This window comes from Dryobates pubescens, chromosome 1 (genome assembly GCF_014839835.1).
Source record: "Dryobates pubescens isolate bDryPub1 chromosome 1, bDryPub1.pri, whole genome shotgun sequence".
Taxonomy (NCBI): domain Eukaryota; kingdom Metazoa; phylum Chordata; class Aves; order Piciformes; family Picidae; genus Dryobates; species Dryobates pubescens.
Genome location: NC_071612.1, coordinates 41,306,512 through 41,450,690, shown reverse-complemented (window position 1 = coordinate 41,450,690; position 144,179 = coordinate 41,306,512). Strand labels below are relative to the sequence as shown.

At 40.5% G+C, this 144,179-nt stretch overlaps 1 protein-coding gene across 4 annotated transcripts; it reads left to right on the top strand.

Moving 5' to 3' along the window:
* The first annotated feature begins 43,803 nt into the window (after positions 1-43,803).
* On the top strand, positions 43,804-140,897 carry MTUS1 (microtubule associated scaffold protein 1). Of its 4 annotated transcripts, XM_009904853.2 has the most exons (15): positions 43,804-45,897; positions 48,093-48,288; positions 60,658-60,840; positions 65,016-65,150; positions 66,727-66,816; positions 67,827-67,874; positions 105,621-105,838; positions 122,313-122,379; positions 131,377-131,591; positions 132,121-132,226; positions 133,189-133,262; positions 133,370-133,465; positions 135,887-136,003; positions 138,312-138,409; positions 139,192-140,897. In XM_009904853.2, the coding sequence occupies exons 1-15, from the start codon at positions 43,849-43,851 to the stop codon at positions 139,406-139,408; spliced, it is 3,909 nt and encodes a 1,302-aa protein (XP_009903155.2). In that variant the 5' UTR covers positions 43,804-43,848; the 3' UTR covers positions 139,409-140,897. The 4 variants fall into 4 exon arrangements, with proteins under 4 accessions (XP_009903155.2, XP_054020493.1, XP_009903157.1 ...); XM_054164518.1 differs by lacking the exons at positions 43,804-45,897; positions 48,093-48,288; positions 60,658-60,840; positions 66,727-66,816; positions 67,827-67,874 and adding exons at positions 62,186-62,390; positions 68,263-68,282; positions 88,468-88,528; positions 90,417-90,449 and having other exon boundaries at positions 65,016-65,078; XM_009904855.2 differs by lacking the exons at positions 43,804-45,897; positions 48,093-48,288; positions 60,658-60,840; ... (1 more) ...; positions 66,727-66,816; positions 67,827-67,874 and adding an exon at positions 81,681-82,149.
* The last annotated feature ends 3,282 nt before the right edge of the window (positions 140,898-144,179 follow it).

Below are 144,179 nucleotides of genomic sequence, written 5' to 3'. Positions count from 1 at the left end.
AGCTTTTCAAAGAACTGCATCACAAAAGCTGAAGAATGAGCACCAGGTTGTCCAACATAGAAAAAGTTCCTAGCAGAAATCGTGATATCAAATTAATTTTTGAGGTCAGGAAGTGACTGCAGAGAAATATGGACTTCCTAAGTGAACAGCACTACCATAATTATTTCAGCAGACAAAATATAATTTATATGAATATTTACCTTTGTTTCATACTTGATGGGCAACCTATTTTTCTAAGATAGCTTAAAAAAATTACTGAAGTCTGTATCATAGACTTTGCTTCTGAAAAGCTCATACCAGAGAACAAAAAGGACTACCTGTTTCACAAGGAAACAGGCTGCTTGAAGGTTCTTTATAATATTGGTGAGGATACAGATAATTTTGAAGAACACAGTAGAAGCTGATGTCTGTAGCTGCCTTGTCTCTGTTATTCATCTCCTTTTTTTTTTTCTTTTTTAATACCTATAGTATCCCCTTTCAGTTGAATAGTGCTGGAACCAAAAACGTAAAATGAGACTCCAGAGAAGTCAGCTGCTAATAAAAGGTTCCACTGTCCTTTCTTGCTGACCCACTAATTTAAATGCAAGCAACTCTGATGTGATACCAGAGAAAGCCTCCACTGGGGTGTATTTATGTTTATTCATTAAAAACAAAGAAGCTTCAGCAGACTGCTTCTTAGAAATGTTGTGGCATAAATCTTCATCTACAAATGTGTTTCTTTGATTCTATGATAAAAATAAATAGTTTAAGCAACGCTTGTACTATTCTCTGAAAGGAAGAAAGAAAGAAAGAAAGAAAGAAAGAAAGAAAGAAAGAAAGAAAGAAAGAAAGAAAGAAAGAAAGAAAGAAAGAAAGAAAGAAAGAAAGAAAGAAAGAAAGAAAGAAAGAAAGAAGGAAGGAAGGAAAGAAAGAAAGAAAGAAAGAAAGAAGGAAAGAAAGAGTACTGCAGCGCTGTTTATTTAATTGTTTCTTTTACCATGAAGGAGTCCAGTTGTATTGGGAAGAGAACAAGTGACTAAAATTTAAATCCCTTCTCTGGGGCATAAAGATTTTGAAAGGCAGGGAAAATCTGGAACCCTTCTGGGTCATGGATCTCATTTTGCTAATATGAAAAATAAAACACAAATATATGCACTTTCAGTTTAAGAAGTGAAAACTAGGTGTAAAAGCGAGAATTAATGTTTCCCCTCATCAGCTCTGATTTTCTCTGTATCACATAGCAAGTGATGCACTTCAGATATCACTGGACTATTTGATACTCTCCTGATGTATGAGAGAAATATGATTTAACCATTTTACAGAGCACTTAGAAACCCCTTCAGGAAATACGTAAATCAAGGACTATGTTTAATTCTATTGATAGCCTAGGCTACTAGTTCTGTATGATCCATGTCTATAATCAGGAATCTTCAGGTTTTTCACTTGGATAAAACCTTACTAGCAGCAGTTCCTAAACTATATAGAACATAGGAAGAGAGATTAAGGCTTTTGAGTGCCGTGTACTGGTTTCAGGTAGCAGAACAGGTCAATTTCAGAAGCATTTACCACAGTGATGTGTTCAGTCTCTGGGAGAGGTGTACTGTGAAAGTATTTCAGGGTATATTTAAAATACCCAGAGTTCTCCCTAAAAGATTGCCTTTGCGAGCTTACATCCAAGCTGTGTATTTAAAGGAAAGAAGTGCTGACTATAGCAGAAGGTTCCACTAAGTCCTTATTGTCTTTGTTTTCTAGACCAACATGATTAATTAAAGAAGTCTCCAGCTTAAATTTCCACGGAGACAGCAGCACTGAAGAGCAGGAAGTCAACAGCTCTAGCTGGCACCACCATCCATTATATCAATATTCAGAGAGAAACAGGATCAGTACTTTTAATAAGAGCATTGCCTGTTATAGCCATTTTAAGCATTCTGAGACCTGCTCATCCTAAATGGCAAATGAAATCCAGAAGTCCAAGTCAATGTATACAGTGTGGTATTACAGTCAGTTTCTCTGATATATATGAAGCAGAGAAAAAAAAAGTCAAGCATACAAGGATTCTTGGAGAATTCTATTAATACACAGGGGCTTAGAAAATACTATTTTTTTGCTACAGTTTGCATTTCAGACTGTGGAAAATCATAAAAACTGACAAATGCCACTAATAGGAGGCTGAGCAAGAGATTGTGGTTAATGAGGGCGCCACGTGGGCCAGCAAGGATGACTACTCTTCCGCTGCACATTCCAGCTCTGACTCAGAAGCTCATCACAATAGAAAACATACATGGGTTTTTAATCCCTTGTGCAAATAAACTGACTTCTGCCTTCAAAAGATTCCAGCATTGCATCTTAGTTGCTTACCTACAAGCCAGCCTTAAGTTAAGGTCAGAGGAGCAAGTAGCTAGCAACAAAGAAATTAACATGTTCATTCCTACTCCACTGTTTCTTTTCCTCCTAGTATCCAGCACTACAGGTCTGTCAGAAAAAGGACCTGAACAACAAAGAATAAAATAGATTTTCCAGACAATGTTAATGATTTTGTATCTTTATATGTTTGGCTTTTTATTTTCTTGTTACAGTTCATTCTGCTTCAAATTAATCCTTATCCAAAATAACACATCTGAAGTATTAATTCAGAATTTTTCTGGTTTATTAATAACTTCATTTGTTCACAATGCCTTTACAGTATGAAATATCAACAACACATAATTTCAGAGATAAATCCTACTGCACTCTAGGTGAAAAGTGCTTGTAGACAATACATGCATGACCTTTCTCATGTACCTGCAATTTTCCAACAAAAGAATCTTTTTCTTATTTCAGAAGCACTCCATTCAACAATAATTTTGCCCATTTTATAAAGTCAAGTGGCTTGATCCATAGACAGGACTAAATTTTCTTATGTAAGGCCTGTCCAGCCATTAAAATTACACCAAAGCAAACACTCTACCAGGCTGCTGCATTTAAGTCATAGTTTTTTTTCCCTAGCAAAGCTTCTTTGCTCAGCTAGAGTAAGTATCAGGGGAAGAAAGATAATACATCAGACCTGTTCTAAGGAAAATAATGATCGGTTCAGACATTAGTTCATGTAAGACTTCTAAGTGATCTATGCTGCAGTGGAAAACATGGACTCAAATGCATTAAGTGCAAATAAGAAAAACTGATTGGATTAGGGTTTTCTCCCCACTGGATTATTTTCACCCTAAATTCCATATGGTTTTCTCATCTTCCATCTTCCCTTGTGTTATTATCACTGAGGAGACAAAAACATACTAAATATACATTCATTTTCTTGCTCCTGTTGGCTGCATACTATTTCTTAAAATGACAGAAATGGTCTCAAGCTGCACCAGGGGAGGTTCAGGCTGAAATACTTCTTCACAGAGAGGGTTATCAAACATTGGAATGGTCTGCCCAGAGCGGTGGTAGAGTCGCTCTCCCTGGAGGCATTTAAGTGGCATGTGGACCTGGTGCTTAGGGACATGGTTTAGTGTTGACCCTTCAGTGCTTGGGCAAAGGTTGGACTGGATGATCTTTGAGGTATCTTCCAACTGGATGTTTCCTGTGATTCTGTGATTCTGTGACATGCAGAAAAGACTTGGGTTGTGTTTTACTTGTTTTCAGCTGCCACCTCCATCCTACTGTCCACTCAGTAACCTTTCAAGCATACAGAACAGCAGTCACTTTAAATCACCACATCTAAAGCACATGCTGTTCCTTCACTGATGTTGCAGTACATCTTTGCATATTAGAGAGGATGGGGAAAGAGAAGCAGAAAGGTTTTCCTTCTACATTTATCTACATTTACACATTCAGCAATCTCCTTTAGAGCAGTCAGTGCTCAAATCCTGTCATAGGCTGCTGTAGCACAGTTTCCTCATAATATTGTTTAGTTCCGTCCCGTCTCAGTAAGGTTCTAAGTGAGGACATCTTGGTGCTACGTAGAACCAATTTCAAGCTTTTCCTTTCTATTTTGTAGATGCAAGGTTCTGTTTAGTACCCAGTACCTTTATCACAATTACTCCCATTTCTTTTCTCTGTCCCAATACTTATACCATACTTCTAAATAGGACTATTCCACAGCGTGAACATTGGCATAACTTGCAATATTAAGGTGCTGTGTGTCTAATGCAATACACACTCACATACATAGAGACCTGAAACCCATGGAAGCCTATGGAAAGGCCAGAAAGGAAAAAAACCCACAATTACTGATAGAACAGAGTCTAAGCAAAAAGCAACATGGTACACTACTATGTGGTACACATTGTCTCCTGAGCTCACAAGCACCATCCAGTTAGCACCTATTAACAGCTCACTGTGCATCAGCTGGTCTTTGCAAATTGTCTGCATGTATTACTTTGCATTTACTACAGGCAAACTGTGTGCATGTTAGCTTAGCTTTCTTGCATGTCAGTACAAGTCACATCACCATGTAGTTGCTACTGGCTAAGAGACTATTCATCTCCACATCCACTTTTACCACTGTTTAAATGATAGTTGCTAAACCCTGCTAACTTAATCTCACATCCAAGCCTCACACTGGAGACACAGCCATGCAACTGATTTGTTCTTTAATCGCAGAAAAGTCACGGAAGCAAATAATATTTGGTGTCATTTAAACAGTTGACTTGCTGCTGATAAGAATGGGATTGGGTTTGCATCAGCAGAATTATATTTCTTCAAAATATTAAGTCTACAGTGAGCTACTGATGAAACCACTGAAAAATGTAGGAAAATAAACTGGTTGTGTAACCTTTCCCTTCTATTAGTAGTGCTAATAATTCTTCCTCCATTAACCACTCTTTATATAGCTGAAGGCAAGCATATCTTGGAGCTGTTGCAGAGGCACAGCCCTTAAAGGCTCAGGAGCATGTTTCCTGCAAGAAACACTTTCAAGTAGATCTTTGTAAGCATCTTCTTGGAATTTTATCTTCTTCTTTTTTTTTTCTTTTTTTTTCTCACAGATAATTCCCTGAACAGAAAGATCTTAAGGAGGTATTTTGGAAGAAAAGGTGTTCTCCTTTAGAGAAAAAAAAAAAAAAAGAGAGAGAGAGAGAAAGAAGCAAAGAAACAATCAGTAACAGACAAAAAGTAAGAGTGTGTGGTGCTGGATGCTTTTCATCATGCACTCAAGACTGAAAGGTCTCCCTTCCTGGTTCACTCCCTCTAGTACCTAAACATCCAAGATTCTAAATTTCCCTTCTGTTCAGTCATTTCTTGTCATCTACAAAGAACACCACTGTTCTTCTAGAAAGTGAGCAGGTTTGACTGGAAATCTTCACACTGTGGCAATATATGAATCTCTCAAAGATCTTCTTACATGATCTATGATTTAAGCTTTCCTAGCAGACATCCTCCCAGCCAGTATACTTTTCCAAGGTTTAGCCGTCTCCCTTGCTGTAATGTCCCTCCCTGACTGCCTTGGCACAAGCAATTAAATTCTCAGTTGTACTCAGATGGCTTGAAAATAATCTTAAAGATAACTCTGCTGGGCCATCATGTTCACTATGGGATCTCTCTTCTTTCCTCTCAGAACAGGCAAAAATAAGCCAAATGTGACTATGTAAAAGTATGTTTGCTTAGGAAATGGCAACTCTGGAGAACGCCAAGGGGTGACACCTGTACATGCAGAACAGTAAAGTTCCCATTCTGCATATGCCTATGTAAACTCACTGAAATGACACTGAAGAGGGGAAATCAGGGTGTGTTTGGTTTTTTTCTAACTGGAAAAACAGAAAAGTAATTAAAATAGGCTAGAAGAATACAAATTCTCAATCACTAATATCAGGAAGAAAGAATGCCTTTTGTCTGTATTTCTCAAAATATTAACAGGCATGAAATGGTTAAACTGATACCTGAACACCATTGAAAATGAAACTTACTGCTTCCCTAATTACTTTTATTTACTGTAAAAAAAAAGCTTTCAAAAGTTATGGAACATTGTTTTTCTTACTAATTGTGCTAGAAACCATAACCCAATCTTTAATGTGCATTTAAGAATAATGGGAGGAATAAATAATTAATGCCACATACAATGCAGGGGTTTATCTAACAGATAATGGCTCACAAAAGAAAGAATTTTATTACGTTAGGGAATCCAGTGAACTATAATTAGTCTAATGGTTAAAGTGTTAAGAGCATTTTCCAGAGCTGGTTGTAAGTATAGGACTGAACCTTGTTTTAGCAAAAAGCATTTGAAAAAATAAAAAAAATCATTACTTAAAGGACTAATTTAGCTCAGAGATCTGTGATTTGTTCACCAGTAGTTTTTGTGGTAAGAAGAAATAGCAAGGAATCTTAGAATTATTTTACTTGTACCCATTACAGATAAAATCATCAGTAAAATTACAAGATTAAGTCCAAATTACCATCCAAAGACATTGTCAACATTTTCAGCAGGACTACTAACACTTTTCTCTAGTGTACAGCATCAGTACGTTGTCAAAGCAGGACATGTACAGTTTTATTCAAATAGGCCTTGGGCAAAAAAAAAAGAACTCATATGAATGTGAAGTGTGTGGTAACAAAAATTAAAGAATATTCATTAGTAATTGAGCCTCAGAAGGCAGAGAAGACTTTCAACTGTGTTGCTATACTTTTCTTTAACCAAAGTTGGCACTGGCCTCCAGAAAGGTTTACTTTACATTATGCAGCACTTTAAACACATTCTGCATAAGCAAACAAAGGGGAACAGCACTTAACCACTTGCCAAAGATGCTAAATGCAGTTATCGACATTCATTGCATGTCTCCACTGGCCCTCTCTCCACCTCAAAAAAGAAAAGAAAAAAGAAAAAAAAATCATAACAGAGTATATTAACCTCTGGCCTGTTGGAATTTTATCTGGCAGAAGTCAGCTTTATGATGCTGAGAAATACCCATGAACACACCACTGTGTAACATGAACAAATCTGCCACATGGTGTTTTCCCAGATACAGCCAAGACAGACATATCACAGACTATATATCTACAACAAGCCAAGCTGTTCCAGGGTTAAGAGCTGCAACTGCCAAGTTCTGGCACCAGTTTTGTAGGCAGGTGCTTCCGTTCCCTACCACACCAAAAGCGTCAATACCTTGGACTAGAATCTCTAACAGCCACTGGGAGAAGCACCTGAGTTGCCAATTACTGACATTGCCACTCCAATCTTCTTGCCATCCAAAGCATTTAATCCAAAACTGGAGCAGGGTCTGCACTTAAAGTCTGGCATCTTTCGAAAGCATGACAGGAGGAAGGAGAGGTCCTCTTGGCAGATAAACAGGTAGAGCCTGGACCCGGAGAGTCCTGAGGACAACACAGAATCTCTCTGGCACTTCCCAGGAAATCCCCTTCGTCACCAGGCCAGAGGCTAGCTGGGAGGAATGCCTTTCATTGTACCTGCCGAAAGGCTGTTATTCTGAACAAACTAATCCACATTCATTGGGCCAGGGAAGCAAGGTATCACTTTGCAATGCAACAACTAAGGAATCTACCTGGGAGCAGGAAAATTTGAATTTCAATCCCTGTTACAAGACTGCTTTTCTAGCCAATTACCATATAATATTAAAGTACACAAGCAAACATTAAGAGTCAGGAGCAGAAACTGAGTTCCCTAATAACCTATTCAAAACCACCTATTACTCTGGATACCAACAGGACACAGACTTGGCCATCCTGTGCTGCTGCATTTTTACTGCTATTGATACTCAAGTTACCTGGTACTATTTCAAATTATTTGCACCTGCTGCATATTTATTATTAAAGACAGACATGCACCCATCTCAGGGTAGTTTTAGTTTTCAGCCCTTTCAGAGGCATTTATGGAGCCTACTCCTAACTACCTCCTATTGACAAGAAAAAAGGAATGAATACAAAAAATGTTCTTTTCTTTGTGTAATTTTTGGTGCATTCCCTCTTTCTTTTTTCTTTCCCTCCTTTTTCAACATTAAGTGACAGGACACTGCAGCCTTCCTCCTACCTGAGTTTATGAAACTGAAAATGCATGGGCCAGAAAAGCTGAGAAGAAAGTTAAAAATGCAGAGTAAAAAAGTAACGATATGGGTACTTAGCAAGAGAGAAGAAAGAGCTGTCATGAGGTTTTGATCAGAACAAGTGCATTTATACTGGTTTTGATTACAATCCCTGGAAAAGGATTTCCAAGGGTAAATGATGGAAGGGGGGGGGGGGGGGGGGCGGCGGGGGAAGTGTATTATACAGACCTCAGTGGCCTGTCCAGTTATTTTTCCTTCCTTGCATTGAGAGTCCATGGCCACTTTGAAACCCTCCTTGATGAGATTTGACAAAATTTCCCATGGTGTAGGGATTTCAGCTATCACCATCAACCTGAATACAATCTTCCCAGGTGGGAAATTTTTAAAGGAATGCTCCTGAATTTCCTCATTATAATATCATTTTAAAAGAAGGAATCCAAGTCTCTGGCTTTCAAATTGGTATTTTTTTTCCCTTGATTGCTGCTGCATGAAAAGCCTAGACAAACAAGAAAGCCAGGAAAAACGAAAGAGCCATCAGAGTGGAATGGTTCAGCAAATGCTGAATGAACTGTGATCTTTGGTGGGATAAGATCAACATGACAAGCTTACAGCTGTAGTGATCAGTCAATACTTTCCAGACCATCCCATCAGTGACAAAGAGAGAGGCACTTTTAAGTTGTAATTGAGATTACCCTCGATACATACGGTTGGAGCCATGCCGGTGAACTTTGCTAAAAGGCTGGCTATGTAAACTATCTATCACTCAGTTTCACATGAGCAGTAATCTAATGACACCACAAAAATCTCACAATGTCCCTTGCTCCACACGTCCAGCCACAGCATTGGACTCATGCTAGGGTGCTTCAGCTGTGCTTCTGACCTCCCAAGGTCTGGAGTACTGTACAGATCCTCACTAAAGGTTGGCATTACTCTCTCAAGATGTCCAAGCCTTGTACAATGTTCAGTCTTGTAGCCCAAAAGCACTCTTGCTCTAATATGACTTGCTAGACTTGCAGTCGTGTGCTAACTGAAAACCCCTGCACAATACTACTGAACCCAACATGCTTTGGATGAAGCCCATAAAGATGGGCAAGATTGCTTTTCAGAGATGGGAATAACATATTTTGTTTGTTGCTACTAAGCTAACCACAATAAAAATAAATGACTCCCTTTCATGTGGTAATGAAACAAAGCAATCATGCAGTATTCCTTTTCTAATTATTGGGTTGACAGATTCAGTGTCTTCCTGGCATGTTTAATTCTGAATCATATTTATCACATATATAAACAGCCAGCAACTGTATATAGTAGTGGAGGGAAAAATAAGAGAATTAGCTTGATGTCAAGAAAGCATTTCCTATGGAGTCACCAAATCTGTCCCAGATACAGACTCCTACATTGGCACACAGGGAGCCTGAAGGCTGCTTTACCCTCATGCACCAGACACACCAGCTAAGAGTGTCCAACCTTGCTGGCATTTGAAAGCCTCTCCTCCTTTAACATCACATAGGCAAAACCCGCTTTTGGGGGCTACCAAAGATCAGTAAATTATTTCCACTCATCACCTCCTGTTTCAGGCAGTGCCACCAGCTGAAAACACCATTTCAGTATTGAATCTCCAGGAGCTACTCCATGGGGTCAGGGAAATTGCCATGAAATGTACCTTCCCACTGAAACACTCGAGAGGGTCCTCGAGGGAAGCGTTAGCTCTTCTAACCCTGAAATCCAGGCTGTCAAGCACAAAGAAGAGGCGGCAAGTAATACTGTGGACAAGGTGCTAAAAGGCAGAGTGAACTCGTGGCCAGCTGCTACAAATCTCAAGCATTTTGTACGTGTTTGCATTTGTAACCTATTTTGCATAAATGGGAAGATTACCGCAAGTGAGTCCAGCACCGCCAGCACCTCTTGGAATTTGTTGTTGTTGTAACCTGGACATTGCCGCGTGCCATTACGCTAACCTCAGACCCGCGGCAGCTCGCAGATGACTTTGCATGAGCAATCTGCGTTTTCCGTGCTCTCTCGCTGGGATGGCAGCAGTGGGCACCACGGAGCCAGCTACGGCCCTGCCTGGCCAGGGCGGAGCCGGGGGAATGCGGCCCGTCCTGCCCCGTCGCTGCCCCGGGCTGGTCAGTTTCCCCGTCCAGCACGAGGCGCCTCGGGACTTCTCACTCCGCGCCGTCTGTGGAGCCACGCGCGCTTCAAAAATTCAGCCAAGGAAAGGTTTTGTGGTCACAAATTGTCATTTTAAACGAGCGCAACCTTGTTTAGCTGAAGCAACGTCAGCAGCTGCCCGTAGCCACCTGCCCTGATTCCCCGTCCGTCGGGTCCCGCTGCGCCCGGAAAGGCGCCGGCATCTCCCACAGCCCTCCGGAGGGGCGTCAGTTTTACCGGGCACCGCGGGGAGATCTTTCTCTTCGCTCCCGGGCGGTATTTTTAGTCACTGACCCAGTTCCCCAGCTCGGCTACCTGCACCTCCCTCACCGCCCGCCGCAGCACTGCCGCCCCCTCTCCCGGGGCGGGCGGCAGTCCCCACCGACAAAAGCACCGCCCCGGGGCGGCTCAGCCGCGCGGCCCGGTGCCAGGTGAGGGGAGCGGATTGCAGCACGGGGCTCGCTACAGGGCAGGTGCGGCCGGAGCGCGGTTGTGACGCCTCATTCGGGACTGCCCAACCCAGCCCAGAAAGGGGGTGCGGAGCGGCCAGTGAGGAGCAGCCCGAGAGGGGGAGTCGCGTACGCCGCTGCAGGCTGCTGCGGGAGGGCTGGGCGCGGAGGCGGTGCTGCCGGGGCCTCCGTGGGGGCACTAGACGCGGAGCTGGCGGCAAGCGGCGGTTCGGGGAGAGTTTCTCCTACATAACCTAGCTACAAGTGAGGGGCGGCGCGCAAGTGCCGGTGTAAGTACGGATTTAATTTTATTTCTTTAAAAAAGTGCTAGTGCTTAAGACACACTCCTCAGCCGGGACCCCAGCACCGGCTTCCCGAGGCGGTGCGCGGGGGCGGCGCGGAGCGTGGCCGGGTCTGCCCCGGCGCCGAGGTGCGTGACCGGGGAAGTGGGTCACGGCCAGCCGGCGCTCCGCGCTGCTCCTGCTCGCTTTGCTTTTCTTTGGTAACTAGCAGCGCGCCCGCGCTCCCCGCGCACCGGCAAGGTGTGATCAGGAGCACGGCCTTGGAAAGAGCACAGGTGCAGCTGCAGCAAGGTCCGCGTGGAAGGGACTTTCCCCTGGGTTGATGCGTCGAAACTTCAGAGGGGCGTTAGTCGTGTGTAATTTTTTCTTATTATTTTTAAGGTATGTGAAGATACGGAAATTGTATGTTGCTCTCGTCGCTTTTTTGGCTAGTTGAATGTTGGTGTCGTCTTTGAAATCCTTAAAATCTGATAGAGACTGCTGTCATGCACCTGGACTGCTGTGGTCCTGCAGTAGAAGCACTAACACTCTTGAGACTTTAAAAGAGTATCTTTAATGCTCGCTCGCTCCCCCGCTTGCTGCTATTTATACTCCGCGAGGTTGGCAAGGGAAGGAGAGACAGCGTTTGAAAAGGACATTGAGCTTAAACTTGATATCATTGTTCTAAGGCCAAGGCAAGATTGCAGGTGTTTAAAATAAACGACGACAGCAACAACAAAAAAGCATCCAGGATACAACCCCCTCAAAACAGTCCTGTTCTCTCTGTTTTTCTGCTTTATTATCAAAGCAGAGAATTGAGCATCTCCTTCTTATTTGGGGTATGTAGGTTCTTTAATCAGACACAGCTCTGATGGTCTGCCACCAACACTAAGGCTGTTCTGTGGTGGGGCTTGTTGTTTGTTTTATGCCTGTAATGATGATGGACGGTAGAGCTGATTAAACCCCACATTGGGGGCTTTCTGCTGTGGCAGATACATGACTTTCACTCAGGCTGGTGAAATAAATAGTTACTGGTCATTGCCTGTGCATTGTAAGGTTTGGAACAGTCTAAAAGCACCTATAAAATATAGTTAATACTAAATTTAACAAGTTAGGCAATACCTATGCTATTGAATGGATATGGTTAATGATTTTCTTCCTTTTTCTAAACTCAATATACAGTAATATCTTTTTCTGAAGTGAGGAGAGGTAAACTTTTCATATAATGAAATATATTTTGGAGGGGAATGGAAAAGCTTTAAGCTGCTTGATTTATTGTATCATTGAGATTTTCAGAGTGGATGGTAGTGTCAGATATGATGAGTTCATAGTCTGGATTACTAAATAAGACAGGTATTAAAAATTGCTTGTTCCTCATGACCTTGCTCTTTTGGTACTACAGCAATGCATTGTAGCGGCTGGCTCCTGTGACTCCATACAGGCTAACTTAGTTTTCCTAATGCTAATTGTTGTGGGTGAGCAATAGGTTGCTTTTTGAGCCCTGTTTTTATGTAGCATAATTGTACACATGGTAACAAGGCTGTATTTAAAATGCCTATAGTCACTTTAAACTGTTGCAGAGTTCTGATTTCTAGCTGCATACAGTCTGCTTCAGAAATGTGGCTAAAGCAATGGTAATCTGGTAACTCTGATGCTAGAGCTTTACCTAGCATCACTTTCCATCTAGGATAAATAGGATTCATTGTGTAAAGAATCCATACATAGAAAATATTTAACAAATGTTAAACTTCTAGTGGCTGGTACCTTAAAATGGGTTTCACGCTATCTTTTTGAGCAATTTGGATTGAGTAAATAGCAAGCCTTACTGTTGGATGAATAACTGTTCCTGATTCTCATGTGTTTTATTTAGGCACTTCTCAAGGTATTGATTTCAGCTGTAAGACCTAAGTCTGCAATAGCATGATGCAAAGGCCTTGACAGTGTCAGGATGTGACAGAGTAATGACACTGTAAATGTATTTAGGGCTCCATTTCTGATTCTTGCATTTTGTGGTTTCAAACTTCTGTCAGCAATCACATAGGGAAGAAGTGCTGGTTTGGGGTTTTATTTTGGTTTTGTTTATTTTAAGGAAGAGCCAAGATTCTTGCACAGAGGGGAGTTGTTATGAAAAATGTCAACTGCAAGGAAGCTTTTTTTTTTTTCTTGTAGGATCTTGGCTATAACATGTCAGGTAGCTAATGATCTTCATGATCTAGCAAAATAATTACTTGCAATAGGAACTGTGGAATGCAGATTGGCCATCTGATACTGTGAGACTGATTTTATATCTATAGAAAATAAATACTTTTTTATATATATACCTATGCATTTTATACATGTATAAATGTGCACATTTTAGATATATAAATGTGGTATGTTCATATAAGATAATAAAGTATGCCACTGCTGTGTGAGTGAAAGTGATATGTGGTATGATACAGCAGAAGCTGAAGTGATTGCCTGTCTCAAAGTCTTTCTCTCTAGGTCATTCTGTTCTCTCAATTCAATTTCATAGTATATCCTGGTTTTCTGCTTAATTGGGAAAACCAGGACCTTTTCAAGTTGTCTTTATCACATTAATACAGAGGATTACCTGGTGAGCTTGTGGAATATTCAGTCTGTGCAGTAAGTTGAAATGAAAGCTGGGCAAGGCTCTTTCTTCTGCTTTACTTGATTTCATATGGAAAGGGAAACAAGAGTTAGTGCTTCTTCAGTGTTTGTGAAATTGAACTGACTACTGTAACTTTTGTTTAAGCAAACACAAAAGTGAGAATGATAACAGCAGCCTAGTTCTTCCTGAGGGAGTACTTGCACTGTGGACTTTCCTTTTCCTCCTTTATGCAGGAACTCAGCAGTTGCTGTAACAAAGGCCTGTGAAGAGTCCTATTCTGCTTTCCTGTTTTCTCTGTTGTCACAGATAATTTTGTAGAGTACATTGGCTATGCATAGGTATGTGTTATTACTTGGAAAAAAAATATGGTGGTGTTTGATAAATTTTTGTGTCCTCTAAGTGAATAAAATAATATTAATTGTGTGTCTTAGTTTTCTATGTTCGTGGGGTTTTTGTAGTACCAAAAAGTTACATCAAAGCTTAATTTTCTACTGAACAGTATAATTTCCCTCCCCATTCCTAGCATCTGTGCTAACACCAGTTCTATTTCATTGACTTCTCCTTACCTTGGATGAATGGCATTAATCTTTAATGATTCTGACACTCTTCCACTTAGGTTACTTACCTCAAAGTGGTTCAGTTAGTATTCTGCTTTGTGGGTTTTTTGGTCAGGAACAACCAATGCTGTGGATAGCAATTGGTGTGACCAGTGTGTTGCTCACTTGTACCAACTCTCCAGTCTCTGTTGTCATTCTTCTTTAGATGGCTCCCTTAGGTCTGTCATTTTGTTTGACTTCTTCATACCTGGAAGACCTAAAATAAATTGTAACTGAAATCTCACTGCTCAGTTGACTACATGCTCTCAGCAATCTTCACATATTTGGGGATTTTGTAATTATTTTTCCTTTTGTGATCTGAAGTGTCTATTAGAAAATAGACACTGGGTAATTTTTGTATTTTATGTAAATGTGGCTACATGTTGTTATGCAATATGGGAATTCTGCAGGGAAATGCACGTATTGCACTCAAAGCACTGGGAGGTGAGGTATTTTAACCCACATTAGGTTTTGATGAACTGGTTCCTACTGCAGACCCCGCTGTGTGTGTCCTGGTTGTCTTCCTGCTCAGAGTGATGCTGGTCATCATCTGTGCGGCAGAATCCCTGAGGTGTAGGGTAAAACAATCCAAATGTATGTGATGGAGCACTGTAATGACTGATATTCCTAGTATCTGATACCTTTTACTGTGTGCTCTCTATGCTGTCTGTAACAGGAAGAAACCAGAAAACTTTCATGTCAACAAAGAAGGTGGGCAGGCCCTTTTCAGGGAAAACCAGGGATACTGAAGGAGGAAACTTCATTACTATGAAAAATTTGTACCTGTGTTAAGTTAACTGTGTTTCCCCTGATCACCTGGCAATATATGAGATCGGTATAGTGTGTCTTGGACTTGTTAGTTCAGTGAAATGGTGCTCCCTTTCCTGTTGGGTGATCAGCTGTGAATCTAGGCAACTGGCCAGAAAGGAGATGCTTTATCATTGTGCTCCCCAAGGAGTGTTATTGTTTTTTCCATGGGTGTATATTACAGACTTTTGCCTCAGTTGATCTCCAGTTGGAATTATAGCTGAGGCACACTGAGGAAAGACACATCTTTAGTGTTGAATTCCAAGAGACTGAATAATCATGTGTGATTATTGCTGCACCCTCATTTCAGTAGTGCTTGGGACATACGGATGTGTATGCTAGTGGGCATTCTGACAGGGCTGTGGCAGAGCATGGGCTGCCATGAAATGGGAAACATTACAATGTGCCCATTGTCACAATAAACATGATGTAGCTGTTTTTAATTGATGTTTTACCTTTGTGCTCCTAGTGAGTCAAGTGCAATTAGTTTACTGGGGAAAGCTAAAGGTAAGATAGTTGCGATATTTCAAGACCGTGGTGTGAGAACACTTCTAAACTGGTGGTATAAATGGAAAATGCTACTGACACTGGCCTATGCATAGCATGTATCCTGTTAATGCCTAGTCTAGGAGAGTTAGCAATTCTTGGACAAAATTTGAGGTCCTTGCTCTTAATATCGGATTCAAATGTTTTAGTGGTAGTGAAAGATTTAATTTACCAGAGATACTTGAAGTACCAGTGACATGACTTGAAAAGGGAAGCCAGGAAATTATTGCAGAATACCTTCCCTCAGTTAGCATTTTTCTTGAAAAGATGCTTTAATTTACAGGATTACAAATTCACTGGGAGGTACCTTTGGCGGTAACTTTTCCCAGCCTTCAGACTGAAGTAGGGCTACTGTTTGTGCTACATCAGGTCAGTTGTGGCAGGGTCTGACTGAGTTTAAAAAATTTCTGTGGATGGAGGTTCTGTAACCTGTTCTAGATATTTTAGCAAATAACTGTTCCAGAGAAAGAAATACAGGCAAGGGATGTTACCACCTGGTTTTGATTTTTAGTACTGCACTGCTTCAGATGAAAGTCAGAGACCATCGAGGAAATTGTCCTAAAGTAACATGTTGGTATCTCTTGCCTCCAAAATTCAGGTGCCCAGGTGATTCATCCTGTTGCTGTGCAGGGCCCTAGCTCTTTCTTGCAGCTCCCAAGTTGCAAGGCTGTAGTTCTGCCTGTAGGTGCTGTATAGCTCTTGGAATGCTGGCTTCTGCAGTAAGAAACTCTCCTATGCTCCCTTTGAGATAGTTGCCCACCATTTAATCTAGTCGAAGCTGCAATGTGTCAGATGTCCTTAGAATTGCTTTTATGCTGGGGGGTGTGTGCAGAAATCTCAACATTTTCTGGCAGACATTAGCAGGAGCCTTCATGTTGATAGTGGTATATGGGTAAACAGTCAGAAATTGAAAGGCTGTGTTGTGGTATAAGTCTCAATAGCTTTACAAATTATCATGCAGACAAGTGGCACATATTCAATGTGTAAAGTTGGAAGTCTGTCAGTGCAAGCTTTAGATAAAGTTTCTGGAGGTCTGCTAACCTGCATTAGGTGGTGATCAGCACAGCTTCCAGCCTGTGAAGCAGAATAAAAGATTATTTGTCCAGTGTTTGCAATATCTAATCATACTTTTCACATTGGGTTTGTTTAGCTTTTTGTTTTGTTTTTTTTTTTGGGGGGGTCATTTTTGGGTGTTTTGATGTTTTGGGATTTTTTTTTTTTTGTGTTTTTTCTCACTTATTAATTTTGGTGACTTTAATTCTGTGTTACTTAATGTCTCATCTGTAGCTTCAGTATTGCATATTGGTAGCTTTATGCTGCCTGTCTTGGCCTTTAAATTGCTGTCTTTTTAAAGACAGCTTAAAAAAGGCAGAATGTGTCAAACACATTCACCAACATTTACAGGTAACTTGGGTAGGCATTCCTTTTGGGAGGTGTTTATCCATAAACGAATCCAATATGTATCCCAGTGATAAGGTTATTTATATAAACATTAAAACAATTGTTCCCCATTTAAAGACAGTTTTATGTTGATTCATAATCTAACACTACCCAGATGCTGTACTATTCTTGAATGTCTGTGATGTTCTTTTGAGAAAAAATGAGATTTGGTTTGAAAGACAGGCAGTACTATTTTGACTATCATGTCATCTGCAATGATACCACTTAAAGATTAAACTTTTGATGGAGGTTTGCCTGTCAGAAGGCATGAACTTCACTCACATCTTCATTACTAGGCTTTGTTTAACCACTTGTTAAACATTCTGCTAATTTGCACTGATTCTCTTTGCACTTGACTAGTGCTCTTTGGGATTAGCAAACCCAAAATTCATGCTTTTTAGAAAATACAACTTCTAGTGAATGTTCTTCTGTCAATTAAATCAGTTTATAAATTTCCCAGAAACTGGAGTAATTAAAATGCAATAAAAAATTAACTGGTCTGTCTTGATTTGTTTGCCCTGGTCTGAATGCCGACTCGTATTTGTGGAGGAGCTGGCAATTAAACACATTGAAGCACAAATCAAACTAAAATTCACTAGGGTGAAAGGACAGATTGAATAATTAATTCTTGCAGCAAGGTGGATGCAGTATTAGGGTTTCTACTTTGTGGAATGTAAAAGCACACTTTTGTTAATGACATTCTGTCTGCATTTCTGAGAGTATGCATTACACACACAGTATTGGACTGAAATAGTAAGCCCAGTTAGCTGGTCTAAGAAATTAGCACTGAAATTATCCTCTCACACTGTTACACAGCACAGACCTGGTCTGGGTCTTCTGCAGAGATTGGGCAGCTGCATTTGGAGTGCTTGTGCCTGTTGTCTTTAATGCCATGTACAGTTTTCTGTGTAAAGCTCAGTGTGCTTTGCCACAGGTATTTGTGGTTTGTTTGGGGTTTATTTTGGCTGTAGGTGTGTGGTGCATGAAAATGCACGGTACTTTGTTCGCCTTTGAATACAGACTTTGTGATTCCCTCCAAGAGGCTTGACAGCTTTCAGTTCTGCAAACATGCGGGTGTTCAAATCATGACTGCATAGCTCTTTTTAGCTTTTTAAAAATGCTACTTGATTTTCTCTTCCCCTCACCTCCTTTGTTACTGATTTGGGCTGAAGAAGAGGAATGCTTGTATTCAACTGTTCCTTTCCATGTTTTGGATGTCAGTCATTCAGTCCTGTGTATACATGATTACTTCTGACTCATAGCTGAAGCTCCTGATGGTCCTGTGGATTCTTTGATGCTGGCAGTCTTAAGCATGTTCAGAGTTTCACTTTGATCCTGTTTGCCCTGACTCCATCTCTACAGTCTTGCATGACAGTGTGAACCTCACCTTTGATGCTGTTTGTTTATGGCAGTTTGGTGCAGGCCACTTCTGAATGTACTGGCATAGCGGTTCTTGGCACTGTAAGCAGGCTCTGTCTGTGGCAGCATTCTCATCTGATTCGTGCACTGGTTATTGCTTTCCTCACATCAGTAGACAAGGATCTTAAAACCATTGCTCCTTGCGTGACTATTATCTAATCTTGGGAAGCCAATTGATTGCAGTATCCCACTGTTGCAATACTACCTAATTGCATGGCTTGTCTGCCAGTTTGGCTCTGCAAGACACCTTCAATGCTGACTTGATAGTTTTATTGTGTTGTAGATGCCTAGGAGATGTCTGTAGTACTAGCATCAATAAACATCACATTTCTATCTGGACAACTCGTTTTAGGTATATTCTCTACTTGAAATTTGTAACTGGGCAGTCTAATGGTGTCTGTATTATCTGTTGTACTTCAGATGTAAGTTTGCAGGAGTTAAATGCTGCTGATTTCTGCTAAAGAGAATACTGCTTTGTGTATTTATTCACTTTGTGTATATATTCATGTTTAGTGAAGCAAGCCAGACTTACAGCACTGTAGTCTCTTATCTTTCAAGTAGTATGGTGCATGTAGTGTTTTTGTTGTTTGTGAATTCTCATCCTTTTCATGTTTCTATTAGCAGCAGGTGCCCTCAAGGGCATGAAAGTACTGAAAGAAAAGCTGCTGATAGAATAGAATTAACCAGGTTGGAAAAGACCCCTGAGATCGAGTCCAACCTGTCACCCAACACTATCTAATCAACTAAACCATGGCACCAAGCGCCTTATCCAGTCTCTTCCTAAACACCTCCAGTGATGGTGACTCCCCCACCTCCTTGGGCAGCCCATTCCAATGGCAAATCACTCTCTCTATGAAGAATTTCTTCCTAACATCCAGCCTAAACCTCCCCTGGTGCAGCTTGGGACTGTGTCCTCTTGTTCTGGTGCTAGTTGCCTGGGAGTGGAGACCAACCCCCACCCGGCTACAGCCTCTCTTCAGGTAGTTGTAGACAACAATAAGGTCTCCCCTGAGCCTCCTCTTCTCCAGGCTAAGAAACCCTAGCTCCCTCAGCCTCTCCTCATAGGGCTTATGCTCCAAACCCCTCCCCAACCTTGTTGCCCTTCTCTGGACGTGTTCCAGCAAGTCAACATCTTTCCTAAACTGAGGGGATAGGATTCACAGTTCATAGAGCAGCATGTGCTGTCACATAACAGGTAGGTCAGTTTAATGAATTTGTTGTCAGCATTGTCTTTCTGAGAAGCACTCTTCCCTTGCATAACATAACATTTACACACTGCTGGAGTTTTCTCTTGAAAGCTTTCCCTATATGGAAGGAATTCCTTGCAGGTATTTCTATCTGGTTTTGTCCTTATTTGTGTCGGTATAAAAACATCTCAGAGCTGCAGTGTCCTCTGTAGTGTTTCCTCTGCTTTGCTTCTCACTCGTGAGGAGTTCATAGGACCTGTTCAGGAATTGTAATAGCTGAATATTAGGAAACTGAACTGTGTGGGTGTTGACTCCAACTATAGTCACGTAATAAGCCAGGGCCTTGATGCCAGGAGATAATGACGACTGGTTTTGCAGTCAACATAGGTTGATGGCCTTGGGCAGATGTATGTCTTTAGGCATTTGCACTCTTGGTATCTGACTAGAATGATGGCAGAGGTTTGTCAAGCAATTAAGAAGCTTGTTTCCTTTTAGCATGCTTGAATCTGTATTTGCAGAATGAGTGTTCCTGCTCTGTACCAACTCATGTAATGAATAGCTTCTTCTGATACTCATTTAGAGTTGTGCAGAGTACTGCTTAATCTAAGGTTTCTTTGTAGTTCTGGTTTTCTAATACTAAGTATACAAAACTTGTGACCTTGGCAATTTTCTCAGGAGATTATGAAGGCTCTTGGTCATCTGCTTAATTATGTGTATTGCTCATAGTGGAAGTTTGCTTCTACTTTACCACAGAAACAGATCGAGATATCTGAGCAGTTTCTGTATGTGTTTAGGACTCATCATTACCTTTCTTCTTTCCTTGCCCTGTTTGTTCTATAGATGTCCAGTGCTCTTTACCTTAATCTGGCAGACTCTGTTGCCTGTGACATGGATTTCATGTAATAAAACATCATGCTGCTCTGCAAATGAGCTCCAAAGTCAAATATTATAAAGCACATCTTTCATCTCACACATTTCTCATAGGTTTCATGGTGGTTGCATTAGACATAACTAGCATTTATTTGTGTTTCTCTGCTCTAATAGTGCTGCATCTTGGTGCTTAATACGGCTCCAAATTTCAGCCATCTTGAGCTGGTGGTTTGTTTAATAGCTTAATTGCAAGGTGATAAATGAATGGCAACTGTCTCCAGTTTCCTGGATGAGTAGGCTATATTATTAGACCTTCTTGCTAAAAGCTGCCTCTACTGAAAGGGGTATTGCAGGTTTAGCCATTTCTTTTACACACACAGTATTGAGAGTGCTGTTTGTTGTATTGTAATAGCAGCTACCCTGCTCGCCCTATAGCCTGTTGGCTGGGTGCTTCAAGCGTCAGTGATGCCTGCCATATGAGTTGATGCCTTTGGATTTTTTTCATTCAGTGCACAGGTTTTTCCACCTATCCTAGCCTAGTGGCAGTCAGCAATGTAATTCTTTTCCCCTGTGCCCAGCTATCTTTATAGCAGTCTCCTGTAACACAGCTATTGGCATCCCAGAGGTCACTGCTCTGTTGAGATGGTGTCTAAGCCTTACTCTACACTGATTTGTAGTCAAACATGTATTTTTTTAAGTGAACATTTAGACAAATAATCTCTGTGGAGCCATGGGAGTAGTGACTGTAACATACCCAAAACTGTTTGACAAGAGCAGAGGTGATGAATCGTAGTGGTTAGAGCAGCCCTTCTAGTGGAATGCTTGACACTTCAGTGGTAGAGCTTGGCATGTGGGCATGCCTCCAGCATTTACTCTCATGTGGAATACCCTCTACGTAAGTTGTCATCTAAATATAGTAAGCCTGTGTGGTGTGTTTGCTGTTTTCCCCCCAATGGACTATTTTCAGCGCAAAGTGGGAAAGGTTTATCTTCTGCAAGGTCACTCCATCATGGGCTTTTGGATATTTCCAGTTGTTCAGGATTCTTACTGAAAGCTGGTTGGGGGACTTTGTGGTGAGTCTTTCCGTTCTCTAGTTTGTAATGGGATGCATGTAATAGACTTTCAAAAAGTCTGGTTCTGTAGAGGTCATGCCATAGCATCCATGTAAGTTAAATTTAGAGCTTGTTTATAGATGATTGGTGTCAGAGTAAAGCTACTGTTGCAAACTGCATATTTATTTATAAGCATACAATGAATGCCAGCTTTGTGTAGAGGAGCAGCCTAGAACTTTGTTCCTAAAAGAAAGAGTGGGGGAAAAAGTTTCTAGGGAAGGGAAAAAACACCAGTTGCCATGTGCTCTTGATGGCTGTTTTGTTTTGCCAACCAGTAGTTTCATATAAAATTGGTTTTGTGCTTGTCAAATATAAGTACAGCCAGATACTGTAGAGAAGTAGATTTCTTGGTCTCCAGAACTAGCCAACCATGGTCTCTGGCACTAACCATGGTTTCCAGCTAACAGTAGGATGCTTATGAAATAGTTGCTGAAGTAGCATGCTGGCTCCTTCCCTGCATCTCTTTGGCTGATCCCTTCCCTCTCTCAACTTAAAATTAACCAAAAAATGCATTATTTGTGTTCATCTTGTTTAATATCTAGTTATAAACAAACCATTCTAACTGTGCACAAAGGTGCAGATCCTTTAATCTCTTAATAGCTTTTCAGCACACGTGGTTTGTTTTCTGGTTTTAAGAGAAGCACAATTACAGAGAAATCTGAAATGGCAAATTGAGCTTCTTTTCTGCCTCAAAACAACATTGAGTAATGGAGTAACAATGCAGTCTGTTAAATGTAGCATCCCTGTGCTTGTTCATTCGGCTTTTACATGTCGAGGTTTTGGTTTGTAAACATAGATGTCGGTTCCCTGTTGTTGTTTGGGGTCTTTTTTGTCTTAGAGTTTTTATTTAAGCCCTTGCAGTATATATACATTCATTTTTTTTTAAAAAAAGTCATTGTCCAGAATAATTTATTTTTTTTTCCCCCCATTTGCTATATTTTGAATCTTAGCTCTCAGTGTAGGATACTGGTTACTGGTTTTTGGTAGGTCGATTTGATATAAAATAGCCAAAGGAAGACTTGCCTATGGAATCTTCATTTTAAACATGGAAGAGATGAATCTGTAGTGCCAGAAGGGGAAAATGTCACATAATGTGTGCCTGTCCATACTTCCAAACAAAAGAAGCCTGTCATTGAAGTGATTATGAATACTCCAGTAACTTTCCATGCTCTTCAACTCCTCCAGAAATCACTGTCAGAAAGTGGCAAAATGGCCTTTGTACTCAATGGTGCACTGCCTGAAGAAAAAATTTTATATCTGCGGTCTAACGGCTGCCTTTCTACAAGCCAGTGACTTTGAGGTTAATGTTTAAAGATTTTAACGGATTTGGCATATTGCCATTTAAGTAGAACAGCATGTGCTTAACCCTGAGATTCAAACAGTTCCCTGGTAGCCAACAAAAACAAAAATTACTCAATAGTGCAGTGATCTGCTAACTTCCAACATTATAATATAAGGCTAATCATGAACAAGGGTATCTTAAAGGAGGACTCTGGGTTTGACTTTCCTATTCAGCTGGAAGGAAGGGAGTTTTTACAGATGGTATTGGAACTTTTTATAAAACTCTCTAGGTTAAATAGGAGCACTCAATATAAACAGGGTAGTGTAGACTCCAGTAAAAATTATCCTAAAAGATACTGATCTGCATGAAAGAACTTGTCACTTGTTGAAACTGAGTAAATTGTTAAATTCGGATTTCATCTTAAGCTCTGCTTGGGTTGGAACACAAGGGTTAAGAAAAAAATGTAAGTATAAAGCACAAACTGCATTTGGGAGTCTTGGTACTTATGACTCAAAATGGAAAAAATTAGAAAAGAAAACCAAAAGTAATTGCACTGGCGTTCTTCAGATGTCTAGTGCTCTTTACCTTAATCTGGCAGACTCTGTTGCCTGTGTCTGGAGGAGAGCTGGGAGCTTTGACGCTAGGACTTCATCTCTAATCTGGTTTTATTCTGACCTTAACCTTACCAAGAGCTCTGCCACAAGCATCCCTCTTAGGGGAGTGCTTCGCGTCTTTCTGCCATATGATGTAAGCCCAGGTTTTCTGCCAAGTATCCTGAGTATTTTCTATTAGTGGTCACAGCCATATTGCTTTGGTGACTGGAGGCTCTCTGTACTTGCGGCAATGAAATAGCCTGCAAGATGTGCTAAAATAAACCTGCCTGGGCAAAGGGAGATGATTTTGTTTCCTCATCTTGCTTTTTTACACAAGTCTCAAGTTTAAGTATTATGTGAATTTTTCACGTGTAAATATGCAACCTCACACTTGAGAACTCCTAATGAAAGTGAACATAAATCCCACAATTTCAAGCCTATGAAATAAATACTTGAGGTTGCAACAATTTCCAGACAAACTAGTGTTTTGCTTCACTCTGATCAAGTTCTGTGGTATTTGTATTCAGCATGGAAGTGAAATACTCTGGGCCACTGTTTCAGTTAATTGCTTCAGCTCTTGTTTGCATATACTAAAAGGAACAATGCTGCAAATGGCCACCACAGAATTAATAAATAATATATTAACATGTGATTTATGTGGCGTAAAGGGGTGGTGCTTCAGTAGGTGGTTGTGGAATATGCGCAGTGACAAAAAGCATCTTCCTGTGGGCAGCATGAGTGCTACAACTCTAAAACTGGTATGAACTACTTACTCTTTTCCGTCATCCATATTGGTAATTTTGAGATTATAATTTCATATATTTGGGTATTTCAGTAGGAAAGAAAGAGACATTTCTACTTAAATAGCTGCTTCACTTGCCATCCCAGAGAAAGAAGACAGACATCCTTGTGGTTGACTAGCCTATTCATATCACACGGTGGTTCAGAGGAAAAAAAACTTTTCAGTGTTTTATAGATAATAAAATGGCAATCCTTGTTTCATTTGAGAAATAAGACCTTGTGCAGAATTTTGTTTGTAGGAGCTTTACTACGTCTGCCTTTTAAGATGGAAATTAAAAAGTGTGCTTCTGAAGAAAAGGGCTTTTTCTAACCCATGTGCGTTAAGTTGGATGAAGGTAAACAATGTGTTCAGACTACTCACTTGACTCTCAGACGCTTACTGCGATCTCTGCCTGCTGCTGCCGTACATAGTCAACTTGCTTCCAGGCATCACTCTTCAGCATCCTTTGTCAGGGGAAGAGACTCTAGCAGTCGAAGTGGCAGGTGAACAATTTGAGAAACCTGCCCAAGAAAGCACGTTTCAGCTGTTGACAGAGTACGAATGGATCAGTCAAACAGAAGATAAATTCGGTTCTATGTTGTTCTGAAGGGAAGAGAAGGAGGAGCAAGGGTGGTTGGTGATCACTCTTTTTTGCAAGGAGATGTTTTGGCTGTATTTAAATAGATCAAAAGTGTGCTAGTCTCCACGAGGGAGATTGTCACAAGCAAAGTAGGGAGTAATAAAGCAGAAATATCAGCCTGCTTTCAGAAATCCTTAGGGTCATGACCAAGCTGTAACAACTTCAAGTAAGGTCAGGTAATGGTGTAGTGATGTCAGACTTGGCACAACAGGTAAGGAATAGCCCCAACATGCAAGCTTTAGCTGATGATTGTTTTGGGGATGGTGGTAGCTCACGGTTGTTAGATACAATTAATGTATCCTGTTCTGTCCTGTGCACAGCTCAGCAGTGGCAGGATTTGCCACCCAGTGAAGCTCTGCACGGAGAGTATCTGTGGTACTGATGGGAAGTTTGCTTTTTTCAAAGGGAACATCCTCCTAGTCAGTGAATACTATACTGTAGTTCCTTTTGCAGACAGCTCTTCCTATTCTGCGGGTGTTCAGCTCTCTGCTTTTCTATGAAGTTTCTGGTGCAGTGTTTCTTTCTGATAGTAAATGCAGTGAACTGGGAGCCACTGTTAAAGCATTGAGATGGAACCTCAATGGAAAAAACTTTGGCACTACACAACTTGTCAGTCTTTTATTGTCTCCTTCCACAGGTAATTCAGCTGAGATGTAGTATGCTGTTTACTAGTGTCAAGGCTCTTGCAAGAGCAGAGTCTTGGATTTGCCAAATGAATGAATTTGACACCTTGAAGCACTTAGATGCTACAAAGCTCATGGGTAGAGGTTGTTGTCTAGGAACATGGTGTAGCCCAAAGAATTGTCTCCTGCTCTGAAAGCAAGCATTTTATTCATTTAGCATCTGTTGCTAATGGGTATCTAGGTAGGGTAAGTGTTTTCATGTCTTGCTCTCTAGGAAAAAGAATTAGTTGCTATTCTAGACTTTCTTTTAAGGATGTGTTATTAACTCTCATTTATAATCAAAGATAACTGCATCATTTCTTGTTGTACTTACATATTGCCAACAAGATACACATTATGCATTCTATATCTTAGATTCCTAACTTCATTTTTTCAGAAGTATTAGAGGTTGTTTTTAAAAAAATACATTAATTTTGTGACCTTTCAAGAGACTTCAAATTGGTTTCATTTCTTATAGTATGAAAACCCAGCCATTGAACTGAATAAATGAAATAAACGGAGAGCAAGTTCTATTTCTTGTTCAGAAAGGAATTCTTCTGAGATGTTTAACTCTTCAACTCTTAAGTTAATGCACCCAAAGCCAGTGGCTTATCTGTTTAAAACAGTGAGCACATGCCACTCAAATGTTTTAATTTGAATGGTGACTGTGTTACAGTGCAGTTTAATATAGCTGTCGTAATTTCACATTTAAATTGACTTTGTTAAAATGGATTTGTTTATATTTATTGCAATTCTTTTATAACCTGAGGAAAGAAACACCTTCAGAGGGTGAAGTAACCTTAACACTGTTTTACATAGCTGGTCTGTCTTAGCTTTCCTTTCTTTTTTTTTTTTTTTTCTTCCCGTGCTGAATTAATAGAGATTGCTACTGTAAATGGGTGTAACAGCAAATTACACACTTCTAGGGTAACTCTATGATGTGGTTAAATTAACTGAGTAAGGGAAAGTCTCCAGTTCAGCTTTTTGGAAGCACCTTGTTCATCTTTCCTTGCCTGTAGCAGACAGGACTAAGAGACTGCAGTTTATGTCACTTAGAAAAGGTGAGGGAGTACTGTTAGTTCTCTAGGGCAAAAATGAATAATTGTTTGGTATGTTGCAAAATATGACTTTTCTAAACAACTGTTCTTTTCTCAGGCTGAGTGTACTTTGTCCCATCTGCTTTGCAAGTTGTCTTCTAGGGTATCTGGTTGTTTAATTAGTGATGCACAGGGTAAAGATGGTGGTGTGTCTCTATGTGTTTTTTCTTTGTGATTTGGAGCTCAGGGACAATGTTTCAACACCCTAGCACCTGTGCACTGTGGCCTCTGAATATTCAGCTCCTTGCGCAGGGAGTACGGCTTGGCACTCTGCAAAAACTCCTGGGCATAGTGGAGTAAATTTGTAGTCTTGCTCTATATTTGGGTTCTGGTAGCCCACAGATTTATGATAACATCTGAGTCCCTCAGTAAGAGAAAATGGAGTTGGACAAGTCCATTCTCCTCTTACTCCAGACTTGGCTGGGCAAATCAGGTCCTTGTTGAACAGAGTCCTTGTCCCTTACTGTAAATAAGGTCTGAAGTGTTACAGAAAATACCTCTTTGCAAGTATCATCTGTGCAATCCTTGTCAAGCCTGCTCTTAGGACGCGTTGCTAACATGCCAGGAGCTTTTGATGGAGTGCTGGCAGACAGTCTAAGGAAAATTCTTTCAGCTTGAGCCTTTTATTGCTGCATGGCTGGACTGATCTTTGAAAGATGAAATCTCGTGAGAAGACTTTATATAGTCTGGCTTATATGGTTTTGTTTTGGTTTCTTTTCTTTTTCCTCTTAATATTACTGATTGCTTTTGCTCTGATGTGTGCCACTGAGGAGAGCTTTTGATTGCTAACTCAGCCTCAGCTCATCTCTTTTAAAAGCCTTGAGCTTTGATTGTGGTATTACTTGAAAGTTGTTTATTCCATAAATACAGAAGCATGCTCTTATATGTGGCTCTTAACAGTCTATTCTTTGCTACTTAGAGGATAATAAGATTACTTGTACTTTCTGAAACTGTTTGCTTAAATGTAGCCCAAAGTAAAGCTTTTAATTGCAAAAATTACAGAGAAGCTGGTAGTCTTTGAGGAAGGTTTGATGACTTCTGTCAAATGAGAACCACGTGCTGTCATTGAGTTAATGTTCCCTGGTATTTTAAATTTAACAGCTAAACCATAAGTATTAGTGGCTTTCACAATTAATGTTAAAAACATGCCAGGCTGAGAGAGAAATGCCAAAAAAAGCGCTGCAAGTAGTTTCCATATGTTACTGACACGTTATTTCCTGGAAGGCTGGTTGATGTATTGGCAAAACTAGTGTAATATGGCATTTTCTATTTATGTTTTGGAAGAACAATCAAGTTGCATCTCTTAAAATGGAGAATTTGGGATGATAGAAGGCCTCTACTTAACTCTTTTTTTTTTTTGGTCTTCTCAGTATTTAAGATGGTCTTTGATTATTGATCTCTGCATGTTAAGGCATTCCTTTTTTTGTCTGTTGCTATCTTTAGTTAAGGTAAGATTCTAAAATAGGAGCTACTAGTATTTGACTTATAGATAGAAGGAAACATGAAAATTTGAAAGGTGGCAAAGAAAATCTAATGTGTTACCCTGTGTGGGAAGAGGGAAGACCTATACTTAGAATAGGGAGGTGGCAAAGGATGTTAATGTAACATTGCAAAATGTGTTTAAACCAGCAAAGTTATTGACTGGAATGTATTATTCAATCGTAATGCTCTGTCTTAACAGAACCAGATTGTAGACAGAACTAACTAACCTAGAAGCAAACATCCACTGCTCAAATAGAGCTCAACTTGGGGGACAGAAAATCTGAGTGCTTAATCACACACAGTTGGGTAGTGGTGAGCTACCTCTCTCTTGCTACTATTTTCCCTTAGTGATTCAAGGGGGTTTGGTCAGGCAAACAGGTAGCGGTGGCTTCACCCTTAGCTTTTAGCTCTACTGTGATTTTTATTAATTTTTTTTTTAACCTTTTATTCTGAACATGTACAGGAGGAAAGGCTGGTTGTGGCAGTGAGACTGGCATCTAAGTCTCTCTTAGGTAAGAGTAGTAATTATTTCTAAGGAAATCCTAGAAGCAGCTTTTGAAGTATTGTAGTGCAATGGTACTATCTTAAAAGTGCAATACTGTTTCTTAAGTTGTTTAACAACATTTTCAGAATAATAAATATTTTCAGTAACAACACTTTAAGAATAATATTTTCAGTGTACCCACCATTCTGACCCTGAAAGGATTACAGGGGAAATGGAGGAATTAGTTTCAGGCTTAGCTTCACCCGTGGCTTTCTGTTAACACACAGTAGGACTGGTGCCAGTGCTTTTCCAAAAAGCTTAAGATTTTCGTAAATGAAATGTCTTTATCTTATTGCTACTGAAACGCAAAAAGTGCGTACAAGCAAGTGTGAGCATGTGAGGCATGGTGTCTAATACAGTCAAAGTGGAAACTGGATGGTGTCAGGTGTCCTGCACAGGCAGATGGGGTTAGCCTGTAGGACAGTGGGCTGACATCTCCAACGAGAAGGTCTAGAAAAGTGCATCAGGCTGAGTCTGATTAAATCTTTTAACAAAATGGAAGCAGCAAAACTGTTGTGGTCTCTGACCTATACCTCTGTCTGCGTTTGAACAGAGATATGCTTTCCAAACTGAAAAGGGGAAGAAATTATGACAGGTGACTAATATGCTGCTTTCCATTACTCTCTGAAACTGATCCTTTCGTCAACAGATGGAGGGCATGCTATGGAGACAGCAATAGGGACTGCTGACTTTGTTTCTGCTACCAGGATCTGAAGGAGCATGGGATATGAAGTGATAACATGCTATCAGTTGCTGCCAAGGGATGAGTTTTCATGTATGGAGAAAAACAAACAAGCAAACAACAGCAAAGCAATTGTATGATACTTGCACATCTTAATCTTGTCTGATCACCCTACCTTAGATGAGGCTGTCTATGATAATGCATTCAGGTGCTTGAGAAGCAGATGTGCCTACCACTGCTTGCAGCTGAAGCTCCCTGACTTTCAGCTGTCAGCCTGGCTCTCTGCTTTACCAGTGAGGTTTTAGTTGGTGAAAGCAAGTGATTTGTATTTTTTTCAGTAGAGTGGCTGAGTTTTGTTCTATGTAGGAAATTACTATTGCCATCAAGTACTTAACCAATATCTGAAAGTTAGCGAGCACCTGCTGTCAGGAGAAGGAACTAATGACTGGTGTTTCTCTGTGTATGTTCTGTCCAAATAGGCGTTACCTTACTGTCATCTTGTTTCTTTTTGACTATGGCATGTATTAAGCAGAAAGTGCTCTTGTGATTCTCACATTTCTTCTTTCCCCCCCTCCCCCCCCCCCCCCCCCCCCCCCCCCTCTCCTCTTTAGTCAGTAATCTAAAAATCCTCTTTGACATTCTGCTCTGGTGAGGACTGTTACTTGGGCACCTTTTTACAGGAGGGATCTTAATTTTGCTTTCTATGTTGACTACAGCTTCCCCTGCTGACATCCTTTCTAAAGGAGTGCGTGAACTTACTGGGATTTATTCTTGTAAGGAGAATGTGTCATAGTATGCAGCCAGGATAGGCTGGTTTTGGAGTGTCCTTTCCATCCTGATAATAATGTAGTCCTTGTAATTGTTGCTATTTAAGTGAATGGGCAGCTCCAGCTGTTGCGATTGCATCTTTTTAGCTGTTAGAAGCTAATGAGATGATTTCCTGTGTCAGAGGAGCTGTCAGCTTCCCTGGACCTCAGCTGGCTGCATGTAACTCAGCAGAGTGGTGGGTTGGCATGACAGGGCTGTCAAACTCTTGTGGCTTCTGTAATATGAGATACATGAAACTTGGCAGCCTCAGTTTGAGAGAGGTCTGGTGGTGAGACCTTGGGAATGTTCTTTAGGTTGCTATTTGCTTTCCCCTTCAGTACTCACTATCTTTGAATGTAGTGACCTTCTGGGTGTGTGCAAGATGAATTGGTTCAGGCCATAGGATGAGTTCCTCTAAGTGTGGCCTCTTGCTCAGATATTGATGCTTACGGCTGCTGGTGCTGTGATTTCAGTTAGCATGACCTGACTTTTACTTTGTTAGTACATTCTTTGGCTCAGAATAGAAGCAACTCCCCTCTGATAGATTTGGGTTCCAAATTATTCACTGATATAACTGTTAATTTACATGCTTCACGATGAATACTTCACAGGGACCTCAGTGAATGTATTTTTTGTTATTAAAAGAACTAGTATTTTATAGTTTTATACTAGGAGTGATATTTTTGCCTTGTAGAGTATAAATGAGTTACACCTTATACCAAATAATAAGATACAAATAGGTGTCTGATTCATCAAGTTACCCTAACAGTAAGCTCCAGTGTGTAATTGCACTCCTTCTGTGGCTACACAAACCAGATTTGGTGCAACTAGGAAGGCAGATAGGTGGGGTGGAAAACTGGTAAGATTTAAAACCTTTAGAATGTGGTAGCTTAAGCAGGTGGTTGCTTTTGCTTCTGCTTTGGGCAGGGAGAGGAATATTGGGTGAAATAATTTATGGGACTTCAGTACAGTTTAATATTATGAAAATTATTGCTTGTGCCTTTCACATCTACTGTTTCCTAATACAGTGATTTGTGAAGAAAATGGTCAAAGGACTTGGTCTAACAACTTTTTTTGATGTGGAAAGCTTGATTGTCTGACACAGAACTTGATATTTAGATTGATCTGTATGCCTCAGTGGAAGGTGTACCTGTTTACCTGTCATGATCATTTGTGAATATACATTTTCCTCCTAATTGAAGCAAAATGAGAGAACACATTCAGACTGTTTGGTTTTTGGGCTGTGTTTTTGTTGGGTTTTTTTGTTTGTTTTGTTTTAAGAAGCTTATTGGTGGTCAGAAATGAAGTACCCAAGCCACCAGTCAGTATATCATATGGAAAATCAGAAGAGCTGAACTAACTCGAAGGATTTGGTACTTGCAGGCAAATTGAACCTTGGCTTCCTGCATGATATTTGTCTCAGTCACTGGGGATTGTCCTCCTTCTGACTTTTGTCATACCTGCTTTAGACTAGATCTGTTTGAATGAACTGCTGTTCCTCTGTATTGTTTTCTGAAAACGTTTGCACAATTTTATGGTTAAGCACCAAAAAGTGCTTTGCAACCTGGAAGGGTTAGCTGTAAACAGACTTTCCAGAGGACTGAAACAAGTGGTTTCTAGGTGCCAGCCCTTCCACCCCTGCTTCTTGTGAGGCAATTTCCTCTGGAGAAAGTTCCTAATACACTACTAATTGGTTGGAGTTTATGTTTGTGAGCAATATTTAACCGAGATGACTCGTGAAAAGGCCTCTGGTAGTTTAACTTGGCTCAGAGAAAAACAGAACCCCAGTAGTGGATTTGAAGGGAAATCATCTAAGTAGAAACAGTCTCCTCTTCCAGAACATCCCCCAATACCTGATAAAGGAGGGAAGAGAGCATTTTCACTATTAAATACACTCTAAAATTCGACAGATGGAAATGAGAAATCTGGGAGATAAAGATTTCTTATGGATTCTTCCTGAATGTTCTACTCAGCACAACTGTGTTTTCTTCAGCATTCTGCAGTTAGAGCTATGTATTTTCATAGCAGGAGAAACTTCCTGACTTTTCCCCCTATTTATTTTCTTGGATTACTCACCACTGGGTGTGTGTCTGTGGTTTGGGGTTTTTATATGTTACGTTTTCCCCCTCCTTCTGCCTAGGCAACCCTTTTCCATACAGGCTTCTGCAGCATTCTGGGAATTAATAAAACAGAGAACTTGTATCAACAAACTGTGCAGTCAATATCCTGATTGAGCAGGACTTGAGCATCCTTATTTGTGTACTGAATTGGTGAATTTCTAGATGGCTATCTAGAAGTGCAACTTTACTACCATGCTTTGGTGAACTTGATGCTGCCAGATGAAGCAACTCTCTCATGCAGCTTGAACTTACTGAGATTGCTTTGGAAAAAAAGTTGGTCACCCTTCACAGGACAGTATTTGTTGAGCAAGTCCAGTAATTCAATCAGCTTTTATTAGCCACTTAAGGAACTGTTTTTTTTCCTCTCCCTTTTTCAGGAGCGTTTCTTCCTCATTCTCACAAAACCCCCTAGCTATGGTATGTGCAACTCAAATACCCATCCCAGTGAAAGAATTGTTTCCTTGTTCTAAGCTGACATGCAGGAGGCAGAGTTGCTTATCCATGTCCCAAACTAATGTCAAATATGAACTTATAAGTACATTATGTGTTAGCCCTGTGTAGGAGTTTTGCTCTCACATTGCAGTGGTGAAGTACTTGCTGTATGAAATGCAATTGTACATGACTCACTTCTTATATGGATGACAGTTTCATGGCTTTCTGTACTGGTGGCTATTTGAGCAGGTAGCTGCCATTTGGTGTTGGCACTTAGACTTTTGCTATTTGATTCTGCTGTGACCAACATGAATCCAGAAATAGTATTCTGTCTCTGCTGCCCTCCTAATGCTGAATGTGTATTATGTCCTTGGAGGAAAAGCCTGGAAAGCACAGTTTCAGAGAAATTTGTGCATAGCAATGCTGTATATAGAATCATAAAATGGACATCCTAGTGCTCTCCACAGTTTTCAGCAGAGGAAACTCTGAGGCATCCTTTAAGTTGGTGAGGGGGTTGGAACATAAGCCCTACGAGGAGAGGCTGAGGGAGCTGGGGTTGCTTAGCCTGGAGAAGAGGAGACTCAGGGGTGACCTTATTACTCTCTACAACTACCTGAAGGGAGGTTGTAGACAGACGGATGTTGGTCTCTTCTCCCAGGCAAGCAGTACCAGAACAAGAGGACACAGTCTCAGGCTGCGCCAGGGGAGATTCAGGCTGGATGTTAGAAAAAAGTTCTATACAGAAAGAGTGATTGCCCATTGGAATGGGCTGCCTGGGGAGGTGGTGGAGTCGCCATCACTGGAGGTTTTTAGGAGAAGACTTGACAGGGTACTTGGTGCCGTGGGTTAGTTGCTTGGGCGGTGTTGGATTGGTTGATGGGTTGGACGCGATGATCTTGAAGGTCTCTTCCAACCTGGTTTATTCTATGTATTCTATGTATTCTAAATTGAGTCTTTGTATTGCCTGTCCCTGTGCAGAACCTATAGAATTTGCAGGTTTTTTGGTTAGTGTTGGGTATGCTTTGTTTTCTCAAACACTTTCTGAGATGGCAGTAATTGAAAGACCCTTTATCTCTTGTTCTCCAGATTATTTTCTGCTGCAGATCTGAATGTCTTAGATGTGCTTTAGTCCAAGAAGTAGTGGTCTATTTATAGATATTTTTACGGTGTCTGGTTGTACAATGGATACTTAAAATGTGCCAGACGATATCCATTAAATCTGTTCCTGCTGCCACTGCTTGCACTGCAATTCAGATTTTTTCCTCCATCAGGCTTGTTAAACTGGTGAAGTCAAAATCTGTAGGGTTAAGTGTGAGGTGAGCTGTATTGCAGACTGGGTAGTTTATACATGGCACCAAGTCCTAGAGACTCCAGAGAATTAATTCATGCGTACAAGTGAATCATCTGACCAGGAGGTGTGTACAATAACAGTTAATGTGTAATCAGTCCTACAGAAGAAGAGCTCACTCTCTCAAAAACCTGCCAAATGAAGAGAAGTCCCACAGTTTTTTTGCCTCTTTATCATGTAGCTCCTGTTCAGTTGCCAGTTACTCAAGGGTTACGATCTAGATTTTTTACAAAACCAGGGTGCTGCTTTTTCACTTTGTAGGCAGAAGCAGTACTTTGCTGGTGTGTGCAGTATCCTCTCTTTTTGTGCATCACTTCATCTCAAGGGGAGACTGCAGAGGAAATAACCTGAAACTCACTTGGAACATCAGGTATGGATATATGGCACTCTGCTGCACCTTTTGTCGCTGCCTGTGGCATTGATTTTGCTCAGGCCTGAGTTGAAATTGAAGCCAGTATTCCCATTTAACTGTAGTTCAAGGGTGCCTGTAGTGACCTGGTGATGTATATATGCTTCACTTTTGTGGAAAGCAGGTAAGTCAGCTAAATTGTTGCATGGAGACAACTTTGAGAAAACTGGCATTTCAGTTTAAAACACTTTTCAGCTTTAGTGTAGAGGTTTGGTTATACTGTAACCCAAAGTGTAGGCTACAATAAGCAGCATTTAGATTTGATGCCAAACTTAAAGCAGCTTGATTCAAGAAATAATAGTGGATTTGCCCTGCATGAATCTTGGAAAAACTTATAACTGTTCGTTAGACTGCAAAATTCCTACAGGGTCTCAGAGGGACAGGCAGGACAGTTTCTCTACAGGAGCTGAGTCTTGCTGTTGCCCTACAGATGCTGGACCCTCTACAAGAGTGCTGGTGCTCAGAGCTTCAGCAGCTCCTTTCCCAGAGCTGAGGGGGATTTTCAGGGAGCTAGGTGGTAGCCTGCATTTCTCAGTCCCTTCCAGATCACTTGGTGAGATCACTAACCTTACTAACATGTGCTCAGCTCCCTCTTCTCTTCAGTCCTTCATGTGCCAGGTCCTAGTGAAATACAAGCCCTCGTGAGGCTGCAGGCAGCCTGTTGGTAGCTGTGTCAAGCATCACCATGAACTCATGTTTTCCAGAGTGTCAGCTATAGCCTGCTACCTAGAAGTGTTGCATATGTCAATTTATTTTTTCTGTTCAGTCCTGCAAAACTGTCAGGGAGTCTTTCTTGTCATCTGTGTGTTGTGGGAGGTGCAGAGCTAGTCTGTTTTGAATTCAGAATCTTGAGAGTGATATGGGATTGAAAGGCAAACAAATAAAAATGGCAAAAAAGAATAAAACATAAACTGTTGTAGCAGGACTAATCCCACTGTGAAAAATACCTTTGTACAGAATGCAAGAATTTTTTTACTATAACAAGAATATCTCCTGAGACTATATGCTTTGAAACAGTGGTGGTGAATTGTGCAGTTGCTCCAGATACCAATTGTGTAACACTGCAGGTGAAATAGTGGTGAAACTGTTAGGATTGACAGGATTTAAACTACTATTTAGTAATATGTACTGAAAATCCTCAACAACCACTGCACCTTTAGGATTTCTAAGGACTGGGTTGGAGCTGTTGTCTATTTGGCTACCAAAATTTTTTTTTTCTTTTAACCAGTTCATTGCACTTCTGTTTTTGTTCGCCATATATAATTAGTAGATTTGAATTTACTTATTTAGAGTGTAGTAACAGCTGTTCTTTAGTTGGCAAGTACAACATCTTCAGAATAGAATTTTTCTGTGGTGCTGTTACTGTGCAAAAGTGCAGTCCTAACTTGGTGGCAGAATTTCTTGTAGAGTAAGTGGAAACTATTTTTGGCTGGTTGTGGTCTTTTATGAATGAATGACCACTTGTGCATCTTTAATCAGCTTGTAATTTTTGCAGGCTCAAACTTTTGACCTGGTTAACATAAATACTAAGCATCTTGATTAATCAACTCGTCCTGCAGAAGGATATGGTGGCAAAGATGCTGCTTCTTCAGTCATTAGAGACTGTGTTGATTTGCTTTTGCAAATAATTAGTCTGGTTATAGCTTTGTTACACAGAATAACTCACTAGAGCTAAGTAATATTGCTGTACTTTATCTTTCTTGGTTACAGGTTATGTTGAGAGTACTGCAAATGGCTCTGTAAACTAGTTCATGTTACATGTTGGTGTTAAATATAGCCAGTTAATGAACGGCTTCTCCATTTTTGGTGAAGATCTGAAGGGACATGCAATGCACAGGAGCTGATGAGTCTTTTTGTGGCCTTAACTGTTTGATTCCATCCACACAGTCACTGTGTAGCTGCAATACTGATAATGTCAGCTGCATGTTGTGTGGCTCTCATGCTAGACTTGGGTGTACAGATGCTTTGTGAAATAGTTGAGGAGCACAGTTTAAAGTCAGCACATGATATTAAGTAGTCTTGGTGTATGCTGCCTAGCACGTTTTGGTATATTTGCTTGGCATTGAAAAGTTGATGGTAAAGGGAAGTCATGTAATGCAGGACTTACTTTAGTGGTGATGGTTTTAACCATCTCTGCTCTGACTTGCCAAACGAATGACTAAGTCCTGGCTCATTGTTATGAAACAAGAACTACTTTTCTTTCCAGGGTTATGACTGGCATTTTAGCCACCACCTTTGCAGCATGATAATGCTTCTGCAGAGAATTTCTGCCATATTTTTTTTTGTACTTGCTATTTTGTGATAGCCTTGTACTTGCCAGTCAAGAAGAGATTATCAGTAGATAAGAAGTCTTCACTTAATTAAACATCTGTGGACTTAATACCAAAATTTTAAAACACCAATCAAATGAACAAGATGGAACACAACAACACCTTCCTTTCCTTGTCGTCAGAGTCCAAGGTATAAGCTTCCCTGTGTACTTGGTTTTGTACTAGATTTGACTTCAGCTGGGATGAGAAGCAAGTGAGGGATAATGGGGTAAGTTAAGACTCACTGTTTAACTTGAAGATACTGAAACACATAAATGTATACTCTAAATGATAGAGAAAATTTGAGCTGAATTCCAGGAAAACACATGAGGTGAGCAATATTTGTAAACTCTGGTTAAAAAACTTGAGCACTGATTAGGATTGTTGAACATAGGGCTCAGACAGCCTTGTTTCTGCTTACTTATTCAGTGACCTCCTTCAAGAAGGACTTGAACCTTGGTCTTCCAGGAAAGTGCCATAATAAATGTCCTTTTTTGGGGAGGAGGTAGAGGATAGGGTATTGTTGGGTTTTGGTTTTGTTTTGTGTTGGTTGGTTTGGGGGGTTTGGGGTATTTGTTGTTGTTGTCAAGTTCCGACATCTGCCTTTCAGGTCAAAATGAAAGTTTATCCTTCCTTGTACAAGAACACATGCTTCCACAATTTGGTTTGATAAAATAAAAAATACACAAACAAAAAACTCCCAAAGCATCTTCCTGGAAAGCTGTTGTCTAATTTACCCAGCACATAATAACTTACTTATGGAACTTGTAAGACATTAAGACTGAATACTGATCCTATGGAAAACCATGCACAGCCTTAGTTTATGAAGGCAATGGGTAAACAAATGATAACCAACCATGTAACTGACCATGTGTGCAGTCATGTAGTGCACCACACTTTGAAAACCCCCTGAGTAGGCTGTGCCTGATTAAGTCATAAGAGAATGCTGGAATAGCCAAGTAAGAGGCTTGCTAGTATTCTCATCTGTGTATTCAAATAGATAGCTTTGGTTTTGTTTGATCACGCACTTAATCTCAAGCAATAAAGTTCACTTCCTCACTTCTACTATCTTAATAGCTAGCATTTGTCACTAGCTTGTGTATGCTTACCTCTTCTGGGAGTTTCACCTTTTCAGTTGTTTCACAACAGAGTAAGTGAAAGGCATTTGCAGAGTATCCTGGTCTAGGTGGTTGCAGTAGATGCCACTTCTAGACAATGTTTTCAAGTATCTTGGTTATTTAAGTAAAAGATAGACTTAACTGTTGGCATATGAGCACTTAATGCAGTACATTTCTAGGAATGTGTTGTACTGATAATGTTCTAAATGTTTAGGTGCAGTTTTTTTAGAGGCTTAACACAATCCCTCCTCTAATAGTTTGAACTAGCTTGGCATCAGGCTGCGACCTTACTGAGCCTGCACAGGTAGCTCTAGAATTGCTGTTGTGTATAAATGCAACATTACCTGAAATGCATGTTTTCCCAGTGCTCTCTGATGGAACATGTGAGCAATACTGGACAGAGGATGTTGGGAAGGATGCCTGCTTGCTGTGGTCTCTCTTCCGTGCTGTCATCCCTGCTTTCAGGTGTATGTGCTGAAAAAGTCAGACTTGTGTGATTGTGTTGTGTTCCAGAATGTGGTTCGGTAAAGTGGTGTGAAGTGCCTTAAATGGCTTCTGACTTCAGTGATTCTGGTAATTGTGACTGTGTAGCATGGCTTTCAGCTGAGTGCAGATGCTGGTGGTGGATTTTGTCTGATGTCAAAGCATGTTTGGTTGGTTATAGGACTTGTAGAGTGCCATCCTGCATGTCTGGGCACAGCCTCTCCTTTCAGATTTATAGCCCTCCCAACCCCCAAACTGCCTTTCACATGTTTGCTGCACAAACATAGCTCATGGGTTTGCGTAAACACTGTGCAGCAGTTGGGGTGAAAGAAAAAAGTTTTAGATGGAATAGCAGCAAACCTGTAAATTGTTGTCTGCATTATGACACAAACTGACTTGCATTCTTGTAGTAATTTGTAAACTTGGATCTTGAATTATCTATTGTATTTGATAAGGTTTTGATTCCTGTCTAGCCATCACTGAAAGGGGTACTGTCCCTCTGCTCTTCTACAGCATGTCACTGAACATGGGGCTGCTGGAAGCTGATCTTTTAGGAAAATCTGCTTGCCAAACTCTCTCCTCTTTTTTTTCCCCCCTCTCCTCTTGTGTGTGATACCTGAGGACCTGAGCAACCTGCTGGAGTGCAAGGGGATTGGACTAGATGACCTTTAAAGGTCCCTTCCAACCCAAAACAGTCTGTGATTCTGTTACCCCACAGTTCTTACATTGGTTGAGAAAGGGTCAGCTCAGAGATCTGATAACTAAGACTTTCTGTAATGTGAACACTTGAAACTGGAATTTGGCCTGTTGAGCTTTACAGAAGACACAGAACAGCTCAACTTTTTTGCACTGCACTATATAGTTGATGTTGTAGAGGCCAGGCATGCGTAATGCTTGTTGGTACTAGACAAATGTTTAAAGTGAGTTTATAAGTAGTATTTAGTTTAGAGAATCCCTTAAGTCATTAGTAGACCAGGATTAGTGTTCTCCAGAAGGAATGTTTTCAGGAAGTGCAACTGTTGTTTCTGTGATTCTGCCACTGACCACTCCTGTGGAGAAGATGCTGGCTGAGGTTAAATTCATTCAGCCTTCTGTGGCAGATGTTAAATCTGAAGGTCTTTTCATCACCAGAAGGTGTTCTGATGAACATACTAGTATCTGAAGAGTTACAGAATGGCACTTTTTTTTTTCCCCTTGAGGAGTAATGGTCACCTGGATTACAGATTATTTTTATATACGCTACAGCTAATCGTGAGGAATACCTAAATTATTGTAGGACTAAAGAGGCTATGAGTCTGTATTTGAAGCTGGCTTAGTTGTTCATGAAAGTATTGATTACTAAAGTGAAAAACTGCTTTCAAAATAGTTGGATCAGTTGTTTTACTACTGTGTGTTCCTCAGTGGTGTGAAAGCCCAGAGCACTGAGTGAGCTAACTTCTGTATGTGCATGTGCACATTTGTATATGCAACTTGAACACACTTCCTCGTTTCACTACACGGTCTCAAAACTACTTCTATTGTTCTTGGCCTTTCTTCAGAATTCAATCAAGTTTTACTTAGCTGCCTGTGTTATTTCAAATTTTGGCATTATTGGCAATGCATATTGTACACTAATGTATCATTCTTCAAATTCGTGGGATCTCAGTCTTGTTAAGTCTTGGCATATTGAAGTTCTCTGTTTAGCAAGAAAGTTAATGAAATAGGTAAAACTGCTGGTTGCATCTGAACTAATGCTGAATCAAAATGGAATATTAGCTTCTTGTTGCATGACTAAGTGAGAAAGCTGTGTTATGGGCTAGTCTCCAGACACGTAGGAACTAGTTCTAATGTGTCACAACCAGTGAAAGCGAAGTTGGCAAATATTTTTCAGCCGTTGACTCTGTGATTGACTTAAACCAATGGAAAATTATTCAGGACAGGTTCTTGCCCTGCCTTCAGGGAAGACATTTTTGGAAGAGCTCTTGAATTTAGATTTTCTAGAGAGATATGAAAATGAGAGTAGTGAAATTTGTTCATATTTCTATAGGGACTGAATAATAGTGGATAGGCAAAGAATCTAGCCTAGCCTTAAACTGGTGATTTTGAGCTGGACAAACCCTTTTGTCTTGGGGGAGGAAGGAGGAGCAGAGGAGGGTACTGTCTAATCTCAGTAGCTTGTTCCGTGTTCTTTCTGCCCTCAGTCTGAGACAGATGTTTCAAGTCCCTTGTGAAGGCAGGGTTGTGGGCCACAAGCCACTTTGGTCAATAGTGATCAGGCAAATTTCTTATAGTTCTAGAACAGTCCTAACTTGATTGTATTTTCACTTGTCCTATCACTAGTTACTAGGGATGAAAAACCAATGCCCACCTAGTTACAGCCTACTTTAAGGTAGAAATCTCCTCTCAGCTTCCTTTACTGCAGGCTAAACAATCCCAGTTCCTTCAGCCTCCCTTCATATGACCTGTTCTGCAGACCCAACTCCAGCATGTAAATGTCTTGCAGTGAAGGCTCAAAAACTAAATGCACCAGTGCAGAGTAGAGGGACAATCACTTCCCTGGTCCTGCTTGTCATACTATTCCTGATACAGGCCAGGACCGGGATGCTGTTGGCCTTCTTGGCCATCTGGGTACACTGCTGGCTCATCTTCAACTGTTGATCAACACCCCCAGTTACTTTGTCCCCAGGCTTGTAGCATTGCCTGGGGTTGTGGGGACTGAAGTGCAGGACCTGGTACTTAACCTTGTTGAATTTTATTGATTCCTGTATAAAAGTATGAATATGGAGTTATTCTTCAATATGCCTTATCAACATTAATCTAGCAGAAATCTCCTATTGTTATAAATATAATTTTGTAGAGAGTCTGCTACTGATTGTAGTTAACTTACAGTGAAAACATTTCAGACTAAAATGCCGTTCTCATACTAGTGTGCATTATTCTGTCCTAAGGACTTAATCCTGGTGTTCATGTCCTGCTTGTTTTGATGGCCACATACCCACCAAAGCTGCTCTATCACTGCCCTTGTTAGATGAACAGAGAAGAGGAAAAATATAACAAGAGGTCCATGGGCCAAGATAGAAACAATTTAATGGGGCAAAAAACAAAAGTGAAGACCACACATGGAAGCAAAGGCAAACAGAAATATGATTCTCTACTTCCCATCAGCAGATGAGGTCTGGTCACTACTGGGGAAGCAGTGGTTCAATACATGTAGCAGTTGCTCTGGATGACAAGTGCCATCAATGCATGTCCCCAACCATGCTCTGCTACTCTGTCACTTCACTTTCTTCACTCAGTTTCTTTTGGGAATAAATTTCTTTGTCAGTAAATGCATTTTCAGCCTGTATTTCTTGTTAAATTCAATGAACTGTTTCTCTCCTTGAGATTATTACCCTGAAAATGACCCTTCTTCCTGCCAGATGTCTTACCTCACTGCAACCATATCTTATAAATTTGAAGTTCTTTCTACTCCAGTCTCATTTCTGGTACTAAAAGCTTTTCATATCCAGCTGCTTTGGGTAGTTTGGATCTTCTGTCATTCATGTCCTTCTGGGTTTGATACTTAGATGTAGTCTTAGTGCTTGCTGGGAACTTGACCTTTAGTTTTCTGGGTTCAGTTGTGGTTTTTTTCTCCCCTGCAATGCTGTCTTCCCCTTCTTGCTGCTTCTGGTTTTGGGTGAGGTTATGTGGCTCTCCTCTGCTGGTGAGATCATTGGAATTGTTTGCAGATTTCTATATATTTCTATCTATCTATATATTTTTCTGGTGCTGTGTAGGGAGTTGCTCTCCAGTGATTCTGAAGGGGTCTCATGTGGATCTACCTGTTGGCTACACCAGCACCACTGAGGTAGTGTACAGATGTAGCCCCAGAACAAATTACAAATCTTCTGTCTTCTTTTTTTTATTTCAGCTCAGATGTCTTAAGACAATTCTTTGAAGATCTTGAGCTGCTGCTGCTGTGCATTGCTTTCTTGAAAGGCAGGGAAAGAGCATTCACAGTGCAGAGGAAAACTGCTGTCAGGATGTCCTGGTTTCAGCTAGGATAGAGTTTAATTTTCTTCCTAGTAGCTGGTACAATGCTGTGTTTTGGATGTAGTGTGAGAATAATGTTGATAACACAGTGATGTTTTCAGTTGTTGCAAGTAATGTTTGTACTAAGTCAAGGACTTTTCAGCTTCTCATACTGCCCTACCAGTGAGAAGGCTGGAGGGGCACAGTAAGCTGGAAGGGGTGGCACAGCCAGGACAGCTGACCTGAACTGATTAAAGAAATATTTCATGCTCAGTATATAAACACAGGAGAAAGCTGGTTGGAAACTGCTACTTGGGAAATGAGAGGGCATTGGTTGGTGAGTTGTAAGCAATTGCATTGTGCATCACTGCTATACTCCCATTATTTTTTCATTGTGATTTTACTTTCTTGTTATTGTTATGTTCCTTTCTTGTTCTACTAAGCTGTCTTTATCTCAGCTCATGATTTTTGTTGTTTCATTTTCCTTGAGTGTCTCCCCCCTCACCCTGCGCTGTGTGGTGCTTAGTTGCCAGCAGGTTAAACCATGCCACAGGATACTACTGCTCTTTACTATGTACATCAAAGCATGAACCCTAAAGTTTTTTCTTCACTGGGGTGTTCATAATGTTGCTTCTGTGTTGCTGCTTGTGTGTCTGTTCTAGACATGAGCTTATAGAGCAGCATTTCATCATTCTTGCAACTTTAGAGATCTCCTAATTTCCTTTCTTGATGCGAACTTGTACATAAGAACATATGCATGACCAGACATGGTTAGACTGAAGATCACCCCCCTAATGCTGTGTCCTGTCTCCAGCAATAACCAGGGATAAATGCTGAGTGGAGAGTACAAGAACAAAGTGAGTGTGTAGTGATCCTTCCCTAGAGTTCTAGCTGCTTGCACCTTGTAGCTGAGAGCTTCTTGACTCAGTTTTGTGTTCAGTTTTGGACAGATTTTTCTTATGTGATCCTTCCTTGCTTATGTTTGAGCCTGTGTAAGCTTTCAGCTTCTAAGCATCATGTAGTAAGAAGCTTCATAGCTTGACTACACTCTGAGGAACCATGCCCTTCTGTTGTGTACTTCTAATTGATAGAGGGAAAAAATTATGGTTCTTTCTACCATGTAGTCCTTCAGATACCCTTTTGCTGTTGAAGAGCTAACTTTTTTGGGTTGTTCCTTTGCTTGTGTGTAAGCCAAATATCTAAGAATGCACTCCTCAAGTCACACTTGATTGCTTCTGACCAAAAGATTCAGAAGTTGCTTGGGAGTTAGGGAGTCAGAAATAGTTTGTGAAGGTAAGCATGCACAGGCAGCATTGTTGTAAAAGCCTAATTTGCTTAAGGAAGTTGATCAAAATGGGTGCACTTGATTCAAAGACTAATATCTGAAGACTGATTACTGTCTCAAAATCCTGTTTTGGCTAATTTTTTTTTCCCGTTTCTTTTTAGTTCTAGAACTTTGAATCGGCTTGGGAAACATGAAAATGGAGAACTACTTCTTAAATAACTTTCAGGACAGTTGACACATTGCAAGGCAAAGCTGATTGATTTTTTTTAAATTTTTTTTTTTTTTGGACAAAGTTTAGAAGAATCATTATTCTCTGGGGTTTTGAGTAAATATAAAATGAAAACAGTTTAAAATTTAGCCTTCAAAATGAATGTTGAAAAGTCAGATGACAAAGCAAAGAATGGCTTGAAGTCTTCCTTACTTATAAGGGATGAAAATGGAAATAACTATGCATGTGGCACAGCTACACCTTCTGCAAAGAGTTGTGCCACCAAGATACATGGTAATTCAGCTGACCAAAATATGACTGACCATGAAGGTAGTACTGTTCTTGGAAACAAGGGTGACTTCAGAAATACTCTTTTAAAACATCAGTGTACTGAAACACATCTACAGAAGACACCTGATAAGTACAATTGCACAGAAGCTCTGTCAGGAGATGCAGATGCTGCGTGCAAGTGTTCCACGACTGAACAGACTTGTGTGTGTCCTTTGAATTGTGATTTGAAAGAGGCAACAAACTTACTGAAAGGTAACACTGCTGTAGCAGAAATGCAAATTCAGAGTATTCAACAATTTGTGCCTTACAGTCAGACTGACACTAAGCATATATTACCTCTTCCTGCTTCAGAGCAGAACACACAGTCCCTGATAACTGGCAGTGTATGCTGCCACTTGAGCACATTGGATGTTGCTAATGTTACAGGTGCAACTCTGGGAACTGATCAAAATAATGACATACATCTGAGGAAAACGCCAATTTCTTCCGAAGTATGTACAAGAGAGAAACTTGATAGAACCAGCTCAGAAAAAGCACCTAATTTCTCCTCTATGACTGTGGCTTCAGAAAGCCTAGATACCTATGCAGAATTTGAAGTGCATCATACTGCCTCTGCAGGTGTTGAACACCGTCTAAAAAATGATAACAAGACTAATAGAGGATTGCAGCAAACAGAAGCACAGTCTGTAAAACTAGTTGCTGAATGTGTAGAACCTTATAGGCCTGATGCACCATCACCATGCTTTAATATTAATGAAGATGACCAAGTTAAATCCTTGCAGGATAACCCTGACCATGATGAAGCTGGGAACTCTAATGCTGAAACATGCATGGATAGTCCTGTAATTAATGTGCACCTTCTCCCAGCAGATAAAATGGATGGAGAACAAGTATCAAAGGAACCCAGTAAACCCTTAACCAAAGAAAAACATATCTCTGGAAGTGTTGCTCTTGAGGATATGCACACCTCCTCTCTCATATCTTCCAGTGTACCAAAATTAAAGGGGACTGTTTTACCTGACCTGAAATGTGAAGCAACTTTTGTGGTCTGCAGTCCTATGGCTGATGAAAGCGATTTTGCTCCAAGTACTTCAACTCCTAAAGAACAATCAGGACACACAGAATTTTTTGTTTCATCTTTGGCAGAACTTGGAGACAAGTCTCCTAAACAAAGACCAAACAAGACCCCTGTAAGAGAGCATAATAGAAGGCCTTTGTTTAAAGCTAGTTCAGGTCAAACTGCTGGCAAACCAGTGGGCAGGTCTGCTATTGTGTCAACAGTAACCAAAGCGAGGAAATCGGAGATTGTTAGTTTTCCCAAACCTAATTTCAAAAATATTAAGCCAAAGGTTATGTCTAGACCTGTGCCGCAGACCAGAAACAGTATAGCATTAAAACAGTGTCCCACATCCCCTCAGCTCTCAGCTGTATCCTCACCCTCCCTGGTTACTTCCTCAAGGCAATTGTCCCCCTCTATAAAAGTGCTGAAAAAGAAAACAGATCTAGCTAAAGATAGTAAAGTGGAATTGCCTGTGAATAAGCCCCATAAGCTACATCTTAACAAACGCCTCTTGACTAGCCAACTTGTACATGCCACAACGCATCCCAGAAACACTTCCCACAAGGCTTCAAAGACATCTGCATTAAATCAGAATCCGGAAGACATTGGCAAAGCAAGCTCAACACATTCATCATCATGCTCCTCAGTTTCTGCTGCGCTTCCAGCATGTGTAGAGAACTCGAAAGAGATGCTGGATGATAAAATGGAAACTTCAGCTTCTTTAGTGCAGCCCTGTGCTCAAAACATTTGCCCAACTGGAGGTGAAAAAGAACAAAACAGCAACATGAAAATTCTGGAAGCCAGCTTGGTAAAAGATGTGGCAAATGAAACTTTTGATTTGCATTGTCCTCCTTTGGTAAGGATTTTTTTCTTTACATACACAATTAAATGTTTTGTATGTTTGGAAAAGGGGGATTTTTGAATGGAAATTGTGGAATGGATTTTGTCTACAAGTATAACCATAGTGTTGACTTCTGAGGTGAAGTCTTTCCCTCATAAAGAGAATGGAGAAATAACCATTTTACAAACTGATTGCACTTGGCTTCAAGTCGAATTTAGTGTCTTCAAGCCTTCACCTTAATCCATAGTGTAAAACATTTTGGTGAAGTCTTCTTAAGATGAGGCAGTTGGTTGTTTTCATTAGAAATCCAAACTACTCTGTAGTCAAGCTGATTAAAGTTGCGTAGCATAACTTGAAGTTTTTCTAAATATAGCTTTTAATGTGTTTTTATTAAGATAATTCTAGTAGTGCTGTAACTTTGAACAGACATTAGAGATAGCTTGCTGTTTTCAGGATTTGTTTTCTTTTGAAACATGCTTTAGAGCTAGATGACACTCTTTACTTAGAGAAATGCTGTGTACGTGTTAATATTAAGTCACACAAAATCTGAAGACCAACAAGCATTTTATTTTTAACATCTTCATTTAACTGTCCTGATTAATTCAGGAGTTTATTTATTTGAATCAGAACCAGGACTCATTAGAATAGTTAAGAGTAGCCAGGAAATATTTCTCAGGCAGAGGGCATATACCTGGTTTTGGGCAGTCGGCCAGCTGAAAGGTGCAAACTTCCTGGCCGGGAGGTATGCGTGTGCTCGTTCGTTGGGAAATGTTTTCACATGAGTCAGCTGCCTGTCAGGAGAAATGTGCTGCTTTCAAATACTCCTGAAAGAAGGGTAAGAGAAAAAGAACTGTGGGAAAGACGGGAAGAACTTCTGGGCTGGATCAACCAAGATCTCAGGAAGCAAGGTAGGGATACAGAATTGAGTCTTGATGCTGTATGGAGTCCCTGCTGTTGTTCAAATGTGGGTTCAACAGCTTCTACTGAATTGGTGAGATGGAGGCAGAAGTTGTTACCAGTGAAACTGCCATTGTTGGTGTTTTTGCCAAGCTTCACTGATTAACCAGAGAAACTCCAGTAAAGCTCTGTTTAGGAATCTGTTTAGGTGAAACAGAAGCAGCTATCCATTTTTTTTAAAAAACTTACAGAAAAGGTTTATATTAATAATGCAATTTTTCTGTTACAGTAAATAATTTAACTTGAAAACTTAAATGAACATGAAAGCAAGGATGGTCTCAGCTAATTGTGAAATCTTTCAGGAGAGTTTGGCTTCACTCCTTCCTGTTGGTGCTGCAAGCTTTTGTGATACTAATTATTCTGTTGACACAGAAAATCAGTAGAATAAGTTCTATAAAGCATGCAGTAGACCAATCAGCTGGACTAAACTTAGTGCACGGGCTTCTGAAAAGCACAGATTAACGTCAGAAAACGAAGATGAGAATTGGAGTTGAAAGTGGGAAGTGCGTTAATATGACCAAATTGCTGCATATCAGCTTGAGTCACAGAAAAGCATGTGAAAAGCAGTACATTCTTAGGAGTTTGCCTTTATAGGCTGAATTTTACAGCAGGAGTGATCATAAAATAGTGCAGGCGTAAACTGGAGCGGGAAATCTGTGTGGAAAGTATAAATGTGCTACATATAAAGCAGTTACTTCCAACCTCTATTGAGTGCACTCTTGAATTTGTGTCTGTGGCATGTGAATGTGAAAGATTTTAATGTGCTTCTATGTTGTAACATAAATGCACCTAGATGAGGAAACCTGTTTTAAGGTCTGTGGTGTTTCGGGTAGTACAGGACAACTGGCTGCTTAATGCACTAACTTGTGTAGTTGCTTGGTAAAGAATTCATATTGAGATTAGATGCAGTCATGTAATTGAATGACTTAATTAGAGTTTAGGGAGGAAGAGGAAGAAATTCTGATGTAAAATGACCTCTGTAACCTCTTTAGTATGTTTGTCATTACCAATGATTAGCTTCAAACTAATAGTTTTGTGTTGCTGAAGGCTATTCAGGAGATGATTCTTGAAGTTCTGAAGTGCAGATGTGGACAATGAGACAGTGAACATCTAAGAGTATCCCTTACATGTATGCTCAGTATTTCATTACTGAAGCTGGAAAGGGAGATCTTCAGCTTCTTACAATAGTGGTGTGTGAGGTTTTGTTTTGGTTTTTTTGTCTTTTTTTTTTTTTTTGCTAAAAATCCCCACAGATGCCTTCTGTGAAAGATTGGACAACACAAGGGAAAAGCATACCGAAGAAAGGCCTAATCACACTACAGAGTATATCATCTCCTAAGGTTAAAACAGTGCCATCTGTATTGCCCTTGAAGAGAGGATGTGAACCTAAAACTCTCAGCCTACCCAAAGCACCTTCTCACAAAGGAGTTATTTCATCATCATGCTCTGGTAAGAGAATTTTTCACAGGAATGCTACTGCTTAAGCAATTTCTTAATTATAAAATATCATATTTAATGTACTTCCTGAGAGAACTCTTAGGATGGTACAAACCTGTGTTTTTGGTGCCAGATATGATTCTATCTAAATAGAATAGTACTGGAAGGAAAGAAAAGGGAAGGTTACACCCCAATTGTAAAATCTTATCTTGTAAGAAATATGTTTAGGAAAGTATGGTGCTATTGGAAGAAACAATATTTAAATATAATTATAGTCACAGCACTTCACAGAATTAAGGTAAATTACTTGGAAGGTGTAAAAGTGAAGAGGAGAAAATACAAAGGTCAGGTAAAATGTATTTAGAATAAGCAACTGAATGCTATCCCAGTGTGCATGTGCCCTTATTTCAGGATTTAACATATTTTGTTCAACCTAATTTTAGTACAGATCTATATGTTCTAGAGAGGAGAGAACATAACTGAAGGAGGGACTGCTGCTTTAGCTGCTAATTAAGCTCAGACTGATTAATACCAAGGGCAGGGTGGGGACAAATGTCACATCTGGTCTGTAGGCTGCTGTTCAAATCTGGTGACTGGGAACTGTGTTCTATAAAAGTATTGTTAGTGTTTTAGAAATCCTCTTGTAGGCTATGTGCTTTTTTTTTTTAACCCTGTGTGGTAATAATACCTACTAACAAAGGTAGCCTGGCTATAAATGGCTGTATGCAAATTACACTGTAATTTGGAAAGTGTGCACACCCAACTATACCCTGTAAAACCTGTTTGTTTTTTTTCAAACCCACTCAATCTAAGATTATAAACTAGTCCAAAATACTCCTTTTAATTATATACAGGTGGTGAAGCGTGATAAAATCTGTATTTGTAGTCCTTTATGGGATGCATCCTTCAAAGTAGATACAGACTGCTCTCTGACTTGGGACTTGCTCAGTGAACTAGGTACCCTTGACACATCCTGTAAACCACCAATTTCTTGGAATGCTAATCATCTCTACCACCTCTCTGAATTCTGTACTGTAATTATGTGCTTGGAAGAATTGAGATATAGATGTATATTTGTCCTTTAGATGATTAATGCAGAGTAGATTTATGATACCATCACTAAAAATAAATTTAAGCATGGCTTGCAGAAGTTAGTCCTATAACTTCTTCCCTTCCTAAAAAAAAAATCCCAACAAACAACAAAAGCAGGTGTGCTTTCCTAAGAAGTCATTTGCTGTTGAAAACGGAGTCCTTTACTCCCCAGGTTTCTTTAGCTAAACTTGCCATTCCTTAACTTGTACTTTGAAATTGTGGTAGTCAGTAGAACACCTTGCATGAAGCCACACCTCAAACTCATGTTATGATCTGATGAGGCTGAAACTTCTAATGCCAAAGAAGGAATTTATTTTTCTCTCCATTCCTTTTTCCTAGCACCCCTGTGAATGCCTACTGTTCCTAACACATTTTACCTACCTGCAAGGTAGAATTTGATGTGTTAAACTGTATCAGATTGTGTTTCCCATTCCTTGTCAGGGGAATTGTCAAACGTTGCTCCATGCTAAACTTTTTACTGATGTAAATGAAAGGATGGGAGTACAGGGTGGGAGAAGCGAGGAAGGGGAAAAGTAGGAGTTACTTGGTATGGCACCAAAGCCTTGTTGTATTATGTGACCATGGGTTTCAGATAAAACCATTATCTACTGCTGCTTACCCTATCCTTTTTTCAAGCTTTTAAAATAAAACTCTACATATGCTTAGCATGGCCAAGTGACAACTTGTAAACCAAAGCCAGTTACCTGTTTTAGATAAAGCCTTCCTTTAGGGAATACCTTTTTCTTCCAGTTAAGTAATTTGAATGCTAGTGTTAAACTTTTGCCTTGATAATGCATTCAGCAGCACAGGTAAATAACTCAGTAGCTGTACAGTTGCTTGCGGTGAGGATTTCTCCAGACCACAGACAGACTAGCTAAGTCCAGGATGGAAAAGCACTTCTGAAGGTCATGTAGTCCAGCCCCCCTTGCCTGTAACTGGGTCAGCATTAAATTCAGACTAGGTTATTCAGGCATGTGTCAAACCAAGTCTTGGAAATGTCTGAATCCTGATTCTTAACTAGTTGTGGCTGTGTTTATATGGCTGGGTACAAAGACAAATCAGTGTAGTGAGTCCATTAAATGTGCTGAACAAGAGAAATTATGGTACAGCTCTGTGACATCTCTCACCTATATGCTGAGGGAGAGCAGCAACCCATCTGTCAAAAATGTATTTTTCCCAGAGTAGTCAAGAGCTTGTAAGCAGTGGATTTTGGGTTTTGTGTGGGAAGCAGGCATCTCCCCTGCAACCAAGAAATAAAAGAAAATAATGCTCTGCATTGAACACTAGTTATAAAAGCCTTGAAGCCTTGCTACTTGTCAGGAATTTGTGGTAGTTTTTCTTGTGTTCTTTGTTTTTGTGTTTTGGTGGTGTTGTTTTTTTTCACTTGTAAAACTTAATTTTCAGTGGTAATGCATTATTCTAATAGGAAGCATGTCTTCAAAGGAAGTCTCCTTATATTTTACCAAACAGGAGAGGGCAGAACAAGAAAATTATATCTTTGTGAGGCTATTCGCAGACCAAGTTAAGCTGTATATGTATTTTTAAAAGGTTGCTGACTGCCGTTCTCCAGTATTGGTGTGTTTTGGCTGAATTAGAAAGCACTCTAAAAGGTGAGCCCAACTTGATTGTGTGCCCAAGAGATTTGTGAAACTGCAAAGCCGTATTTCATAGAATCATACAAGGGCTTAAGTTGGAAGGAACTTTACAGAACACTGGAACAGGCTGCCCAGGGAGGTTGTGGAGCCTTCCTCTCTGCAGATATTCAAGACTTGCTTGGATGTGTTCCTATGTGATCTGGTATAGGTGATCCTGCTCTGGCAGGGGGCTTGGACTGGATGGTCTTTCAAGGTCCCTTCCAGCCCCTGAAATTCTGTGTGTCCTGGGGTACATTAAGAGTGTGTATAGCAGATTGAGGGAGGTTCTCCTCCCCCTCTACTCTGCCCTAGTGAGACTTCACCTGGAATATTGCATCCAGTTCTGCGCTTGCTAGTTCAAGAGGCATGGGGATCTACTTGAGAAGGTTACAAGCATGGTTAAGGGTCTGGGGCACTGCCTTATGAGTAAAGGCTGAGAGACCTGGGGATTTTTAGTCTGGAGGTAAGGTGACTCAACATGATTAAGAACATCTTTACTGTAAGGGTCATGGAGCACTTGAACAGGCTCCCAGGGGAGATTGTGGAACCTCCTTCTCTGGAGACTTTCAAGACCTATCTGGATGCATTTCTGTGTGACCTGCACTAGATTCTGTGGTCCTGTTCTGGCAGGGGGGTGGGACTTGATGATCTCCAGAGGTCCCTTCTAACCCCTAACATCCTGTGATAATCTATTCGGAGCTCCCTGCTATGAGCAGGGGTACCTTGCAAATAGATTCAGCTGCTCAAGGCTTCATTTAACCTGGTCTTGAACAACCCCAGGGGAAGAGCATCCCCTGCCCCTCTGGGTAACCTCTTCCAGAGCCTTGCCACCCTTGTACTGAAGAACTTAAAATCCAGTCTAAACCTACTCTCCCTCATCTTAAAACCATTCACTCTTGTCCTCTTGCTAGATAGGCTTATGGAAAGTTCCTCTCCAGTCTTCCTGTAGGATCACTTCAGCTATTGAAAGGCAGCTCTAAGGTCCCCCCAAAGTTTTCTCTAGTCTGAACAACTCCAGCTCCTTCAGCATAGTAGTTTTCTGGAGTACTGAATGGCAAGTAGCATATCTCTATGTTATATTTCCATTGGTGAAAACAGTTATTAGCATTCAAGTCACAGATTAAGGTGTTGGAGTTACCTGCTTTTTACTGGAAGGCATGTGTAATTTTAGAGCCCTCATTCAGGACTTTGAACCAGTCCTGAAATGAAAGCAACTGTTTTTGTTCCCAGCAAATGCACACAGCCTTCTAATTGAAGGTACATAACCACTGTGGAGGAGTAATAGTTGAGGTATTATGGCTTGGGAAGAGCCAACATCTTCTTTGTCACTTGAAAGGAATTGGAGAGGGATTGAAGAAACCCAAGGAACTTTGATGGTCCTATGGAACATTACTCCCCAGTTCTTCAACTGTCCGCCTGCTCCAGTAACTGCATGTTATCACCCATGCAATTGTACCAAAGCACTGTGACAGTTGGAGCCACAGGAAATGGTATGATTTGTGTTTGGGCAAGATAAAGTAGGGATATAAATTACTTACTTCAGATCTGAAATGTAAATGCACACCGCTGCCTTTTTTTCTCCTATTGCTGTCTACAACGGATCTGAAAGTATGTAAAGAAAAAGGTCTTTACCTACAAGAGAGGTTCCTGATATGCTAATACTTGACCTACACTTCTGGCTTTGAAATGATACAAATCTTTAATTTCCCACTAGGTGACACCTCATATAGTTGTTGATATCTTTGCTACAAGAGCTCTGTCAAGCCTTATGTGTAACTGAAACAATTTGGGGATATGGAGGGGGAATTTCCTCTCCATACTGTTAAAGACTTCCAGAAACCCAGAAATTAATGGAAGCCGTGTATGTCACCTTTGTAACCAAAATGTCTTTCACTGTCTGACAGTGATTTTTGGTGGTTTGGGTGTCATTTTGTTTCTGATTTAATTCACTGATATCCAATTAGTAGTGTTGTGACCCTGTGCTTTACTTACATTTTCTGTGAGTCTGGTCTAGTGGTGGTCCCTCTTTCTCTTGCTAGTGTGTTTAAGGCTTTTAACTGGAGTGGTGAAAGCTTGAGTAGAGAGAAGCTTGACAGTCTGAATTCTGCATTTCCTTGAAGGACAAGTGAGACCTTTCCTGTTGAAAACTTGTTCATACTGAAGGGCTTTTTCTGGTGTTCTGCAACTAACTGAAGCACAGGAAAAATAGTTCCCTATGTGCTATAGGAAATATGTTTAAGTTGTAATAGACCACAGCAGGTTTAGAGATACTTTGAAATGCTGATTTGCTTGTTGGCTGATAATTACTGAATTCCTTTGGTTGAATTTTGGCTTGATTTAACACTTAAATGTCTAATTCAAAGAAGCTTCCAAAATGAAAACCAGAGCAGGCCATGACAGATTAAGGCTGTGTTTGTTATTGAATGTTGCTGCTTATTGCACAAAGAAAGGCTTTTCAGATGGAAAATTGAAACCAACTGGTTTTAATGGGTTTTCATACAGCTGGAAACGTGTATAAACTTGATAATTCAGGACTTTTTGGTATAGCCTCTCACAATACTAGTGAAGCAGAACCAAAGCAATTTAGTTGCTGTAAGCTTTCCCATAATCCTTGAGTCTCTGTTCTGACACTGAACGAGGAGCTTAACCAAACATGGTTGCTGCAAATCACTTTCCAGCTTGTATCATTCCTGCTATCTACCATGTGACTCTAAAATTGGATTGACATGCTGCCAAGAGGAAACCAGAATATTTTAAAAGACAAACATAACTTCCAGCTTCTCTGGTCCCAAACAGTCATGCCTTTTCTCAAAATGCTGGATTGGAGACTTACTTTGTAAGGGTATCCATATACTCTCTCATGAACAGATCTGAAATGTACCAGGGTTTACAAGTAAGGCTTAAAATTTAGTTTCAACCAGTCTTTTTTAAATGCCTTTTCCCCCCCTTCTCCCTTTGCATAACCACCAGCTTTTTATGGATCCTGAAAGCAGGTTTCTTATACTAATTTACTCAGGATCATTAGATTTCCTTATGAGTCTATATTACTTGATCCCCTTTTGCCTTTCTTTAATATATATGCAGGGCTTCATTATAGTAATTAAAGCCTGTGTTAAAAGTGAGCATAAAGCTCCCATATACCCCTTCAGAAGTGTAGGAAAGAGGAAACCAATATATGGGTATCCAGAGTGTAAGGTCTGCAGTCTATAGTATAGCATAAAGCTTGCCTATCATTCATTCCTCTTTGGTCATCTTCACTTGAAGAGCTTTACTGCATAGTGACTATGTATCTCATAACCAGTTTTCTTTTAATTTGCAGTATAAAGCGGGGGAGAACTTGCACAATATATCTGAAAGGACTTTGTCCATCAGTTTGTGAGAATTCAGAAAGCAATGTAAGTTGTGAAGGCTTAGGAGCCTTGAAAGTCAACCTCTCTCTTACTGCTTGAGTTGGACCTCCCTGGTAATGTTACCACTCTACTTCACCCTTAGTTTCTGGCCCTCCTCAACAGGAATGGTTTGCTGGAAGCTGCTTGGAGCAGTGTATATCCTTGTGCCAAGTATTGACCCCTGAGACTCTGCCCCAGCTGTTGGTCATTGAGATACAGAATGGTCAATTGACAATTTGAAGTAAAAAAAAAAGCCATAAAATAATGTAATCTGAAGTCAGCTCAGTTAATTTGCTTTTAGCTATGTATACTAGTAGAAAAATGTGCTATAGCTTTGACACCTGTTTTCTTTAGTTACTTTTCATTAATGAGGAGCTGTCACCATGGGATAGATACTGCTCATGAATTGCAACCATTTGGAATAAACTACTTTTTCCTTAGTTTTAAAAGTCAAACTGAACAAATGAGTACAAGTAGAAGGGGGTTTGTGTTTGAGGTAATACAGGATCTGTTACAGTGAATGATTTAAAAGCAAGTTGATTATTTTCTGATTTGGTATTCTGGGATGTGATCCTCTGAGTTTTGTGGGGATGGGGAGAGGTGGAAACATTTGAAGATGGACTTAAATGATCTTTATTCTGAAGTCTATGTTAAGTCCAGCGTTGTGTTGATGTACAGATTCAGGATGGGAGCATTTCATCCTGTCGGTTTTTCTGGTGCAATCTGTGACCATACTTAGGGAATTAAAGTTTTCACATACATTCCCAGATCTTTTACAGGTGATTAGTGACTAGCCCCATTGGTGTTTTAATGTGTTATACCAAGAGTAAGAAGCATGATCATACCTGCAGCAGCTGGTACCAACAGTTGATATACCAGTGCTGTTGAAAATGTGAATGCATTTAAGAATATTATTCTTTAGCAGTGATCCACTTCCCTGCAGGGGAATTTCTTGGTACCTAGTCATTTACTTGCAAGGACATGCTGGTGTGTCTTCAAATAACTCTTCACCTGTACTTGTTAGCTATGAATTCTCTCAGGGCAGAGGTGTAAAGGAGAGAAATAGGGATTCCTGTCTTCCTGAAGAAAATTGTTTGTGTTTTGCTATAGTGAGGTTCCTTCTTCATGCAAGGAATGCACAAACTCTTGCAACAGAAAACTTAAAACATTTTTAGATAATATGGGTATAAAAGCTGCAAACTATCAAAAAATTCTCAGTGCATAATGTGAAGGAATGTGTGGTATGAAGAGATGAGCAAGAATTGGATGTGGTTGTTGGTTTTCTTTTGCATTAGCTTTTCTTGTAGTATTTTGATTTGATTTCTGAGCCCACTACTCCTAATGGGCAAACTTTCCAATATCTCTGTTAAAGACATTGCATCCTGACTTCAACCAACCAACCCAAATCAAACTGCTTATGACAGTCTCCTGACAAGGCTGGAGTAGGCAAGCTTTACCACCACCGTGCAGCTTCCCTGGGAAGCTGATGTAGAAGTACCTGTTGTCTAGAGACTCGGGTTGTAGGAGATGGCAGCATAACTCTGCAGATACAGTCTCTTATGGGGCTTCTCTAGTTCAGCCTACAAAAGAAAAAGCCTAAAATGGAGTGAATACATCAGGCAGCATGATGGCAAACAGTGCTGGTGATAGGAGAGCAGATGGGAGTTTTGACTTGAGGCTGGGGTAGGAAGACCCATTTGTAGGTTATGGAGGGAGCTCACCATGAGGGAAGTCTCTCTGGTCATGAAATGGTTTAAACTGGAGGAAATCTGCCACATTTCAAAACTGGGCCAAATAGGAAGAGGGAAAAGTGAACTTTAACAGTAGACCTGCATGAATGTTGTTCTCCCCGTAACTGACACCTCCACCTCAGCCACTCTTTTAACAATGGGGGCATTTGAGAGAATGAAAAGGATTGGTTTGGTGGTTAACTGTTAATATAATGCTGTTGTGGTACTGACATCAGCGTTCTAGCCTGGGAGTTTTGAGCTGCAAGAGGAGGAACACATGAGCACCCACCTGCATGGCTTCTAGCAGGCCAGTTATGCTTTTGACCTTAGTGTGCTGCTGGTTCCTTGATACCTGTGCCAAAGAGGGGCACTTTCTGAAGGGCTGCAGGTGAATGGGGAAAATATCATGGAATTCTGCATCAGCTGGGGAATGGAATCTTGCCTTCATATGTAAACTCCTCTCTGATCAGCTGTTACTACTTAAACAAATCTTTCTAGTAAATATTTCAAGACCTAGCAGTAACTTCACATTTTCTGTCTGTTTTGCATTGGAGCTGTTACTAACAACATAACATAGCTCTATAGTCCTACCCTTCAGTAGTTTTGGTAGTAATCTGAAACTTTAATCCCTATATAGTCCTCTCTCCCTTTTAATGGTAGATCTTTAGTAGAATTATGAAATATGCTGTAATCACTCCCTTGTTCCTTGAAAGACCACTGATACTAGTTACACAAATCATGCTATATATGTATTATTAGCTAATCAGGGAACCTGGGGAGCTTACAACTGTCAGAAATCTGTGAGCAGTGCTACTGTGGTACCAGGCTCAAAATAGCAACTGTAAAGGCTCTTTGTTAAGATCAGCCTGCTGGGAACAATACCAAAGTCCAGTTTGCCTTTCCATGATTTACTTATTAAATATTTAAAACCAGTATATTTTGTTAAAGATTTACTCCCCTTGCTTTGTAAAGACTTTGTGCTGTAGGCTTAGACTGGGCTTTATCCATTGTGCTGGAGTTTTTTGGGGTTTGTTTTGTTGGTGTTTGTTTTTGTGGTTTTGTTTTGGTATGCGTGTTTTTCATTTTATTTTAAAGAATAAGAAATTTTGCACTCTTAAAATAGACCCCTCTGGAATTTTGAACTTCCATTAAAAAGAAAAATAATCAGAACAGCATAAGACAAAAATCCAAAACTCCATGTATTCACGAGCTAAGGCAATAAAAGGCCAGACCAGCTGTTACTGTGAACTTCAGGGTTTAACAAAATCAGCAACAACGAAAAGCATCCTTCCACAGACCTCTTTTGCATGTAGTCTGCCCCAAGTTTCTGTTTGGGAAGGGCTTACAACCGTTCATTTCCATGTGTGATATAACTGTAAATTTCATTTGCTCTGTGCTCAGTTCTAGATCTGAAATTAATTGATGTGATTTGAAATGTTGGAGGGCATTGAGTCTCAGAACTGTTGAATGCATATTCAGCTTTACAATCTACCTGATGTCAACCAAGATCCAGATTCACCAGTACTAGTATATATCTGCTTAATTCTCATTTCTTGGGCTCCAGTATTATTTAAAGGAAGCCTTACTTCATTCTTGACAATAATGACCCATAAGAGGAAATGATAGAGTAAGGATATGAAATTTGACTGCAGAGCTTCTTCAAAAATAAGCTGCCTTTTTTTTTTTCTTATTTCCATTCTAATACAAGAGAAATTTAAAATATGTTAAAGTAATATGATTGTTGCATAGAGTCTGTCTTTTTTTTCCCCTAAAGAATTGCCAGCTCATTACTTCACTGTAGAGGAATGTGATATTTCTAGTATTCCACATCAGTGACCAGATTAAATAACTGATGAAATCCTGCTACTTTGATGCTATTGCTTGTTGTCTTTTTAATAGTGGTTTGCTTAATATCCTGCTTTTGTGCTTGTTTCCACTACTGTTGTTTGCACACCCTATCTTCCTGCTTCTGTCTTCAAAACCTTTGCATTTAATTCTGTGTGACTCTGTTCTTAGGGAATGGTACTTAAAAAAATACTTTGTGAAAACACTGTTAGTTGAAGTCAAACCTAGAATAGTTCTTGATGATCTTGTGTTATAACTTAAATTCTCCCTCAAGCTGGGCTTTTGAAAAATGCATTTGAGTGCTTGAGTAATTACTTTAATGGAAGCCTTATAGGAAAGCACTGAGCAGTGCAGAAGAACTATGATGAGAGTGAAGGTCATCTGCTTGACCTGCATTTGAAACTGGACATCCTAGGGTTTGCTATTCTTACTGAATGGGTTCAAATTGACAGCTGGTTTAGAGCACTGCCCCATTCCAGTGTCTTTAGGCAGCTGGACTGGCTGCAGATCATATATAGGGGATATGATGTGCAAGAAGAGACAGCATTTTCACATGCTTGACTCTTACATGAAAATCACTGTGAAGAAAATGGGATTTAGTTCCTGTACCTTCTGAACTGGATGAACAAGTCCCACACAAAAGCAATGGAGCATGCTACCCTCACCCTTAAAAAAACAAAATGCAGCTGATAAGCTGCATTTGTTCTTCTAGCTGTTTGTTGAAAAGCAAAGCTGTGTTTGTACAGTAGCTCTTTATTTGTTTTGGTTTGGGTTTTTTTGTGTGGGTGTGTTGGATTTGTTGGATTGGAGTTTGTTTGGGTTTTGCACCTAGTTTTTTTCTGAGAAGCTATTTAGAAAAAGAATTTCTGACTGGTCTAGATGAATTACTTTTCTGGTATGTTGATCCATTAATGAAACAAGGTTTTAGAAAACAACATGGAAAGTTTTATAAAGCTGTCAGACTTATGGTATGAACTTCACAGGTTACAGACTCATTTTTTGAAAATTTGTTTGTGTCAAACAGTTTATTTCAGATGTGTTGTCTGGGGTGCTGTGTTTTGGAGGCGTTTTCAGTAAGTCTGATCTTGTGGTTTGTGGTGTTCTTAGAGTAAGACGAAGTCTGGATGTTCTTTAGTGCACTGGGAATATATTCAAATGTCCATTACAGTAACTTAAGAAAAATTCTATGGTATGGCTCATAATTTTGTCTTGGAGATAGAATACCAGAGTACAATAAAGCAGTTCTGTATAGTAATGCCAAACAAGTAGTAAAAGTTCATGTCTGGAGAGATGTCTGACATAAAGTATGTTTAATGATTCATTGAAGCTTGAGAGTTATATTCAGTGAACAGTATTACATAATACACTAATGCATGTTTAGTATATGTTGTATGTAGTGATTCTCTTTTGTTGCTGAGTTGATCTGAAGGAAATAGCTTGGACACACCTTCCTTTTTCTAGCGCCGTTCCTGGTTTTGTGTGCTGGATACAGGATGTTTTGAGAAGTTACCTAATCCTGTCACACCACCTACTGTTGAAAAGCAAACATTGAGCATAAATGTTTTTCTTGCTTAAACCTTAATGTAATCTCCTGACTATCATACTTTGGTCTTAGTGCAAATCCACGGTTTTTTGGTTGTTGGTGTTTAAGAGTGGAGACCCTGCAGCAAAACTGATGTTGAACAAAATGGAGTTGCTAGCTAATTTTGTTGTATTTCGGACGTTTCTTACATAGTTTAAGCATCACTGAAGTGTGGTTTGTAGTGACAAGAATAAAGGTAAGGGAATTCACTTGAAATTGAAACTTGATTGTTCCATGTTGAATGTGACACTGAAGTCCAAGTAAGGTAAATTATGTCTGTCAGACTTGAAAATGGTAGTGGCATCAGAAGTTAGGATATCTTGAAAACTAGATTTTGTTTAATTGCAGAAAGTGTAGTTGCTTTTGTTAGTAGTACAAGGGTAGGGTCCCACCTGAAGGTGACACACCTGTCTCCTGTATAGATACTCTTTCCATTTGATTAACTTGGCTATTGGGCATTTGTATTCAAACTCAGATGAAAGCAATTAATGCAGAAATGTGTCTGCACCAGTCGGCCATTAAGAACTTGGTTCCAGGGAGTGCTGTTTAACCAGTTCTGCAGAGCTAGTCGGTTTTCAGTATGTTATGTAAATACAACACAATTTTATACTCTAGTGCTGTGTTTGTCCTTGGAAGGATAACTATCTTTTGGAGTGCTCTGTCAAATGGAGACTGTGGAGGAAAAATCTCTCTTTGGGAAGCAGAAACAAGTGAAAGGATCTTTCTTGGGTTATGTCTGAGCTGGAGGTTTTGTATTTTTACAGGATTGCCAGTACAGCTAACCATAATAGACAGAGGTAGGAGAATGTGAGAAAGATGTCGTGCATGTAAATTTCTGCCTTGAAGGCCACTGTGTAAAGCTCTTCACTTGTTCCTGAGGTCAATATGCAGGTAAAACAGGATTTCTTAAATCCTGGGAACTGTTTCTTTGAGTTTACACCTTTTTTTTTTTTTTTTTTTACCATGGTGTTACGAAGTAGATTAAACCTTTTTCATATGTGTAAATCTTTTCACTTACAGGCAAACGTGTAGAAGCAGCAATTGTTTAAGCTTCTTTGTAACTTCTTTTATTCGTCTCTCTCTCTCCCCTTTTCCTCCTCAACTGACAGTTATAGGATCTTCTGCAAGAGAGAAGCATGCCTCCATGAAAAAATCTGCAGCCTCCTGTGCTAACTCCACTAACACACTCGCCAAAACCAAAGTGCCTATCAAGACATCACTACTTGAGAGAACACCTAGCACCACATCAGTCAGCAGCACTCAGAGTGAGCGAAGTCGTTTCAGCAGTAACTGTAAGTATCCATCAGGGTTATGGGTTTTAACTGATAGCCAGCATCAACTGCTTGTTGGAAAAAAAATATCCCCTTCCTGTCTGACAAAAATGTGTTAATTCTCACTGTACTGCTTATTGTTAGTTCTAGGTCTTAGTCTTTTTACCTTTTAACTTAAACTTTCCCTTGTGAGACATGCCGCCTAAAGGAGCTTTGAGCCTTGGATTTTGTTTTGAGTAGAGGTTTCAGTAGAGCTTTCCTTCTGTCCTGAAACATTAGAACATCAGCAGGTGGTCTTGAGCAAAAGTTTCCCTCTGTTTATATATAGTGTAATCAGAAGTAAATCTGAATGGTGTGAATGGATTACCTCCCATAATATTTGGGACAGGGTTTTGATATTAAGCGCTTTTTTTCGAGCTAGATTATATCTGCTTTCAGAGTTTTAAGGTAAACAGTGTATGTGAGATGAAAAGGCAAGTAAGTGAAGCTGCTTGTAGAAAGTTAAACTTTGCCTGGATAAACTTGTGTAATTCCTGAAGTAACTGTAAACAAGCTGAACCAGATTCACCTCGATTAAGACTAGAGAGAAAAATGAAAGAATTCACTTTGTTTTGAAACTCTAAAAAGGATCTGTACCAGCAGTGTAGGAGTTCTAGGGGCAAAAAAAAAAAAATTATGGCAGTAACGCACAACTGACTGGCAGAAACATTAGTATTCCCCGCTATATGTGCTCACATCTTCTATCACTTCATCTGTTGTGTCTTGGAGGGTAGGCAAAGGCCTTTCCTTTGTGCCAGATGTCACTTAATCTTTCTTCAGTGGCCTGAAAAAGAACTGTGATTTAACATCCCTCTGTAGTTTATGTATGCGCATATGCATGCATAGAGAACTATGTTTTTCCCTTGTTCTTTCTCTTTTCTTTTTTAATGAAGGCACTAGAGGAGGAAAAAAAAAATCCTGAGATCTAGCATATTCCTCAAAGGATTAAGAGTATGTGTAATAAAATATGCACTTCATGTTCCTGTGTAATCAGGTTGGTTCAGTTACTGTGACAGCCATGTTGACTTCTGCTGTTCAGGTTTAGGACTGTATCTGGAATTCCTAGGCAGCTTTGTCCTCTCTTCATTTTACTGCCTCTTGTAACAAAGGAAAGGGTCATCGCTTCATAACAAAGACGTGTATTCAGATTAAGTAGTCGAACAGATGACTCCTTATTTATCCTGATTTGCTAGCTGATTTGATCTGTTTTGTCCTCTGCCTTCAAGCTTACAATTTTTTCCACTCTGATTCACGAAGAGCAAGCAAGAGCAATATGAGAGATTGAACATGGCTGCAGTCTCTTTGGCTTTAAGCTTGCTTTGATCTTTCTTATTTTTTTTAAATGACTATACCAGGAGGACTCCGCAGTTGCACAGAAACTAATTTCTCTGCTATTGTTTTCGTCCATTCTACACTAACACCACCGAATGACACGGGAAGCCACTATGATATTACCTTATTGACACTGCTGGTAGTGGGATCTTACAGCTTTTGTATTTTTCCTTTGTTAGCCACGATTACTGGGAAAAGAAGTAGGTTGTGTTCCTTTTCATTTCTATTTTGAAACGTGTTTTATTTTGTGGAGGTTGGTAAATGTATGCAGTGTTTTGAATTGCTGATTTTCTGTGAGGTGATCTTCATTTCTTACACTTGATGAGAATGATTTATGTATGATGGTCAGGTTTTGTGAGTATAATGAATTTAGTAACATATAATTTATGTTATAGTAAAGTGAAGTTTTTATGACTTTGAATCAAATTCAAGCAAAATAATGAATTTACCTTGTACTCTAATACAGTGCTGTTCTTGTTTTTTATTTCACTTAGTCTCCTGTACAATGATGCCAGGTAAAAATAAATATCTATTTGTAAACCTAAAAGCTTTTTATTAGATTGGTGGAACACAAAGATCAAGATGAGAGGCTTATGCTCTGAATGTCGTGAAATTTATGACCACTTACTGTAATCCTGTCAGCAGTATTAAATTGACAGTCGGTTGGCTTGTTTTGCTAAAGCAGTTTGTCTTGTGTTATCAGAGAGGGGGAAAAAAAAGTACAAAAGAGTTTTTCTCCTGCTGTGTCAGCTCAGCCCTTTGTTATGGGATGTCTTTGGATTGGTAATTTCCAGCGGCAGCATTGTGGGGGGAGGGGGTGTGTCTAATGAGCACTTAAGTTTTATGATTCTGTTTCCTGAAAAAGCTTACAATTTGGAGAAGTTTGGAAATCTCGAAGCTTTTGAAACACTGTTGTTTATAAAAGTGTATTTTACATACAAGCTGTCAGTTTGAGCGTTGAAAAGTTGAATTTCTAACAATAATCCTGAGCTGAAAGTACTATTGTTGGAACGTGCTGGAATGCTTGAACTCTGAGGTTATGAACAAGAACCTAAATTTGACTGTATTTAGAATAATTGCATATAAAGAAAATAGTTCCAGAAGTTACGAAGCTGACTGATTTCTGCACAGTCAGTGCTTCACTAAAATTCTTACAATGAGGTTTTAAACCCTTAAGAGCTTAGCTGGGGTGAAATGGCTTCATGAACTTGTTAGTTTTTCATCAAGATTGCAGTAGCTACTCCTAGTTCTATGAATGATCATCTTTGAACTGTATAGTGATCAGACTTGGCAAATTTGCCCTGTTTTTCTTTGTTTGTTTCTGCATTCAGCCTAAGTAGCTGACTGAAGAGCTTCCAATAAGACAAAGCAGTACCCTAACTAGTCCTGGAACAGAAGTGTGCTCGCTTACTCGAAGTGTTACTTCTGTGGCATGCGTCTGATTTAGTAGAAAGTAGCACAGCAGTCTGTAGGCAGTTGGTTGCCTGGAGTGAACTCTGACCAAGAATCTTTAATTTAGTGATTTACAGAGAAAGTTAACGCTTCAGGCTTTGTGCTTTGCTAGAACAAATTGGTATAAATCATCTGATGTTGATTATGGTCAGGTTTCTGCGGAACACCTGTGTTGTTAATGCAGTGTGCAAATCGTTCCTCATAGAGATTTTTTGCAAATGTGTAGGTTTTGTGCCTTCAGAGAGACTCCAACTTTATTAAGAGAAAGAAGAGGACTTCAGTTTGTTTCTAAAAGGCAAAGCAGTTCTATCTCTCTTTCTGTGGTTAAAAACTTGCTGATTAGTGGCCAAAAAACATCTTTTGGAAACAGTTAATGTAAATGGTTTATACTAGTGCATTTAAAGCCATTAAAATCTCAAAACCATCCTTTGATTAACAATTTGTTCATATTACCTTTAAAAAAATTATCAGCATTATTAAAACACTGATTCAAAAGCAAACCTGACACCCCTGCACTTCTTGTTTTACTGGCTAGAGAAAAAAAGCTACAGTGTGACTAACTGTTCCACTATGACTTAAGTTTTTCCTGTCTCTAGTAAACACAATGTAAATTTCTTACTTTTTAGTGTATACGTAATTGGTTTTTGTAGCAACTGCTGTGTTGGAAACTTGATTTTTCACCTGAGACAGCAATTGCTTATTGCCCTGCCTTTCCCATTTTGGGTCTGTTTCTTCTTGCAGAGAGTATTTTGCGGTATGATTTCAGCTTCCTTTGGGTTGGAGTGAGGCAGTCTTGTGTTGCTGGGGGAGGTTACTGTTGTGAAGAGACATAAGAACCTTTGTTAAAAACTTGTTTGGTAGCTGGTGAATGCAGTTGAGCTCACGCTACTTTTTAGTAGCTGACAAGGAGGATGGAGGGGATGCCAAGTCTGCTGGGGATGCGTGTACCTTAACATCAAAAGAGTGCTCTTAGCCCAAATGAGTTAGGACAGAGAGATGTTGCACGAGGAAGTCTTTGTGTACAGATGGTGCTTTTATTGGCTTAAACTGAACTGTGTTCTGCATTTGCTCTGTACAGCAAGCTCAGACTTCTAGTTACCCATCTTAATAAATACACTTCTTTATATATATCCCTCTTATGCATACTACTTAGAACTAGACATACAGCTTTGAAGCTTTTGGAACAGTTGCAGGCTGATCTGTCGCATTTCATAAGTCTGTACTGAAGATATCACAGTTTATCATAGTATTTTTTTATCTCAACTTGTGTTTTTCCCAACTTTAGCCTCTAGTAAACCAGACTTGTTTTAGAACTTAATTTACCCCTGACTCGATACTGCCTAGAGCAAAATATTTGTTGTTCTGTTTTGCAGCTGCTAGTGCCACAGTCATCATCAAGAATGGAGAATGTCCTTCAAAACCAGCCCTCCAGAATGGTATTTCAGAATATGTCCCTTTGAAAGCAGTACCAAGACCTGGATTACGTTCACTGAAGTCGACTCCAAAAGGTATATAGGTCTACGCACAGAGTTAAATAGTTGTGACTATGACAGTAACTTACATTCTGCAGGAGGCTACCTCCTGAAGCAGTGTTTATTAAATAGTGGGCTGGGAAAATAGTCCGAGGAAGTAAAATCACGTTAGTGGTGCTTTAGGTTCTGTAAGACTTTTTAGGATAAAATGTCCTTTGTGTTGTTGTAATTGACTGGGGCATTTCAGACAAATGGGGAGGAGATTTGCACTGTGATGTGATTAGGGTTTACATGGCACGTGCACTTTGCTACGCGGCAGGTGTCATTGCATGGTGTCATTGTTGTAATAAGAATTATTATCTGCCAGGTACAGTCTCTGCCTCTGCCTGCAATGTGCAGGATAGACCTACCCTGAATTTATTCTGAGTGTATGGTTGTCCTCATCTTCATGCCAGGCTTTGCATCATCTTTGCACCTGTCAGAACAGAGAGAACTCCAGGAGATTGGGATATGGGGGTTCTTGTTTGTTTATTTTTGGTTTAATAACATATTACTAGATGAAGTATCTTCTTTCACAGATGAGTGACATTGTCCCATCTTTCCAAGGGAAGAGTCTTAAGAAACAGCTTAGCTCTTCATGCTGTTTTTTCTCAATATTCTTCCTGGCTGAAGTGGAAGCAGGGGTTTGCTCTGACTTTTAATGGAGATAGAACAATTGTACTTCATCTAGTGCTAAAGGAAACATTAATTTAAATGTACTTTTGGATTTGTATTAAACATGGTTCTGGTTCCTATTCCTATTTGAGTCAGAACACCTTGATTGGCCTATAGTTCTCCACTTAAGCCACAAACAACAGTTGACAACCCATTCTCTGGCCAAACTTAGGTGTAATGGGAGCAGATAAGTAAGTTTACTGTCTCTGTAATCATAGTTGTAATCAGCTTGCTTCTGACTACCTTTGTGGTGAGATGGTGGTTGTAAGTGGTTAAACCTAATTAAATACTACATTTCTTTAGGCTTAGGTTTTAAACTGGTATCTGACATAATTGAAAACAAATAGGAGAGATTCCTGTGGAATGTCATGCTATAATGACATACTTTTAGATAGTGAACAGTTACAAGAAACAGAATTTGCTGAAGACTGTAAATTGCTTTGAAACAAACACAAATTGTATAGCTGTCTGACAAGCTGATGCTTTCTGTTAGGGTCCAAGGCATGCAACACATTGTTCAATATCTTCAGTGACCGGGGCACTAGAAATGTGCCTTCAGCACCTAAAGAAGCAGTGTGTCCAGAAGTAGCTGGTGTTCTTCCCTTATCTCTGTGTTACTTAGACTTCCCTTGTTTTCCGGGGCCTTCCCAGTTCAAGAAGGTTGTATTGAAACCTGAAAGGTCAGCTGGAGACTTAGGAAGATGTTTAGGGTTTCTGTAGTTTTTCCAATGTGAGTTCTGGTGAAGCAAAGCTAAGTTGAAATACACCTTCAGTTTTATAGAAGGGGTCTGTTTTTGTCTTTGAGTAGATTTGTGTCTTGTCCTTTAAATATGTAATATTACATATTAATTGCTGATATAGTTCTACTTTTGAACCTGATCTAAGCTTCTGTTTCTAGGAACCAAGGCCAGGTCCACCTCACAGAACCAGAGCACGACAAAATCACCTGGGCCTCTGCCCTCTGCAAGGAAAGTTAGTGATGCTCGAGGTAATGGGCTGTTTTTTTCCCCGTTATATTCTTGAATTCATCTGTCTTGAAAGAGCAGCAATGCTCTATGAATTCATCATAACTGAAATGGTCAGTCTGCTCTTTTTCTTTGTAGTCCATACTGTTGGAGACTCTGAAGTGTTGTTTATATACTTATTTTATTGTGGGGGGTGGTGGAAATCAGGGCATTCATTGTCCACTGTCTGCTTGAAAGTGGCATCCCATCAGGGCTCAGAATGCTTGATAATGTCTGCTAAATGATGTTTTGTCACCTGCTTATGCACTTGCAGGATAATTCAGACTACGTTTCCCAAGTTTGTTTTTAATTTCACCAAGGTTCTTGAGAGCCTGCTGGTCAGCTTTCCCTGCTGAGGATAATATTTACTCCACTTTGTTTCTGTATCAGAAGCTTACTTTAACTTTCAATTGAAATTAGCAATTTTTGCTTGAATGAATCAAAAGAATATATACAAATCCTCAGGCGTGCTTTGTAAGGCAGCATTTTCACTTTGGGGTCAAAATTGCATTTGCATGGCTGAGGTGAGGCTAAAGAGTACAGTAGTGGTGCAAAGCCAGATTATTTCCTGTTGAAACACCTGCTGTAGGATCGCATACTCTGTAAAGCCTGAAAGAAGCTGATAGGCGTTGTCAACAGACCTTTTATAAACATCACTTCTGCACTTACACCTAGTACTCCTAAAGGTTCATGGGTCATTTTTCATATGGACTAAAAAAAGTACAGTAAGGGTAGATTGACCTTCTCGGTGCCTTCATTTATATCTAATTTGATTGGTAGCACATTTGAGAACGCTGTTAATTTATATTTCCTTTATGCAAATACAGTAACTGAACCATATAGGTAGAAAAAAGTTATGATTTTTTAAAATTATCTGTGGTCCTCTATGAATGAGTAAAATAAAGCTATGTGGCTTAAATGAAGTGTAGTCACTGTAATGGAAAGAGGGGGGAAAAAAGCTTGGTTTATTGGAAATTAGTCATGAATGTTGTAGGTAGTCCTAGAAGAAATGGACACCAAAGCCTATCTTGTTCGAGTTCTGGTGAGTCTTCTGAATGTGATTTTGCATTTTCTGTGGTGCAGCTTAAATGAGGTTTATACATGATACTACTTCTTTTCTTGGAAGAATAGTTTGGCAGGTAATTCCACAAACTATCACTGATTCCAGTTTCAAGAGACATGGTGAAAAGGCTTGGCTTTTTTCCTACTTAGCATGTTTTGGTTAGTCCTCTTTTAGAATATGCAGTCTGTGCTGTCACTCTCTGTTTCCAGTGAAGCATAGGTGCTTTTAACTGTAAGCAAATAAACAAGTGTGGCAATGAAACTTGGATGTAGTGTTTGCTGTTTAGCCACAGTGAGGTAAGTAATGATTAAAGGTATTGTATTGTGGCTTTAACAAATGTAAGTAGAAAAATCATGCAGAATAACAGGTTCTTCTGGAAGGTTCATGGTAGATACCCTTTTGGTGTGAGCTGTTTCTGTAGCACTGCAGACTACACTTGAGTAAGAAGTTGAAATTATCAGAGCTTGTTGTATTTGTCTGCTTGTATGGCAGAGGGAGGAATTGCAGTTGATTAAGTGGCAGATGGTGTTCCAAAATCTGGCAGAGTTTTAAGGTCTTCATATTGGGTTTGTTTTTGGTGTCCAGTCAGGACACCTGGTGTTAGTTTCTATCTGGCAGGAGACAAAAAAGTCTTCAGATGATGATTCTACTTGCAGCAACTTCCAAGTCTTTTCATGAGAGCTCGCAGCCTAAATTAGTTTCCCAAGCATCAGCGTGTATTTGCTGAATTAAAAGCTGCCTGTAATTAATTATTCATTGAAAAGCCCTTTTTGAAAGATACTGAAGATCCCTGGAAAGCTCTGTGTGCTGTGAGTGAATAGCAGATGTCTTTCTGAAAGCAGTGCTGTAGCTAAACAGATGTTATGAATTTGAGTCTGGAATTATTGGGTAGATTAGTTGTGACCTGTAACTCGGGTACTGTGGCAGTATGTTTTTAATTTCCTGTAGTCATAATGTGAGTCTCTTACTCTTTTGGGTGTCAAATGTCTGCATACTAATCATGACTGAGTACATTGCTAGATATCTTCATTTATGAGCTGAGCTTTCTGTTATAGAGCAAGCATGAGCCTTTGCACAAAGTGCTTGTTCTGGTGGTTTATTGCTTTTATTGATACTTGGCTGAACCACTGTTAGTTTAGGTATAACCTGACATTAAATTTCATGAGCTCATGTGTAGTCTGTTATGGAAGTGTAGAGAATCCAGCTAGCAACATAATGTGTTAACTCAATTGAGGAGATTCATAATGAAGTTCAGTTTGTTTCTGGACTAGGAACAGAAAATGAAATTCCATTTCGACTTGCTTATGATTAGTCTTAAAATATGACTTTTCCCCCCTAAATTTAGCATGCCACTTCTTCTCTGTTTTTCATGTAGGAAAACAAGTAGTGCTCCCTACCCTTCATACTGATATTTTTGTGTGTGTGATTTCATCTTTTCCAGCATAATAAAGTCTTGTAGCTACATTGTCTTGAAGTATTATATTTGTTGCCATAAAAGAACAACTATAAACTCCAAATTTAGTGATTCTTTAGCAAAGGCTCTTCAGCGTTATACTTTGTTCAATTGAATAGCCATTTCAGTTTTTATCTTCATAAGCCTGAACTGTTTGTTGTACTGAGTCAGCTTCCAAAACTGGATGACACTTTAAGTTTCTAACTTGTGCAGGGCTTTAGTATAGCTTCCCATTTCTGAATGCAAAGCTTTCTGATGGAATGTTTTGGGGGTTCTAAGAGTGTTTTTGTCTTCACAGTTGCAGATAGCGCTTGCTGAATAAAAATATTGTGTGGCTTTTTGGATGTTCTGCAGTACAATGACTTACATTTTAAGAAAAGACAAATGATCTTTTCTGAAATGAACTGAAATAATGCCAGCTGGTACCATGTAGAATGAGGCTCACTATCTTTTTTTTTTTTTTTTTTTTTTTAATTGGCCTTGAAATTATAGTGAAGCTTTGTTTCAGTGATTTTTAGCTAGTGTAAAGCTTTTGTTCTTTTATTTCAGCACCGTGGTTAACTTTACAGTTTTTTAGCCAGTGGGGAGTTCTAACTCCACTTCTATTTCTTGCCCATGTGCTCCATTTGAAGAGTCAGGAATAATTTGTGGCAGGACTATGATAATGTATTACAATATTATGGCATTAATTGTTAGCTCTGTTGTTACTGTTGCTGTTCACATTCCTAATAGTAAAATAGTAGGTCCTTCCATGATATGGTCTGTCTTCTCTGTGCTCTTTATCCATTTTCCACTCATTGCATCATTCTTGTAAAAGCCTGCATCAGCTTGACAAATCAAGGCACAGCATACAGTTAGTATCCCTGCAAAACTGGAGAGACTTACGTCTTTGCAGCTGTTCATTCCTCATTCATGTTAGAAGAATCACAAGGCTCCTTTTTGTGAATTCCATATGGATGATATTCCAGTGAATCAAGTAATTTAGAATAGAATAGAATTTATCATTTTGGGAAAGACCTTTGAGATCATCAAGTCCAACCTATCACCCAACACCATCTAATCAACCAAACCATGGCACCAAGCATCCTATCCAGTCTCTTCCTAAACACCTCCAGTGATGGTGACTCCACCACCTCCCTGGGCAGCACGTTCCAATGGCCAATCTCTTTCTTCCTAACATCCAACCTAAACCTCCCCTGGTGCAGCTTGAGACTGTGTCCTCTTGTTCTGGTGCTGTTGCCTGGGAGAAGAGACCAACCCCTGCCTGGCTACAGCCTCCCTTCAGGTAGTTGTAGAGAGCAATAAGGTCTCCCCTGAGCCTCATCTTCTCCAGGCTAAGCAACCCCAGCTCCCTCAGCCTCTCCTCATAGGGATTGTGCTCCAAACCCCTCACCAGTTTTGTGGCCCTTCTCTGGACATGCTCCAGCAACTCAACATCTTTCCTAAACTGAGCAGCCCAGAACTGGACCCAGTACTCAAGGTGTGGCCTAACCAGGGCTGAGTACAGGGGCAGAATGACTTTCCTGCTTCTGTTGGCCATACTATTTCTGATCCAGGCCAGGAGGATCATTGGCCGCCTTTGCCACCTAGGCACACTGCTGGCTCATGTTCAGCCTACTGTCAACCAGTACCCCCAGGGTCCATTTCTGCCTGGCCGCTCTCCAGCTACTCTGACCCCAGCCTGTAGCACTGCACGGGGTTGTTGTGGCCAATGCGTACAACCCAGCACTCTGCAATGTATTGCTATTGCTTCAGCACTAGCTTTAAGGCTAAGATAAAATTAACTACTTAGGCATATGTTTATTATCCTTCTTAACCTGCTAACTTCAATGAAGAAGCTACATGCATACTTTGATGTTTTAATGTAAATATGACTAATAATATTGCCTCTTGTGAGCTGTAATTTTGAACTAAACACAAAACTGCTTCTAAAAATGTATGAAGTTCATGCTCTTTGCTTTGTTTCTCCAATCCTCTCTGTAGAAAACATGTGACTTCCTTCTAATACCTGTGCAGTATATTGCAATGCAGTGTGCATATGCAGTGGGTACTTATGTCTCACCTCCCTGTTGCTGACTGAACATTAAGCATAAGTTGTAGCACAGTAAACCCTGGAACTACATAAGCCAATCAAGAGCTAATCTCTGTTTGGGATTTTCTCTTTTATTTTTGCAGTTCCAAAGGGAAAGCTGCCACTTAGGAATAAACTGTGTACATTTTACTCAGAAAGCTGTGTGCTGTTTTTCAGTAGGATGTGTAGTGTATTTTGAATAACAAGTTAGCCTTTGCTTGTGGGCACAGCACTGTCAGGAGTGCTAGGGAAACTGCTGGATATACCTGTAAAGTATTGCTACACAGGAGCAGTGTAATTTATGTCCTAGTTGTAGTGTGATGGACTATGTATAGTGGAACCAGCAACTAAAGTCTGTAGAAGCTACAAAACCCAAAAAAATGCTTCACCAAAAACCAGTACATGCTCCATTGTGAGAGAGCTATTGTCTTGTCCTTTGCTCATGAAGAGGTTAAAAAGCTGTTTGTCTCATTGTTTGTGAGGAAAATACAGCACTGGGGGAGGGTATAACTTCAGTCAGGGGTCTTATTGTAGCAGTGAGTACCAGGGCTTAGATCAAGCTCAAACACAAAAACAGGGTATACGTGTAACAGTCCATGTACTGGTCTCCTGGAACAAGCTGTTAATGGTGGATGCTGGCTTCTCACTCAAACTCTTATGTAGAGATAGAATGCTTTTACTACCACAATATTCTGGTTCAAACAAAAAACGTTGGAGGCATGCTTTTATGTTCAGTTACCACCCATTGCTTTTATGCCCTCAGTCCTCTCTGTTGAAACTCAGAGGAAACAAGATAAACATAACCTTTTTAGAATCTAGGTTCTTTGATAGAATAGGGTGCCCTCAAAATTCTGCGCTTTCAGCGTCTGGAAGTCAAGGGATTAATGTACATCACTGTGCTTGTGCTTTTCTAACAAGTAAGAAGTTTTTGGTTTGGTTTTTTTTAAGTAATACATGATAGTATGTAAAAATATGCAAGCTTTCCTTAAAAAATGGGAAGACTTACTCTGAGAGCTGATGAACATCATTATGAATGTCAAGTACTTAGGTCTTCAGTGAATTCTTTCATCTTGTAGACCATCAGTAGTTGTCAGCACGCTATGGCAAACCACCCTACTGATGAGAGATATCTGGTCAAGTGGCTTATTAGTACTCTGTTTCTCCTTTCATATCTGATCAGAAGGTCTTTTGCAGGTTGTTTTTGTTTGAGGGAGGGTTTGGAGGTGTTTGCTTTCAAAAGCTTTTGGTTAGTTGTAGAAGGAAGTGTTCCAACAGTGTTCTTGATACTTGAAGATCTGAAAAGATCTTTATGCATGTATGAATGTACGTGCCCTGGCAGCCAAGAGGCCAGTCCGCCACCTGTAGTGCATCAGCACAGTAAAACCAGGAGATCTAAACAGGTGTTTATCCTGCTGTGTTCAGCATTGGTGTGGCCTCACCCTGAGCACTGCACATAGATCTGGGCCCCTGTTAAAAAGGACATGAAGGTTCTTCATGTGTCCAGAGGAGGCCAGTAAAAATGGTTAAAGGGGTGGAAGGAATGTCCTGTGAGGAAGCAGCTAAGGATTTTGGACTTGTCAAGTTTGGAGGAATCTGAGTGGGAACCTCAGTGCTCTCTATAGCTTCCTGAGGAGAGGAAGTGGAGAGGAATGTGCTGATCTCTTTTCCCAGTTTTCAAGTGCTAGGACAAATGGGAGTGGTTCAAAGTTGTGCCAGAGGAACTTTAGGCTGGACATGAGGAAGCATTTCTTTATCAAGAGAGTGGTCAAACACTAGAACAGTCTTCCTCGAGAGGTGGTTGGTTCCCCAAGCTTGTCAATGCTTGAGGCATTTGGACTATGTCCTTAACAGTATGCTTTAGCTATTAGCCCTGAATTGGTCAGGCAGTTGGACTAGATGATCATTGTAGATCCCTTCCAACTGAAACTGTCTGTTCTATTCTAACATGAGTGCTTTTGATGACAGAGCAGGTTTTTTTAAGTTTGATGTATCTGTTTATTTTTTGTTTTAAAAAAATGTGTGCTGGTCTGTGGATTTTTCCCATCGAGTAAATCTTCTGTTGTTGAATCAACTCTGCTTTTCTCTCAGCATGTCCTAATACTGTGCTTTGCAGCTCATGGGAAATAAATTCCCTTAAGAATTATGCAGGAAACAGTTTGATGGGTAAATATCTTAAATATTTCAAGGCTTCTTCCTATTTTGCATGGGAGTAAACTAGATATTTTCTGCAGGGAAGTTAAAACTAGGAGGAGGATTTTGCTTCTTAACAGCCAATAGTTTGTCCAGAGCTTAAAGCACTCTGAGTGTAGAAAAGCAGTGTTTTAAGTGTTTGATGAAAATAAGCCAAGCAGAGAGGATTTTGATCCAGGTCACATTGTAGGAAGTTCTCTGAGTAGCTCTAACCAGGAATTTCAGTGTGAATGTTGAGGCTGAATTCACAATATCTCATGTTGAGGGCTTCAGCTTTCGTAGATAAGATGGGTTTGTCAGTCTTTGTCTCTACCCTTTTTCTCCAAAAGAAAAGCCTGTAAGCTTGCAGAAAAACTTAAAACAGTTTTACAGGCTCTATGGGGTGAAGCTTAATATAGCTAAATCTTTTCAATATTGGAAAATCTAGGAGCTGAATAGCTTAAATAAGGGTTGGGTTGTTGTTTGTTTTTTTTTTTTTGCTTTATCCCTCAAAAAAAAAAAAGGCAACAGAAAGATCAGGCTTAAACTTCTTTTTGCAGATATTGTACTGTGCATTGGACTAAAAGCCAGCTGTAGTGTGTTTTTATTTTTTTTTAATCTGTCTTGCCATCTATGTAAATTGAGGACTACCTAAATGATTTAATTTTGATGTGATCTAGCCTTAGAGTATCTTCAGGCTAATAAGTAGAAATGTTCTTCTAAACAAACAGCAAAGCCACCCACCTAAGTGGTGTAGATTACGTGTGAACCAGCTATAGAAGCATTTGTATACAAATAAATGCAGAATTAATCTAAATCTATGTGAATCTGAGTTTCTTATTAAACATACTCATTAGGGAGAGACACAGATTTTTATTTTGAAGAGTTAAGGGTGTATCTGTAAACATGAAGTAACTTTTGAAACCAAATAGCTGTTACGTTTCCAGTATTACCAAATAAAGTGTAGTACAACAGTTGGATCTCAGGGTTTAATTCCTTGGATTAGAGATACTATGCTCAATAAATCTTCAAAGTAAAATGGCTGTTGTTGATGTTCAGAGAATGTCACCCTAAAGTCTGAAATCCTAAGTGATGTTTTCCTGAGGTAGTATGTTTATCAGAGTAGAGACTAGGATGTAAAAAATCTGAGACACGTGACAATAGAGTCTCAATGTATTCCATGTTGGTCCTTTCAGCTGTCACGTGTGTCAGCTTCTTTGCATGCATGTTCCTAGAGTTCTTCCCAAACTTGATCTTTTGAAAACTAACACTTTTGAGTAAGTTGTCTCTTGTTCCATGCTGAAAATCACCACTGCTCTCTGTGCCTTTGTGGTTTAACCCATCAGGCAGCAAAACACCACGCAGCTGTTCACTCACTCCACCACACTGGGATGAAGGAGAGAAATTCAGATAAAATTCATGGGTTGATATAGAAACAGTTTAGTAGGACAGGAAAGGAAGGGAAAATTATAATAATAATAATAATAAAAGAATATAAAACCAAGCACTGCACAATGCAGTTGCTCGCCACCTACTGATGGATGCTCAGCTGGTCCCTGAGCAGTGGCCTTCAGCTTCCCAGCCAACTCTCTCCCAGTTCTTTTGTTCAGCGTGACATTCTATGGTATGGAATATCCCTTTGCTCAATTTGGGTAAGCTGTCCTGGCTGTGTCTCCTCCCAGCTTCCTGTGCATCTCCAGCTTCCTCACTGATAGGGCAGTATGAAAACCTTTGTTTAAGCACTAGTTAGCAACACCTAAAGCATCACTGTGTTACCAACTTCATTCTCTTGCGAAAGCCAAAACACAGCATGTACCAACTATTAGGAAGAACATTAACTCTATCCCAGTCAAAACCAGGACAGCCTTGAATAGATACCTTTACAAAACACAGTGAATTTTGAAACCTCAAGGCTTGCTATAGAGTATCCCATGGGCCAGCTCTGTTCAAGTGATGGTATTCTGCTGGTTGTTTCTCAAATAAGTGGACTAAAAAAGTTTGGATTATTTTTAAAACCCCAGCAATGTTGGGACTCGATGTGGGTCCAGTCAGTTTTCCTCTAGTTGACAGAGTCATTCATTAAGGCCTTTTGTAGCATAACCCAAATGTTGTTCACACTTGGAAGATCTTTCTTCTGTTAATCCTTTTAAGGAAGGATCTGCTTTTTGGATTGTAAATTGCATATTCCAGAGATGCTTATTATTACTTAATTCCAGACTTCTATGAGAAAATTGCTCTTCAGCTATGCACATACTCCAAACTCTTGGTGACATAAAAGCATGCAGAGTTTCTATAGAGGGAATATTTGCAGTTCACTTTTGCGGTGTTCATTCTGATGTTGGGTGGAATGTCTGTAGTTCTCTTCCATGGTGTTTAGTTTGATGTTTTTCAATAACAGGCCACACAGGAGAGCACAGAGCTGTGATTTTCTCACACTTGTCTAAATACTGAATAGATCAACTTCTGCATGAGTAGAGCAGGCAGCTTAAATGGGATATCCACAGACTGTATCAGGTCAGTCCTTAGAGATGCTTAAAGAAAATTTCCCGTGTTGAGAGCTGGAGTTCAAGGCTTTTCTACCATGAAAGTCTGTCCTAATGGCCTTAAATTACAGACTGCATTAAGATTAGGCAGAGGCTTTGTTCTATTCTGTCTGAATTTTAAAGTGTCTAAATTCTTACCTTTTTTTTTTTATTATTAAAAGGTTTTGCTAAGAGATTTTAGAACTTTGACCATTAGGGTGATGTACCAGTGTCAAACTGTTTTTATTTTGTTATTCCAGGCTGAGTTGCTGTATGTAATGCCTAATTCTACTGCCTTCTTGAAAATGCCATTCTAGTACTTGGTTCCTTCTCCACTATTTTCTTTCCCTTTCCTCTCCAGTTAAACCTAGATATCAATCTCTCCTGAACTTTGCAGATGTGGGGTGTTTTGGGGGTGGTGGTTATGTTTTTTGTTTGGTTGGGTTTTGTACGTTTGGGTTTTGTTGGTGTTTTGTTTTGTTTTTGTTTTTCTTTAACTCTTTGGAGTCCTTTAGGTTGTGCACATTGTTTAATGTATTTGCAGTAAACAGTGAATAAAATTGGATGTTGTTGTATGGCAGCTCTTCCTTAATTTTGAGATGAGGTGTATGAGGTATCTCAAAGCTGACTCAGTGTCCTCTTACAGTATAATACATATTTTAAAAATTTCTTTAAAAAGTTATTCTGAAGTCCTCTAACCTGTTTCTTCTAGCTTTCATAAGTCCTTTTTCCCCCTACATTTCTTAAGGTGTTTTTCAGCAGATGCAGGAGCCATTCATAATTGCTTTCAATGACCTTCATTAGGCAGATAAGTTGACATAGTGCTTGAGAAAACATGTAACTGTCCCAGAGATGTGAAACTCATGGATCATGTGTCAAAGATGGTTAAACAGCTTGTGAGCTGAATGTACATCGGCATTTTTATCTGTGTACCTCCAGTTATGAAGAACATATGAAGCCCACAGAGATCAGCAAAAATAACCTGTTGTGGGTTGTATTTAACACACTTTGCAATCTTTTGATAAACCATTAGCATGTTTTAGGACATGCTTGTCTAAATTGTTCTTACTTACCATTTTGCTTTTCAGTAGAGGCTGTCTGGGTATTGTTCTGAGGCCAATGCATATAAATCAATATTGTATGAATAAATAACTAATAGATCTGTAGGCTATGATGTCAAATAAAACTCTTTTTCCTCTGCTGCTTGAGGCTTGAGCTCAGAAGGGCTTATGTATACACAGAGCCTGTTGCTGAACAGCAGAAATCCTTAGCACTGAGGTAGTTGGGTTTTGACACTGCTGATAAGATCATTAAAGCTTCACATCTTAAGACATGTTATCATAATGTTAGTGACATTATTCACAGTTGTGGAGTAGCAGGGGTTTGTGGGTTTGGTTGGTTTTGGTGGCGGTGTTGTGGGGGTTTTTTGGTTTGTTTTTTCAAAGCACTGTAGGATCTTCACTGAGGCAGTCTAATAAAAATTATGTTTTGGAAAGGATGTTCCGCACATGAAAAACAGTTTCTTGTTCCCTTAACTCAGAAATTAAAAATTAAATGATTCTTGCAATGTTTTTGGCTGTCCTCAACTATGAAAGAGTGAAGACAACATAAATGCTACCACTGTTGCTTGAGAGGCACACACCAGCCTGATTCCTGTAGCTGTTTGCCTGAGAATCCACTATAGCATAACCTTCTGTTTGTCAGACTGCTGAATTTATAATGATTAAAAGCTTCTGTGTACTAGAAGAACCCTAAATTATTTAAGGTGCTAAAGATTGGAGCTTAAAATAAGTCCTGAAGCTTCAAGCTGTATTTGGCATGGTGGCAGAAACTGTTGCCTGCAGGAAGGTTAGGTTCTCCAACTGAGCACTGGCTAGAGCAAAATGGTCACAGGGAAGTGGAGAGGGAGCTGTCATTTTCTGGAAACAAAAACAAGGACACAGATGACCCTTTGGCTCTTAGTGGGCTCCAGGTTCTCACCTCTTTCTTGCTTCCTGAAGTAAAGCATGCCAGTAAAATCCATCTGCTCCACACTGCCTGTGCTGTTTTAGGAATATGAAGCCAGGTGCCCTCTACATGGGCATCTCAGATCTAAGTATCTAGCCTTTGATTTAGCATACTTTGCAGTGAGACACTTAGCTGTGCTCTGATGGCTTTCTTAGTGATTGCTCAATGTAAAAAGAGGGACAGAGACAGCAGAAACAGATAAAGGGACTGCAGACAGCCTTGTGAGTCAGAATTGAATATCCTACAGACGCCAGTGCCTTTTTTTCTCCTTTCTTGTCTGATTGCTGAAGTTCCCAGGGAGTGGCAGGTATGCTAAATCTGTTGGGGTTAAAATAGGTCTAGCCCCACCATCAATCAGATGATGTAATCAGATATTGATGCATTTAGTAACTCAGACTGAATTATATGGTCATAGCAAGATACATGTCCTTTACCATGTTCAACACTAGTGTTTAGTAAGGTGTTAGTAAATAAAATCTATAGTTCCTTTTGTTTTCTGTCTGGGTTGTATATCACTTTCTATTTTATCCTATCTATTCTACTGTTTTCTGATGCTATTTTCTATCACCCTTAGTCAATGTCAAGATAGAAAAAGACCTCTCTGTGATCCTCATGTAATGCATGAAATGTAGACAGTGCATTTTCTCGGTGTGCTATGTTAAGATCCCATGGCTTACATGCTGGCTTTGTACCTTGCCAGCACAGGCACTGAACAGTCATCATGGGAGTACAGACACACACATGGAGGTGCTGTTTTCCTGAGCCAAGGGAATGGCACTAGCAGACATGCAGTCACCACACTGGAGTGTACTGTCATGTAATGCAGAGCTCTGAAAGGCTTTTTTGGAGGAAACTGTGCAAGTTAAATCCCTCCTGAGAGCTATTCTCTGCCATACTCTTGTAGGATGCTGTCAGAGTTGTCTGTCTATGTGTTAGGTTCTAGAAGATGCCTAATATGCATGTTTTGCTTTCTATTAGTGCTGATGGGTCTGTTGCTGTGTAAAGCAGATGTGGTTTAGGTTTTGGGGTTAAACAGAATTCCAACTCTAGATGTTAGGAAGGCATTTTCCTCCAACTGGAAATTTTGTTGCTTTTTTTTGGAAAAGGTACTGTGATGTATCAGGATTTTTTCATAGCCTATTTCCCCCCAAACTAAGAGTGGGAAATGGTAGTCAGAGAAAGTATTCTTTGTGTATCTCTGAGAGGAGTTTTGGTCTTTGTTACAAGGATTTTGGTGTCAATATGTAGCTTTTCTGTTCCTGTTTTACCTGTTGATTCATTCCTTCCTCAGTTTCCAGAATGGTTCATTGCATCACAGTTGCTCTCTAGAGACTCTGTTCTAGCACCTAAGGTTTCACTTGGGTACTTCCACCTCTCTAGTTTACAGGCTAATGAGATGTTTTTTACCATTCTCACAGGCACTATTGCAAAGATGAGAACAAGGGGGTGGATTTTGTTGTTGGTTTGTAGGTTGTGGTTTGAGGTGTTTTTTGGAACCTAATTGGATTGTTTCCACCTCTGAGAAATCATCAAATTAGGATGCTGTGAGAACACTTGCCACATGGAGTGGTGCCTTGATGAGCTGTTGAGGGCAGGAGGAATACAAAAATGGCTATCTGTGGGTGACCTGGCAGAAGAGTAAAAGCTGGTATGGCTGGGTGTTGAATGATCTTTGAAAACTGTCTCTAAGCCTGGTCAAAAATCTCAAAATGCCTTCTTTAAGAGACTTTAACAATACTGATCTAATATTTGAAGAGATGGTCTAACGAACTATGTTGAATGTGCCAGGCTGCTATAATGTGCTCTAACAAGCCTTCTGGTTTACTGCTGAGTGTGGTTTACAAGCATAATAATCCTGTAGCACAGAAAGGAGACAATGTCTGTGATAGGGGTGTTGGATTAGGAAAGGCTGTGGATCTGCAGGCTGTTGGAAAGATAGATGCACATGCATTGCTAGCACCAAAGCTCTTCAGACTAGAAGGAATAGAAAAGGATTTTATAGCAGTAATGACATGCATGCCCTGCTATGTGCAGAGGCTGCCCTGGGAACCAAACAAAAAAGCTAATTTACTTATTTTGAATGGTTTTGTGGAGACTGAAGGCATATTACAGCACTTCAAAGCTGGTGGTACATCACTGGGTTGTGAAATATTTTGGTACGTGATCATAAAACATTCAGTAGCATTCCTCTGCAGTATGCTGTGAAGGTTGACTTGACAGGTCTCATGGTCTCAATGCTGGGCTGCACCTCTTTTGCTCTACTTAAGCTGTTTTATCGTCACTGCACTAGTCTATGTGATATTGTAGATATGCAGAGACCAGGATTAAGCAATGAAATGCTATTTTAGTTCTAGCTGATGTGGTAAATAACCACTAGAGAATTTTAAGTGTTACGCTTTTTAAACAAGTAAGACATGCTGTAAAAATACAATAGATTTATGGTAAGGGGAAGAAAGGCAAGGCTCTGCAGGGATGAGACCTGTCAGTGTGATTATGTTCACCTTGGGTTAGACCCACTTCACAGCAAGTTGGTTTAATTGTTTCTGGAACTGGAAAAAGTGTGAGAGGGATAGGTGCTAGAGGGCATTAGTTGTGGTTTGGTGAAATGGTAGAAGGGCAGAATCAGTGGAGAAGTACCTAATTTTGTTGGCTCCAAAAGGATGGAAATGCTGTGGAGGGCAGCTCTTTAAGCAACATGAAATAAGGTATGAGCTGTTACTGTCTTGCTTCCTACACAAACTGAGAGATGCTTGGGTGGTCTCTGCTCCTATGGCTGTCCAGCATGGCAGCTACTAACTCTAGGCAAAGTAATGAAATGTTGTTTTGGTTTTTTTACATAGGAATGTGGCCTGTGCATGTATTTTATAGGTGAAATAGGTGACATTTTTTCTGATCTTGGAAAACAGTTACTCCTCTCCCCTTTTATTTCTATTTTTCATTTTCTCTTTGCTAGTGGTAGCTGAAAGGGACCAACTTCTGATCTCAGTAAGTAGTAATTGGAAATATTCTTTTGAGAGGGCTAATTAAATATGGAGACACCATCTATTTTGAAGTAACTCCTGTAACACTGTGTGTTTGGGTGCCTTTAACCCATCTGGCTGGGGTCTATTTTAATATGAAATTAGTACCTACTTCCTTGCTTCCCTTTGGATAAATGGAAGCATCTGCAGCATTGAGCTGCCAAGCTAAATAGTATTTCCCTAAAGCAGATCTCAATTACTGAATTGTTCTTAAGAGAATAGACATGCTTGTGGATTTGTAAAGACTTTAAATGTTGATATAATATTTAATGCCAAGAGGAACTCTGGTAGAAAATGTTAGCTGATAAATCTGTTCTGATAAATTCATGTTAAAGAAACTGCTTAAAAAAAGGGACCCTGAAGAGAGGAGATCTGAAATATGCCTACAGGAGTATTGAAATCATGTCCTTAACAGTCTCCAAAGAGCAATTACATGGTCTGTGACATTGCTAGATGATATATTCAGCTGGGGAGACCACCCACTTCCTCCTTTTCCCTCCTCCTCCTTTTTCTCCTTTTCTAGCTCCCAGCCCACTAAGTCCCACAGCAGATTAAGCATCAACACTGTGATGCAATTCAGAGGCTGTTGGTTTTCCAAATCACTAAGTCAGTTTTATTCTGAGGACAAGCTTTGTTTCCACAACATCTGGTGAAGAGAAGCTGCCAGCACCATTTATGCTGTGGATATCTGCTTTTGCTGATATTTTTTTTTTTTTTTGCCTGCCTGTTCATAAGGAATAAGAGCCAAGGAATGGAGATTTGATTATGTCTTCAAGCCTGTTTTCTTCGGCAAGAGTTGGTCACTTCTGCCAGTAGTGATACAAAGACATAGTATGTGACAGTACATGGAGGCTATTTCTTGCTTGTTTATCTTCCAATTGCACTGAAGACATGTTATGGTCCCCAAAATTTTCCTTATCCAACATGCGTGTGCGGCTGACAGCAAAGGGGTTGCTCCGAAACATTCGTCTACCTTCTGGCTACAAGAAAAGCACTGTTATATTTCATACAGGTTTGTGGGGTTTTTATGTGATGGTCAGAGCATGTATTGAGGGAACAGCTTGTTTACTTCAACAGCAGCTTGTTTTTAGCAAGTAGACATTATACTGGGCATGAAAGTTTTGCAGTTTCATGCAGAAGTCTGACTTTGATCAAAGTAGTTTCATATTCCAAGTCTCTGTGAGTGCCTGCGCCGGTACCAGTCTGCCTGTCTGCAAGATGGTTATTCTGTTTATGAAATGCAAATTGGAATTTGCTCTTTCCTTGCAGAAGTCCAAAAATAGCATCAGGAAGTCTGTGCTATTAAATATTTATCTAATCATTGTAATGGTTATTTTCTGGGAGCACTGTCTTTTCTGTACCTTGGGGTGGGGGGGGGTGAGAGGGGGATGGGGAGGGCAGTGGAATGAATATAGGCTGTCACAGTGTGGCTTTTTTGTCTGGGAGAAATATTTAAATACATACATGTAGATATCTGTTATCATACATAATGTTAAATCTGTCTAATTTGCAAGTAGAAGAAGCAAACTTACACTTGCTTATGCTGATACAAGCCTAAAATGTATGAAGTTGTAGAGACATTTGAGATCAGTGTGTGTTAAATATGTCCATTGCCCCCCCCCCCCAAAAACCCCAACCAAACAAAACAAACCCACAAATAACCAACCCCCCCACACTAACAACAACCAAAAAAATCCAAAAACCCCACCACAAAATTCTCATCTGCATGTGACCTAATTTTCATCTTCAGTAGCAGGTAAGGCAAATCAAGTATCTGGAATAGGAGCAAGATACTGGTAGCTAAGCTTTTTGTCAGCACATAAATGTGTCATTTTGGTTAAGGTTGGTAGCTGTTTGGTGGTTTTGTTTTGGCTAAGGTGCATGACATCTAGAGAAATGTATAGCAGTCTGCATGTTAGTTACATAATCCCTTTGCTTTGCTTCACTGTTTGTAATTTTCTTGCGTTTTATTTCGGGAGGAGCAGGGAGCTACATAAACTAGTTTTGCAGAAGCTCTTCCTCTCAATCATTTCCTCTTTCTCTTGAACACCACCCTCTGCTTTTATTTTCTGGAGTTCAGTTCTACCAGCTTTCCTTCCTGTCCTGGCATTTTGCATAGCAGCTTAAACCATTTGCCTTGTCATTACTTATTCTTGGGAAAGTAAATCCAGTTTCTGGGTTCAATTATGAACACAACATAGGCTGACTATCGAAATGCAGTAGAGGAGTCTGTTTGCAGCTTGCTTGCATGACTTTAAGCTAGGATTAAAGTACCTTGATGGCAAAAATTTTTACATGAGGGAGTCTTTGTGTATATACCTACATCTTTTATGTAGCTAACAGTAGGAAATTTTGAAATAGCACATATTCTAGAGACAAAAAAATAATCCTGAAAGGGAAGGGAGGAAAAGAGGTAATGTTCATTAACTACTACAGAAATCGGTATAATTCTGAAAAATAAAAATATATGTCAGTGCATGTATCAAGGGAATTTTACAGTTACAAGAAGCCATTTGTGATCTTTGGTTTAAGTGGATGTGAAAGTAAAACCTGCTTGCAGGATGCCTCTGTTAAAAACAGCACACAAAATAAATTGCTATCCTTGCACTCTAGTTAAGCAGCACTTCACTCAAATAAGCAGTGCTGAATAGAGCTTCTGTGCGTTCTCTCTGCAATATGTACAGGCTAATAGTACAGCATTGAAAGCTTAGAGAGGTTATTGCCTGGTCTCCCCTTTCTGCTTTGGTATCCCTGTGTCTTGTAGGAAGTCAGTGTGTTTGCAGAAAGCTGACCAGTGGTTAGCTAGAGCTGAATATGCCCGAAAAGTAGGGCAGCTGAAAACCAGGTCATATTCTGTAGTAGAGAATGCAAGTATGTATAGATATACTGAGGGGATCAAAACAGTGAAATGCATTCATGCTTGTTAGTGATTATTTCAGCAACAGTAGGCCAGGAAATCACAGTGTTTGTTACAGTGTAAAAGGGGAGTTGTGTTTTGGTTTTTTGGTGATTTGTGGTTGGTTGGTTTGTTAAATGCCAGGAGCCATATTTGGTTTTGCAGTGCCAGTATGAATATCTTTTCTTAGAGTGGTTTAATTGGATTAAAATGATGTGCGGCTTCTTTCCAAGGTCACATAAGCATAAACTTAGGGACTATGTCAACAAATAAGGTAGAGAGTAATTGAGGAAAGGAATTTCTGTCTCCACATAGGAATGTGAATATGTATGAGTGTTATGTAAGTAATATTCAGTTCCAGGTTTTGCATAGATTGTGCTTTTAATAAGCATTATCATGGATCTCATCCTTTACTCCCTTTTTATAATATCATTGACCAATTATCTTGTATAACATAGAACATCCGTGAGATACTTAGGGCAATTGTTTAAATGTATAGTTTTTAAGTAGTGTAGAGCACAGGTCAAGCTGGATTCTTCTGTTACCATGTCTTGGCTGACAGGTTTTGGTACCATAGCTTGGTGAAATTAGGGAGAAAGAGAATGGAACTCACTCTTGAGTTTTCTTTCTGATAGGGGGATGTTTTGCAGCAGCCTGCCACAGTTTCTTCACAGTGTGTACTATGGCTGGACACACAGTTGTTAATGCTGGTATTGTTAGCCTGGATTAGACAGCGTGTTTATAATTAAATGGGTCCTTAGGCTGTTGTATGTGTGCATTGCTTATGTGTTTGAGATGTGGAGGTATCAAAGTAACTGGAGTCCTTCAGTCCCTTTGGTCCATAAGCATACAGCCTGCTTAGAGGAAATCAAATAAAAATGGATATTTTTCTAGAAATGGAATAAATCTAGAGGAAATTTTGTGTAAAATGTGAAGTATTTCTTAAGGGCAATTGGCTTGTTGACTGAATATGTCTGAATTCCATTGCTATGTGCTCTACACTGCTTCAGATTTAGAAGTTTATTCTCCCTTTAAATGCAGGCAGACATCGAAATGTCATTTATATTTGTTACTGGAACTGTGTACACCTGCCTTGTTAGCTGTGTATGAGTGCCCTCTTCAGCAAAGCAAAAACACTGAAGCGTTTTGGGAAATACTCTATTTACCTGTCCTGTGAATTGTAAAACTTGTAGCGAGTAACTGCAACAAAAATGTGAACTCTTTAGGAGTGCATAAACACGATTGAAAATTGTTGACCAGTGTCTTTCAGTGATGAAATATAGCACCTCCTACCTCTATCAAATCATTAAGAATTTTTAGCAGAGTGTGACCAACGTGCTGTTACACTCTTCACGCATCAACAGTGTGGCAGAGTAAATCATCATCTCTATGATTCTGTATAAAATGCCAGAGGACATCCTTTTGGTTTGATTCAGAGTAATTTTGAATTTGTTTTCTCTTGCATAAAGTTAAAATTCTAGGCGAAGTAGTAGTACTGCAAATGGAGGTCAAAGCTCTTATGCTTTTTGTTCAGAATATTTGAAGATTTGTGTACTGAACTGTAGTGTTGCTTTTGTGGTAAACTGCCTTGTCTCAGTGTTCTTGCTGCTCTTACTCTTCTTCCCCTAAGCAAACAGTACTCTTGTTTCTGCTGACTTCTGTTGCTTACTAAACTTAGTTCCTCTATTATCTTGGGAGTAAGCGATGTCTCAGAGGTCAAACAGTTGCTGATGTAATTACAGCAAAATCAACTGTAAGAAATTCTTTTCTTTGCATTGCTAGCAGCAAGCAAACATCACAGACCTGTTTCTTTGAGAAGATGACATCCTTTTCCAACACAATTTCTTCTCTAAATCAGGCTTCAGATCACACTGGGAACTAGCAAATGACTTCTGTTCATCACAAAGCAGCCCTCTTAAAGGAGAATTCTGGAAGCCTCAGGTGTCATGAGTTTGTTTTGTTGTTCATATGCCTTTCTGTTTTTTCCCCTTTGAAGAGTAGCTGAAGTACTGATGAATGTCTGATGTGACAGTTTAATATAGAACTGTAGAAAGATACCCATCACACTCAACCCTACCCAGTATTCTATAGAATATCTAAAAATCTGCTTGATAGATTTGATGCAGGATGAGTGTGCAAAGTATGTGTCGCATATCAAGGAAAATTCAGAAGTAAAGCTAGTTTATTCTGAGCAAAAGATGTTGACTAGATGGAAAACATTTGTTACGCAGGATTTCAGATTTGATCATATTCCCCTTGAAGTCATTGAGATTCTTTGCTCTTGACTTCATCTATTCAAGACTGGGTATTAAATGATCTGTCTGATGTTCTGGATTTCAGTCTTAAGAAATAATAGGTTCAGCAGGCATGTAGGTGATAGCTAAATGGAGATTCCTACTTTCACAGGGTAGGGCTCTGTGGAGTTTTTAAGTATAGTTTGTACTCTTTACAAGGATCATCTAAGTGATGCATTTACAATGGGTATAAAATGAAGATAATACTAGTGTTTTTCAAAAGAAGAAGAAAAAAGCTACTAGAAAACTCCCCAAACAATGACAATGACAAAACCCTCACAAAACCAAACCAAAAAAAAAAACAAACCAACATCAAAACCCTCTACAAACCAATAAAAAATACGCCAGAATCAAAGCATTAACTTACAGATGCGATTTTAACACTTAAGATGTGCATATATTTAATACAGTATGAAAATGAATGTAGGTAAGGATTATTTTGCTCAAAAAAAGTCCTTGGAGAAAGAACAGCTAGAGTGCTGTGAAAAGCAGATGCATGGCAGCTTTTGCATTTTTTGCCTTTCCTGAGTGATGCTGGGTTTTATTATTCTTTCACCAAAATGGAGTAATTATGTCAATGTAAAATAAATGGAATTGTTGCCTCAAGGTCAACTTCATAGAAAAATAATTTTACTGGAGAGTAAATATCTCTGCTAATATCACTGCATATACTAAGTGTGCATTTGTTCCCACTTAATATTTCTAATAGGTGAAAAGGGTGTGGCTGCAACTGCTGTGGCTGCGAAGCAGCTTGGGGTTTGAAATTGACACGTTAAAGAAGTGACACATGAAAACCTGCATAGCTTTTAAATTGCTTTGGGGGATCTCCAGTGTGGTAAAACTGGACTTAAAAGCTGCCTCCATCAGTTTTGCAGATTATGCAAATGAATCTGTTATCTCAGTAAAAAAGACTTGCAGCATTCAAAGAAATAAAGCATTAACGCCTATTCAGTCCTTTTAATTTGAGCTTTCTAAGGCATAAAGCAATGGCTTTTTTGAGGAAAACAATAGCCTGAAATTTCAGTGCTAGAATGCAACTTATTTGCAGCCAGTTGGCTCACTGTTTTGTGTTGCTCTTTTGTTGTTGGCATAATAGAGGACCAAAAAAATATTTCCAACATCTCTAACTAATTAAATATGATTGTATGTTAAGTACTGTGGAGGCAGTACTGAAAACATAGAGACCACTCTTGCCACTCTCATCACAATTCATGGCAAAAGGTGACAATTTCTGTTTATAGAAACTGGATGAAACAGCCACTGGTTTTGTTATTTTTAAGTTCTGATCCCAGAGTGGCGTGATGCACAGCAAGAACATAAGGCTAAAGTTGATCAAATTGATGCTATTAGGAGAAGTGCTGGTGTTTCAGCCAGCTCTTGACTGTGTCACCAAATATTGTACCCAAACTAACTTATATGGAAAATTATTTGTAAGCAGTCCCCACCTCTCTTGTCTTATATTACCCCAGAACAAAATATGGTGAAGGCTGCATTGTTCAATCTAGCTAGCTAGCTTGCTAAGATCACCTTTAGCTTTATTGGTTCTTCTCTAGACCTATCTGCGATCTGTGGACCGATGGAGTAGTGGTGTTGTCAGAAAGATGATTGGATTAAATCTTATTTTTAAGAGGCCATTAAGCAATTATCCTTAACATGATAATAATGGTAAACTAGCATTGTAGAGTTATTAATTTATTTAGATCACAGTTAGCTGTATAACTAGCACTTTTCTAACCATATCCACTTCCAGTGCTCTTCCCCATTCCTGTTCATGGAGTACTGTTTCTGTTCCCTATCCTACAGAGACAAGAAAATATCATTTGCTCTTCTGAAAAATGAATGCATCAGCAGTGTACCTTAAATCTTTTCCAAAAAATTTAGAAAACAAATCCTATTTCATAGAATCAAAGAATGGTTTAGGCTGGAAGGGACTTTGAAGATCATCTAGTTCCAACAGCCCTACCATGGGCAGGGACACCTTCCACTAGACCAGGCTGTGCAAGGCGTCATCCAACCTGGCCTTGGGCAGCTCCAGGGAGAGGGCATCCACGACCTCCCTGGGTAACCTGTTCCAGTGTCTCACCACTCTCACTGTAAAGAATTTCTTCTTAATATCCAGTCTAAATCTGCCCTTCTCAAGCTTAAATCTGTTCTCTCTCATCTCAACAAGCCCTTATTAAAAGTCCCTCCCCATCTTTCTTGTAGGTGCCTCTCAGGTACCAGATGGCCACTATAAGGTCTCCATGGATTCTTCTGTTTCCCTGGCTGAACAGTCCCAACTCTTGCAGCCTGTCCCTGTACTCAAACATAGAAATAACCCACCTTAAATAACCTGGCTCATATCTGTCTGAGATATTTCTTTACAGTTGCTATTTATGAACATTCCATTGGTGTCGCCTTCACTGATGTCTAGTGGTTGTAGTAGGGGCTCTAATAACCCTGTATCTTGTGTTCATCTCCTGGTTAAATTTAGTTTTGCTACTTCTTGTCCTGGTATTATGGTCCTTTATACATTTATAGCAAGTAAAAATTCTTTAAGATGCTTGTGTAAACAGTTTGTATGTGCTGTTCTGGAAATACTTACAGTTAAACAGGAAATAAGACAGCTGGGAACATCTGTGATGAAATTCTTTTAATGAAAGCTCATCCTTTTAATGAGAACCAGCAGTCCTTCAGTAGAAAGTTAGGGAAAGTAACAACTAATACTCATTAATATTTTTAGACTCTCAGATAGTTCAGTGACCTTCATGTTTATTTGATTGTAAATATTGTTAATATCAAAAGCACTAGATACTGAAAATGTTGTGTCTATACTTACTGTGAGAATATACTTTGTGCTAAGCCTTTCCAAATATTTGAAGTAGTAAAACAGGGATATTAGAAATACTTCCAGTGGAAGAATGATTGAACTTAATTATAAAGCTAGTTACAATTTATTATACTCCAAATAAAACTTCTGTTTTAGAATAGAATTAACCAGCTTGGAAAAGACCTTCGAGATCGAGTCCAACCTATCACCCAACACTATCTAATCAACTAAACCATGGCACCAGGCGCCCCATCCAGTCTCTTCCTAAACACCTCCAGAGACAGTGACTCCACCACCTCCCTGGGCAGCCCATTCCAATGGCCAATCAGTCTTTCTATGAAGAACTTCTTCCTAACATCCAGCCTGAACCTCCTCTGGTTCAGTTTGAGACTGTGTCCTCTTGTTCTGGTGCTGGTTGCCTGGGAAAAGAGACCAACCTCCACTTGGCTATAACCTCCCTTCAGGAAGTTGTAGAGAGCAATAAGGTCTCCTCTGAGCCTCCTCTTCTCCAGGCTAAGCCATAAACATGGACACTTGTTGCATAATCAATATAAAATCAAAGCCTGCATATTTCCACAAACATTACTGTACAATCTACTACCTGCTTAACTTGCTTATCCAATTAATACATTTTGCCACTTAGTAAAAGAAGTCCTGCTGTGAAGTGAATAGTATAAACCCATTAAACCTGTATTCCTATGTTTCAGGAAGGACCTCTTAACTAGGATGTAGGGTCAAAGAAGAGCAGATGCATGTTTAATGCACAGTGTTCTGCTTGCTGCATTTGTTAGGGGCACAAGGGATTAACCTCACATTTCAGTCTCTCCAGAAAGTTATAGGTATACCCCAGTGAAGACTGCAGTTACAGGAGATTCCAGTTTCTCAATTAAATTTCTATAGCCTTCTTTCCCTTCCTCCCTGCCCACCACCCAATTAAGCAAAGATGTAAGTCTTACATCTTTGTTTTTTAGCTTAAGCAGAGGAGAATTGAGGGAACGTTAAATGCAAAAAAATTGTGATTAATGTTTTAACCCTCCTCCACAGGAACTGCTCCACAGCAGGCACAGCACGCAATCACTGCGTGAGATGAGAACTGGTAGTACTTGGGCAGCTTTTCCCAATGCTACAGTTCAGTTAGGAGTCATTGGGAAGAGAAGTCTCAACTTCCAGGTGTAATCAGCAAGCAGTGGAAGGACAGTGTACTTCCCAGAGGGTGGGGACATATATATTGTGGCTAGTAAAAGTGCTGGGTGCTGCCTTGTTCTCTGTTTTGTTTTCAGCTCGGCAAGATGTTTTCACATGGGCTGCATTGGGTTGAAGTCAGGCTATTCCTGGAACAATGGTGTACAGTGTTCTAGGCATGTCCCTGGGGAGAAATCTTTGATGCTTAATAAGAGGAAAACAATTTAATATAACAGGAAAGACACAAATAGGTCCTTAAGTATGACGCTGTTACTGCTAGGAACTGTACAAGTGCAATTTCTGTGCCTTTTGAAAAGGGAATATAGCAGCACTTGGAGCTGGTATGGGGCACTTGAGTTGCCGTATCTTCTGCCTTGCACATGCACACTGAAGCATGGAAGATTGAGTTCACATGGATGACTTTAACCAGCAGCAACTGAAGTGCTTCTCTTAAGATGCTGTTTTGTCAACCAACAAATTGTGTTTCACAGCTAGAGTAACTTTGAAGTACCGTTTCATGTGTTCAGCTGTGCTACTGTTATATGAAATACACTATTAAGCTGCTTCCTAAAATACATTTTCTTAAAATTGGGAGCTTATGTCTAATTTTGGCACCTGCTTAAATGTTCCTTTACTCTGCAGAGTCTTTATTTCAGTTTAATATTGATATGGGTAATCAAAAGGATAAATAGCACAGGTGCTTAACTGTTTAGAATAATAATACGTATATAAGAAAAAAATTTGTGCTCTGTGAACCAACCCAGTGGAGATGGGTATGTGCCACTACCATATCTAGTGCCTTAGAAGAATAGTGCTTAGAGTAACCAGTCCTGACCAAACTATGTAACAGTTGTAGAAATAGATAATCCTCTAGTTATATGTAGTACTTGCCTCACATGATTTTCCAGACATGCAACTAGGATAAATGTAGACCTGAGTTGTGTGGGAACAATGGTATGGATTAACACTGCAAAAAACTGCAGTTATGGAGAAACACCCAATTTTGGTACTGAACCTGAACTCATCAAATGAAGTCAGTGTAGCTGGAAAGGAACAGCCTATTGGGTTGTCATTTTGGACTGTGATTAAAACAAATGGAGATACTGATTGAAACAAGGTCATTGGGTGATACCATAGTGAACAATGTTGAAAATGCTGTGTTAGAGTTTTCTGTACAGCTCCTAAGAACTCTAGGTCTGATTCTTAAAAGGATTTGGAAACATGTACAGTAAGCTTTACTTTTTTTCAGTTAATTTCCATTGTGTAAGCTTAATTGTGCCTATATATCAATGAATTTATTTTAGTTGTAATCATGGGCAAAATATATGTCCTAGCTTGGTTTCTAAAGTCTTTTACAGTCCATTTCATATTCAAAAATCTGAGATTTCTCTAAAAAGTACCTCTGTATGTACTGAAAAGAGAATTTGGATGTTTACTATTTTGTAACTTGAAGTTGCAAACTGCAGTCATGTCCTTTAGGAAAATGTTACAATGGAATGTTTTAGTGATCTTTTGGTCGATAAAATACAGTTGCTTTGGATTACTTGGTGCTGATTATAGTGCTTCCTACGTGTTTAGAAGTGCTGTCACCTCTCTTTTTCAAGAACAACATCAGTAGACCCGAGTCTCATCTGGATTTGTTTTTTAAATGGATGCAGAGTTTCTGTTGCTGGATACATTCAGAAACTGTTTTGGTACACAAGCAATAATACAACATACAACCAAGGCTCAGGAAGCTTTTTAAATTCCCACTCTGTCCTACTTTGTCTTCCATAATATGCTTTAGGCAGCATTTCAATGCCATGCCTCAGTCAGTGACATTTGTTACAGTCATATAACATCAGCTCATACTAGTGTGATTGAATAAATAGCTTCTGAGTTCAAACTAAAAGCCACTCTGTCCTCTCCATCCGAGATCGCTACGGATAACTGCACAAGAAATGATGATGCATATTAATGTGCTAGTCCTGTGGTCTAAGAAATGTTTTACAGGTCCTCTTTGTACAGCTGATCTCAAGGAAAGATTATGGTTCCTTGCAAATTACTGAGCCTTAAATAGACTCTTATTCTGAAAGACTAACTCAGAAAAACTAGAAATAATAAATTCCTGAATCTGGCATTAAGATGAGCTAGTCAATGTTCTGATGCTTTTGAAGGAAGAATCACTCCATGTACCTAAGGCAGGCACAATTGATGAAGTTGGGTAATTCAGTTAAAATTTGAAATTAGTTCTGAGTAGGTTGCTTGGGCTTTTTTGCCTTTATTGTAACAAATTAAACCTCCATAATATATAAGCAGAAAGTGACTATCAAAGGCTTAATTCCATATGCTGCAAGAATCCTGTTTGGATTTTTTGGAGTTCATCCTGCAATTATCTGCTAAAATCTAGGATTGTGGGAGCCAAGTTTGATAAACAGATCTAGAATAAAACTTGTGATTTTAAAAAAGAAAAGTCTGTTAACTACTCTTAATTGGATTTGTAAGTAACAGTATCTCCCAGTTACTTGATGTTTATTCCCACCATACTTTGAATGCCGCCCTTTTGGAAAGAAGCAAGGTAAAAAGTTGTTGCAAAATAGTTAAACTGTCTACATATCTGACTTCCTAGACTGTCATGTATGTGTGAGAGCAAAAAAAAAGAAAACTTTTCAGGTACCCTGTTAGTATCTGCATGAGATGTGTCATGTAGAGAGATTATAGTCAGTGGTTGTAATCTGCATGAAATCAGATCAGGTTTGAGCTGGAGGAAAAAGTATGAAAAAACTCTCCCCTGCATTTGTTAGTGGTAAGACTTGGAACAGTTGAGCAGTCTGGTAAAATGCCTTTTATGTCTATGTAGTGTTTACTTTGCCTCAAGTAGGAGCTATGTAAATAGTTTCTGGAGGCTTCTTCCGGACCAGTTTCTGATGCTGAGCATAGTAGATGGACTGCAGTACTGAGGGAAGGAGTAAGTTCAACTGCTGCCCCTCATTGCTTTTTCCTTTCTTGCTGTTCTTCAGCCTTTCTAACCCCACAACCACATGTGAAAGCTAGGATCTTCTGAAAGAGAGGAAATGTCTTGACAATATTCTGCTGTGTGGTGGTTCCCTACACATGTGCATACATTGCAGGCTTCTTGTAACACCACACATGCCTAAGTATCTGCAAATAGGGAAATGGGCAGCCCTGAGTGGGAGACCTTATAATAGCCTTCCATTCCTTAAAGGGAGCCAACAGGAAAGGTGGGGAAGGACTCTTTATCAGGGAATGTAGGGATAGGATGAGGGGTAATGGCTTCAAATTGAAAAGGGGTAGTCTAGATTAGATATTAAAACAAAATTCTTTATTGTGAGGGTGGTGAGGCACTGGAACAGGTTGCCCAAAGAAATTATGGATGCCCCTCCCTGGAAGTGTTCAAGACCTGGTTGGATGGGGCTTTGAGCAACATGGAAGATGTCATTGCCCATGACAGGTGCCTTCTAAACTGAACTGTTCTGTGATTGTATGAGCACATCCAAGAGGAATGTGGAGGTAAGAAGAAGGGATCAGGTAAGAAGAAGTGATTGCCCTAGAGTGGCAGTTAATGGGATCTGGTAAGGGCTTGCAGACGGTATGAAGTAATTGTGGTGGGATTCCCTCTACCATTTGACTCTGGATCCTGATAGAGGCTGCAGAATGAAGGGCCAAAATATGCCATGTCCTGTACTTGTGATGAAGCAGTAGAGGGCACCAGACTACCAGGAGCAACTTCTTGTACGGGAGGTGGAAATGGAGAGAAAAGACAGAGGAAATAGGAGCGAGGGGGAGTAAAGAACATTAGTGCTCCACACCACTCTGTGCTTGGTTCTTTGGGCAGGTGGGCATTTCAGGAATGTGGAAGGGAGAGGGGCTAGTAGAGTGTCTGTCACTCATTTAGTGGCACTAACCCTTGACAGTGCATTAGCTAGGTGAAAAACCTAATTCACTTCTAGATGTTACAGTTCCAGTAAGCATGACTATATATTTTGTGAATGCAATATTAAGACAAAATCAGTTTGTATATTAAGTGTTCAGGACTCAGCTAGTGATAGGCCCATGGTACATAAAGTGTTATGGGCACAAGACTGAGATTTCAGAGTATTAGTCAGGCTTGCACGTGTACTATGCATTCAGCAAACAGACATCTGTCTGATACATTAATTACACACTTAATGACCAAGTCTGGGACTCCTTAAATCCTTTGTGAAATGTTCCTTGTGGAGATTATCCCATCCAATCTTCTAATCTGCTAAAAAATGTCATCATTGCTATTTTAAAGTGTTTCTTAAATTCTTATCTTACTTTTAACAAGGCACTACTACTAGGGTTGACAAAATGTGTAGCCACTTGACATCCTTTCACCTGGTACTAAATTTGTCGTCATCATCATCAAGACTGGAATGTCAGTCTACCAGCTACTGGTGAACTGACAAAGGAATGTGTAGTGCTAAGACAGTGTAAAGCAGAGTTCAAGAGAGTGATGATGACCAACTTTCCTTCAGAACTTACTCTTTCAAAAATGCATGAGCTGTTTGACTGGGGACTTGCAGTGATTACCTGGGTTGAGCTACACCTTGTCTCTGTGCTTTTAGTTTTGGAAGCTGTCAGCAAATTGCAAGTAATGCATTTTCTCTGATGTAGTTTAGGTATCTTTACAAACATCATAATCTACTTTCTAGCTTCAGTATTATGAGAATGTGTTTTTAAAACATAAATTACAATCTTCAGAAGTGTGAGTGAGGCTTATGCAACATGGAGACTCTCTATGCTTAGTAAGTAAGCAACAAAGCATACCAAATTACTGGCAGATGAAAATGTGTGTCATTAACATGCTTCCTCTAGGAGGAAAAGTGCTGTGTTCAGGCAGTCAGTAGTGCATTTGATGGTGTCCTAAAACAGTTGTACAAGCTCAGAAGCCATATTCCACAGGACAGGTGACATCTTAGGGTAGCAAGGATGTGTCATTGTTAATCAGTTGGATGAAAGTGTGTTTTTGTTTGAGAAACACTGGGGCTTTAATAGATGACTAATTGTAATGGGTATGTACCCACAAGGAACCTGGTTCAAAGGCTGTCAGGTGCGTAAGAGTTTGTTGGGGTAGGAATTGGAAAGATGTACTGAGGCTTATCTGGGAACATTATTGCAATGTCATGCTTGGATTGCTGGTATTTTTCTTTCCTTGAATTCATGACTGCCCCCAGTGTCTCTTGCAGGAAGAGCTTTCTCCTCCCACAAAAAGAAGGCAGTGGCACGTTTATGACCCAGCAGGAGAAGTCCATACTGCCGCACTGTGAGGCAGAGGCCTTGCTACACACCATGGGTTATCACTAAAGAGCCTGAAAGAGTTAGAAGTATCAGATTAACTGGCAATGATTTGGTTTACATCTGTCTGAAGAACCCTTGTGCAGGAGTTAAGGACTGCTCAGGGTTGCTGAGCCTTTGCTGATTGTGCAAGAGCTCTCTTAGAAAGGTATGCAGTTGGAAAACTGGCCTTACATGGTATCTCTTGGCTTTCTTGAATTTGCATAGGTTTCCTCTTCCATCCTTCTCTGTGTGAAAATGGCAACCTTGGTTCACACGCTCCATTTCTTCTGTCTACAAGCAGGAAGTTAATAAAAGCTGCATGTGGTATATTACAGTTTCTGGGTAACAGATCTAGGCTGCAGGACTCTGCTGTGGTTCAAAAATATTTGTTTTCTTACCTAATAGGCAGCACTGTAACGGACAGGGAAGCATTGGACATGCTAATAGGCTCTGCTTCAGCAGAGACTTGCTCCTGCCAGCATGAAACCCAGTATTGCCAGTGCTGCAAGATGTGTGTGTTAAGAATGCAATTAAAACATTCAACAGGCACAGAGCTCTTTGAAGTATGTAAATACATCTGAGACTTCCCCTTCCTTTCTGCTGTTCTGTGGCTAGAAGTGAGGAACAAAAAGGGATTTAAAATGCTGTACTGGGGCTAAAATCAGTGCTATGTAATACTGTAAGTAAATGGATGAATAGGCATGAGAGGATAGACAGACTTCAAAAACAGTACTTCAGGCAGCATGTTTGGAATATGTGATGATTCTGCACTTCTCCAGGCTGTACTAGCACTTCAGAAAAAATGTGCTGAAAGACCTTTTTACTTCTGCAAAGAAAGACAGATGGATTTCTGCTGTGTATGTTTTAACCCTGCTATGTCCGTTTAAGCACCTAGGTCAGATTCTACCTGCCTGCAGTTAAATGCTTAGTTCTTGCAAACTTTTTTAAAGCCTCTGCGATGGTTACTGCTTGTTTTGTTCAGAATACCTTGAAAAGGGTTTGGTAGCAGCTAAAATAAGCTGATGTTCCTGACTAGTGACTAAAGAAAGGAATCTCAAGAGTTTATAATAAAAGGAAAGGAGGGAGAGCTGCAGTTCTGCTCTAGAAAGTATTTAGTTGTCTTGACTAGAATAGAACTAACCAGGTTGGAAGAGACCTTTGAGATTGAGTCCAACCTATCATCCAACACTAATCAACTAAACCATGGCACCAACCGCTCTATCAAGTCTCTTCCTAAACATCTCCAGTGATGGTGATTCCACCACCTCCCTGGGCAGCCCGTTCCAATGGCCAATCACTCTTTCTATACAGAACTCCTTCCTAACATCCAGCCTAAACCTCCCTTGGCACAGCTTGAGACTGTCAGCTTCAGACCGTGTTGATGAGGGGGGAGATGCAACATGAGAGTGCTGTTTCTGAGACAAGATCAGCTGGATAAATAGCTAGAAGAGTTTCTGAGGTATAGCAACATCTTCAGAATTTCAGTTGGGCAAATTATGCAGGCACAACATTGAAAAATTAAATCTCTTTCCTATGGACTGGAACTGGCTCATGACTGACGTGCTTGATGTACGAACAGAGCAAGTTGGGACTGTCTGCACCAGCTTATACAGACAGGCCTAAGGCAGAGCCTAGAAATGGAAGATTACTCCTTCAGCAGTCTGTGTTTGTGTAGTCACCAGCCTCTACTCTGAGGCACATCAGGAAGATGTGTGTTCACCACTTGCTGAGCTGGATGCAGGCAAAATTTATAGTTGACCAAGCTAAGGAGTAGATCAGTAGTTAGAAGACTTTCATCCCAAGTCTAGCCTATCAAGCCCTCTGCAGAAACCATTAATTTAGTTTTGTGACTGCTTTCCCTGTATATTTGTCTGAAGCTGCTCCATGGGTTTATAGCCCAGAGCAGCTTCGAAAGAATTTAGAGTGACAATTTACAGCTAACCAGATTTCCAGATCCTCTCAAAGATAATGTATGTACTGCTGCAGATTAAACCCAACAGCTTCCTTATTTCTATGGATGTTCTTAAGTCTCCCTCTCTGCAGTGCCATAGCTTGTCACAAGGCAAACTTTAAAGTCAAAGCCATGAAATCAAATGGTTGATTAGCCTTTCTCCTGCATTGCTCAAATAGCTGGTATGTGTCACAGCAGGGGGGTATGTGGGCAGAAGGGTGGTGGGAGAATTGTAGAGATTTTTTTGAGGATGCAGAACTAGCTGTGTAAAGATTAACAAGGTGAAGTTACGTGCTCAGTCATGGATTCAGATGTGATAGTGGCATTTAATAACTCCCGAAGGGGAAAAAACCCAGTATCAGACCTGTGGGTCATGCAGTAGTGCATCAATGGGGCTAGCTTGCTTACAGGAGGAAGACATAAAGCATCTGGAGTAGAGGTCAGGAATGTAAGTCTGTGTTTTTCAAAGTCTAGCAAAGCCAGGTGGACCTTTAAGTTTAATTTCATGTTTGTCAGTGTATTTGGAGAAATTTGAGCCAGGCCCAAACTCCACTGAACAGAGTTAGCTGTGTTTCATGACTGTTAATATTGTACAGGATGCATGTTTTGTAATGCTTTCCACAGCTTGGGTCAGTTTGTGTTGTGGGATGTGTGGGCAACATTTCTTTACATTCATTTCAGTATTTTAATTGTAGTTTAGCTGATTTCATAAATCTGAGTATATACCTTGTTTGCAGGAACATACTCTTGTACAAATGTTCCCTCCTGTGTAGCATGTACTCTGTTCTGCAAACTTCTCTAGACCTTTTCATTTTTAATTTGGTCTTTCTCGTTAATTCTGAAACTTCTTTGCCAGCCTGACACTAAGAAGTCCAGGGAAGAGTTGTTGTTTTTTCTTACATTTTGGTGTTGTGTTTTTTTTTGCCATGGGGGAGTGTGTTCAATTAGTAGTTATAAGTAATTGTAAACCAGACTTTTTGGAAAAAAGGAAAGGTCAATATATAGAAGCAGCTAGGTGCTTCCTCTTTCATGTTTGGAAAGTGAAAGTGTCTGGCTGCTGTTCTAAGGCAGACCCCATTCCTAGTTGCACAAATTGGCCATCCATTCAGGATTTGAAACCATCCTGGCAAAGTAAGGGTTGTTTTTTTTTTTTTGGGTAGGATTTACTGTAAGCTTTGTGTAAACTCTTAGTATTTCATATTTGCTGTATTACTTAATATTGTAAAACATAACCATTACTGTGGTGTAGCAAGTTTCTGTGTTGACTTCAAAACTATGCACGGATTTCTCTCAGATATTTTGACTTGAGGGATTTTATTCTTGTAAATAGAGATGGTTTGTGTTTGCTGGTAGCTAGTTGTGTAAAAGGATTTCTGTATTTTCAGAAAGCAGAAGAAATACTTTTTAAAAGAATAACAATAAAACAGCATCACACTACAAACATCCAAACCCCCAATAAAACCAAAACCACCACCAACAAAAAAGCCCCTAAACATCCCACCCAATTAGGCCAGTTTTCTAGTTATTCTTGAGAGGAAAGCCACATCAGTGTTTAACTTCTGATAGTGTATGAAATCAGGAGAGTTTTTCACCTGAAGAGGAGAAAATATTAAAATACCTGAGTTGTATCAAGGCTAGAGACAGCATAGTCAGAACAGAAGCAGCAGGAATTGGTAATTCCCAGAGGATAAATTCTGGATGGGGAAGGTTGTGCATTGCTGAAAGCTATTGTTTGTGTGTCGTTTGCCATGAAGTATTCATGTTGAAAGACAGGTTGTGAACTTCAAAGTACCAGCAACCTCTGTAGACTTTCAGTTGGCTTTGTAGTATTTACTCACAAATTTAATTTCAGTTAAGTTTTTGAAAAGTGTCTTTCAGATTGCAGAAAAGCAAAGGAAAGCTGCCTGGAAGCTATATAAAGAAGGTGACCTTCCAAATCACCGGTCCTTAGAGATCTGATCTCTCAGCTTGAGTGAGGAAAGTAACAAACACACTGATAACATTCCAGGAAGAATTAATATTTTCATATAGAGCAGGACTTGTTTCCAAGGAGAGCTTATTATCCTACAGCAGAGAGCACCAACTGGAGTGGGTGCACACATGGAGAAAGAAGAGGGGGGCCTTTGGGGCTGCCAGGAAGTTAGATCTTGGGTGGTTACATCACTAAGCCTGGTGAATACAATCCCTCAAACAGAGGGACCCATTCTGCACCTGTATCATACTAGAACCAGTGGAAATCAATTCAACTGGATTCCAATTTGCTGACAGGAGGTGTCTGATAAGATCTTTGCAAATCTTTTACCTCTATTTGTGAGATTTTTAGCAACAACTAAGGTATGGGGAAGGTTGGAAGGTTGAGGTTATACTGCTCACCTGAATTACTGAAGCTTTTGGTCTAGGGGTGCAGAAATATTGCTGGTGCTCATACCTGGCACTCTTTACCTATCTAAATCTTTTGTCAAAGATGTTACCTGAATTCAAACTTCAGATTTTGCTTCTGCAGTCTGTTTTGTGTACCAGTCCTTAGTGGTAACTGTATGTAAATATTAATGCTGGATAGCTATTCCCAAGAGCTCCTGAGCTAGAAATGGGGCAAGGGGGCTGAAGGAGGAAGAAACTACACCTGCAGCCTGTAACTGTGCTGGGGAAATCTCATCAGATATTTCTGACCACCTAGCAGGTGATAGAAACCTGGAAAGAAGCTCCACCACTTGTATTGTGTCTATTAGGGGCTGTGATACCACTGTGATAGCAAGACAGGAGATACCTGCAAGCTGTGAGGTGCTCTGTGTGGATGTGCCTTTGATACCTTCCTGGTCCTAAGAGTATGCCTGGTTGAGTGTAGGAAGCAAACTGAAAAGTAAAGAGTAAACTTTCATTGCAAGCTCTGAATGCTGGGTGTTATGCTGAATACCATCTCATCTTACTAAAGGCGGAACTTGACTTCTTCCATGGAGCAAGATCTACATTGTGGTGCTCTTTTTTCTTTTTCCAAATTGAATACAAGGACTGGGTAATTAAGCTCCTGTGTAACATAACAACTGACAGCCTCATGTCATTAATCTACCAGGTTTTACATAGAGCCTAGACCAGTTATGAGTTCTGTGCTTAGAAGTAAGAAACAATAGCTTTTACATAGTTAACACAGACCTGGTAGCTGAAAGGCAGCATCCTTAATGTGCCAAAAATAACTCATTAGTCAGTTTTCCTATGTTGCTGTGGTAACTATTTATTGTTTATGACCTAGAGGGCTTCCTCAGGATCTGGATTCTTCTAAAGATTGCTAAGAGAGCATGGCTAGCTGTGGGAATGAGGAGGGCATTCAGTGGGAGTGGACAGTGTCCAAGGTGCTCACAGATCTACTCCTGGACCCTCACTGCAAACATTAGCAAAAGGACAGGTTGAATATACACGGTGTTGAATATATCACCGTGTTGAATATACAATTGTAATAACTAAGCACTGTCGAGCTGTTTGTTTTTCAGCTCCTGCAGGCAATTCTGGCTCCTTTTGAGCCTTTGTGTTGGAAAGAAAGGGCCGCTGCCGCCTCGCAGTGTTTGACTGTGTTGCAACAAACCCGGTTACTGATGCCCGGGCGTACTTTTATTGATGCGCAGATCAAATGGCTGTTGGGAGTGGCTTTTGGGGTGACGTCCCACCTACAGTGATGTCAGCAAAAGATTTTAAAAAATTCAGGTGTGGCATAATCTGCCAATTAAACTGATTAGTGCTCTGGCTGAGTCCTGAGAAGGAGCTCTGGCTTTAGAGCCCTGCTTATTGAAGTGTTTTATTTAGGGCCTTTGTCTCGCCTTGTGCTAGAATTTTGCCTAGTACCTTCATGGCAGCATGCTGTGAATTGAGGTAGGATATCATACCAAGGGCTATGTACCAGCTCTCTGGCTATCTGGGGAAATCTGCTACTAGTTCACAAGTGTTCCTGACTGCTTGGAAGCTGTGACACTGGAAGAGGTCCTGTGACTCCTGTGGGTTTGGGATGGAGTGCCTTGCTGCTCTGTTGGCAGAAGTTAAAGCTAGTCAAGAGGCAATGCAGGCTGGACAGAAGGAACTAAAGCATGATGTGGAAACATCTCAAAAGGAAATCAGGACAGTGTTAGCACTGCAGAGGAGTCAGCAACAGGTGAAAGAAGATCTCAAAGCAGAGATGAAGTCCAGTCATTTGGATATAAGAACTGTACTTGAGGAAATCCAGCGAGTAAGAGAAGAAATGGAAACTCGATTAAATACTCAAGCTGATCTGGTCTTATTGATCAAAGAAGTGAGCACCAACTTAACATGTGTAGACAAGGCTTTCCAGAAAATGGAGGAGAGGCACAAAGTTTTTACCAGCCTTCACCTTCCTCCAAGAGAAAACATTGAACAAGGATGTTTCTTTGAAAGATGCTTGCAGAAGACACACACAGGTTTTGAAAAACCTGTGGAAGCTAACAGTTTGGATGAGGAATGTGAAAAGAAGGTGCTTAGGGGTAAGAAAATGGTGACTGCAAAAGTGTGGGGAGAGAAGTGAGGCTGTTCCTATTTGTGCTTTTCAAGTAGTTTGTTTAGGCTGTTTGGAATGCTTTTAAGAAATGTTGGGGTTTTCTTAAGTTGAATCTCTTGTTTAAAGAAAATAATTTCTTGCTAGTGTAGACATTACTGCATAGACCTTCCCAGCACATGCTATGAGAGGCAAAAGAAGGCTTAAATTTGGGCATGTAAACCAAAAAGTGGGTGATAAATATTTCATCTGGTAATGCAGCAATAGGGCACAGGATAGAGCGGTTCATGGCATTGGCGCAACAAGGCAAGCTCTGTAATAGCCAGTCAAGTATGGGCAATAACCCAGCACTTAAATGTAAGTTTACAGACCACACCTTACTCTACAGACAGTTGTGTGTTTCTTGCTTCTGAACACCTGTTAACTAGAGCAGCTCCATATGGGAAACAATTTGCTCTGTAGAAAAGCTTGGAATGGGTCTCATATTCTCCCCAAAGAACTGGAGTCAGCTACTGGAGTCAGAGTAGCAACTGTAGAGAAAGTGGAAGGATTTTTTGAACCTTCTCCAAAGTCATGGGATATTATTTTTGCAGCAATATAATGAATCTTCTGTGAATGATGCAGTTGATAAAAAGAAAAGGCTTAGTCTTTGCAAAACCACTGTTATAGTTTTTTTTGGTTTTCTTTTAGTGGGATGAATAAGGATAGGACATTAGATAGTGATTCTATCTGGTTACTGTACTACTTGCTCTGCTTGAACATCTGATTTTCTGTCTTTCAGAAATTGAGTACTTCAGCTATTTTGGGAACAGTTTGGTTTTGATACTGTTGGAGAGGAGTCCAGAACCTAACTGGAGGGTAGAAGTTATAAAGCAGAGCAAGTGTAAAGGTTACTAGTAAGAAAGCAGAACTGAGGAGGACTTGGGCTGGTAACCAGTACTGTCTTTAAATTAGAGCCCAACACTAACGTGTTGTATCAGTAATTAGACTTGCAGTCTTTTGTTTTAGTGAAAGCATGACTTTTGTTTTGACACAACAGCATGCTTTTATATGAATCTGGAAGCAATCTGTCATTGCCCAGAGGTACACAGGCCATAAATAAGCATTGGAGTGTCGCTGGTGTTAATCTGTAGAGGCAGCTCATGCTACAGAAGGTTCATGCTAGCAGTGAAATGCTTTTCAGCATTTGAAGTGGCTGTGTCTAGCACATATCTATGATAAAATTGCCAACAGGAATGTCACTGGATTTTTCCAGTGCATGGGTTTTGTTCAGCTTTTTTTAGTGTAGTATGCAGGCTTGCCTTGGTTGGATGTTTGAAGGAGCTTCTAGGAAAGGACCTGGTAGTCTGGGCTCCATGAGAAAAGCAGTGGTGTGAAGTGTATTGATGGAGTCATCTTGTTTGTGGTTAGCTATTGTATCACTGTATTTAAATTAACTAACTTGATTAGGTAACAGTATATGATGGAGTGGGCTATTTTTTGTGGTGTGGGGTTCCCCTCCCCCCTTTTTTTTTTTTTTAATGAAAATTGTCTGCAAACATCTGTTCAGGTTTAATGCAGCTCTGACAGGGTCTGATGGATGTAGAAGTAATTTAATATAGTTAATTAAATGATGGCATCACCATCTGTATCAGTGAATTTACCCAGTACCCTTAAATCAAGAAGAGTGCTCTAATTCTCTATTTATTGTAAGTAGAGCATTCAGGAGGGGAGGTGGAATATGTGAGTAGGAGTATATGAGGTATTAGGGCAGGGAAGGAGTGACTCTTCATGTTTATTCTCTAGTCCTTGCTCCTTCCACCTTCATGATTGTTGTCACTTGTGTCTTTTTTGAAGGAGCTTCAGAAGGTAACCAGTATTTTCCCAAACACAGTATTCTCCATACAATTGCTGGAAATCTGACAGGTTGGCTCTCAAATGTGAACTGTCATTCATTTTAAAGATGTCTATTCAGGACTTTGTGTGCATTACCAAAAAAGAAGTGACCACATTTACTTAAATGGTGGTAAAAAGCTAACTAGAACTAGCAGCCAAACTTGGTCTTTATTTCCCCTGCAGATTCATATTTCAATTTGGGTTATGTTGATTACACCTTTTAATAGCTCTACTATTAAACTGCAGGATGTTGAGTGTTACCTTCTTTAATAGCTAGCATCTCTGAGCAGAAGTGCAGTGAAATCTCCAAGAATACAAGAGCATCTGCCCATGATAAAGCAGTATGCTGACAATTTTCTGGCTAGGAAGGATGACCATAAATCTTGCCTAGAGAGGATTTATTTGGAGAATTAATAGGTTCAGGAGGAATTTTATACCAGGCTCAGTAGGAGAGGCACAAAGGACATCAGTATTTTGGAAAAGAAACTTGTTTTCAGATGCTTTGAAAACAAGTGGAGTCTGTGCAAGACTGACGTATTCATGCAGTACTTGAACGTCAGTCAGACTAACATGAATTTGGAATTGAAGCTTTTGTTATTAACACTATCTCCAGTTGTGTGATTGAACCTTGCACCTCTGGAACTATTCCTTCAAACCCTGTTTCAGAAAGGATTGATGAGCGAGTACTTCCAGTTTGTTAGTTTACCTTAGTCTATCCCCATTTTTTTCCGTGTGCTCCTGGGTGTTTTGTTTTCTTTCCTTCAAATCTCATCTTTCAGGTTTTTCACTTTATCTTGAGGAAATCTTGTTAAGTTGAAACTGTACAAAGTAATGTGCTTAGGTGGCTTGATTAAATTGGCAAGGGTTATTTATGTATTGCATCAACTTTTCATTGCAAAAGTGTTTGCTTGTTCCCTGCGTGATCAAATGGGGAAGGTTGGCCCTCTCTGCACAGTACTCCCTTTCCAGTCTGAAGGCAGCAGAGAAGCCTGTAACCTTCAGGTGTTTACGAGTCAAGAACTGGATTATGTAACATGGTTTCCTCTGACATGAAATGATTGTGTGCTGTGAAGGGATTGAGGTTGCAACACAACTGAAAATATTAAGTCAGCAATGTAACCCTTGGACCATGAATAGTGGCAGGGCAAACCTGAAACTTACTACATTTTAGAGCATTTATTTTTTTAAACTCTCATCCTTGTGACTGAAACTGCTGACACTAAAAAAAATAAATGCTCAGACCTGAGCTTCAGAGAGGGGAGTTTTTTGCAATGAAAATTTTGAAAGGAAGAAGGCCAAGTCTCGGGAAAACAGTTTTGAATTCAGGAAATACAACATACATATTGCAAACAGAAATGGTCAACTTTTATGCTGGAAGTAAGCTACTGGATAGGTTGGATGACAGATCTTACATTTTATGAAAATATTTATTCAAAGCCTGGTATGGAGAGTATGTTGCAAAGTAAACCACAGACTCTACCTGAAGGTGAGAAGGAAGTACCAAATGTATGTAACATTATGGTGCTAGAAATGAACCTGGCAGATGATAGCATGTACTCTGAACTACAACTGAAATAACCTTTTCTCTTCATAGGTTCATAAGAATTTATACTTTTTCTTTTGCACTTGTGCTTTAAGTTACATGAAGTGCATAGTAATTAGTTGTTGTTTGTGTTTCAGTTGACAAGGGCAAGCCATGGAGTCCCAAGAGCTCATGCACGCAGACTCGAGCCTCCACAGATGGGCATTCAGCTGTCACAAAAACAGCCGAGTTGTTGCAGTACAAAACAAAATGTGAGACCCAAAGTGGAATCATCCTGCAGCTGAAAAAAATCCTGACAAGCAGCAGCCAGAAGTTTGAAGCATTAACAGTTGTGATCCAGCACCTACAGTCCAAGGTAAAAATCTTGCAGTTAATCATAGAATGGTCTGGGTTGGAAGGGACCTCCAAAGGTCGTCTAGTCCAACCCCTCTGCAGTGAGCAGGGACATCCTCCATTAGAGCAAGCTGCCCAGAGCCCTGTTGAGCCTGACCTTGAACATCTCCAAGGATGGGGCCTCAACTACCTCGCTGGGCAACCTGTCCCAGTGTTCCACTGCTCTCACAGTAAAGAATGTCCTCCTAACATCCAACCTAAATCTACTCTTGTCTAGTTTAAAAGCATTGCCCCTTTCCTATCACTACAGGTCTTTGTACAGAGTCCCTTTACAACCTTCTTGTAGGTTCACTTCAGGTACTGGAAAGCTGCTATTAGGTCTCCTCAGAGTCTGCTCTTCCCCAGTCTAAACAACCCTGTCTCCCTTAGCCTGTCCTCATAGCAGAGCTGTTCCAGCCCTATGATCATTTTCATGGTCCTCCCTTGGACCTGCTCTATCGGGTCCTATGATTTTATACATAGAATATACATAGAATATACATAGAATAAACCAGGTTGGAAGAGACCTTCAAGATCATCGCGTCCAACCCATCAACCAATCCAACTCCGCCCAAGCAACTAACCCACGGCACCAAGCACCCCGTCAAGTCTTCTCCTAAAAACCTCCAGCGATGGCGACTCCACCACCTCCCCAGGCAGCCCATTCCAATGTGCAATCACTCTTTCTGTATAGAACTTTTTTCTAACATCCAGCCTGTATCTCCCCTGGCGCAGCCTGAGACTGTGTCCTCTTGATCTGGTACTGCTTGCCTGGGAGAAGAGACCAACATCCGTCTGTCTACAACCTCCCTTCAGGTAGTTGTAGAGAGTAATAAGGTCACCCCTGAGTCTCCTCTTCTCCAGGCTAAGCAACCCCAGCTCCCTCAGCCTCTCCTCGTAGGGCTTATGTTCCAAACCCCTCACCAACTTTGTTGCTCTTCTCTGGACTCGTTCCAGCAAATCAACATCCTTCCTAAACTGAGGGGCCCAGAACTGGACACAGTACTCGAGGTGCGGCCTAACCAGTGCAGTGTACAGGGGCAGAATGACCTCCCTGCTCCTGCTGGCCACACTGTTCCTGATGCAGGCCAGGATGCCATTGGCCCTCTTAGCTGCCTGGGCACACTGCAGGCTCATGTTCAGTCTACCGTCGACCAGCACCCCCAGGTCCCTCTCAGCCTGACTGCTCTCGAGCCACTCTGACCCCAGCCTGTAGCTCTGCATGGGGTTGCTGTGGCCAATGTGCAGAACCCGGCACTTGGATGTGTTCAATCTCATGCCGTTGGACTCTGCCCATCTGCCCAGCCTGTCGAGGTCCCTCTGCAGAGCCTCTCTACCCTCCAGCAGATCAACTCCTGCCCCCAGCTTGGTGTCGTCAGCAAATTTACTGATGATGGACTCGATGCCCTCGTCCAGATCATCAATAAAGATGTTAAAGAGCAAGGGGCCCAGTACTGATCCCTGGGGCACACCACTGGTGACTGGCTGCCAGCTGGATGTGGCACCATTCACTACCACTCTCTGGGCTCGGCCCTCCAGCCAGTTCCTAACCCATCTCAGTGTGCTCCCATCCAAGCCATGGGCTGACAGCTTGGCCAGGAGTTTGCTATGGGGAACGGTGTCAAAGGCCTTGCTGAGGTCCAGGTAGACTACATCTACAGGCCTCCCCACATCCACCAGGCGGGTCACCTGATCATAGAAGGAGATCAGGTTGGTCAGGCAGGACCTGCCCTTCCTAAACCCATGCTGGCTGGGCCTGATCCCTTGGCCATCCTCTAAGTGTTGCGTGATTGCACTCAGGATGACCTGCTCCATAATCTTTCCTGGCACTGAGGTCAGGCTGACAGGCCTGTAATTCCCTGGCTCATCCAACCGGCCCTTCTTGTGGATGGGTACCACGTTGGCCAGCTTCCAGTCATCTGGGATCTCTCCAGTGAGCCAGGACTGATGAAAAATAATGGAGAGTGGCTTGGCCAGCTCATCTGCCAGCTCTCTCAGCACCCTAGGATGGATCCCATCTGGTCCCATGGACTTGTGGGGGTCCAAGCTGCTGAGGAGAGCTCCTATCACTTGCTCATGGAACACAGGGAAACCATGCAGCTCCCTGGCTCCCTCTGCCAGTTCTGCAGGCCAGCTGTCTGGTAGACGTTCTTTCCAGCTAGTAAAAACTGAGGTAAAGAAGGTGTTAAGTACCTCTGCCTTTTCCTCATCCTGTGTTACAACATTTCCTTCCATGTCAACCAAGGAGTGGAGGTTGTCCCTGCCCTTCCTCTTGCTATTAATATATTTATAGAAGGACTTTTTGTTGTCCTTCACATCAGAGGCCAGTTTAAGTTCCAAATATGCTTTTGCCTCCCTAATTTTCCTCCTACATGCCCTAGCAACCTCTTTAAACATTCCATGGGTTTGAAGGCTCCAGACCTGGACACAGTACTCCAGGTGAGGTCTCACCAGAGCAAAGGGCTCTGTCACTGTCAGCTCATGTCAATCGCATCCACCAGAACTCCCAAGTCCTTTTCTGCAGGGCTGCTTTCTACCACCTCATCCCCCAGTCTGTACTGATAATGAGGATTGCTCCAGCCCAGGTGCAAGACCCAGCACTTGGTCTTGAACCTCATAAGGTTTACCTGGGCCCACTTCTCCAGCTAATCACTTGTGGCTTTAAGTTTTCTACCCCTTCTCAACAAGGGCTTCTGAAAATATACGTAACATCTGTTTTCCTGTGGAGGCAGCAGTAAACCTGCTCCTGGCAGCTGCTGGACAGGAAGGGAAAAAACCCAACACAACAACATATTAGGTTTTATGGCCTTTTTGCAGCTTCACATCATTTTTAGTTTTAAAAAAATTGTGGTCAGAGTCCTTCAGGGTTGAGTACCTTTGCAAGTAGGTGTTTCAAGTTCTGCCCTTGTAGGAAGGAGTGGTTTTAACAGTTAATCTACATGACCTTGCTTTATCTGACATTGGATAGAAGAGATAGATAGGATTTTTAACTATTCAGAATAGAATGTAAGTTATACTGGAGGTGTTTATTGAATCCTGCATTATTTGTGGGGTCTTAAAATTATCAGCATTTGATTAAAAAAAATGTAGAAATGTAACTATGTAACTGAAATTATGAGTGGAAGTAATATGATCTAATGAGGTGATCTAATGTTAGTTCGGTCTAGTGTATTTGACATACATAATCATAGTATCAGTCAGGGTTGGAAGGGACCACAAGGATCATCTAGTTCCAACCCCCCTGCCATGGGCAGGGACACCCCACACTAGATCAGGCTGGCCAGAGCCTTATCCTGACTGGTCTTAAACACCTAAATAATGACTAAATCAGTTTGAGATCACACTGGATAGCTGTGGTCTGCTTTGAAAACTTCTGAGAGAAGGCAAATCAACAGTTAAGGAATTTGTAACTTATGGATTTTTATTGCAAGAGTTGATGCAAGCTTTAATAGCAGTTTTTTCTTGCATTTGTCACTAATGTGCCAAGATTGATATCAATTTTATTTCAGCTTTTAAAGTATCTGGTGATTTTTATAATCTGGTATACAAAAAAGTGCTGAGTTGTCTTAGTATGCTGCCAGAAACACAACATTCTCCTCTTGTGTGATATCTGCTTGCTCTCATTTAATCTGAAAGTACTGCATTTAAGTCCAATTCTGATTCAACTCAGTAAAAGCAGTGGCTCTGAGCTAATTTTGTGGGGTTGCTTTGCTTGTTGAGTTTTTTCTTTTCTTTTAAACTCTTGGTTGGAACACCTTCATTTGCTAAGGAACAAGTTTAAGATCTTCAAAGCAATTTGATACAGGATTTTTGGATGCCTGTCAGCTAATACGAAATGGTGAAATTTATGTGTGAAATTCTCACTGCTAAACTTCTGTGCAGTCTTCTAATTACTGTGTAATAAGCACCTTGGGTTTTGGTAACTTGGATAATTAGATGTCTCTGCCTCGATTCTCCTCTCATATTTCATATTGCCACTTTCTGAAATTCAGGAATGATTAATCAGTGTCATAGTTGTCTTCTCATTAAAATGTCACATTTACTTCTTCCAGGCTATTTTACACACCACTTAGTCTAAGCATGATTTTTTTTTTTTTAATTACTATTTTTGTTGGGGTTTTTTTGGTGGGGGGGTGTTGTTGTGTGTTGTTTTTTTTTCCTGTTGTTGGTTGTCTTTTTGTTTTGTGGTGGTGTTGGTTGGGGTGGGTTTTCTTGGTTGTTTTGGGTTCTTATAGGATAGCAGGAATGTTTATTTAAAAAAAAAAAACACAAACCCACCAACAACAAAAAAGTACAGACAAAATGGGGAGGGGTGGGAAGTGATGCTGAAGATGGAGGGAAGAAAGAACTGCTTGGAGAAAACTAATAATTATGTTCCTTCTTACTGTCCATCTATTCTTTTGCAGATAGGAAGAAAACAGACATTTTATTTATATCAGATTGTATAAAATTAGTAATCCTGGAGAGTTAAGCCTGAGCACATGAAATTGAGCTTTAAAACTTGGTATTGAGGTTGTTTTCTCCTTTCCCAGGGTACGATAGCGTTTGCTGAAGAGTCTCTGTCTTACTCTTGTGTACTTATCACAGGGGTGAGAAGGACTCCTCTGCCATGGAGATATAAGGAATGCTTAGAATCTGATTATTAGCTTGGGAAATTTCCTGGATGGTTTCTGGTTTTTAGGGATCACTGTGAAGAGTTTTGTAGTTTCTTTTAGTCTTGCCCATTTTTTTGTTTTGGTGGTAGTTGGTTTTGTTGTTTGGGGTTTTTTCCCCTTTATGGTGAGGTGTGGAGTATGGTATACCTAATTTAATCTTCTTTTTTTCTGAAGTATCTCTGTGGGTAACCCTTAAGTGTAGTTTTCAAACTCTTTGGGTAAGCCCAGGGATAAACTTGGTTGGGATTTAACTCATAAGACAATGAGTTTATACCTTAACTACTGCAGAACCAATTGGAGATAGCTTCAGATTTTTTGGTTTAAAACTAAAACCATTAAACCAAAACCCAAACAAACACCAAAATCCCACCAAACCTAAACAAACAAACAAAAAAAAATCACAAAAAAACATGCTTAGCTGATTACACAAAGAAAAAAGCTGTGCTTCCATCTCTCAGTAGAGCAAGTGTGAAGTGACACAATGCAGTGTAAGCTGATTGAAGCAGCTTCTTGTAATCAGAAGAAAGTCTGGTCTGGAATCCCCTGCTGCTGATGTGTCCCTGCAGAAGGCTGATTTCACTTGTAACTACTGGAAAGCTAACCCAGCTAAAGAAAGATTATTTCTATGCCAAATGAGTGACATGGACCATCCAATGAGTGGTCAGAAACCATGAAAGGGTGAGACAGGGTTGAAGACAGCATGCCTGGCTGGAGAAAAGAGCTGGAGTGAGCTATTACGTCGCTTCAAGGCTGGGCAGTTCAGCCTGAGCCTCTTGGCAAAACCTGCCCCAACCTCTCCCATTTTCCCTGCAAAGCTGGGTTTGTTTGGGTTTGCTTTCCAGTTATGGAGGAATTTTGTTTGGTTTGGGTTTTGTTTGGTTTGGGGTTTTTTTTCTATTTCTGCACAAAAGTTTGAAGTTGCTCCTTATGAGCTCATTTGGAATAGGATAGCTCTGAATGGAAACAGGACTTGCTGGCAACGACTTCTGTCAAAAATGCAGCCAGCCCATCTGAGGCGAAGTTGAGAGGCTGCTGTTGAAGGGTTAAATGAGATTGAGCAATGCTGCTGTGCTGTTTCCAGCCCAGCTGGAATCTCTCACAAAACTCTGCCTGAGTTCAAACCTGTTTGTTGCAGCTATTATCTTGAGCTGTCAGTATTAACAGCTGGCTCTGACAATACCTTCATGCTCAAGCTGTCAGGGTTTATCCAGGGAATTTATATACCTAACTACCTTTACAAAGACTCTTCTGAACTTAAAAATTCAAACAACTGATTTCTACCTCTCAGGAGCTCCTGGTGCACTGGGTTAATAACAGATGGAAATACTCTTGGCATCCAGAATGCTTGACACAGGGAATGGTGTGGCTGGAGAGAACACCACGATGCACCAAGTTTTTATGTTGTTAAAGAGCTGCATATGCACTGGCAGTGTCAGAAACGCGTGTCAAACTGTGGGCTAGTCTCAAAAACAAGCTTATTCTTTCTAGACTACTGCACTCCCCCTGATCCTCTGGTAATTCCCATGACTTCATAACTATTTTCCTGTTTTTTTTCAGTTTTAATGAGAAAGGAAAAGCAAAGTACAGAGGAAACATTGAAATTAGCCATTTACAATAAGTGCATGAAGTGCCAAGGAAAGCCATCTCCCATTAACCTTTCATTGCATTAAGCTCTGAAATCTGCACCCCTGCATTTGAGTTGATCTTTTAACTTCCTCTGGTATTCATTTTACATTTTAATTTTGAATTTATTTCTTGTCCTTTGAGCAACAGATGTGTTTGCAGAGGCTTTTTGAAGACGTGGTTTAGCGTGCCTGCAGTAAGTCAGGCTGTGGCTGCCACTCCTGCAGCCCTGCCCTCTCTTCCCTTTACCCTCATGTCTGCACGGGCTGGTGCTTGCCTGGCCTTGAGAAGCTAATTTAGGCACCGAGTCACAAATTAAGAAAAATGTTATGGGTCTAGTTTTATAGGTCTGTCCATACCCAAAGTGTTAAGGCTATGCCTCTGTGCAGTGTTTCACTGGTAAAGAGTGGGAGTGAAGAACCACCGGTGCTGCAGTGGGAACATGTGCCCAAGAGGTCTGCAGCTATTCCTTGCAGCCACATGCTGCCTTGGGAAGGAGAATCCCAAACTCTTACTTGTTTTCATGATGTCCTGCAAAGGTACATCATCAGCTAATGAAACTGAGTCTGTGGTGACTTGTGCGTAAAACTTTACTCACCTCCTGGGGCTTGCTCAGCCCTGTCCCCTGCCTCAGAGCTGCCTTCCCTGCAAGGCTGGATGATCATTGTAGTTGAAGAGTTTGAACCTCTAACTCACTGCTGTATATAAACTCTTTAGTTTAGGGGTGGAGGCTGTTTTAAGTAGCACAGTACTAGCTTGTTTTAAAATCTGGTTTTGACTTTCTAAAGGAGATTTTGCTTGTGAGTGAAAAGGAAATGCATTGTTAGTGTGTCTCAAAGCTTTGTGACTGTTCAGTGTGTTGATTCCTCTAGTTTTAGTGCATAAATTGCCACATTCAGAATGACTCAGGCTGTGTAAAAAAAAAAATTAAAAAAAAAATTTAGATGGTAAAATGTTTAATTATTGTAAACACCCATTTCTGTTCTTCTAGCTTAGTAAATCTAATTAAGTGTTTTGAGAGCTCTCAACAGATTGCACTGTAGAAAGGAGCTTCAAATTTGTATCTGTGCCACAGGGTGCTACAGAGATGAAGAGAAACTAAATTTCACTACTGTATTTCTTTTGGTATGGTTATGGGAAGGCTGGTATTTACAGTTCATGCTCCACCTGGGAGTGTGTGTGGTGACATCTTTCCTCTTCGTAGAAGGAAATGCCACTTAAGAGGCTTTAGAGCCCTGACAGTAATGTGTGGGAGTACCACTAATTGTGGATGTGACACAGGAAGCAACCTAAATAATGCGCTAGAAATTGTGGGACCTAAACAGGCTTCAGTATTTCTAGGTGGAAGCAGGAATTAACCATTAGTGAATGAGCTACTTGAACTGGCATGTCCTTAAATGAGGATGACTGCAAGAGCAGTCTTAATGATTTTATTAATTTTTTTCCATCTTGGTATGTGTAGACACACGTATCAGAAAAAAGGGTCCTGACCTCTATGGAAGTTCAGCAGAAAACGTTTGGAGTTGCTTAGCCTGAAGAAGAGGAGGCTCAGGGAAGACCTTATTGCTCTCTACAACTACCTGAAGGGAGGTTGTAGCTAGGTGGGGGTTGGTCTCTTCTTCCAGGCAACCACCAACAGAACAAGAGGACACAGTCTCAAGCTGTGCCTGGGGAGTTTTCAGCTGGATGTTAGGAAGAAGTTCTTCACAGAAAGAGTGATTGGCCATTGGAATGGGCTGCATAGGGAGGTGGTGGAGTCACCATCACCAGAGGTGTTTAGGAAGAGACTGGATGGGGCGCTTGGTGCTATGGTTTAATTCATTAGATGGTGTTGGGTGATAGGTTGGACTCGATCTCGAAGGTCTTTTCTAGCCTGGTTAATTCTATTTTATGAAGGGAAAAATACATAGCCAGTTTAAGGAGCAGCAGTACACCTTGCATCTCTAAACCCAACCCCATTTATAGTAGAAGGAAGAACCTTTGAAAAGTCATCTTTTGGCCTATAAATCCAAAATTTATTGGTGGGCCTAGCATTTAGAGCAGCTGTCTGAACCAAATTTATAGTTTAGAGTTTCTAGAACCTAATGTCAGGTTGGACTAACTCTCATTAGGATTTTCATCCAAAGTGTGTTTCTGCCCTTTGAATCTGGCTTTCCAAAGTGTGGACATAACATTTTGTAAGAGAGAATAGGAAGATTTAATTTAGGTAATTTTTTGTTTCTTTGGATTAAAAAAAACAAAGAAAAAAAAACTTCAAACAGAAGTGACAAGGTAACATCTTGTTTGAGGAACTCACATATTTTCTGTTCAGTGGAGTGTTTGAGAAAACATAGTAGCTTCCTCCTCTAAGGCCAGTGTAGACTCTGGCAGCTGGTATATGATAGGTGGCTGTTGGAAGGCAAGTTTCCAATCATTCTCAAGGTCCCTGCAGCACACGGCTGCTGGTGCACGAGACTATTTTTGGCAACAGGCTGGAGGTTTGTGAGGTCTAACATCCAAAAAAAATTTTAATCCATTAATTACTGTGAAACTAGGCTGTGGTGGAAATAGCCTTTTTGAAGACACCTCACTTAAGCAGTTTATTGGGTGCATCTGAGTATTTCGAATGAGTTGTGTCTGGAGACAGTTGGGAGTCTTGTCCTGCAGCTCATTAATTCCTCTAATTTAGCTTTTTCAAGAAGATGCAGCATTGATGACAGTAGCAAGCTTGATGTTTCTATTACATAGATACGCAAGGAGGGGTTGGTGGAAGAAAGAAAGGGGTATCTTTGCTTCTCGTTTCCATGTTGGTTTGTACTGCCTTTGCAGATGAAATTCTAAACAGCCTTAACAAAATTGTGTGAAACAAATGCTTTAATATTGTGCTTCAGCATAGGATCTTGTATCCTGACATTTCAAAGCAGCTTATAAAGATAATTGCGATTTTTATAGATGTGAGAACCTAAGCTGTAACAGTGTAGCTTGTTAAAGCTGCATGGTAAGTCATGGAGACTTTGCCTCGTATTCAGATATGATTAAGAGGGGGGAAAAAACCAAAACAAAACAACACTTTAAGTGCTGAGAAATTTGCTCAGAGTAAGTCTTTTGAGATCAGAGTTTTTACAAGGAAGAAAGGAGCCATTCTGTGTGGCAGGGAAAATGTATATTAGAGTTCAAAACCCCTGTGCAGTAGAAGGCAGGTTGTAATAGAGATGTGAAGTTAAATAGCCCCTGTTACTGCACCAGGGCCTAACTTTGTGAAGTTGTTGCATGAAGACGGACATCACTTCAAAATGGGAAAACAAAGATTCCATCTAAAGCTTGTAAGATCATAAAGAGCCGGCAAGTGTAAGATCCTTGTTAAATATTGACTCACAGGAATCCTGTTTGGCTGGTTCTGTGCTTTAATGTTTCACACTAAACATCAGGGAATAACAATCTGATTTTCCATGAATGTACTTAGCATATGAGAAGTAAAATATTACAAATTACAGTGAATCTCCGTCAGCTAATCTCCTCTGAGTGTTGGAGTCAGACTTAATTGAATTTTGTTTTGAAGTACTAAGTCAAGGTAAAAACTGATTGCTTGATTTATTTGGTAAGAAGACAATGCATCCACTAACACCTGCCAGTAGTAATTTGGAAGTAGCAATTTTGCTGTAGATGTTTTTATTTTTCATGTAATGAGATGGTTAATGGCATTTTTACTTTACTGCAGGAATAGCTTGTTCCTCCATTCAAAAAATGTACATGGAGCATGGGGACTAGAGCCTGTTTGCCATGCAAGTTTCACAGGTTGCATTGAGTTGGAAGGGACCCTTAAAAGTCATCTTGTCCTTGCTGTGAGCAGGGACACCTCCAACTAGGTCAGGCTGCTCAAGGCCACATCAAGTCTGATCTTGAATGTCTTCAGGGACAGGGCTTCAACCACATCCCTGGGCGACCTGTTCCGGTATTTTACCACTCTCATTGTGAAGAACTTCTTGGCTCATTTCTTTAGCTTGCTTTTACCTCTGAGTGATGCAAATGAAATGTCATTTTAAAGGTTTTGGGGGTTTGGTTTTTGTTTAGTTGGGGTTTTTTTAAGCAGGCTAGGGGCCTGATGTTTATTGTGAAGTTTATTGACTTTGTTGTGTGGTGTGGGGCTTTATTTTTAAAATAAACTTCTAAGATTGTTGTCTTCTAATTAGAAGATTTATTTAGAGGATTGAGTTTTCCCACTGAAGAAGAAACTGGAGCTGGTAGAAATATTGTATAAGGACAAAAATATTCCAAGCAAATGTCATACTGCAAAGTGGATGTGAATGGCCCTTTTGTTACCACTTCATAATTACCTTCTGGCTATAGCTGATGACATGTGAGTGACTGGAGTTTATGCAGAGACATGACTCAGTTTCTGTAGTACAGAAAATGATAATGCTCACCTTCTCATGACTGGTGTGGCACAAGGATGTAGTAGACTCCAATATCTAACACTTTGTCCATAAGAAGAATATCTGCTCAGATGAGAAAGATGCATCATGAATTAAGAAGTGTTAGCTGAAACTTCAACAGTTTTGATAGTTAAATGCTACTCTGGTCTTCCATACAAATCATCTCCTGTAAAGTCTAAGCACTCAGAACTGCTTGTAAGTAACCATAATTTAGTATTACTTTTTAATATGCTCAGTGTTTCTCTCTGAATTTAACTTTTAGAAGTAAGTGCCTGTGGTTTGAGCAAATGACTTTCAAAAACCAGGCTTTCGTTTCCCAGAGTAAAATTCATTTGACCTTGTGTGTGGCAGCAGAATGCATATAAGTGCTTCCTTTATGTGCTCTGAACAAATTTTAATCTGGTCTAATAAAATGCTTTTTAAGAGCAGTGTAGTTTTGGGTTTTGATATTATTTGACACTTAATGTTCTCCTTCCATAAATTTTGACTCTTGAAATGACTTGTTTATGATGTGTACTGCTGAAGGTTGATCTAAGGGCTGTTTCCACCTGCCAGTTCTGCCTGAGACAGGTACAGTTGCTGCATGCCTGCATGCTGTGGAGTGCTTGATACCAGCATCATCTGGGCCTTTGTGCATCTTCTCTGGGCAGGGACCATATTGTATACCAGCCTGAAGAGGGAAAGGTTGCATTATGGGCACATGGGAAAAGTTATGACCTGATTCCCCAAGATATTTCAGGACCTCAGAGTGGGTTGAGTGTGTTTCTTTGCAGCTTTCTAGCACTTTGCAGTTCCCAGTTGCAGCAGTGTGCGGTGTTTGTTCTGAACCTGTTCATGTGTAGAAGATACAAGGCTTTACATGAGTACAATTGTGAGGAAGATCTGGAAACATTGTGAGGATTTAAAAAAAAAGGTGTTGAGAGCATTTTGTTAAATGGCAGAAGCTTGCTTATAAGTTTGAAATACCACAGAGCTCCTGGCGGAGGTGATAAATTGATTGGGATAGACTAGGCAACTTTGATAAGTAGCTTATCACATAGATATTGGTGTGACATAGCTGCTTAAAATTACACACAACCCCCCATATTAGGTATTCAAATACAAACTTTTCAGTATTGGTTCTTGTGAATTCTTCTTTCTTGACTACAACTCCAAAAGTGTACATGCTTTGTTTCTAGGAGTGTGGTTGTTTAAAATGTGAACTGTGATGGGTGGATAATAGCTGCCAGATGGCTGGTGTTAGATTATTTGGACAGGTGTACTTGAAATAGGTTGGGTTTTTTTGCCATGGTTTGCCTTTTTACATAGAGTAGCTGTTGAAGGGCTTGTAGCCCTTAATATGGAGGAAAGTCTTGTGAAGTGTGAATAGGGCTTTTTGGTCAGGCACAGCCTATTTATGGCTCTTTGACGCCTTAATGTGCAGGCAGAGCATGGAGCTCCCAAAGCAGGCCTACTTTGCCTGCTGGTAGCAGGATTGGGCTGGGAAACTTGAGATGTCCAGTTAGTTGTGTGTTCTCTCAAGGAAATAGAGTTGCCAGTTAGCCACAAAACTGCATGCAAAGGAGCTTGAAGAATACCCACCCATTCCAGCTTGAGAACTGCCCATAACCTGAGCCGTGGAGGTATCTGGCGCCTTTCTCGTGTGAACATTTGGTATAGATACATAGCCAGGAAGGTTGGTTGGTTGCATGGTTGGTGTAAGTACCTTTGTTCAGTTCTAGGATGTAGACTTCTGTAGAGGTTCCTGCTTTTTCAAGCAGAGCCATGGAAACAGTTTGTGTGTGCTCTCACTCTAATTTGTATCTAGGATGACCCTGGGCTGGTCTGTTTGGATCTCAGGCTGTTGCAAAAGTAGCTGGTTGCCAGTAAAAATACTCTTAAGTGTGTGAGGGAGCACCGTAGCTTCCAGTTACACAAACACCAATGACAAATTTTGTCATTTTTTCTATTCTTGACTTGTTCATTTTTGTCATCTCAAAACTGTCATGTTCTCCAGCCCCCTATCTTGCACCTCTTCTTTTTTCCATGCAGTTCTAGTGGAGCATACCTCACCTTCCCAGGTGTCCCTGTTATGAATCCCTCCTGAACTCACTTGTCAACATTTTAAAACATGAAGGATTTTTAACTGCTTCATCTTTCACAGAACTAGAAATTTCTAAGTCTCCTCCTTTAGCTGAGAGGGGGGTTTCGTAGCATACAATAGCAGAATTGCACCACCTTCATGTTTCCTGTGGCAAAGCTATCCCCAAACTCTGTTCTTCCTTCCTCTTACAGCTTCCATGTTTATGGTAGTGAGAATGTTTTGGCTAAATCTCATCTGGATTTCTTGTGCATCTATGATAGGGTCTTCTGAGATAAAAATAAGTATCTAGTCACCCTACATTATCTTGGCATAAACTCATAAATTGTGCCAGAAACAGCTTTAAATGAGTATGCAGACCGTCTCTGAGGCTCTGACAACTAAGTAAGGGTGATCCTTATTGCCAGATTTATCTGGATAAATGAATAATGCCAAAATTGCTCAATCCTATATGCTTCCACTTGGATCTGCTCTTTCAGTTTCTGGTATTGATTATGTTTCAGCTAGAATCTTGTAAAACATTAGCTAGGAAGTTTCATGATATTCCATTCCAAAGCATTTGCATGCCTGTCTTTTGAATACTGAAGATGACCCTTACTCGATTATTCAGGTGGGTTTTGGTATTTCACTACACTTAGATTTCACATCTTGGCAACCTCAGTGTTTTGTTTGAAGACTCCCAAACCTGGAGGTTCAACTCTCTTAGATAAAGGATGTGAAATTAGCTGCTAGTCAGACTAGTTCATGGGGCTGGTTGACCATATGACCAACTTATTTTAGGCTGGGAGTCTCTTTGGCTAGCTTTTTCTGAATATATTCTTTAGCAGGCAGTGATGATACAAGTCTGTCTGTCTGGATGTCTTGATTTGTGAAACTAGGAATAGATAAGCTGGAGGTTGAGGCACAAGGTTAAACAGCACCAGTGAAAAACAAAAGGGCTGAAGAGAAGCTGAAAGCAAGAAACATTAAAAACAAATAAAAAAAAAAATCAGTAGGATGGCATTGTTTTATTTTGGGTTTTTAGTCTCAGCCTCTGTCAGCCCTTAGTATATTCTGATCTCATCCCTTTTGGAAACAGTAACCATACCCATTAGTGTTTTCAAAGGGTGGTCCAGCCACTATGGTGAGGAAGACGAATGTGAGGTGTTTCACTGACAGAGCAGGGTGGAAAAAAACAGATTGAAGGGTGATTTCATGAGAATTGGAACAAAGAAAGATTTTGCAGAGGAAGGAGGAGGGGCATTAAAACTAAAATAAATCTCTGAATTTTGGAGTGTTTGTACACTAATTTAGTAATGGACAAGGTTACTTTAAGTGCTTTGGGAAAATTCCATCAGGGCCTCACAGCATGAAAATGAAAGTGCTTTGCTATTATATTCGCTTGCAGATCCACTACCTGCTTGTGTCCCAGTGTGCCAAGGTGCAGCTTAAATACCTCACTGCAGCATTCACATTTTCACCATCAGATGCTGTGTCCGTAGCAGGATCTGATGTTTCACAGGGGTGAGATGACTCATCTCTCCTTCCTGAGCGGGGAAATGGGGAAGAGCAGGGCAAGTCCTTTCAATAACCGAGCTCTGCTCTCCTGAGAGTTTACCATGGAGGGCAAGGCGTGGTTTTCAATCTTAGCCACTGTCACTGTAAAAAGCTTCTAAGTGTTCAATGTAAAGCTGCAACACAGCTACTTAGTACCCCTGCCAGTGTGTCAGTGTCCAAATAACTCTTAAGACTGCTTAAACTGCAGTGATTAAAGGGGGATCTTTCCCATACAAGGTAAAAAATACAAATATTTCCAGTAAAGGGCTGGCCCTTTTATCTAACCAGGTTTGTTGGGGTTTTCTTCAGCTGAAGAATAATTTCCTATAACAGCAGATGAGAGTGCATAGTATAATAATCACTCATTTCGATTAGTCTTGTGTCACACCTCAGTACATGACTGGTTTCTGGTTGCTCATTCCCTGACTTTTTCTTAAGAATGGTGTATTTTAGTGCTTTGTTTGTTCTGCAGGCAGGCAGTGGGTATTCCCACCTCTAGGACGGGATGCTCATAACTGGGGGACCTGCAGTGAGAGTGGCCAGGGGGACAAATGGGAAACCTGCTGTAACGGTGAGGTTTCCCCTGAGGGAAACTGGCTGCAGGTGTGGCCCTGACTGTGTGGTTAGTTGTGCAGCGGCTAATGAAAAGGCCTAAGTGATTTTTGGGCCAGTGAATTATTTGTGAGTTTCCTAGTGTGCCCTCGCTGAAGGGAAGGCATGCAAAGTGAGTTTCAGGCTCTTCGCGTGCGCATGGGCTGTGAACACAAGCCTGGGCAGGGACAGCGGCAAGGCTGTTCTGTCTCTCCCATTCAGCTCAGGCCTCCCGTGGCTTATTTTTGCATCCACAAATGCAGCGTGCAAGCAGCGTACTGCAAGCTCGAAACAGCTAAAAATAAGCTCCATTATCTGCAGGGAAGGGCAGCGGTCCCTTTGCCACCCTGGCTGCTGTTGGAGCGAGCAGAGATCGATCAGTCGCATGTCTGGGGCTCGCCTTTCATAAAAGAAGGGCTGTGGCTTTAAGTGCTCGCTGGCTGCCTGTGCCAATTGCAGAAGCTGCAGTATCTGCCGCTGTTGGAGCGATCGGCGCGGAAGTGGGATAACCTGCAGAGGCAAGGTCCAGCCTTCAGCAAGGTCCAGTGCTCAGCACTGCTGCTTGGCCATGGCCAAATCATCCTGGCCGGTGGTTCTGCCACCTGCACGTCGCCTATGAGTGCCGGGGGGGCCGAGTGGGGGGCTGCTGGAGCTGGAAGATGGGCTGCTCTAGCAGCAAACTGTGCCTCTATTCTCAGTGTGCTGCAGCAAGGGTAATGAGTATTTGTTTTGCAGTGCTTCTCCGGTGGCCGGGAGCTGCATGGGAGCTTGGCCATCAGCAAGGTGGAAGTGCCCTGGCAGTGGGAAGCCTGGACCTTGTCATTCCTCTGCCACGGCTATGGGTGTGAGGTGCCGAGCCGTGGAGCAGCTCTGTGCTGTGGCCGTGGCTGGGCTTCTCCCAGCGGGGCAGATCTGGGGGCAGAGGAGCCTGGCCAGGCACCCTCACCTGGCTGAGGTGCAGCTCTTAGGCAGAGCAGGGAGATGGGTGCTTCTGCTTGTGGTGAGAACAGATTTGTGGTGATTCGTCTCAGTATGAGAGACATCATATCTAAAGTAAGAGCTGTGAGCAGTGGGGAGTGGGTTGTATTCAACTTTGAGTAGAGCTGTGCCTTTCCTCAGTGAAAGACTGAGCATTTAGCAGGTTTTGTTTTCGTGTTTGAGTAAGCTTAAGATAAATATTTAATGCATGTGTTCTTCGTATATTTACTGTACTTTTGTGCCCTTCACAGCTATTGGTTGATTTGTTCTGGAGGCTTATGTTGCTACACCCATCATAAAATATATAATTAATTGCTGCAAAGTAGGATTTTAATTGCAGTGTTATCCTGGAAAAAGCTGTTCTTTGTTTTAAAGTATAACTTCCTTAACAACAGAGAACATCTGTGTATTTTGTAACAACAGAACTGTTATCCTAAATGATTCATATCTTGGCTTCTTGCTCCTCTGTCATTTTCCACAGAACCCCTGTAAGTCAATTTTTGGAAGGGCCCTGCTCAGATCTCTAGTAACCAAATGTTTCATTTTGTTTGTGTGTGTGTGTGTTTGTTTTTCCCTCTGCAGAGGGAGGAAGCACTGAAACAGCAGAAAGAGTTATCTCAAGAACTAGTTAACCTTCGAGGAGAACTAGGTAAGAATTTATTTTTGCATTCTTTATGAGAACAGAAATGCAGCAAAACAGATGTGCAGAAAGGCAGATGCCCTCGTATTGTAATGGCAGTCATTTAATTCCCTGACTGAATTCTGCTCAGATGCTTTAATCGCTGCATTTCTCTGGAGCCCTGACAGCGTGACCCCAGGTTCACCGAATTCCTGGCACTGGTCTGACTGCGCCTAGTGGGGCCTCCTTGCAAAACATGTCTGATGACCAAAGCACTCCCTTGAAAGTGGGAGGATGCCTGACAGTATATATACTTCTGTTTGATCCTCAGTTTACTTGTACAGTGTCTTCTCAAGGTTTGCTGGCAAAGAATGCATAAACTTTTCCATCGTCGATAAAACGCTCTGTGCAAAATCAGCGTTTTGCCTTAGTGGCTCGCAGGTGAATGCGTGTAGAATTAACAGAAGGAAATGCTGTTGGGCTAATGAGATAAAAATGTTTGAACTCATCCTAGTGGACAGCTATAATACAAAATTGAGCTATAATGTACAGGGGCTGGTTTTATAGGCTTTGAAGCTCGATTTAACTCCATTTATTGGTAACCATATAACTCAGTTGAACTCAGAGCAGAATCATCTTACGGTGTGCAGAAAATTTTCAAGCTCATGACAGCACTTGAAAGTAAAGCTGGACTTTTAGAAAAGCACACTTCTGTTATGGTGAAACCCTAAAAAAAAAGAAGAAGAAGAAGAAAAAGCTTTAAAAATAGAAGTAATACATGTGAGCAGTTTCAGTTACGTTGCTTACTACTGAAAAGTTGGAAATGTTTATTTTCACAGGGTTTGGAAGTCAAGTATTGTTTCAGCCTACACTGAGTGTGACTGTAGGTGTTGTTGCATGCAGATGGCACACTTAATCTCTGTTTTGTAGCACTGATTAATAAGGTGGATATTCCCCAGCAAATACTCAAGAGTTGGAAGTGTGGGGAGGAAGGGGAGTTTCCCTGTCCTCCCAGCTGAAGCCACAGGGTGCAGCTTCCCTACTTGACATGATTACTCTCATCCAGTTTCGAGGGTTATGCTAAAATGCAGCTTTCTAGGGGCTTTATTTGATGCTGCATAAACCTGCAGATGTGTGAATGGGGTGTAACAGAAGCAGAGAATGCCTTGCAGCCTCAACAGATAGATGAGAGTACCAAAGACACAGCAGAAATGTTGCAGCATTTTTCTTTCTTAGAAGCTCAGTACTAAAAATGTGTTTTTTCTAGAGCTTGGTGCAATCTGGCATTTGTCAAGCTGCAGCTTTTAAAATTCTAATTGGAACAGGGTGCCCAGGGAGGTTGTGGATGCCCCCTCCTTGGAGGTGTTCAAGGCCAGGTTGGACAGGGCTGTGAGTAGTCTGATCTTAGCAGAAGGTATCCTTGCCTATGGAAGGGGGGTTGGAAATAGATGCTCTTTAAAGTCCTTTTCAACCCAAACCATTCTATGATTCTATGGAGAGCCTGGATTGCAGTTTTGCAGTCATTTGGGGCAGGTCTCAGTAGGGGCTGGCTTTGAAAGAGCCTGGATTTCCTCAGCCATTGCGTCCCTCTGTCCTGCCTTGTGACAGCACTGCTGCCCAGGCAGGCATGCACTGAGCCACAGGGTGAACTGCCTGGGGATGTAAACCAGCTGAAGGAGCACTGGTGCTCAAGCAAATAAAGGGGAAGGAGCAGCAGGATGAAAGGGTTGTGTCCTCTATCAGCTGCAGCCAGTCACCCTGCAGTGACAACAAACAAACTGGAGCCTTTTTGTCAAAATCAGCCCCTTGTATTCCTGTGATGTTGTGTTCTAAACATTTATTTTTTAATGTACATCCATATGGCTTTCTGGGCAAACCCATTTGTTTACCTTATCAAGAAAATTACTTCAGAAGGACTGCTGTTGGAACAAGAAGTCCCTACTCTTCCATGTGCCTGCATAATTTGTTATTTTTTTCTTTCCTATATTGTTTTTCCTTTGTCAGCCTGGATACTGTTTGTCACATATCAGGAAAGGCAGAATTCAGCTTAAATGGGCAGACCAAATGCTAGCCAGCTTCTTTTGCCCATTATCTCTTCTTGGGGTGTTTTGGTTTTGGGGTGGGCGGGTTGGTTGGTTGTTTTTCAAAGCTTGGTTCTTTCTAAGGGTGCCTTACTCTTAAATGAGCTACCCATAAACTTGCTATGATTAACAGCCTCCTGAGCTGGTCTGTGGCATTACTATTGCAAGAATATGCCATTCAGTAGACTGAAAACTAGGAAAACACTCAAATGCATCTGAGCTTGATGGATCTGTGATACTTAAATGCACAGAGCTGTCCGCCAGGGATCCTGGCTGGCATGCTGCTGGATAAGGTCCTCAGTCATTCCCCTCACAGAGCTGATCTTACTGGGTCAGCTCCACAGGAGCATTTGAGTGGCAGCCTCAGGCTCACTTCCCTTTGTAAGGTTTCCAGACCATGGTTTCAGTGAAGCATTTATCTTCATGCAGCTCCTTTGTCTCAACCACGTCACACGTCTGGCCTGTCTGTACTTCTTTCTGCAGCACATAAAGGGAGTGAATTTAATCACAGAAATAGAAAACTATACAGGTCTTCAATTCCATCTGGCCTTAAAAAGATGTTTCAGAAATAAAATTAAGAAAAATAAATAAGCCAGCCAGAGCTCTCCTGTTGACAAGGTGTGAGAAAAGCATTCTTGTTACAGTAGCTTTAATCTGTTTAAATAGGCACCTGCTAATCAGCTTTCAACTGCCACTGTTAAATGGATATAGCTGAACTTAAGGCTTTCATAGGCTGTTTTGACATAAGTACCATGATTTTTGATTCACAGTATTATCTAGGCTCTGACTGGCTTAGGTGGTTAAGTATAGTTTGAATCTTACTTTGACCATGTGCACATGTGTATGTTTTATGTTGAGCTCCAGCTGCTGTGCCTGAAGTGCCTGTCGGTTTGCTGTTTGGGCGCAGGCAGTCTAGGAGGAGGAACCAGGTGTGCCCATCTCAGTGTAGTCTGCATCCTGCTTGTTGCCACAGTTGAGAGTAACATGAAATCTGCAGCTTGCACCCTGCCCAGTTTGGACTCCTCCGTTTCTTGCTTTGAAGTTTAATTGTGTGTGTTCCCAAGCTTCTTGATTCTCCTGGCAAAACCAAACTGACTTGCTGGCAAATTGTCTGTTTGGCAGAGTTGCTGGGTATGAGCCTTTCTACCAAAATACCTTTTGGTTTAATGATTTACATAAGTATTAGGATTCCAGAACCTGCCTTTGACAGCAACCATGTGGCCGTGCAGAGTGTTGGGTGGGTTACTGGACACAATTTTCTGCTCTCAGTAGCTGGAAACTCACGCAGCGATTAGCAGTGATAAAATGTTTGGCAATGAGCTTTGCCAAAGGACTTCAAATTCATCGACACTCAGGTTTTCAACTGGAGTTTCCTTAAAAAAAATCTCTAGCCACAAAGAATGTTTGAATGTAAATACCTTAGTTCTGGGAGCCTGGAGCAGGTATAAATGTCCCATTTATCAACCCGTTTCCCTTTTGAAGGTGCAAACTAGCATAGAGTATTTCTGGTTACTGGTTTAATTACGTAAGTAGAAATTGCAAGGGCTGCATGTTTCTTCAGAGGTACGAAACTACTCCTCTAAATTAATTGTGCAGCCAATTGTTTTGGAGCCTCTTTGCAACTCTGCTGGATGTGCTCCAACTCAGTCCTGCTACAAAACAGCAGGTGCAAAGCTGACTCAGCCCATGCCTGCCTTGGCCATTTGAAGATTTTCATTTGTGAGCCTTTTTTCAGCAGGCTGAAGGGGCTTGCATGTACCCTGTACAGCCAGATGCTGTATCCCTCCCTCTCCCCTCCACTTGCTGCACTGAATTGATGAATGCTGTTTTCCTCCAAATACCTTAATGCTGGCGTTTTATTACTAAATGACCTTTAAAATGTGTTGGAGGTTGGAATAAAAAAGACTGTAGTGTTTTACAGACAGGTGGAATGAAAGTGGTTTTGCAGGTTTTGGTGATCCTTAAAAATACATAATAGTAGGTAGATATGTCTTAAGTATTTGGGGCAGGGCCTAACTTGCCTTGAGTTGTACACTTGGTTGCTTGCTAATGCTGTAGTGTTTGCAGCACTAGAGGATAAGAACTAACTTCCAGGTAGGTATCTGAATGCTTCACATTTATTCCACCATACTCACTTAAATGTAGCTTAAAGCGTGCTTTTTGGGTCTACCTGCTTCATTTCCACTTGCCCAAGAACAAAACCAGGAAATGTAGCTTAACATCCTGTACTTTTAAGCTCCTAGAAGTTACACCAAGAGAAACTTGGTCTTTATTAGATAACTATTTTTATTAATTACTTGGAGAAAGGAACAGAGCTTTTGTGGCTACAGCAGACTTGCTCAGCAACAAAGCATACCCAACAGATCTTGCAGTGTGAAATATAAAGTTAAGTGCTAAGGTTATGCACCAATACATACCACCACACTAAACACTGTTTTCTGGTAATTCTCCTTTTTCACATTGCCCACATCCATTAAAATGCTGCTGGTTTATTGTTCTAGTGACTTCTGTTTCATAATGTCAGTCTAATGGATTTTCATAAATCATAACTAGAGCACTGGATGACTTAGCCAAATTTATAAGGATAACTTATTTCAAAACAGCCTAATTTAGGATTCAAAAATAACAATCCACTGGGGTTTATCTTGTTAGAGCTGTGGTATGGTGACTTTTAGGGGAACCTAAGCTGGAAAAAAGCTTTTGTATCAGCATTTTAGCTGTGCAGGCTGAATTGGATGATGAACTGTTTTATAATTGAAAAATAGGTTTTGTAATAAGGAGATACTGCATAATTTAGTATCCTACCTCTTGGCAACTTTTACTGGAAATATGAAATAGATTTCTTTGGGATACTACAAAATAAGATGACTTTTGTGGTCCTTCAGCTGGGGCCACAGTTCCTGTGGTTTGAATCCACTGCTGTTTGCGCAGTTGCAGGGAGCTGCCATGTGCCTGGTTCTCTGTACGTCTCTTTTTTTGCAGGTGTTTGGTTTATAGTTCTGGCACACAAAGCTTTGCAATGGAATACTCCGGGTGCAGTTGGCCATTGTTACTGTTACAGGTTAATGTCATTTTCACAAAAATCAGGGTTTCTGAAGATACACTGTTACCAAAGCTGGGAAACTTCCCACCATAGCCAGAGGTTGTGGTTCTGCCAAGAACAACTAGGCTCTGCATCTAGAAGGAAGAGGTGTTAAGAGGCCCGAAGGTCTTTCCCAACCTGGTTTATTCTATTCTATACAGATTGATTGTGTTCCCTGTTGTAATGGTACAGGGAGAGACAGTGTTTGACTGGGAGGAGAGGTTGCGACAACCAAGTGTAGGGGGGAAATATTAATGGCTTTGCTGTTTGAATAAAAAAAGTACATCTTGCTTCTGGCTGCCAAGTGTTTTATCCTTAAAGCTTGAAACCATTTAGTGTTACAGATGAGACTGGACAAATGGGAAGCACATCTTTGAATCTCTGTAGCTTGACTTTCTCTCAAGTGCTGTTGGCCCATTTGTCTCCTGTTGGTTTTTTTGCTCAAAGTCTGTGGTTTTTTTATAATGCATGGCATAATGATGATGTGGAATTGTGGAGGGAAGTACTTTAGGAAGGGAGAAGCAGCACAATTGTTGTGCAGAAAGCTCCAAAACACGCTCTTTAAGTGTCTCTGAAGTGGATGAGAAGTCAAAATAGATTTGTGTGTGTGTGCTACAGGAAGAGCACAGGTTCCAGGTACAAATTTTTCTTCAGTATTAAGCGGCAGTTCTGCGAGGAATACTCGAGTTGCCATCGAGTTTGATTAGTCAGGAGTTTTGTACCCCTGCAGAGAGTGAATGAACAAAGTTAAGGCCTAAGTTGCCTTTTTCAGTGCTTGTCCTTTTCTTAAAACAGGGCAGCATAGAGTCATAGAATTATTAGGGTTGGAAGGGACCCCCAGGATCATCTAGTTCCAACCCCACTGCCATGGGCAGGGACACCTTAGATCAGGTTGCTCAGTCACATTCAGCCTGGCCTTAATAGCGTCCAGGGATGAGGCTTCCACCACCTCCCTGGGCAACCTTTTCCAGTGTCTCACCATGGGGAAGAACTTCTTCCTAACATCCAATCTGAATCTACCCATTTCTAGTTTTGTTCCATTCCCCCTAGTCCTATCTTTACCTGACACCCTAAAAAGTCCCTCCTCAGCTTTCATGTAGGCCTCCTTCAGATACTGGAAGGCCACAATAAGCTCTCCTTGGAGCCTTTTCTTTTCCAGACTCAACCCCAACTCTCTGTCTGTCCTCATAGGAGAGGTGCTCCAGGCTTCTGATCATCCTCATGGCCCTTCAGTCTGGAGATGGCTGGGTCTGTGCAAACTACTTGCTGCACTCACTTGAATCTCATGTTTGGGGACAAATCTTGGTTTGCAGGACTTCTCATAATTTCAAATTGATACTTCTTTGATGTATTTGTTGAAACTAGGCACATAGTTCCTTGCACCATTGTGATAGTGAGAGCTCACTGGTGGTGCGGTGGTTCTGCTTGTGGTCCAGATGGCAAGGATTCAAGTCAGGCTTGTGATTTACAAGCAAGCATTGCAGCCTCCAGTTTTGTGGAGGCCAGGTGTTACCTTCAGGGTAACACAACATTCAACTGCCAATGCAAGTTTGAAAAGTTGTTGTTTGCCTTTGTAACATTAGTCCTCATAAATCTGAACAGTGAACTGGCTGAACAAGAACTGATGTGTCTGTTTTCTTTGACAAAGGTGTGGTTTGCTATTTGCTTTTTTCTGAAGTGCTTTTGCATCATCTGAAGTTCTGTGTGCTGACACTTTAAAGATAAGACAATGATAGGCAGCACATTCTTTTAGCTGAATGGAGGCAAATGGATAGCTGCAGCCTTACAAATGAAGAATTGGATGCTTGCTTCTTCCTCTGTTGGTTTTAAAGGAAGTGGATCATTTGAAGCATTTTGCTACAGTTAATCTCAAATGAGGCATGTGACTTGCCTGTCTCTCAACTGTGCCCTCCTTCCTCTGCTATAGATGGTCAGGTCTGTTTGGCTGTGTAGTGTCAGTTTGGCTTGCTGCCTAGTTCTTCGCATTATAAAATAATGGTCCCTACCTGTGATGTTTCCTCCTCCCCAAAACCATGACAATGCAGAGCATATTCAATAACTTCGTCAGTGTGATGTGACACAAATGTGAATGTCAACTGTTCATTTTTTTCCCAAAGGGACCAATTATAATAGAAGAAAGATAAGGAAATAAAAAACTTTCTTGGTGTTGGTATAGAAAGTAGTATATTTCCGTGTAAACATGAGGTAACATTTTTCCACTGTAAGGGTGACAGAATATTGCAACAGGCTGCCCAGTCGGGTTGTGGAGTCTCCTACTCTGGAGATATTCAAAACCTGCCTGGATGTGTTCCTCTGTGATGTATTCCAGGTGGTCCTGCTTTGGCAGGGGAAGGTTGGACTAGATGATCTTTTGAGGTCCTTTGCAACCCCTAACATTCTGTGATTCTGTGAAATCTCCTTGTGTTGCAGAGAATCTTGTGGTACATTTCAGCTGAGTTGCACTGTTGCCAGTCACAAAGTGAACAGCTTGGCTTAAATCTGTCCTGATCAGCAGATCTTTTTTACATAGTCCTAGCACAGAGCTAAGACTGCTCTTAAAACTAATTCAGGTAGACACACGTGCAGATTGTTTTCCATGCAGTACAGCTCACTTTCTTACGCTTTCTAGTTCAACTGCAGGTTCCAAGTGAATGCAAGTATAATTCATTGAATTCCTCTTGCTTTTGATGAGCAGGGAATCAGGCACTTGTGTAACTTGAAGCACACTGCTTGGGGCAGGCTGCTTCCCCTAGAGCCAAGCCCAGTACTGCTTTGGGAATTGGTCCTTGGATATTCTGTGATTTATCTATCTTAAGATTCAAACACAACTGTGAGGAGAATTTCCTGTACTGTCTGTAGAAGAATTCTTGAATCTTCCCATGCTTTTACATGGGGTTTATATTTATCCTGCTTAGGCAGAATGCCAAACTGCTATCAAGTGTATGCATGCATGACTTCTCCTGTATCTGACTGAAGATCAAGTTGACGTTTTAGTTGATTTTTCTCATAAGCAGACATTCATCTGACTGATTTATTTTAAACCAAAACACTAGAGGAGCAATTTTGCTTAAGGTTAGTGTCCACACACTTTTCTTTGAGGTCCCGTTTTACCTTGCTTCCAGGCTTTGTGTGCAGGTAGAACTGCGTACAGTTCTTGCTCCAGTCATACTAACAGTAAGGAAATGACTCCTCCCATTTCAGCTTCTCTGGCTGGAGGTGCGAAGGCTGAATTGCAAACTCAGAAGTGCAGGTTACAGTCTTCTGCTTTGCCTTTTATTCAGCTGTAAATATGGGGAGACAAACCTAGTCAGTCTTTGTAGCTGACCTGTGTTGATGTAAATAGAACTGCACAGCTGTTTCTTCTGTTTTCTTAATGCTCTGCACTTTCTGCCTGAAACTATTCTGTATCTTGCATATTTAAGTATCTTGGGCCCATGCATATTGGCAGTTCTGTATCACTCTATACCGGGCAGTCCATGTCAGGGTTAGAATTTCTTCTCTGCTGCATGTCTCAATGTGAGTAATGTCAGCTAAGTGGTTTATATATAAAAAAAGCTAAGTACGCTGGCAAATACACTACTGAAATGAGGTCAGGTTAGGTGAAGTAGCAAATCCAATTACTTTCTCTTTTTTTTGAGCACTCCAGTGTCTCTTGTGAGGGATTAATTCTTTTATGTCGTGACAAACTGTCACTCTTGTGCTTTCTATATGGCTTGTTGGTTTAACTAGATTCAATTAATTCTCAGCATGAGACACACAGACCCAACAGTTTTTGCAAGAATCTTTTCATGTGTCCTTGATGGTGGTGCTCATTTCATGGATAAATTCTGTTTGTTTTGGTTTCTTTTCTTTTGATATCTTCAGTCACCACTTCTGCAGCTTGTGAGAAATTGGAGAGAGACAGGAATGAACTGCAAGTTGCCTATGAAGGGTATTTGCAGAAGTTAAACCAGAAACATGACAATGATTTAGCTGAGCTGGAAGAGAGACTTAAACAGTTCTACACTGCAGAATGTGAGAAACTCCAAAGTATCTGCATTGAAGAAGCTGAAAAGTACAAAGCGCAACTCCAGGAGCAGGTTTGTGACACTCTTAAGTGCTGGCAAATGCTTTCTGCTACAACTGAGCCTTTAGAGCATCCTGGGGTTTGCTGATAATGGATTTATCTATCTAATGTGGAACCCCTTCACTGTAAGTATGAAAATACTACTGCACTAAGCTGTCCAGATATTAACCTTGTGTTTAAATGTGGTGGAGATTGCTTGTGGTCTGCAAGCCATCACTGACTTCTACAACTCTGCTGGATATTTGAAGCAACTTCAACTTCAAGGTTTATGGAAACACACCCCTAGTCTGTGACCTTGCCTTGCAATAGCTCCACATGAGACACACACACATACCACCCTGTTGGCAGTGGTCAACTGTAAGGCATCATTCTCATTGACTGTATTGTGTTGTATGTGGTTTAGCTTTTCCTGTGACCATCTGTTCAGTTCTGTCAAGACCATTTTAATGTACTCAACATACTGCATGAAGCCATTGGGACTATACTTTAAACAAGGGTTGACATATGTAAGCAGAGGGGAAAATGATGTGGTCATATTGCAGGTGGACAACTTAAACATCACACATGAAAACCTGAAGCTGGAACTTGAAAATAGCCACTCAGAAAAAGTAGAGGAGCTGAAAAAGGAGTACGAGTCCTCTTTTTCAGGCAAGTATTTTGTATGCAAGCACATACACTGTAGTGCTGCTAGTCACAAATGGAAACTCAAGCTTTTTTCCTTGTGTTGTTCTTGGTGGTCAGCTGTCTTTTTTAAAAAGTTGGCTGAACTCTTTTTTGGAACTGAACGTCTCAATTTATATACAAAAATAACCATGATCCCATTGTAGATGAATTGAACTTTCTGACCGGTTTAAGAGTGGAGATGACTTTTTCTTTAAGGTTTGCAGTCTGCCCTCAATCTCGTGTTAATGAGTAACTGCTTCCACCCCTGTAGTTCTGTAAGAAGCACCTCAAAACTGGAATTGAGGAAAATTGGGGTTGTGTGCTTGCCAGACTGACATGGGAAGATTGAGAAGTATTTTACACAGCTTACAGTGTGCTGGGGCAAAGGTTGTTTTTCAAGGAGTGTGCTTGGTTTTAAATGACATTGCATTTAATTGGTTCAAGTGATGGTGATTTCCATTGTCCCTCTTCCTCCATTTGATAACCAAATCTCCAGTGTTACTTACGCATTGTTAAAACTGGTGATGCTTCCACTGAAATTGAAGAGCAAATTCCTCTGGCGTCTCCAGAGTAGGAAAGGAAATGTTTTAGTAGAAGTATTTGGAATTCACCATTTCAGTTTCTACTATTTGCTGTAAGAATCTCAGCTTTGCCATCTGTGGCTCTTGTGCTCATCATCCATTTGCTGCATGCAGGTGAATGCTTTCAAAAGTGTCTGCTGTCACTGTCGGCTAACAAAAAGATATGCAAGGGAGCAATCAACAAATCCAAAGCAGCAATAAATCTGGTACTTTGTCCATACCCCAGGGATCAGTTGATGATAGATGTGGTCGCTGCCTCTGCATCTGTGTATTTTGTGTATTGGCTGGCTTTCTGTGCTGCTGCTTTTCAAAACGTTGTTATGTCTTATGTGGTATTGAAAATCCTGCAAAAACCATTTGTTGCAGAGCTCAAGAGTGCCCATGAATCTGAAAGGAAGCTGCTTGAAGATTCCTTTAAAGAGAAGCAAGAATTGCTAGAGGTTTGTATAGGATCATTGGGGTCATTGCAACAGCCTAAGACTTAAAAGGCATTTTGGAGATGGGCACTGAATTCTTGACCTAACTATAAAATATCTTTTAATTTCAGAAAAAAATCGATGAATTAAAATGTGAAAACGACTCCCTGAGTGAGAAGTTGAAATTAGAAGAACAAAAACAAATAGCCAAAGAAAAAGCCAATCTTGTAAGTGTTGAACTTCCAAGAATAATGCAGATGAGCAGACTTTCTAAGCCTGGGTTTATTTTACTGCACCATTTGCAATCGAGCCTGATGGTGCTCCCATACTGATTAATATTTTATGTAAATGGCTTGCCTGCCAGAAGTTTTTCCCAAGCACTACAGTGTTGTGTATTAACCTTACCCACTATAAATCCATACAGCTGTTGAGTATCTAAGTCAGCAATGCAAGTTACAGCCTAAGTTATATTGAAGACTTGTGCCCTACCATAGCTTTCTGCCAGGCAGTCGATAAATGTTCTAATGGCATCATGAGCTGTGTAGGCTTTAGAAGACTTAGTGCAAACTCACCTCTTCTGCTTGAGTCTTGAATGTATTTATTCAAAAGTCAATTCATACTTATTCCAAATTTATCCTTCAGATAGACAGGAGAATTTATTTTCTCCTGTCTTTCTTCCCAAGGCTGCTGCTGTCTGCGTTGCTCCTGAGTGCTCAGAGGACGTTTCTCATGTGCTGGGAGTGTCAGACACAGGCATATCTTTCTGGTTACCTGGAAATAACTGGAATGCCACTAGTATTGCTTATCCCACAAAGAAATTCCACACTTAAACTCATGTAGGCTTCTAGTAGAAGTTGTCCTAGTTTTCCCTGGAATGTTAATTTAATTTTTTTTCCCTGTCACTGCTTATTCTAAGTGGCAGGACAGAGCTGCTGCAAGAATAATCTGCAACCACAATATGTTGCTGTGGTTGGGAGAGATGATACCAAAGAACATGTTGTACACTTGGGAGTTTGAGCTGCATTCCACAGACATGCCCTTACGCAGCTCCAAGTGCACTTTGCATCCTGACAGTGTAAGACACATCATGAGCTTCAGGCTTCTCTATAGATAAACACAGAGTTTGCCCACTATAATATTTCGTACTAAACACAACTCTGCACTATAGAATTCGCACTACTCATTTGAAGACAGCTGTATCTCCAACTCTCCAGTATTACTCAGTGTCACTTGTTATTCCTGGCATTTTTGCTAAAATCTTCTGCAGGCCTTTTGGACCTTTTATCTGGCTCTGTGTTTTCCTATGAGTAGCTCATGTGGTGGCTCAGCTGTAGTTTCAAAAAGACATTTTAAGACTATTGGGGTAGAGGAGGGATGGAAAAAAAAGATACATTGTGAACCCACTGGATTTAAACTGCTTAGGATCCCTTTTCTTGCTAACTCCTGGATTCCACATAAAGCTTAGAAAAAGGAGGACTAAAGTTCAAATTGTCTGCTGCCTCCTCTGAGGCAGCATGACACGCTCTCATGGACTTCTTTTCAATAGCAGAAATTAAGCAATCACTCATGCCACCATCCTGAAAAACAGACAGGGGAATAAAATGTGTAGATAAGGCCCTCATTACCTGTGAAATGTTCCGGTTTTCTCTTTGTGGATCTGCACCCCACAATCCTGCAGGCATTGCCTTCTGAGTCTCAGGTTTCTGATGCAGCACTGAAGTGATTACTCAGTGTGCCACACCAATATTCTTACCCAAATATGCTAAAACAAGTTTTGTTTGTTTTCAAGAGAAACTTGGTTACACAACACAATCATTGATTGGTTTCTGTCTCTTTTCCACTTAAGACCACCTGGAAATGGACTGAGATTTGCTTTATTTCTCTGTATTTTTGCCTGTGACTTTGCCCTTGAAATCTGGCAAATATATTTTACTTTGTGTGTTTAATTCTTCACTGTAGGAAAGCTCTGACCCTGCCCTGGTCCCTGCCTGCTCTCCCCTCTGCCCCCTGGAAAACAATGCCAAAAAAGGGAAAATGAAAAAGAAAGGCCTAACTTGCTATATTGTAGCTAAGTCATGGTTGTAGAGCAGTGCAAGATTTTTATGTGCACTTGCATTGTTGGGCTTTAAGAAGAATGTAAACTTGGAAATTGTCTGTGAAGACTCAAAGTAGGGAGAATCAGCTACAGTCAAGTTCATAGCTTTAAATTTCTGGTGCTTTTTTAACTACTCCAGCATCTGAAAACTCTTCAGATGTTTACTCTAATTATCTCTTGGGATGGGTTATGAGTAATAAGAAATAAATCTTGGAACTCTTAGCCATAAAGGAAGCCTTCAGACACTCCTGCAAAACAAGTTTTGCTGTGACAGCTTCAGTGCCTTCCTTTAACTCCCAAGGGGTTTGCATGTTTGTGCTTAGTGTTTTCTGAACAGCTTCTCTGGAAAGCTACAACTACCCATCTATACCAAAGGACAAACTAAATCAGGGAAAAAAGTGGTAGCAGATCTTTTTTTACTTCTAACCTGTTTGAGCTGATTTCATGTAGAACAAATAACTGTCATTGCCACAGTTATTTTCTTGCTCTTTCTAAATAGTGGAATTGTTCCTGAAATTCAGGATACTAAGCAAACTCTGGGGAATTCTTTCAGAAAAATCCACAGATTATGTACCTGGAACAGGAGCTGGAAAGTTTGAAAGCAGTGCTGGAGATAAAGAATGAGAAACTCCATCAGCAGGATATAAAGTTAATGAAGATGGAAAAACTGGTGAGTTTTCCTTGGGGTATGGCAGATACAGATCTGGACTGTCTCCTTTATGTTCCGATAGTGAAGGTAGGGTGGTCAGACTTGTGTGCCAGGACCGCTTACCATTTTTATTTAAAAGGAAACTCAAAATGGTAACAGTAACATGTTCACATTGCAGGTACACACATCCAGCTGGCAGCCAGTCACTAGTGGTGTCCCCCAGGGATCAGTGCTGGGCCCCATCCTGTTCAATATCTTTATTGATGATCTGGATGAGGGGCTTGAGTCAGTCATCAGTAAATATCCAGATGACACCAAGCTGGGGGCAGGTGTTGATCTGTTAAGAGGGTAGGAGAGCTCTGCAGAGGGACCTTGACAGGCTGGACAGATGGCCAGGGTCGAAGGCGTGAGATTTAACACATCCAAGTGCTGGGTTCTACACATTGGCCACAACAACCCCATGCAGTGCTACAGGCTGGGGTCAGAGTGGCTGGAGAGCAGCCAGGCAGAGAGGGACCTGGGGGTACTGATTGATAGTAGGCTGAACATGAGCCAACTGTGTGCCCAGGTGGCCAAGAAGGCCAATGGCATCCTGGCCTGGATCAGGACTAGTATGGCCAGCAGGAGCAGGGAAGTCATTGTGCCCCTGTACTTAGCACTGGTTAGGCCACACCTTGAATACTGTGTCCAGTTCTGGACCCCTTAGTTTAGGAAAGATGTTTTGTTGCTGGAATGTGTCCAGAGAAGGGCAACAAAGCTGGGGAGGGGTTTGGAGCACAAGCCCTGTGAGGAGAGGCTGAGGGAGCTGGGGTTGCTTAGCCTGGAGAGGTGGAGGCTCAGGGGAGACCTTATTGCTCTCTACAACTACCTGAAGGGAGGTTGTAGCCAGAAGAAGAGGACACAGTCTAAAGCTGCACCAGGGCAGGTTTAGGCTGGATGTTAGGAAGAAATTCTTCATAGAGTGAGTGAGTGGCCATTGGAATGGGCTGCCCAGGGAGGTGGTGGAGTCACCATCACTGGAGGTGTTTAGGAAGAGACTGGATGAGACACTTGGTGCCATGGTTTAGTTGATCAGATGGTGTTGGGTGATGGGTTGGACTTGATGATCTCAAAGGTCTTTTCCAACCTGGTTAATTCTATTCTATTCTACAATTCTATCTGCATTGGGCTGTAATGTAAAAGGGGAGAAGGAATCACCTGATGCTGTAAATGACCTTTTAACCTCTTAAGACAATACTGGTTTGCATAAACTATTGCTAAGTTAATACAGGGTTATCTGGGAGCCTCTCCTGCATTTCCTTCTCACTTCTCCCCTTGACTCAAATTAAAAAGATCCTTACCTGCTACCATTGCTTGAGTGTTACAGAAGTTAGATTGCACTCTCAGGAAAACATTAACATGGAAATGATCCTAATTAAAACAAGAAGGATCAAGCATGAAATGGCATGAATGTTTTCATCTGCATTTGATTAGCTTAGGTTGACCATTTTGGCTATTAATCTTTAAGCTTCTTGTTTAGCTGTTTGGATGTGCCCCTGATCTGTGCATAGTTCCTCACTGAAAGGCAGTTGTGGGGGCAGAACCTGTAATTACTTAGTGTGTTCGTATTTGTGGCAGGACAGGGTCCTTATCCTGGGTGGGGCATTTGAACACTGTTGCAATACTTAAGCAAAATTTTAATGAGGAAGTATAGCGGGAGGTTTGGAAACAAAGGAATACGTTCCTGTCAGGCGTTCACTATTGTACAGCATCGTATGTTGCCCTGGTCTACAATTACAAGTAAATCACTAGCAAGCCTTTATCTTCTTGAACAAAGGTTGGCCACAGTATAGAAGCCCTTAGACGGTCCAACCATTTAATCACTCTTTATCCTTGGCTTTGGAGAACATCTTGCAGCAGTGAAGTGGGATCAGGAGAGCAACAGGGAGATCAATATACATAAGGGAGCTCTTGAATTCATAACCTTAGCATGTTATTTCTAGACAGTCTTCTGTCTGCAACAGCTTCTAAAACTGCCGCCCATCACTGGCAGGAGTTAGCAGAACATACTGGTTAATTACTAGATCGCTTTCCTGGTCCTCCTTTCTTGGCATCTAAATCAACACAAGTGACAAAATGCCAGTATTATGCCAGGGCAAGGCAAGTAGGATCTATTTGACTGTTAAAGAACATTAAGCCATGATAGCAGGTCAGTCTCGCTTTACTCTGGGCTTTTGTGCTTACTCTTAACAAGGTCTGCAAACTCTAGATTATGAAACATCTGTGATAGCTGGTCAGGACCTTGATGTGTTCATGTGTGGGTTTAAAACTGTGACCTTCTTTTTCAAAGCTGGAGACCAACACAATCTTAATGGATAAATTAAAGAAGGTTCAGCAAGAAAATGAAGAACTAAAAGCTCGGATGGACAAACACATGGAGCTTTCAAGGTGAAAAATACCTGTGGACTTTCAGATGTTCTTATGGTCCAGGGGGAGGTGTTCCTGTGAGAAGAATTAAAATTCTATCTAAATATTCATGGTGGGGATTTTGTAGCACTCTGTAAAAGATCCCTTCCTTCCCCCCCACACTTGTACCTCTACAAATGTGCATTCCTATGTAGAAAAACAAACAGGAACAGATTTTAAGGGGCTAAAGGCCCCTATGTGTTTCAGTGTCCCAAAGCAGTATTTCAGGGAAGAAAAAGCAACTGTGAAATATCATCTTGTGAAAGAGACAATCTGTAAGGCTTGAGCTAAACCTGATACTACTTTAAACCACTGCAGCTGAGAGATTTGTCCCCAGTTTAGAGCAGTCTTACTTTGCAGTAAATAGCAATATTTAACATGAATAAAATGGGTCTGAGGTTCCTTTAATTTCAGCTGTTGCTGAAGTAGATGAGTAAACTCTTCTAGTTTTGAAGGGAACTAGAACCTGCAATTCTGTGTGTCAAGCTGAGCCTACAAGATGACCCAAAGGTTCCAGCATGGCCATTTCAAAGCTTCTGTCACTAAGTAGGACAATTCTCACTTCTCAGATGCTTTTCCTGGCCTCTAGAGGTATTTCTTACTGAGACTTTCTCCCACCTTCTTCAAGCTAAATCCTCCTTTTAAGGAAATAATTTAGTTGCAAGCTAAGCAGAGGTTTATGCCGTTTAAAACCTTTCTTAAGTTCAGTACTGGAGCCTCCAACCTGGGTGACATGCTCTGATGTGTAAATCTTACCTTTGCAGGCAACTTTCTACAGAGCAAGCTGTTTTGCAGGAGTCACTGGAGAAAGAATCAAAAGTGAACAAACGCTTGTCCATGGAAAATGAAGAACTTCTGTGGAAGTTGCACAATGGTGACCTATGCAGCCCCAGAAAACTGTCTCCCAGTTCTCCATCTGTGCCTCTTCAGTCCCCACGAAATTCTGGTAACTTCTCTAGTCCCACAGTATCACCGAGATGACATCTCTTGAGAAAAAGAGGGGGCTGCATTTCATTTCTGATCTGCAGAACTGGTCCTGACTTTAATCACCAGAGCAAGAGCTATTTTAGCCAAGTACACATAACTGGAAATGGTTTGGTGCAAAAATGGCACTAAGAGACTGAGACTGTGGGAGTAAGACAGTCGCGTTGCTCCTCCCAAAAAGACTTGTTTTATGACCTCTATGGACATTGTTGCACAAAGCACTTACAGAGCAAGGAAAGACTTGTTTATTGCCTTTTCACCCAACTATACGAAAAAGCTCAGGGGCTTAGAGATAAAAGTTCACAACCTTTATAATATGTTCCTTATCACAGACACTTTTTTAAGGCTGTGTGTGTGTGCGCGCGCTGTGGATGGAGTGGATGTAACACACTGTGCGTGTGTCTAATGCTGCCTTCTTTGCTGTGTACGTAATAAAGGATAAAGCTGACGACTATACAATGACATCTACTTCCTTAATAACCTGGTCAGCATGCATGCTTTTAGTACAGAGTACCCTCACCCAGGAACGAGGAGAAACTGCCACTAGTAGCATAGGTTAGTTTCCTTCATCTTTCTGGCTTCAGTTCAGTAACAAAACCAAAAAGAAGCGGGGGGGTGGGGAGGAGCATGAAAAACTTTGTCAACTGATTCATTAGTGTCTTGGCCAACCTGAGTATGCAACATTAAAAACCAACTGAATTTGCAGCCATACTTTGCACGGATTCATGGTTTAATAGCCAGCACAACTGCCATTTGTGAGGAGACTCTTTCTTTGCAGGGTACAGTGAATTCTGGCTTGCAAGTCAAAAGGGTCATAGTGAAAACCACAGTAGACTGGAAGATACAGCTGAGTAGCAAGTTTGGAAACCTACACCTATCATCTTACCTACTGGAAAGGAATCACTTACTCCCCAAAATAACATGTCCATTGTTAAGGCTATCTGCTGAGGATAAACTCAATGCAGACTTGAAAGCCAATGAGAAAAATACAGCAATTGTTATTAGGTGCATTCTTAACTCAATTCTCAAGAAGAATCTTAAGCAATTTGTGAATTCCAGTGTATCTGGTGACACACTTTGCATTTTTAAGCATGAGCATTTGTACTACCGTTCTTCAGAGTTGGCTGAATTCACCTGAGGAAAAGGGGGGAAATGGTAGAGTTGTGCATGTGTTCTGCCATACCCTCTCTCTTGGACTGCAGGATTATCAGTGTTTAGCCAGTTCACTTGGCTAAAGGTCCTGTACGAGAGATTCTGCAGAGTAGAGAGAGCAAAAATTGCCCTGGCTGTTGGAACTGGAGGCTGAGGGTCTCAATGACTCTGCAAGTGTCATATGCTGAGCTTCAGCTTCAGTGAGATAATTGTCTAGCCTTGCTAGACCCTTGGTCAGACCTGTTTAAGATGTCTACATTGTACCTACTAAACATAGGATCAGTTTCAAGTTAGCATTACAAAACACTGTCTGTGCTTACAACAGCCTGGGTTTTGCAGTTATGCTGCTGTTTAGCTAAGGCTGTTTGCTAGCTGTACTTATAACTTACTGTCAATTGTCTCTGCTGAGTTTCCCTGTTTTTTCAGTAGCTTGGGGACAGTAATCAAGGGAATGGAAAATGTTTTGGAAACTTAACTGGAGAACCACTTCAAGCTATTTTACCCAAGACCTCAAAAATCTTGGCTAGTAATGAGGAACAGGAACATAAACAAGACTGTTAATAGTGCTCATGCAGTAAGTAAGCTTGTAATATACTTAGACTTGTGATTGACTATTTCATCATTAAGGTCACTTAATATCCCATAATGTTCAAGTTAAGGGTGCCATTTCTATAGAACATGATGTTCTCTTTTAATCCTATTTAGGGCACTGTACCTACACCACTTGTTAGTGGTGTCAGTACTTAAAATGCTTTCTAAGGATTTCAAATTTTAACTATGAAAATCCTCTGTGGGCTAAAACTTCACCTAAAGTATATCTTGGAACGTTCTTACTTTCTATGGTCAAAGAGATTTGCTCACCTGTAAGCTGAAAGCTTATAAAATAAATACTATTTTTTTTACTGATTGAAGGGTTTTTCTCTTGCTTGTATTAGTCAAATGATCTTCAACTGAAGGAGGAACATTTCTCCAAATATTATACCCCCTCAGTGTCTGTTCAGCACAGCATAACAGAAATAGTGAAGCTTCACTGCACAAATTATTAAAGTTCAGCTAACCTTCAGAAAAATTTAACTCTGCCCTTGATACTCTAATGTAGGTAGAAAGTACACAGAGCTTGCTTATAATTAAGGATGTGACTTGAGTTGTTAAAAAAGGGGAGACTGGAGACAGCATTACAGAATTAAGCAATAATACTTGAGTGCATTCAGCCTAATATAGGGACCCAATGTGCATCTGCCTGGTAAAGGCATCCTCCAGGACTCATTAAAATTCTTACCTTATTCAGGACATTTTTTGTATGAGAAAAGCCACCTAGAATTTAGCAGTCTAATAGCTCATGTCACAACAGTTGTTTAGCCACTGATAAGAATTTTATCTTAGTTACCATGTTAGTGCCTCAAAAGATGCAAGGAGAGTGCACAGGTGCATGAAAATCAAATCTAGTGTTACCCCTGCAAGTAACAGTGGTGCAGAAACTTTTCCCGGCTCCCAGCACAGAAAAGTAAGTATAGTGTAGTGAATAATACAAAGGCTGTTCATTTGTCCATAGCTTCCCTCCAGAATACAGGAGACTCCTTACCTCTAAACTCCTTTCATGTAGAATTTTTAATGTTTTTATGAGAAAATGAAGAATCCTTGTGTATAGAAATGAGATTACAGAAGTACCTGTTCAGTGTTTGTCCTGTTGGTCCAAAAGAATTAAATAATTCTGTTCACCTGTAAGCACTGCTGCAGTGGTGTTCTGTTGGAATATTAGTTTTTCAAGCTTTAACTAAATACCATGTGTTAGCAAAGGCTTTGTTTGATCCAGTGACTGTTGTTTTTATTTTTTTAGTATAAACTTTCAGGAAAAGCTAGAAGCCTGCTCAACTAAGCATCTGCCAAAGGTCTAGTGCTATTCAAGCAATAAAGCTGATTTTTCTCAGACACTCAACCTTAACTAGCAGTTCCAACTCCAATGATTATGTTTCAAAGGAAGCTAACAGTGACGCTTCTATTTGTACCAAGTAGTTTGTTGCCATTCAAACTATTAAAAACATGGCTCACCTCCCTTAGAAACTTCACCTAAAAGGTGTTTTTGAGTAGCACTGTTATTTGCTGTAAAATTTTAGGTGAATCATTTCCTTATGTTAACCAAAGGCTTCAAGTTTCTCATTACAAACACCAAAGACATTTGTATGTAAACTGGTACCATGCAATTCATGCAGGAAATTCCTTCTACGCAGTAAGTAACCACTCATCTTTAAACCTGTAGTTGCCTGACAGCCAGGAAATAATTCAGGACTGAGCTGGAGTTAAAAAGGTCATCAGAAAGCTGGAGTAATCACTGAACCCTTAAGAATCAAATACCTTCTGTCCATTGCTGCTGCCTTGCTGTAGCAGAGTAGTAACTGAGGTATGAAAATAGAAATAACAATACTGGTAGCTCCAGGCATGTGACTTGGACAAGTCACTTAAATTAAATTTCCCAGGCTTCATTCTCTTACCCTGTGTCACTGTTCATTTATGTGAAAACATGTAACTGTATCAATGTGAAAAGAATCAGGCCTGCCCAGGAGGCTTTTTGGTAAAATAAGGACTATGTAAAATATATAGTAAATAATCCTCAGCTTACAGTATTTGCTGGGGGTGGGGAGGGGGAACAAAAGAACAGAACCACACTAATAGGTCTTCCTTAAAGGCACTGCTTCTGTAGTTATTCCATCCTGAGAACTGCAATGAAGGGGGGACACAACCACCAAACCTGAGGGCAACTGCCCAGGCAATGATACAGCGATGGACTTACATCACCTTGTCCTCTCCTGCTAGACCACAACAGAGGAAGGGATGCTGCCACATGGAACCACGATGCTGTTGGACAAGTCTGAACAGGTGACACTATCTCCCACTTGCTAGGTATTTTAATGGAAATCAACTGTCAAAGGCTGCAAAGCACTTTGATATTTAAGAAGTTGGCACAGTTCCTATAGTTCAAAAGGAAATCTATGGTTCTGATAAATGGCAACGCTAAAAGGGAATGAACACATTGCACAGCGTCATCCAGAAGCTCAGGCTTTGCTAAAGTTACTTTGGTCAGATTGAAGAAGTCTTGCCTGATTTATTTTTAAGTAAGTGGTACTAAGACCTCTCTTAGGTGTTGCTATGAAATTATGTGATTAGTCATTGGGGTACCAGTGTAACATCCTTGCTATCTTTTAATAGCAAAGGAGAAGAAAGAGTAACAAGGAACTGCCTCTTACCCCTTTAAAATTGGTTCTATTTGTTGCTATATTTACCTTGTTTTGGTTTTGGTCAGTACCTTGTTTCCAGAGGCCAGCACTATTACAGGTATCTGGCAGGCATTCTCTGTGCAGCCTATTTCAGGAGACACGTAGAGCCATTTCATTTCAGCCTTTACCATGGACACTTATTGTAAGGGTCACATTAGTTTAGGTTCCTGCATGATGAAGAAAAAACTTTCAGCAAGCTTGTTTCATGTTTTCATTAGCAGCAGGTATGATTGGGTTAATGAGATCATAGAGAAGCTGCTATTTTTATCATTGGTACTTACTAGACATCACTACTCAAAGCAGCACCATACCCAGAAGCTGGAATTACCATCTGAATCAAAGGG

What these genes read in the sequence shown, in the direction of transcription:
- MTUS1 (XM_009904853.2), top strand. Translation starts at nt 43,849, where the DNA reads ATGAATGTTGAAAAGTCAGATGACAAAGCAAAGAATGGCTTGAAGTCT. An exon ending in AAGCGCAACTCCAGGAGCAG is followed by an intron (nt 131,592 to 132,120) that starts GTTTGTGACACT and finishes GTCATATTGCAG; the next exon opens with GTGGACAACTTAAACATCAC. An exon ending in TAATGAAGATGGAAAAACTG is followed by an intron (nt 136,004 to 138,311) that starts GTGAGTTTTCCT and finishes TCTTTTTCAAAG; the next exon opens with CTGGAGACCAACACAATCTT.